General features: G+C 45.9%; 1 protein-coding gene across 4 annotated transcripts; it reads right to left on the reverse strand.

The window, feature by feature from the left end:
• Window positions 1-21384: 21384 nt before the first annotated feature.
• Window positions 21385-106722, reverse strand: MIER2 (MIER family member 2). 4 transcript variants are annotated; one of them, XM_040321939.1, is made up of 13 exons: window positions 106535-106702; window positions 105578-105743; window positions 103385-103531; window positions 98014-98130; window positions 97846-97930; window positions 95456-95496; window positions 66466-66529; window positions 58463-58611; window positions 46931-47012; window positions 46686-46780; window positions 34968-35092; window positions 34309-34385; window positions 21385-22599 (listed from the first exon to the last, which is right to left on the reverse strand). In XM_040321939.1, the coding sequence occupies exons 5-13, from the start codon at window positions 97901-97903 to the stop codon at window positions 22316-22318; spliced, it is 975 nt and encodes a 324-aa protein (XP_040177873.1). In that variant the 5' UTR covers window positions 97904-97930; window positions 98014-98130; window positions 103385-103531; window positions 105578-105743; window positions 106535-106702; the 3' UTR covers window positions 21385-22315. The 4 variants fall into 4 exon arrangements, with proteins under 4 accessions (XP_040177873.1, XP_040177856.1, XP_040177848.1 ...); XM_040321922.1 differs by lacking the exon at window positions 103385-103531 and having other exon boundaries at window positions 106621-106722; XM_040321914.1 differs by lacking the exon at window positions 103385-103531.
• Between the last annotated feature and the right edge of the window lie 37457 nt (window positions 106723-144179).

The following is a 144179-nucleotide window of genomic DNA, read 5'->3' on the forward strand; positions in this document are numbered from 1 at the left end:
GCTCCAGATCGATGGCATAAAAGTGCTAGTGTTTGCCGACTATTCCATCGAGGTCTCGAAGAAACGTAAGGCCTTCCAACAAGTATGCTCTGAACTTTTCAAACAACAAATTAAGTTCACCTTAGCCTTCCCTGCCATATTTCGCCTCAAGGCCCCAAATGGAGATCATGCTCACCCCAACCACCAGACGCCCACCAAGGCCCCCGCACTTAATCGTCCACGGACCAAAGAAGCCCGAGGAAGGAATCACCTAAGCTCTTCAGGGCCTCGGCCTAAGAACCGGCCTGGGCCGCCGTGAGATGATTTCCTTGCAACCTCCTCTCACTACTAATTTGTTCTTTTTTCTCTCCCTGAGTGCCTTGCTATACCGTCAAGGTCCCCTCTGAGGTGATCCTGCTCCTGCACCACTTGATCCCTACCTACTGGCGATACTTCACCCCCCCTTCATCGTCCGGACAGGTAGCATTCGTTGTTACAATATCTGTTTTATTCACGTTGGTTTTCTTTTTTTTGAATATGCCTCTATGATTCACCTACTTTTGCTCTTTTGATTTGGTATGCTCAGGCTTATGCCAATTGTACTCCATCTAGACCAGCCATGGTTCTCCCTCTATGCCCCCTCCATGGGTAATTATCTATGTATTATGTTACCACTGTTATTACTGTTTCGTAACTTTAGCGCCTCCCGGACTCACTGTACGCACTAACATTGCTTCCCCCCCACTACGGGGGCTGACTATCAGTCGCGCGAAGCCTTGCCACTAAATCTGGGCTCTCGGGCACAGGTCACCAATGTCGTGACAAGGGGGCCTGCTCGTACAGTGACTCCATGCGGAAAGTTTTTGCTATTAGTTTGGTTACTCTTGTTAATCCCATTTCAGGTCCCCCTTTTGCGCCCCATTACCCCCCCTCCCCCTGGCACCAACTTACTTGCACCGTATACACCCCCTCCCCCCCGTGACATACAGATCCTATTATGCCCTTTCCGTGGTGACCTCCCTCGACCCCTTCTCAGGCGGGCCCTTCATGAAAATTCATCTCAGACCCCATTCCCGGAACCCCCAACATAAAAGTTTTTTCATGGAACGTCAAGGGACTTAGGTCCCCAAATAAGAGAATGAAGATCCTCAGACACCTAAAACGACTTAAGGCGGACGTAGCACTGTTGCAGGAGACCCATCTCCCAGCATCTGATTTCCCACGCATGAAAAAACTTTGGGTGGGCACGGTCTTGGGCTCAGAAGCTGTTGGCCGCAAGGCAGGTGTCCTCTTGTTGATTCATAAGAACCTTCCCTGCACGGTCCTAACGGTGAATTCCGACTCACATGGCCGACTGGTCTCTGCTCACCTCAAAATAGGTTCCAAAGAACTGGTCATCTCTAATGTATATGCCCCTAACAGCCCAGGAAAATCGTTCTACTGCAAGCTAACACCAACCTCCCACACTTGGTCGGAGGCGACTTTAATGACACCCTGCACCTGGTAGACGACAGATCTTCCCCTAAATGCTCCCGCTCAGGTCTTGACCCATTGCAACCCTCGCTTTTTGCTTTCACGATGGACTCGCTCCACCCTCATGACCTATGGCGCTTGACTCACCCCGCAGACAGAGAATTTACATTTTACTCAAACCCCCACGCAGTGTTCACTAGAATAGACTATTTTTTTCGGATCGAACGACCTCATCCCCTTGGTATCAGCCACCGATATCCTTGACATCGCGGTATCCGACCACGCCCCGATTTCAGTCTCCCTGGACAACCTAGACCTTCCTCCCCACCCGAAGTTTCGGCGCTTTCCCTCCTACCTCCACAACCACTCCGATTTCCAACATTTTATGGAGAAAGCCTGGCAGGAATACTCCTCGGCGAACGCTCCTCCCATAGACGACCCGAACCTCTATTGGGACGCCGGCAAGGCTTTTCTCAGGGGTCAAATCATTTCCTAAGCCACCTCATTCAAGAGAAACGCCTTGTCTAAGTACAAATTAGCCAGCTCCCGACTACACAAAGCACAAAGGACCCTCTATCTAGTTGACTCCCCCGACAACAGAGACGAGTGGCACCCAGCCAAACGGTCATTCGATACCTGGGCAGACACTCTAGAAACAAAGCGACTCTAGATGCCACCTTCAAAAAATTCGGAAATAAGTCGGGTAAACTACTCGCCAGACTATGCAAAGGCTCCTTCACCCCTACCAACATCACCTCCCTAAGAGACTCCAGCGGATCCGTTAAAACCACGCCTCCGGCGATAAATACGGCGATGCTTCAATATTACTCGGCCCTCTACGCTCCGGACCCCATTGACAGAACGACGGTGACCAGTGGCGGCCCGTCCATAGGGGCGCCCGGGCGCCGCCCCCCATCCCCCAGTCAGTAAAAAAAAAAAAAAATCTGTCCCTTTAAGAATTTTTTTTTCCAAAAAAGGGCCTTATGTGCACTGTGTCCGCGCGCCGGGCACAGTGCTGTAGGAGTAGCGCCACATCTGTGCAATCACGGGATTGCAGACGCGGCGCTACATTGGCACAAAAAATATGCCTTTGTGGCGTTCTCCATCGCACCACTTGCTTCCGGCGCGATGGAGTGTATTGTTATGGCCGGGCGGGTGCATACACTTTCTGTGTGCACCCGCCCGTCTCTGTGCTCGTTCCGACGTCACTGGAAAAACAGGAAGTGACGTCGGGACTGCTCGAGCTCAGTGCGCCCGACCGAGGAACAGGTAAGCTGAGCTATGCCTGCCTGCCTGCCTGACATGTCTTCACCTCTCCCCTTATGTAATACAAAGCATCGGCGGCCGCTACACAACACCCCACCCGCTTATACAGCAGCATCCTCCCCCCCCCCCGCGTTTTCCAAATTTTTTTTTACTTATTCGGCGGCCGCCCCCCCCCCCCCGCGCTTATTAAAAGTCTTTTTTCTTTTTTTTATCTAATATTCGGCGGCCCCCCCACCCCCCGCTTATTTAAAAAAATATTCGGCGGCTGGCATCCACCCTCCAGATTTAATATTAGTTAAATATATTAAGCTTATAATGAATTGTAATGAATTTTTACATAGAAAATAAATGTTGTTAATAAGTGTGTAAATGAATTATAAAAAAAGTTTTTTTCAATAACCGGCCCCCACGCCCCCCCCCCCACAGGTTATTAAAAAAAACTTTTTTTTATAATTCATTTACCCACTTATTAACAACATTTCTTGTAAAAATTCATTATAGCACAAATAGCGGCCGGTAACACTACTGCAATTTTGATGTGACTTAAAGCAATGCCTGTGTATTCTGGAGGTCTATGGACCTCAAGTTGAATCAATGTGGGACCAAAGTAATGCAGGGACTACTTTGAAGTCGCACAGATATGAACGGTTCTCATTGGAAATCATGGGGTACGACTTGTCATGCAACATTTAAGTCCCAAGTCGCAGGACAAGTAATTCCTGCAGTCTCTGGTAATCTTGTGTAGTATGTCCGCAGTCTCTGGTAATCTTGTGTAGTATGTCCGCAGTCTCTGGTAATCTTGTGTAGTATGTCCGCAGTCTCTGGTAATCTTTTGCAGTATGTCTGCAGTCTCTGGTAATCTCCTGCAGTATGTCCGCAGTCTCTGGTAATCTCCTGCAGTATGTCCGCAGTCTCTGGTAATCTTGTGTAGTATGTCCGCAGTCTCTGGTAATCTTGTGTAGTATGTCCGCAGTCTCTGGTAATCTTGTGTAGTATGTCCGCAGTCTCTGGTAATCTTGTGTAGTATGTCCGCAGTCTCTGGTAATCTTTTGCAGCATGTCTGCAGTCTCTGGTAATCTCCTGCAGTATGTCTGCAGTCTCTGGTAATCTTCTGCAGTATGTCCGCAGTCTCTGGTAATCTTCTGCAGTATGTCCGCAGTCTCTGGTAATCTTGTGCAGTATGTCCGCAGTCTCTGGTAATCCTGTGCAGTATGTCCGCAGTTTCTGATAATCTCCTGCAGTATGTCCGCAGTCTCTGGTAATCTTGTGCAGTATGTCCGCAGTCTCTGGTAATCCTGTGCAGTATGTTCGCAGTTTCTGATAATCTCCTGCAGTATGTCCGCAGTCTCTGGTAATCTTGTGCAGTATGTCCGCAGTCTCTGGTAATCTCCTGCCCATTTCGAGTCCTTCATTACTAACAGTGTCATATTTTAGTTTGTTTGTACCGATCTGTAAGGCTGCGCTATATACCATGATTTGTGATGCTGGGGCTATAAACTCTGTGCTGTGACGCTGAGCTGTATACTCCTGACATTGAGTGGAAGCAAGTGGAATACAGGGGACGGTGTGGTGGATTCTATAAGGGGTGTGGCTTATGAGAAGTGGGAGGGACCAAATGTGGAAGGGCGGGGTATTGCGCCCCCCCATCCTAAAACTTCACCAGCCGCCACTGACGGCGACCGCCTTCCTAGAAAACCTGGACATTCCCAAGCTTACCCCCTCTCAATTAGAAAGTCTAAACGCCCCTATTTCCATCCCGGAAATCTCGGAAACTATTCACAAGCTCACACCCTCCAAAGCCCCGGGCCCGGACGGCTTTACAGGCGAATTCTATAGGACCCTACAAAGCATAGTGGAACCTACTTTGCATAAAGTATACTGTATAGCGGCATTTGGTCCGGCGGCCCCTACCTCTCCTCGGGAAACCAGGCTATTGTCAAGCTATTATCCAAAAAAGGAAAAGATCCCCTCGAGCCTGGCTCATACAGACCAATATCCCTTCTGAATCTTGATGTAAAAATCCTATCCAAGATCGTCGCCAATAGGCTGTCAGACATCATCCCTTCTCTAATTCACCCGGCCCAATCGGGCTTTGTAAAAGGTAGGATGGCCACCCTAAATATCCGCAAAGTAATGCTGGCTCTGGAACACGCCAAGCAACACCCTGAAGGTGACTTTGCCATCATCACATTAGACGCGGAGAAAGCCTTTGACAATGTCAGCTTCGAATGGCTTTCTTTGTCCATGGCAAAAATGGGCTTCTCTGGTCCTTTCTGTCATCTTATTGACGCTATGTACACGACCCCCTCCGCGAAATTGGTGGCCGCTGGAATTCTTTCAGAGGAATTCCGCCTTCATAAGGGGACCCGGCAGGGATGCCCCCTCTCCCCCCTTCTCTTTAACATAGCATTAGAACCCCTGTCCAGACACCTCACACAAACAGCCCCCCTTCATGGCATACGCTCGGGCTCCCATGACTTGCGTTCATCTCTCTTTGCGCACGATGTCCTCATCTTTTCGGCGGACCCCTCCTCTGATATACTCACCATTAAAACGGTTTTCGATACGTTCCGTCTCTGCTCTGGTCTCCGAATAAACTATTCCAAAAGCGAAATATTACCCCCTAGGTACCCACCCCGATCCCCCCTGGACGCGTCACTCCATCTTCAAGGTAGATACCTCACACATCACGTATCTCGGCATAAAAATTGGCAAACTGCCCTCTTCCCTGTATCATTTGAATTACCCCCCCTTGATCTCAAAACAATCTCAGGAACTGTTGAACTGGTCGGATCTGCCGCTCTCGGTCCTGGGAAGATGCCACTTGGTCAAAATGGTTAGCTTTGCCAGATTACTATACCCGATGGAGACCATACCCCTACTCCTACGCCATAAAGATACTAAACGTATTGAATCAGCGATCTCCAAATTCATATGGCATGGAAAGAGACCCCGCATAGCTATGAATAAACGTTATCTTCCCAGACGCGAGGGCGGGGTTAGTCTTCCTAATGTTAGATTATACAACTTAGCATGTTTACTGAGAACGGGTTTAGATTGGATCTCACGTTCATCAAGGTATTCAAACTATTCTCTAGAATCAGCCATGGTACACCCCTTCTCCCTAGTGACCCTCCTCCACTGCAAGTGGAAATCGATCACCCCCACACTCCAGCATAACCTGCTACTTAGAGACACAGTCATCGCCTGGAGGGAAACCAGAAAACTCCTGGGACTATCCCCCTTCGTATCAACTCACCTTCCTATTCAAGGCAACCCCAGTTTCCTTGCGGGACTGGATCACAAGCCTTTTAAAGTATGGCAGGAAAAGGGGCTTACACTCTTTTCATCACTATGTGACACTTCAACTGGCCTCCCTCTGTCTTTTACGAGAACTGCTGAAGCTTTTGATTTACCCAAGGCCCATGTTTTTCACTATTGGCAATGTGTCAACTACCTACGGTCCTCTTGCAATGCAACTTCGAAGCGCTTCACCCCCACTTTCACAGACCGGCTGCTCCTGGAAGGCTCTTATAAGGTTTCGGACATCTACAAACCCCTGCTCCTTAAAGCTACACCCTCTTTATCGGCCTCATCCGCTGCAAATTGGGGCAAGGACTTTCCTGACGAGAATCTGATACCCAAGCTACTACACGGTTTCAATACGGTCCAGCGGATAACCCCGAATGAAATCTGGAAGGAAACCCAGTTAAAGATTCTCCACCGGGCTCACATTCCTCTTTTACACATCGCAGGCCACGAACGTCGCCTCCTGCCCCCTGTGCCAGCATCCAAGACCTTCACTGACACACCGGTTCTGGTCATGCTCATTTATCTCAGCATTCTGGGACCAAGTCCTGGCCTACGTCTTCCGAATCACCCTACTGAAGCTACCCAAAGATCCTTTCCTCCTTATATTCGGATACTGGGATCCCCTGCTCCTTCAAAGATCTCAAGGGTCTGCATACCCCACCAATGCCTTTCCGCCCCCTTCTCAGATGTCCAAGAACTGGCCACTACTCTGCTTCCTTGTCGCACGAAGGACTATCCTGAGAAACTGGATCTCTTCTCAACCCCCCTCCGCTAATCTGGTTGTACGAGATCTCCTTCTCCTCCTCTACAAGGAACGAGCCACCACGGATTTCAAACGAGCCAAGGCAAAGTCCCGTTTTCTATCAACCTGGCAACCTTTTATGATCGCAACACTCTCCCAAGAGGACTACAACTCCTTCGACCAATATTCTTTCTCGTACCTTAAGTCTCCTCCACCCGTATCCTCGGGCGGGGACACGCCACCTGCTATACTTTCCACCGCTCCCGACTAACCTGAGCTGAACTGATGCTATTGGTCTGGATGTCAAAATTTGAAGATGCACACAGTGTGTCAACATGTGCCATCTCCCATCACGGATCTCAATGTATATGTTTTGTGGGTGCAACGCCTTCCTCGCAACTCAAGTAGGTGAAAGGAAGGGGTTGCACCCCCAAAACACATCCATTTATCCCCCATGATGGGAGATGGCACATGTTGACATTAGGCATTGGATCAGGAGGGGAATACCCATTTTGCCTCTCAATTTGTGTGCATCTTCAAAATTCTGCTTTTTCAGGGGTGACATCACCCCATCTGATGAAGGCAACACATTTTTTACATACTATAATGTCTGATATTGTCTTCCTTTTTTCAAGGTTGAACTTTGTAAGTTCCAGAGCTGTATATGGTTTGAAACATGCCGGTTTATACAAAATATATATATATATATATATATATATATATATATATATATATATATAAAAAAGAAAATTGGGAAAAAAATATGTTTGAATTTACCCAAAATTTTTAGAACGCACATGTGAATGTGCACAGAGTAAACAAAGTTTTCTAATTAACAATGTGTGGCTTCTTCTTTCAATGCTCAATACCAGTTGTTTAAGTAATTTGGTGTTTACATTGATAATAGGGGTTATTTACTAAAGGAAAATCCACTTGACACTACAAGTGCACTAGGAGAACCTAGGAGACAGCTAAAATAAACACAAAGCAATAAAAAATAAAAAATAAATCAAGATTTTATCAGATGAATTTTTTTTTAAAATAAAATATTTAACCACTTCCCCACCGCTCCATAGACAAAAGACGTCTACAGAGCGGTGGAGTTATTCCGGGACGACGTCCCTGGGACGTCCTCCCAGAATGCTTCACTCGCGCGCCCCCTGCGGCGCGCTCCCAGAAGCATCTGTGAGCGCCGGGTCTAGAAGACCCGGCGCATCACAGATCGCGGTAAATCGCCGCTGATAGCGGTGATTTACCACGTGATCGCTCTGTCAAATGACGGAGCGATCACTTGTAAACAAACCGGCGTCATGTAATGACGCCGGTTCCTCCCTCTCCTCTCTGTACCGATCGGTACAGTGTGAGAGGAGAGGGGGGAGAGCGGCAGCAGCAACAGCTGCTGTGGGATGGATCTGTGACAAATGCAGTCACAGATCCATCCCTCCCTCCCTGTGCAATACTCTGCAATAAATAACACCCATACTCTGCAATACCCCCACACTCTGCAATACCCCCCCACATTCTGCAATACCCCCCACACTCTGCAATACCCCCCACACTCTGCAATACCCCCCACACTCTGCAATACCCCCCACACTCTGCAATACCACCAATACTCTGCAATACCCCCCATACTCTGCAATACCACCAATACTCTGCAATACCCCCCACACTCTGCAATACCCCCCACACTCTGCAATACCCCCCATACTCTGCAATACCCCCATACTCTGCAATACCCCCCATACTCCCGCAATACCTGCTAATATGACAGAAACGAGAATTTTATTTTTAATTTTTACCGAATTTTCAGTGTTTTTTCTTTTATAGCGCAAAAAATAAAAACCGCAGAGGTGATCAAATACCACCAAAAGAAAGCTCTATTTGTGGGGAAAAAAGGACAAAAATTTCAGATGGGCACAATGTTGTATGACTGAGTTATTGTTATTCAAATTGTGAGAGCACCGAAAGCTGAAAATTGGTCCGGTGAGGAAGGGGGTTTAAGTGCCCAGTGGTCAAGAGGTTAAACATTGTCTGGAGTAGCAATGCCCCCCCCCCCACCTGTAAAATACACAACATACTTCTGCCACACTTTACAAACACTTTGGGGGGGGGGGGCAAGCCAGGATGGCCAGTATCCAGGCCCGTCAGGGGATTCCCAGAAAGTCTGGCGTATTTCTTTAAATAATTGTGCAATATGCAGCAGCTGAAGATTATGTGGTTCAGTTTGTATTCCGCCATGTTGATAGCTGTCAGAAACAGCGGCACTGGCTGGCCATTATCCTAAAGGCATTCTCAACAACTCTTCGGGCTCTGGCCAGCCGGTAGTTAAAAACCCTCCTCTCCGGGGTGAGGGTCCTCTGGGGGAATGGCCTCATCAGGTGATTGCCCAGACCGAAGGCTTCATCAGCAATAAAGACGAACGGAAGGCCCTCAACGTTGTCTTCATAAGGTGGCAATGCCAGGCCACCAGTCTGGAGACGTTGGGCAAACTCCGTCCGTGCGAAGACTCCACCATCGAACATCTGGCCATTCTTCCCGACGTCCACATAGAGGAACTCATACTGTGCAGATACCACCGCCATCAACACTATACTATTAAACCCCTTGTAATTAGAATAGTATCACCCCGAATGGGGGGGTGGCAAGATGTGGATGTGTTTCCTGTCTATTGCCCCTCCGCAGTTGGGGAAGTCCCACCGCTGGGCAAATTGGGAAGCCACAGTCTGCTATTCCTGTGGTGTTGAAGGAAAATGTGGAGTTAAACCAGAAAAATAAACTTGTACTTTTGCACAGATTATACAAAAACATTCTTGGCCAACATCAGTATAACATTTATTATAAGCAGTATTTAAAGACAAAAATATAAGGCCCACTTATCAGATTCCTCACACCCTCTGATGGCCCATTGGAAAAATGTTACCTAATCCCTATGGAGGATCAAGCATGGCGGCTTGCAAGACAAGACCGCCAACTCAGAAACCCCTCTAACAGAGGTAAAGGCCACTAAAGGGGCCACCTTCTGAGATAGTGTCAAGAGAAAATCTCTGATGTTTCCAAAAGGAAGGTTCCTGAAGAACCGAGAGCACCAGAGTCAAAACTCATGGGGGAAGAGATGGGCCAAGAGGGGAAAGTATATGACAAACCCCCTGCACACAAAAAAGGACCCACCAGGGAACGGCCGCAAAAAGGCCACTGAAAGAACACAGCCAAGGCTGAAATCTGCCCCCAAACGGTGTTTTAAGCAATTTTTAGATCCACTCCAAGCTGTAAAAACAGCAGGACCCTGGACACCGAGTACGTCCGTGGACGTCACTCCATCCCTTCGCACCAAGAGATGTAGGCCTGACAGGTGCGACGGTAGATCCTCCGGAAGAAAACAACTACCGTGCCCTCAGCATTGTTGAGATGACCGAGTCAGACAGACCCTGGTCACTTAAAGTCTGGCTTCAAATAGCCATGTTGAGCAAGTCAGTGACTGTACAGCAGGAGAAAGTATGGGACCTTGAGACAGAGGGACCTCCCGCCCTGGCAACCACCAGGGTACCACCGCTACCAGGCACCCGATATCGGCATACCAAGGACGCCGAGGTCAATCTGGAGAATCATCGGGATCTCCTCAGCCTCCACTCTGTGGAGCAGCCGAGGAAGCAACTAGAATGGAGGAATGGCAAAAAGTCGCCGATACAGACCCAACAGGGCCACCAGACTGCCGCGTCTGTACCAGGTCACTAGACCTGGCCACTAACTTCGACACCCTTGCGGTGGAGACGAGCGGCTCACCTGCCGAAACACGCCAAGCACAAAGACCAGTCACAAAGAAAGTCCAGTAGTCCACCTATCAGTATACCCGATGGTAGACCAAAGCCACGGCCGTGGTGTTGTCCAGCTGAAACCAGATCGGACGACCTTGCAACCTCCTCGACCACGAGGAGAAGCATAGCCTGATCGCCTAACATAGTAGGACAATGAACGGTAGACAGCACCTGGTATTCTCAGGCAGTCTCTCACCCAGGCACTAGCCAGGCCCGACCCTGGGTAGCTACCGAGACCAGACGAGAGCAGGCACATTCAGGGAGGTGGGGACGTAGGTCCACGCAAGTCCAGCGACTCAGGGCCGACTGGACCTCCCAGGTGTTTTACGACATCCGTCGTAAACACCGACCACTGGAAGGAAGGATGAAACAACTTCCCGATGAGTCGGGGATCTCCGTCACCAACTCAGAGAGACTCTGACTAGGTGGCGCACCAAAATCTGATGATTTCAGAGACAAGAGATTTTTACCACCTGGACAGTATTTTCCCTGGAGTGTGGAGCTGGGCATACAGTACCGCCTCGAACCAGCAGGTGCCCGGAGAGAAGACCGATTGCGTGATGCCAATACCTTCACCGCAGACTGAAGAGTCTGCAATTTCTCCAGGGGAAGAAGGACCTTCGCCACCGAGGATTTGTACCCTGGGTCGCACACATGGAAGGCAGGCTTGCTGCCACTGAGCTACACCTTCTGGCCTAAACGTTTAACACCCACCCGAATCTTCGGAGGGTCTGAATGGGAAGAACACATCCACTAGGTCTGAGACAGAAGCTGCTCTCAGAAGAAAGTCGTCCAAGTAGCCAATGAGGCAAAGCCTCGCTGTCCCAACAAAGTCAGGATAAGTGCGAGCGCCAAGCTGAAAACCCATGGTGCTGACGCCAGAACAAAAGGGAGGGCCACAGGCAGAGACCCTCTCTCATCACGAAGCACAAAAAAAACACTGACATGCGCAAAACGGAACATGCAGGTATGCGTCCCTATTGTCCGAGGAGGCCAGGACGTCCCCCGGATGGAGCGCAGCTACCATCGAAGGAATAGATTCCATGCGGAACTACCCAATGTTCAAAGGTATTCAGGGCCTGAGGCCCATAGAAAACCCCAAACCTCTCGTCCTGCAGGAAAGGTAAAATTACCCTGCAGCTTAGCAAGTCCCACACTGCCCAAGGCAGACCGACGGGACGGGAGAGGAAGACACGAGGAAAGAACTTTGTTCTGTGGATAGGAGGAAACCCTATCTAGTACTCCGAAGAGACCACCTCGCAGACCAACTGGTCAGAGAGCAGGGAGGTTTCATCGAATTGTGAACCTGCAAGCTGCCCCTCCCACCTAGAGACAGGGAGGGAAGGCTACATACATTGGCAGGATTTGGGTGCCGGCGTGATCGGCTTACGCACCCAGGGACTAGGGATTAATCCCCCAGCTAGGGCCAGATTCTGAAAGGACTTACGACGGTGCAGCGCCATGTACGCCATCGTAAGTCCTAATCCGTCGTATCTATGCGCCCGATTCTTAGAATTAGTTACGCATAGATATCCATTAGATCCGACAGGAGCAAGTCTCTTACGCCGTCGGAACTTAACTGCATTTTTTTGTTGACCGCTAGGTGGCGCTTCCGTCGAATTCCGCGTCGAGTATGCAAATTAGCTAGATACGCGAATTCCCGAACGTACACGCGGCCGACGCAGTAAAGTTACGATGTTTACGTTAGGCTTTTCCCGGCGTATAGTTGCCCCTGCTATATGAGGCATAAGTGCGGCGTACCAATGTTAAGTATGGCCGTCGTTCCCGCGTCGAAATTTGAAAAAGCTACGTCGTTTGCGCAAGTCGTCCGTGAATGGGGCTGGACGTCATTTACGTTCACGTCGAAACCAATGACATCCTTGCGGCGTACTTTGGAGCAATGCACACTAGGAAATTCCACGGATGGCGCATGCGCCGTTCCGCAAAAACGTCAATCACGTCGGGTCACAGTAGTTTTACATAAAACACGCCCCCCTGATCCAAACTTGAACTAGGCGGGCTTACGCCGGCCGATTTACGCTACACTGCCGCAACTTACGGAGCAAGTGCTTTGAGAATACAGCACTTGCCCGTCTAACGTAAACGTAAATCGGATACGTTACGCCCGGGCAAAGATAAGCCGCTGACTGAGAATCTGGCCCATAGTGTGTATGTATATTATGTAGGTGTATGCACACATGCCTTTGGAGGAAACCGGAGTACCCGGAGGAAACCCACGCAGACACAGGGAGCGAAAATGCAAGCTCCAGGCAGATTGGCGTCAGTGTCCGGATTTAAACCAATGACTCTCTTGCTGCCAAGTAATGGAGTTAACCACTACACCGCCGTGTGCTTAAAACCATTCTGAAACAGAAGCCCTGGATAACAAGGGCGCAGCATTCAATGAAGCATCACAGACCTATATGAGGCCCTGGACCAGCTGGTCCGCTAGCCTAATAACTTTGGGAGAGAGTCGGTGCTCCTCTACTGTCTGGTGCAAAATGCTCACTCCGTGAGTGACTGAGACCCCAGAGTAGTGGCCACAATAGGCCGCAAGTCAGACAACAGCATGGTAAACATGGAACGGGTCAGTACTTCGGATCTTCTATCAGTCAGATCCATACAAGCGGGGGTTCCTGCAATAGGGAGAGTGGTCGCCTAAACATAACACTCGGAAGGTCCACCACCGGAGAAGAGGCCCACCTTTTGAAAAGGCTCTCCTCAAAGGGGCAGTGAACCGCCCGGCGGTGAGGGACTACAAAAGCCCTCATCGGCTTTTCTCATTACGCCTCTCAGAAATCATCAAAGAAGGGCACAGAAGGAAAAAACCTACACAGAGCAGTCTTATTTGTGTGATACAAAAAAGACAGAGCCTTCGGCGGAAACCCAGCTGCACTATCCAGCTTAAGAGATTCCCTTGCAGCAGTGAGAAGCGCACCCATAAATGCCTAATCCTGCTTTTTTTTTTTACTACCCAGGTACCCAGGAGTCCATGGCTCCATACATAACAGAGCATTCCCCAGGGGATAACGGGGGAAGGAGGCACTCTTTTACCGCCCGTCCGCAGTCCACCCCCACCGTGGCACAAACGTGTCCAGGACTAACAACAAAACCTCTGTGGGAATCCCAGGTGCGAACACCTGCTGCCACCACCAGCATGTTGGGGAAGGACCCAGATACCGACTCCAAATATTAATAATATTTACATAGTGTGTATGTATATGTAGGTGTATGCACACCTGTCCTTACAAATAAACAGAAGTTCCTAGAGCCCTATTCAGGGCATATCACCCACTTGCTGCGCTGACCAGGGGTACCCAGGGGGACTCACCTCAGGAAGAGACTGCACAGCGCTGCCGTCCGCTCTCAGCACACGGCGTGTGAGAGGAAAAGAACCGTGAGGTAACTGTGCAGCTTCTGCAGGGAACTGTGTGCGCCGTATACAGCACTAGGGGTCAGGACTACTCCAAGATGGCCACTGAGCGTTCAGAACGCGGCCACAGGAAAATGGCCGACCGCAATGTAAGCTGTGCCATAGCGCGGCTACGACAAAATGGGCGTTTTCAATGTAACTGAAAAACCTCCCAAAAATGGCGCCAGCGCTGGCCAAATGGCGGCAAAATGCCACGTTTAAACAGGAAAAGCCTCCTAAGGCTTTTTAACAGTGAAAAACCCCTCACAGGAAAGCTCCATACAAAAAAGAAAAAACACAGGCCAGATAACACAGTCCCCTCAGTAAGGCCCCCCCCTCTGACAGCGGCAATGTTAGTAATGCAGCAAGGGAAAAGGAGCAGGGAAATGAGAAGAGGACCCCGAACCCCAGGAATGCCCAGCCGTACCAACCCACCCAAGCGGGAGGGACTGTACTTACCCGTCCAAGCAAGGACTCGCTGACGCATTCCTGACAGAACTACAACCGCAATGGAGGTAGCTGTCGGCCCGGTCCACTGTGAGTGAGACAACACCACAACCCAGTCATATGTGGACCTCGGAGCAAAGCTCACCGGCCCCCCAGGAGTCATGGGGTATAACGTGGCAGACCCAGCCTCTTTGCAAAGGTGTGCCCACGCTTGCTGGTCGGACTGAGTAGACTACAAGGATCTATATTATCCAGCCTGTCTCTCAGCCGACAGTTGAAAGAAGATTCTTCAAGAAAAAGGTAAAATTAAATTAAATTTCTCCTCAGGGAGCTGGGCCCAAAGGGAGCCATACGTCCTTCTCCTTGCTAGGCAGAACAAAACTGAGGCTGCATGCTGCAGTGAGGAGGGCTATGTCTGGAGGGACCGCCCCCTGGGCGGGGCTGTTCAACTCTGTTAATGTAACATGTATTTAATGATCTAACATGTTTCTGCCTAGTCCTCTCCTGTAAACAGGGAACATAACCCACTTGTCAAGATTTAAGGAGCTGTGTCCGTCCAAGGACCATAAGAGAAAAAGTACTTAAAGGAGAAGCATGGCTCAAGCGTCTGTACTCTTGTTACCCAGATATAGCCAATGGTGGGCTAAGGCCAGCTGATTTCACAGAGCTGTTCCAGACTGCAAGGATCCCGACAATAATGTAAGGATCCACCCACATGCCTGATAAGCAGCTGGCTCCGCATTACACTGACAGCCTGAGCCAGCTGCTGCTGCTCCCTGCACACCCCGGCACTTAGAGCGGACCCGACAACTATGGGATCAGCAGTTTTTAATTGCTCATATTTCTGTAGAGCTGGCGGGGGATCGGATCAATGCTGCAGCCATCTAGGTTAACATGTACACTATGGCCCAGATTCACAGAGAGCAAGGCGCACATTACGCCGCCGTAGAGCAAACACCGTACGCCACGTCAACGTAGAGCGGAGAGGCAAGCATAGCATTCAGCAAGCCAGTGCTCCCAACGCTGCGCCAGAGTGGCGTAGGTTTCGAAGGCGCACTTCGGCGTAGGTGGAAATGACCCCATGAAAATGATGGGCCGAGCGCCAGACAAGTACGTATCACGAACTGCGCATGCGCCATGACGTGGACGCATGCACAGCACCCCCCCCTGCGCCTGCTCACAACCACGCCGGCACAACTGCCTAAGCTACGCCGGATCACCACGAATGCCGTGAACATAACGTATGCCCATCCAGAGACACACGTCCAACACACTATACGCCGGCTTGTGTTCCCTGGTGCAGACCTGTGCATGTCTGTTTCTGGGTTGCACCTCATGTATGGGGAATAACTTTACGCCGGACGTACAACTTACGCGCATCTCGTGTACCATACGCCCGGCACACGCACGTTCGTGAATCGGCGTATTTCCCTCATTTCCATGTTTGAATGGCAAATCAATGGGAGCAGCACCATGCGCCCAGCCCATATGTTCGCCCACCCTATGCAAGATACGCCGGCTGGGTGTAGCCTATTTTAAGGTGCATGTTGGTTCGTGGTTCTGCCGCACACATACGCCGGCGCACATTTTCACTTACGTCGGCGTAATGTGCTATACGTCGGCGTAAGTGCTTTGTGAATCTGGGCCTATATTACCAAAAGCATTAGGACACCTGCCTTTACATGCACTTTAATGGCATCCCAGTCTTAGTCCATAGGGTTCGATATTAAGTTGGCCCACCCTTTGCAGCTCTAACTCTTCTGGGAATGCTGTCAACAAGGTTTAGGAGCATGTCTTTGGGAATGTTTGACCATTCTTTCAGAAGAACATTTGTGAGGTCAGGCACTGATGTGGACGAGAAGGCCTGGCTAGCAGTCTCCGCTCTAATTCATCCCAAAGGTGTTCTATTGGGTTGACGTCAGAACTCTGCAGGCCAGTCAAATTCCTCCACCATGTCTTTATGGACTTAGTGCACTGGTCCAAATCATTTTGGGGACGGGGAATTATGGTGTGGAGTTGTTTTTCAGGGGTTGGGCTTGGCCCCCTAGTTCCAGTGAAGGGAACTCTTAAGGCATCAGCATACCAAGACAATTTCATGCTCCCAACAGTTTGTGGATGCGTAGTCCAACATGACTACGCACCAATGCACAAACAAGGTCCATAAAGACATGGATGAGTGAGTTTGGGGTGGAGGAATTTGACTGGCCTGCATAGAGTCCTGACCTCAACCCAATAGAACACCTTTGGGATTAATTAGAGCAGAGACTGCGAACCAGGCCTTATCGGCCACATCAGTGCCTGACCTCTTAACTGTGCTTCTGGAAGAATGGTCAAAAAATTCCATAGACACAATCTTAAACCATGTGGACAGCCTTCCCAGAGGAGTTGAGGCTGTTATATCTGCAAAGGGTGGGCCAACTCAATATTAAAACCCTATGGACTAAGACTGGGATGCCATTAAAGTTCATGTGCATGTAAAGGCAGGCGTCTCAATACTTTTGGTTATATAGTGTATGTTTGTTTTTTGTATCCCCTACTTTTCTTTTAAGGAAATTGCTACAAGTATAAATCAAAATATGTGCTCACTAAATATAAAGTATTTTCACCATATTACGATAAGACTGGAAGATACACTCACCGGACACTTTATTAGGTACACCTGTTCAATTGCTTGGTAACACAAATTGCTAATCAGCCAATCACATGGCAGCAACTCAATGCATTTAGGAACAACATGAAAACATGGATCCAACCTGCCTTGTATCAACAGTTCAGGTCATGGTGTAATGATGTGGGGGATATTTTCCTGGTACACTTTGGGCCCCTTAGTACCAACTGAGCATAATTTAACCACCGCTAGCCGTAAAATAACGGCTGCATGGTGGTTCCTTAACTCGGGGTGGACGTTATGTAACGTCCTCCCGGAGTTGCGCTCCCGCGCGTGCCCTGGGGCGCGCACACGGGAATGTCCGTAACCGCCGGGTCCAGAGGACTCGGCGCATCACGGATCGCGGTAAATTGCCGCTGATAGCGGCCGTTTACCACGTGATCACTCCGTCCAATGACGGAGCGATCACATGTAAACAAACCGGCGTCATTTGATGACGCCGGTTCCTCCCTCCTCTCTCTGTACCGATCGGTACAGTGTGAGAGGGGGAGCACGGGTGTCAGCAGCGCTGTGGATGAATCTGTGACTATTGCAGTCACAGATCCATCCATCCCTGCTCAGCCATCCCTGCAACCCCCGCCCCAATACTGTGCAATACCCCCGCGCCAATACTCTGCAATACCCCCGCGCCAATACTCTGCAATACCCCCGCGCCAATACTCTGCAATACCCACGCACCAATACTCTGCAATACCCACGCACCAATACTCTGCAATACCCGGAAAATACTCCCGCCCGCCGGACATCATATAACGTCCTTGACTTTGTGCAGGAATATCTGAATGATGCCTGCAGCTACAGGCATCATTCAGATATCATCTTTTTCAGCCAGCGATTCCCTACACCATAAGAATGATCATGGCGGCTGTTCCACCTCTTGATCGTTCTTACGGGAGGCGAAAGGGGACGTCCCCCCTCCCTCTGGTGCTTCCGACTCACCGCTATGATCGAAGCCAGGATCGTTTTTTTTTTTTGTTTTTTTTTCAGGCTTCCCAGCCTAGGAGGTGAGATGTGGGATCTTATTGACCCCATATCTCACTGTAAAGAGGACCTGTCATGCTATATTCCTATTACAAGGGATGTTTACATTCCTTGTAATAGGAATAAAAGTGATCAAAACATTTATTTTTGGGGAAAAACGTGTCAAACTAAAATAAATTAATAAATAAAGTAAAATGAACAATAAAAAAATAAATAAAAAATTAAAGCGCCCCTGTTCCCATGTGCTCGTATACAGAAGCGACCGCACACAAGTCCCGCCCACATATGAAAACGGTGTTCAAACTACACATGTGAGGTATCGCTACGAACGTTAGAGCGAGAGCAATAATTTTGGCCCTAGACCTCTTCTCCAACTAAAAAGATGTAACCAGTAAAAATATTTAAAGCGTCACCTATGGGGATTTTTAAGTAGCGACGTTTGGCGCCATTCCACAAGCGTGTGCAATTTTGAAGGGTGACATGTTGGGTATCTATTGACTCAGCGTAACTTCATCTTTCATATTAAGCAAAAACATTGGGCTAACTTTAATGTTTTTTTTTTTTAAAAGCACAAAACTGTTTTATTTCCCAAAAAAAAACATTCGAAAAAATGCTGTGCAAATACAATGCGCGATAAAAAGTTGCAACGACCGCCATTGTATTCTCTAGGGTCTTTGCTAAAAAAGCATATATGTTTTGGTGTTCTATGTAATTTTCTAGCAAATAAATGGTGATTTTTACATGTAGGAGAGGAATGTCAGAAATGGTCTGGGTGTTCCAGAACGCCTGATGGTGCTCCCTGCATGTTGGGCCTCTGTATGTGGTAACGCTGTGTAAAAGTCGCACACATGTGGTATCACCATACTCGGAAGGAATAGCAGAATGTGTTTTGGGGTGTAATTTGTGGTATGCATATGCTGTGTGTGAGAAATAACCTGCGAATATGAACATTTTGTGAAAAAAAATAAAAATAAAAAAAATCTTGATTTTTGCAAAGAATTGTGGGAAAAAATGACAACTTCAAAAAACTCACCATGCCTCATTCTAAATACCTTGGAATGTCTTCTTTCCAAAAAGGGGTCATTTAGGGGGTATTTGTACTTTTCTGGCATGTTAGGGTCTCAAGAAATGAGATAGGCCGTCAGTACTTCAGGTGTGATCAAAATGATACATTTTCAGATATTGGCACCATAGCTTGTAGACCCTATAACTTTCACCCAGACTAAATAATATCCAATTTTTTTTTGTTGTTGTTACCAAAGATATGTAGCAGTATACATTTTAGGCCAAATTTATGAAAAAAAAATATTTTTTTTTGCAAAATTTTATAATAGAAATGAAGAAAACTTGTTTTTTTTACAAAATTTTCCTTTTTTTTTCATTTATAGCGAAAAAAATAAAAAACGCAGAGGTGATCAAATACCACCAAAAGAAAGCTCTATTTGTGGGAAAAAAGGACAAAAATTTCATTTGGTTACAGTGTTGTATGGCTGAGTTATTGTCATTCAAAATGTGAGAGCACCGAAAGCTGAAAATTGGTCTGGTTATTAAGTGGGTTTAAGTGCCCAGTTGTCAAGTGGTTAAACACCACGGCCTACCTGAGTATTGTACTTCCAGCAGGATAATGCACCATGTCACAAAGCTCAAATCTCAAAATGGTTTCTTGAACATGACAATGAGTTCACTGTACTCCAATAGCCTCCAGTCACCAGATGTCGATCCAATAGAGCACCTTTGGGATGTGGTAGAATGGGAGATTCACATCATGGTTGTGCAGCAGACAAATCTGCAGCAACTGCCTGATTCTATCATGTCAATATGGACCAAAATGTCTGAGGAATGTTTTCAACATCTTGTTGAATCTATACGATGAAGAATTAAGTCAGTTCTGAAGGCAAAAGGGATCCAACCCGGTACGAGCAATGTGTACCTAATAAAGTGGCCAGTGAGTATATATTATATTCTGCCATTAGATGGCAGCAAAACACCTTATTTTTTCAATTGATAAAAACACGTATTATTATCCTAAACAGAAAATATAGGAAGAAAAATGTAGTTTTAGCTTTCCCATTAGTTTCAGCCTGATATAGAGATTGCATGTTCAAAATAATATAAATAGCTTAGGAGGGAGAAGTGGTAAATATTGGTATTTCAGGAAAAAAATAGCTTAGGGTAGTCAGCCTGTGGTTTTACTGCCTCCCGACCGCTCACCTAAAAGAGGACATGCAGCAGCTCAGAGCTGTATGCATGCTGCGGTACTGCCGCCAAATTAAACCCATTTCAAGCGGAGGTCCACCCCCCAAAAAAAAAAAAAAAAGGGCCCCATTGCAAAAGCTGTCCACTTGTAAAGCCAACAGGGAGGCTTTGCCATCTAAGCTTCACCCAATACAGGGCTGGCATAGTCGGCATTTAATGAATGCCTGAGATGTCCAGTGGCTTGTATTAACCCCTCCCGGCAGAACTGTAAGATGACCGCTTTTATTGGTTGAACTAGATAAGTGTATTTTTTGCACTGTATTTGTGCACTGCTGTGTGTATGCTGTACATGCGATCATGTCCAGTGTGTCCTATTCACACTAAAACACAGCCTGGAGCTATGCTGCAGTGAACTGTAAAAAAAATGCAGACATGCTTCATTTTATCGCAGCACATTGGACAGAATCACATGTCGGTGTACAGTAATGTACCGCACCACTTTACAGCGACATGAATGAAGAGCCACTTTTGTGCACTTCAAATAAAGTTTCTATGTAAGAAAAAGAAAGCTGTGTGATGTGCTTCAGCTCACTGCAGCCGGAATTGTCAGTGGTCACACAGGAACCCCACTGCGGTTTTCTTTTCCAATACTTCTTTTCCAAGAAAAAAGGGTATAACAGTACAAATGCACAATTACAATAGGGAATACGGCAAATAAATTGGTTAGGTACTTCAAAGGATATGGATATCTTGTACAAACGTTTTCGAACACAGTTTCCGATCCTCAAATACCAAATAGTGTTTGGCAACAATTTGGTGACCCCCTGGGACCAAATTCTCCCACCAATAGTCGATAGATCAATTAAACCATCTTATGACCTTATATTCAAGATCAAAGAGAAGCCACACTGCGGTTTTCCTGTGCGGTAGCTGTCTGTTTAATGTGAACGGGCCCTTAAAGTGAATCTGACTCTTATCTAAAACTAAAGGAATTATTATAAATTAAACTTTAATCAACTCTTCTCAAAGGCATTAAATGTAATATAATCCTGACTGTATACTTCTACTGAACAAGATTTTAACAATTCCAAGACATGGCTCGTGTTTTTCTTTATTGATGTTAGTTTTACAAAACCAAATAAAATTCAACTCCAAAATGTACAATGTTGTTTAAAAATAATATCAAAGGAGGCATGTCAAACAAACGATTAATTAACGATTAACACACCATACTGTCACATTAGCATAGTGGTGTTCTAGCAGATTAGCTGTTGAAATCAATGTGACCTCGGAGGATCATTGCAAGTGACACCAAACTCTTCCACAACCTATCCTCATTACAACAAAAGGAGCAAAGCTAAAAACAGTATGGAAACGGAGCTTACCTGATAGAGAGGCATGCCTTAATAAATCACCCTTCCAAAACACTTTAAACTTAATTATAAAAAATAAAAAGCAGTGCCTACCTTCCAAACACACCCGATTTGCAACATAGCCCTTTCCTCAAGGCTATAGTTGTACTTTAGCTATGAAGATGTGTTTAATACATTTTCATGACAGTGCAGGCAATTGTGGATATGTTTATGCCAAATTCAGCCAAAAATTACTGCTACTGACTTTAATAGTATAAGATTATGACAGCCCATGCTGCATAACACTACTTAGTGGCAATATGATTCACCCAGTGAGTTTGACCAGTTAAAGCAGATCAAATTTTATGTGCAATCTAAAAGATGTTTGTATGCTAGCAGTGTTAAATGTGTGTAAAGAAACGTTATAAATAAATTAAACAGTATTACAAGTTGCATTACAAGTTGCTTAAACCAAGCCATTTTTAGCACAGTTTAATGAATACTTCAAATTATAAAGCCTCCAGATTTTCTGGTATTGTTGGTTATGTCTTCCTGAGTTGATACAATTAAGCATCTATAACCCAACAGCCGATAACGACAGAAGGAATGGTGAAAGCGGCTAGAAAAAATAAATCCAAGGCAACTTTAAAGTAGAAGGTAAGAAATAAATGTTTAGGAAGAATAAGAACCAGTGCAAAAAAATGGTTGCCTTGACAAAAAGCTATGAAGAGGTAACTCAGCCATGTTTAATTCTTCCAAAGGGTGGTCTTGCTTTTTTGCATCAGGTAATGAAGGCAGTTCTGACTGGTGTGGGTCAACGCTGATTGATTCATTGTGCAGGCCAAGAGATTGCTGATCCTCCTGGTTAGAACAAGGGGACGTGTGAAGTCTGCAAGGATATTGATCTTTATTGCAGGTGCAGGTACTGTCCTGAGAGGAGCTCTTCTTGGGTCCAGCTGCATTTATAAAACATGCCAGAAACACAGTTAATGACACATTAAGACACTAAATTGGTATCTGCAATTTTAGAAGCAGATTATACATGATTTATATAGCACTAACAGTTTGTACTGCGCGTCACATATCCAGTGAAATAATGGATTCTAGAAGGAGTACACTAAGCAGATAAAGAATAGTTTTCAAAAATCGGACCATAGGGAATGATCAAGCCCATATAGTTACTTTTGCTGTTTAGCTTAATTTCCTTGTCTCAAGACACATAAAATTAAAGAAAAATCTCTCCAAAATGAACAGAATTATCTTGTTTACCAAACTGGCTTTCCTATAGGATGATTTTGCTCTCATTTATTGCTCTGGTGACAACTCAGAATGTTGGGATGTCACCCTAGTGTTCTGTTTTGGTGACCATTAATTCCCCCAGTGGGGACACAAACAGCAATCAAATCTTGACAGCAGTCGAATTCTTCCCTTCCCTTCTTCTATCCAAAAGTAAGAATTTGGCCTTTCCTGTAAATTCCACATGCCGGAGTACAGTACAGGACACAGGCTGAGACCTTGGGTTATAAACCTAAATTGGAACTTTAGTCAGAAAATTAAGTCCTTATAGATCACTTCAGGCTGGCTCCTTTTGCAGGTATAGGGCCAGATTCACATACAAATACGTTACACTGCGGCGGCGTAACGTATCCCATTTACGTTACACCGCCGCAAGTTTACTTAAGGTCCAGGTAGCCGCGCTTGGGGTATTTCTGGAAAGAACAGTTTCTGCAGACCCCTTAGTGATGAGGTTCTTTAAGGCCCTTGCTAGATCTAGACCGGTAGTGGTAAAGGATTGTCCGTCATGGGATTTGCCAGTGGTCTTACAGGCCATGACCAGGGAGCCTTTTGAACCTTTGAGTCTAGCCTCCCTAAAATTATTGACTCTAAAAACAGTTTTTTTAGTGGCTGTTACTACAGCTCGAAGGATCAGCGAGCTGCAAGCCTTGTCCGTCAGAGAACCTTTTTGTTTAATTTTTCCGGACAGAATTGTGTTGAAACCAGACCCAAATTTTTTACCGAAGGTTGCTTCGATCAAGAATCGGTCTCAGGAAATAGTACTTCCTACATTTTGCTCTAATCCAAAAGGAAAAAAGGAAGAAGAATTCCATACCCTGGATGTTAAGAGAGCTGTTTTGTGTTACTTGGAAACTACAAAAGTTTATAGACGTTCAGATGCTTTGTTTATTTTATTTTCTGGTGATAAAAAAGCAAGCCTCAAAAGGAACCATTGCCAGATGGCTCAGGATGGCCATCTCAAATGCATATTCAGTCTCAGGTCAAGAATGTCCGGAGAAACTAAGAGCTCACTCTACTAGAGCAGCAGCGGTAAGTTGGGCAGAAAGAGCTGGTGCCACCCCCGAACAGATCTGCAAAGCAGCTACCTGGTCAAACTTGTCTACCTTTGTTCGTCATTATAGACTAGATTTAATGACGGCAGATGATCAGGCGTTCGGGAGAAAAGTCTAAGGCCTAGTACACACGAGAGGATTTATCCGCGGATACGGTCCAACGGACCGTTTCCGCGGATAAATCCTCTCGAGGATTTCCGCGGATTTGGATCCGATGGAGTGTACTCACCATAGGATCGAAATCTGCGCCGAAATCCCATCGCGATGACGTGTCGCGCCGTCGTGCGCGACGCGGTCATATAAGGAATTCCACGCATGCGTCGAATCATTACGACGCATGCGGGGGATCCATTCGGACGGATTGATCCGGTGAGTCTGTACAGACCAGCGGATCAATCCGTTGGGATGGATTCAAGCGGATAGATTTGAAAGCATGTCTTCAAATTTTTATCCGCTTGAAATCCATCCCAGGGGATAAAAATCCGCGGAAACAGATCCGCTGGGTTGTACACACCAGCGGATCTATCCGCTGGAACTGATCCGCAGATCAATTCCAGTGGATAGATCCTCTCGTGTGTACGGGGGCCTTACAGGCTGTGGTCCCGCCCTAAGGGGGTAAGTCTCGACTGTCCTCTCAGGTGCTGTCCTGAAAGCCGTTTTGGGAAAATGCAAGTTAGGCTTACCGGTAACTTGTTTTCCAATAGGCTTTCAGGACAGCAATAACCCACCCTTGGTTTTTTTCTTATATAAAGATATAGCTGTAATACTATGTAATAACTGTCACTTATGTGTTGCAGCTGGGGCTGGAGGTCTCTACAAACAACTGGAGAGTGGAAAGGGGAGGCCTCCCTTTAAAGTTTTGATTGGAGGTGTTTCCTGTGGAGGAGGAGCTATGATATCTCTCAGGTGCTGTACTGAAAGCCTATTGGAAAACAAGTTACCGGTAAGCCTAACTTGCATTTTCTCAGAAGAAATAAGGACATTTAAAAGCAAAATCAAAGGATGAGGCAAGTGAAGGAGGACTGCACTAAGGTAAAGCAAGCTATTTAGGGGAAAAAAATTACCTTTACAACCCATTTAAATTCCCTTTTGCTGAAAAGCTTTATCTCTATTGTGGGGTCGATCACATGGTAAACAGCCGCTATCAGCGGCCATTTACCATGATGCGCCGCGTCCTCTGCACCCAGCGTTCACGCATTCTCCCATGTACGTGCGATTCTGGGAGGATGTCAATATACGCCCTCCCAGAGTTATTGAGCCAAACTGTAGCCATCATTCGGCTATAGTGCGGTCGGCAAGTGGTTATGGTTATACCGCTTTTCTTCTAATTTTAGTGAATGGACGCCTGTCTTATTAAATTCCCTTTTGCTGAAAAGCTTTATCCCTATTGTGGGGTCACCAGTAAGGTATTTGTACATTGAAAACATATCCCCTCAAGCGTTTTCTTCAGAGAGAAAGTTCAGTGCTCGTAACTTTTCCTCAGAACTAAAGTCCTCCAGTCACTTTATTAGTTTTGTTGCCATTCTCTGCACTCTCTCCAATTCCAGCACATCCTTCCTGAGGACTAGTGCCCAGGAATGGACAACATACTCCAGGTGCGACCGGACCAGAGTCTTGTAGATTGGGAGAATTGTTTTATCTCTGGAGTTAATCCCTTTTAATGCATGCCAATATTCTGTTTGCTTTGCTTGCAGCAGCTTGGCATTGCATGTCATTGCTGAGCCTGTCATCTACTAGGACCCGAAGGTCCTTTTCCGTCCTAGAGTCCCCCAGAGGATCTCCCCTAGTGAGTATATTGCATTCATATTTTTACCACCCAAATTGATGGGGAAGTGGAGTGGAACCAGACATACCTCTTATAGAGGTAACAGTCGAGGCAGGTGCCTGCACAGAGACTGGAGCTGCAGGGAGGGCCTGCAACACAAGTTGTACCGGAGCAGCCACAGTGGGAGATGAGCCGCGCGACTCAGGAGCGTTTGTAACGCCATGGCAAACTGATCCATGCGGTGATCCTGCTCATTTAATCTGGAAAAAATATTACCAACAAGTGGATTGATTACATCTTCTGAAATCATGGCCTTCGCCTACTGTCAGAAACCATGAATTAGACCGAGACAAAAGTACAGTTAAATCATAGCCAAAGTCCAGTAACCGGAATGGATAGTCAGATAAGCCAGAAAGTCAGGAATCCAGGGATCAGCAAGGCAAAGGCAGAGATCATCTGGGCTGGATGGCTTGAGTAGGCAGGACTGACGAGCAGGAAATCATCAACAGGTGAGTCACTGTGGAGAGATAGGAGCTGGCAATTAGCCGACAGCTGAGCAGCCGGTTTAGAGAGGGAAGGGCTGAGCACAGCAGCCATGACATCACCTCGTAAGCCACTGGGTTAATCCTGCGAAGAATACGGAAAAGGCCCAATAAACTGAGGTGCCAACTTCAGAGAGGGAACATAAAGTCAGAGGTTGTGAGATGACAGCCAGACCCTGTCCCCAACCTGGTAGGAAGGCGCAGGCAGGAGTCTGCGGTCAGCATGGAGTCTGTACCTATCATTCGCATGTCGCAAAGCCTCCTGGACTTGTGCCCAAGTGGAATGAAGAACACAGAGATTCTCCTCCAATGCAGGAATACTCTGTGGAACAAATGAGTCTGGCAACATGGAGGGTTGGAAACCATAGTTTGCCATAAAATGGGGACAATTGGAAAGCAGAATTCAAGGCACTATTGTGAGAAAACTTCACCCTCAGTAAGAGGTCTGACCAGTTATGATGGTCAGAAATATAGCAACGTAGGAATTGCTCCAAGGACTAATTGGCTCATTCTGCGGCCCCATTAGACTGCCGGCGATACACAGAGGAGAAAGCAAGTTGAATTCCCAACTCTGCACAAAAGGCTCGCTAGAACCGGAACACAAACTGACTACCCCTGTCCGAGGCAATCACCTTGGGTAGCCCATGTAAGCGAAAGATCTCTCAAGCAAAAATGGAAGCCAGTTTTTTAGAAGTGGGCAACTTCTTAAGTGGAATACAATGAAACATTTCCGAGAACCGGTCAACCACCATAAGAATAACTGTTGCCCTGGGAGTTGGGTAACTCCACAATGAAATCCATAGACAGGTGGGTCCAGGGCCTTTCTCCATTGGCTATGGGTTGTAGGAGACCCACTGGAAGGCGTTGTGGAGTCTTACTGTAAGCACACATGGAACGGGTAGATACGAAGGCGGTTAAATCAGCACATAAGACTAGGCCACCAGAATTGGTGGAAACAGGCCCAAAAGTGTTGATTCTTCCCAGGGTGGCCAACAGCCTTGGGAGAATGGAAAGTCTGGAGCATGACAGTACGGCGACTCTCTGGGACAAAGCAGCGGTCACAAGGTTTCTCAGGAGGAGCTGAGCAGCAAGAATTTTGTCACCCAAAGGAGAAGTGAGACTGGCGCGAACCGTAGCCAGGATACGATCAGGAGGAATCACAGGAACCGAAACCGACTCCATCTTGGAAGTGGAGGAAGAATTGTCGTGACAAAGCGTCAGCCCTTACATTCTTAGTACCGGGTAAGAATGAGACAATGTAATTAAAACTTGACAAGAAAAGAGCCCATCGTGCCCTTCAGGGAGAGCGACGTTTAGCCTCAGACAAGAATGCGAGATTCTTATGGTCAGTAAGAATGAGAACCGGCGGGGGGCTGGACAAGACCGGCATGTGAGAAGACGTGTGTCTCACAGCTCCTCCGCAGCACAGTCTACTGATCCTCTCCCAGCAGCGATCAGACGGCTTTAAACGGCTCTCCCGCTGGCTACCAACCTGGTCACCCTCCCGGTTCACTCGCCGGCTCTCTGCACCTGCGCCCCCAGTTGCTCGCGAGGCCCATGCAGCCCATCAGCTAGCCAGGGACACTAATAACAGAGCTGATGACATCGAAAACCTTTTACGACGGAACAACGTGCGCATAGTGGGGTTGCCGGAGAAGACGGAGGGCCGGGACCCCACCACCTTTGTTGAAGGATGGCTGAAGGAAGTTTTCGGAAAGGAGGCCTTTTCCCCATTCTTTACGGTTGAAAGGGTGCATGGCACACCAGGCAGCCCACCACAGCCTAGCGCCCCCCCTAGGCCCATTTTGGCCTGGTTACTACACTATAGGGATAGGGAGGCGGTGCTGAGACATGCCAGGGAGAAGGCCAACGTCCAGGTGAATGGAGTCCGGGTGTCCTACCCGGATATCTCTGCGGAGGTGTAGCGTCGTCGGGCCAAGTTCTCGGATGTGAAGAGGCGTTTGCGCGCACTACAACTACCTTATGCTATGTTATACCCCGCCAAGCTGAGGGTTACTGCCAATCGGCAGGACCACTTTTTTGAATCAGCTCAAGATGCTGCATTATGGCTGGATCGCAATGAGCAGGCCCTACGTCACCATGAAAGAGAAGAGGAAGGAGACTGATCTCAAGGTTGCCGATACAGGTCAATATACTTTATTTCTAGTGCATTGCCTGCACGCTCTTCTATGAAAAGTTCAGCATGTGGCCCCCCCCCCCCCCCCCCCGGTTGCAGATTTTCCTCTTTTATTCACATCTTTTTATCTTTATTTTTGCTATGTTCTGCTGGGAGACATTATACTTGGGTGTGAACTTTGAGCTATCTTGTAAAGTTGCAAGGAAAATGCGATCTCTCTACGCGAATCGTAGAACAAATGTGCCTTACTTGGTTCTGCTCCCTGTTGGAGCTATGTGGTCTGCTCTGTTGGCGGCCTGGACTTATTTTTTTTTCAGTTTACCGTACTGTTTTTGGACTAAAGGCCACAAGCATGGGTTTGTTCTGTTGACGGCCTGGGCCTTTGTTTTTTTGCTCTTCCTACATCTACATCGAGAGCTATATTTGCTTGCTACTGCACTGTGGAACTATGACTGTGTATTTCTGGTTACGTCCAGGATTCTTGACGTCTGCCTTGGTCTGTCATCCCTTAGATGGGGTCAGACCTTGCTTTTAATGTCTCTGATATTAAGATTATGCTTGCTTTCTCCCAATGGCTGAATTACCTATAGTTTCTTGGAATGTGAGGGGTTTAGGCTCCCCACTAAAACGCATGATGGTATCTACCCGTCTAAAGAAATATCATCCCATGATTTTATGTATGCAGGAAACGCATTTAACCACTGAAACGCAATGTTGTCTTAAATATGCTTGGGTGGGTAAGGCCTACCATTCCACTCACACCTCGTACTCCAGGGGTGAGTGTAATGATCCATGCCTCTGTTGACTTTCAGGAACTAGATGTGTGTATAGATGCTGAGGGTCGGTTCATATTTTTGCATTGGTGGGTGGGAAGGATGTACTGTATATATATACCCCCACCGTTAACGGTGGCTGTGCTCCGGCTGTTGCTGACCTATTTGGAGGGCAGGCCAGACCTTCCGCTAATGATAGTGGGTGACTTTAATTGCCGGTTGGGTCCCTCCATGGACAGACACCCCAACTCTGGGGTCTCTGCCACATCGAGGGAGTCTCCATTGCGGAGACTGCTCAATGAAGTGGGTTGGGTAGATGTATGGAGGCTCAGGTACCCTTTGGACAAACAGTTCTCTTGCTTCTCCAAATCTCACGGAACGTTGTCCAGAATCGACCTGGCGGTGGGTAACCCTGCTATGCTCCCATCCGTCTCGGATGTGGTATATAAGCCCCGTAGTGTTTCGGGTCACTCGCACCTATTGATTACTTTGATTGTTTCCCCACTCTCTACCCTTCCGAGGGCCCTGTGGAAGTTTAATGCCTTTTGGCTAAAACTATTTGTGACACACGAGGAGGCGGAGCGGAGCATGCAGGACTTTGATAGCGGGGACTTTGCTGAATCCCCAGCAGCGCAGTGGGATGCCTTTAAGGCATATATGAGGGGTTTGCTTATCTTTGAAATTAACAAGGTGAAGAAAAACTCTTCTGGGCTCAGAGAGGACCTTGAAAAACAGGTAACGGCCCTAGAGGAGTCTGCCAGGGAGGCATGGCAGTCGGCTCACTCAGCTTATGAGCGGCTGCTGTCCTCCACGGCAGAAAAGAAGCTCTTCTTTTCCAGATTGGCTTTCTTTGAGGGTGAAAGTACGGGATGTATGCCTGCCAGGATAGCTAACTCTCAACAACGGGGCAATCAAAACGATAGAGGGCAAGATAGTGAACTCTCCTGATTTGATTTTGGCAGAACTAGCTAGATTTTATGAGACTCTGTATCTCCCGACGGAACAGTTCACCCGGATGGAACTCTTGGCCTACTTACACGACATTGACTTTCCCCGTCTCAGGACTGGCCAGCGGGAGGCCTTGGATGCCCCCTTTACCTTGGAAGAACTGCAGACAGCATTGGCTGCGTTCCCCAACTGTAAGGCTCCAGGGGTGGACGGGATACCCATGGAGGTGTACAAGCAGTATGCGGAAGTTCTGTTTAATGCGGCCAGGGAGCAACAGGTATTGCCTGCTTCCATGGCCATGGCTAATATTGTGCTAATATTAAAACCCGGCAAGGACCCTTTAGACCCAGGCTCCTACAGGCCGATATCGCTGCTGCAGAGTGATATTAAGCTACTGGCCAAAATGCTAGCGATTAGGCTAAATGGGGTCATTACAAGTTTAGTCCACCCTGACCAAGCTGGCTTAATGCCTAATAAGTTGACGGCTGTCAATTTGCGGAGGCTATATCTCAATATGCAATCCCCGGCAGATAACATGGGACAGAGGGTCTTGCTTTCACTGGACACTATGAAGGCCTTTGATAGCGTTGAGTGGGAGTACCTATGGGAAGTTCTTGGGAGGTTTGGTTTTGGGGAACACTATGTTTCCTGGGTTCGCCTGCTATACTACAACCCACAGGCTGCCATTCGGACGTCTGGGGCGGTGTCGCACACTTTCTCTCTAGGGAGGGGCACGCGACAGGGGTGCCCTTTGTCGCCCCCTGCTTTTCGCTTTAGCGATAGAACCCCTTGCAATTAAAATTAGAGCTAGCCCGGAGATAGTAGGATCCAAGTATGGGGACAGACAGGAGAAAATAATGCTTTACGCAGATGACACTATGATCTTACTTGGGGACCAGGCCACGATAGGGGAGTTTGGTAGATTCTCAGGGCTCCAGATAAATTGGACAAAATCCTCACTGATGCTTATTGATGAGGGGGGGGTTCCCCCGACCTCTTCCACGGTGCCCTTGACTGCCTCATTCAAATATTTGGGTATCCAGGTGACGCCCAAGATCTGTGATTATGGAAGACTGAATGTGTCCCCGCTGCTACAAAAATTTTGTGACCGGATTTAGATGTGGAACTCGCTCTGCCTGTCGATAGCAGGCAGAGTGAATTTGATCAAAATGATCCTCATGCTCCAGCTACTTTATGTGCTTCATAATGCCCCGACGGTAGTGACCTTAAAGGTGTTTAGAATTGTTAATTCCCTGTTTCGCTCGCTTACATGGAAGAACCGCACACCCAGAATTAAACTAGAACATCTCCAGCGCCCGAAGGATGAGGGAGGGCTCACCCTCCCCAATCCTTGGTTGTACTATATTGCTGCGCAGCTACAGCAGTTGATAGGCTCGGTACGTGCAGGGATGGCCGGGGAGGGAGAGGGAGGAGGCTCTTCTGAACTGGTGATGCTACATACAGTTAAGAAGGAGTCGGTGTCGATTGCCCTGGATTCGCTAGCCTTTGGGAAACCGAACAAACAGTACCCGACCTATAACCTTATTCAAAAAGTTTGGAACAAAACTAGGTATCTGCAGGGAGTGACCCTATTTGGTCTAACGACTCGTACCCTGAGCTGGCTAAACTACAACATGGGACACTTTGGAAAAGATATGGGGTGGTCTACCTTGGCCAGATATTTCGTAATGGGACTCTGCTTCCATTTGAGACCCTACAGGGTCTTTTCGGGTTACCACAGTTTATGAGGTTCTATTATGTGCAACTTAGCCATGCAGTGAAAGCCCAGAGCAGATCTTCGGAGTGGGTCTCCTCCCCTACCCCTTTGTTTAATTTGGTTTCTAGAGCTGCTAATACCAAGGGATTTATATCACAATGTTACAATATGCTGCTGCAAAGCTTTCTGACTAAACACTCGTTGAGGATGAGGGCCAAGTGGGAGGGAGAAGTGGGCCCGATGGATGGTGAGCAGTGGGAGGAGGCCCTACAGGCGGTACCAGTCTGCTCTCTAAATGTATCCCACAAAGTGTTGCAATTGTATTTACTGCTGAGGGTGTATAACACCCCCCATAGGCTGTTTGCTATGAGGTTGCGGCCCACCCCACTGTGCACCAGGTGTAAAAGGGACCACGGTGACTTGATCCACCTACTGTGGAGATGCCCGAAGCTTCACCCATATTGGAAGGGGGTGGTGGACACGATTAACAGGGTGTTCCAGGTTTCATTGCCTACAGATCCAAAACAATGTTTACTCCTTATACTGGAAGAGTTAGAAGAAGGCACTAGGGTGGCAGAAATTAGATCTCTATTTTTTGCTCGCAAGCTTATAATGACTCATTGGATATCGGAGGAGCCTCCTAGTCTTAAGGAATGGATCAATTCAATGGGTGATATGCTCCGGAAGGAGAAAGTAATATACCAACATAGGGGTTGCGCCCAGAAGTTTTAGAAGCTGTGGGGATCGTGGCTGAATGTACCAGGCTTGGCCCTGGTGGATCTGGTCACGGGCAGATTGCTAGGTCTGGGTACTTAAACAGGATATTTATACTGCGATTGGGTCTCATCTGTGGGATCTGGTGGCTCTTCACGATGGGGGGTGGAGGCTGGGCAGAGCCTGGAATGGTTAATTCATATGTGCGGCATGTGCAGTATTATGGATCATTTTGTTTGAATTTGTATCAGAATGTTTATGTAGCTTCGATGTATGTTTTTTACTCCAGTCTCAGAAGCATCAACCTCAAGGATAAAAGGTCACGTGGGATCAGGATGTTCCAACACAGGAGCAGAAACAAAAGGCAGCCTTGAGACTCTCAAAGGCCTTAATGGACTCTGTGGGTTATTGTCCTTTCTGGTCATATCAGTCATGGGCTTGGCTTCTCAAGCCAGAAAGCCAGGGATGAGCAAGCAGGATCTGGAGCCAGAAGGAATGTCAGCCAAGCAAGTCTTTAACAGGAACGCAGAATGCCCATAGACATGGTATATCTGGGATGTTGACCAAAGCGAAGGCAGAGATCATCTGGGCTGGATGGCTTAAGTAGGCAGGACTGACAAGCAGAAAATCATCAACAGGTGAGTCACTGTGGAGAAATAATTCTCCATTAGCCAACAGCTGAGCGACCAGCTCAGAGAGGGAAGGGCTGAGCCCTGACAGTATCGTCCACTAATATAGAGATTGAGCTTGTTTATCCCATCCTCCAGGTCATTTTTGAATAAATTAAATGGGATTGGTCCCAGGACAGAACCCAGGGGGATCCCACTTTCCCCCCCGGACCATTCCCAGTACTTCTCATTTATCACTACCCTCTGAACTCGCCCCTGTAGCCAGTTTTATATCCATGTACTCACCCTATGGACCATGCCAACGGACCTTACTTTGTACAGCAAATGGTTATCAGGAACTGTATCAAATGCTTTTGCAAAATCCAGATACACCACGTCTACAGGCCTTCCTTTATCTAGATGGCAGTTCACCTCCTCATAGAAAGTTAATAGATTGGTTTGGCAAGAACGATTCTTCATGAATCCATGCGGATTACTGCTAATGATACCGTTTTCATTACTAAAATCTTGTATATAGTCCCTTATCATCCCCTCCAAAAGCTTGCAAACAATTGATGTTAGGCCAATTGGACTGCAATTCCCAGGAATGGATTTTCTTCAATCGGCTGATACCATTCCAGTCAGTAGACTGCTCGTAAAAGGACCTCAAGGACCCTCAGGTGCAAGCCATCTGGTCCCGGTGACTGATTAGTGTTAAGTTTTTCAAGTCCATTTCTAATTCTGTCCTCTGTTAGCCATGAGGGTGCTGCCTGTAACGTGTCATGAGGATAAACATTGCAGTTTTGGTTACTGAAGCACCCCAATTCCTTTGTGAAGACCGAGGAGAAGAATACATTTAATACCTTCCCCATCCTTAGTAACCAGATTCCCTTCATCATTCTTTATGGGACCAATATGATCTGACCGCCCTTTCTTACTATTTATGCACTTCTTGGAATTTTTTTTTACTCTCCTCCAATATGTGTCGTTCATGTTCGATCTTAGCCGTCCTGATTGCACCCTTACATCCCCAATGGTTAAAACCCATTTTGTTTTCATTTAAAGTGGTCTCCTTTCTTACATTCAAATTCAGTGTATCAGAAAAAGACCTACCTCCAACTCCTTTGTTTAATACAGATCCGCGCAGTCCATACTGACACTTTGAAATTGGCACATCACTTTCATACTCTCTGATGAACGAAAGAACACATTCCCTCATTCATAAGGAAAACAAAATTACACAATATGGCTTTAGGCTAAACTTGTCTATAAAGGCTATTGGTATGTATATAAGAAACATTACAAGCTCCACTTTTTTTGATATGTGCAAGTGTGAAACATTTAAGGCTTGTACATGGTATGTAAAGGCTTGAGTTTTCCTGCAGTAACACTAGGGGGTCTATTTAGGTAACAGCACTCGCTAGTGAAAAGGCAACATGGTTGCATTTAGTGTGATACTTTCTAATAATAAGGAACCCAATGGCTTAAAGTGGTTCTGAACCTAAAACCAAAAATGTAATATATTTCAGCTTACCAATCCATAAATGTGGTGGCTGCACTTGTTTTTTTATTTTTAGGCTTCTGTATTCACCTTGTGATCTGGCCAGTAACACACCTCCAGTATTAGGGTGCCTACACCCTGGATGGAGGGTGTTTTTTTATTTTATTTTTTATACAAAGCCTCCTAGGTCTTATTTTTGAACAAAACATTATGGAATTACTATCAGTTTACTAGGGACATTCTACACCTGTTGAAAGATCCAAATACTTACATGGATGCTGAATTTATCAGCTGCTTTCTCCTTCCCATCCGACTCTGGGTGAAATGATCATAGCGTTCAGACTTTTTCCAACTGTAGTAAAACTGGACGCACTCCCCTACTGACCGTGTGCGCACCTTAGAGGGAAAAAAAAAAAAAAAAAACTTCACATCATGACAGAAATGCTACTAGAAAAACAATGACACCAATGTCTTGCAGCAGTATTAAACCCCCCCCCCCCAAAAAAAAAATTTAAATATTGCAGCCTACCATCCCTTTAATGTGGTGTCTGCATTGGTTGTTTGTTTAGGCTTCAAGACAAGATGCTGGAGCTCAGCAAAATCAGTGTGCAGAGAGTCCACCCTTGTTCGCAGCTGTGAACCACTCCACCCTTCCTTGTGCCTGCGAACAAGGGTGGACTCTCTGGACACTTTTCAAAGCGTTGCCTATGGAGATTTTTAAGTACCAAAGTTTGGCGCCATTCCATGAGTATGCGCAATTTTAAAGCGTGACATGTTCGGTATCTATTTACTCGGTGTAACAATCTTTCATATTTTACAAAACAATTGGGCTAACTTTACTGTTTTGTTATTTTTTTAATTCATAAAACATTTTTTTTCCCCAAAAAAAGGCGTTTGAAAAATTATTGCGCAAATACCGTGCAAGATAAAACGTTGCAATGACCGTCGTTTTATTCCCTAGGGTGTCTGCTAAAAAAACATATATAATGTTTGGGGGTTTTGCGTAATTTTCTAGCAAAAGAATGAGGATTTGAACATGTAGGAGAGAAGTGCCAGAATAGGCCCGGTATTGAGGTGTGTATGAAAGCCCTGTATTGAAGTGGTTAAAATAAGCCAACATAGATAATGTCTTCTATTGTGTGAATTTTTGAGAAATTGGATAACATCCAAGTTCTTTTTTGTACATTAAGCACCCCCAGAGGCATAGCATGGACAACCAAAGGCAGGGAAGGCTGACATTTTGATCTTGGGCAGATCCTAGGCCAGTGAAGGGATGTGCGATCAAAGAAAAGTTTGGCGCCAATCATTTTAAGTACATTTTTGAATGCTTTATTGAAGAACTCAATAACTGACAGAGAAGGTATATTGCTGAGAACATCCATGGCAAAACTATATTATAACAGATCTCCAGACTCACCAGTCCCTTTCAGTATTCCACAGTGCAGAATCCAAAAGGAACACAGGCTGGCACTGGGTATTAGAGCAACAGCTGAATAGGGACATAAGATCTTCAGTAGGAGGGACACCAGCTCCTTAGGTCTTTTCCAGTAACAGGTACCTCCAGTAGCCATCCAGCGACTCTGGTTCTCCTCAATCAGCATGTGAGGCTTCTTTTAGGCTTGAGGCTTCGTCAAACCTTTCCCACACTTGAGCATTCCCATCTCCAGGACAAGCCAGGATGTAGGCTGTACGAAGACTAAGCACATGGCAATTCTCCTAATTATATATGCACTTCCCCAGCATGCACCACTGGCCAAGAAACCCCTAGCGATTGGCTAATGAGCCACACACACACACACGCATTATATTCCCCCATTGGCTGTCCCACACTACGGCCACTACACTGAAGGTGGTAGGGGCTACAAAGCTTAATGTCACTCACTTGTTTTGTGGAAAACAAAATTCCATGAAACATCTAGGATAGGTTTGGGAAGTTGAAAACTTAGGCTGTGCAAAGTTTCAAGACAATTTATTAAAGTTTAGGCACATTATGGTACATTAGGCTCTTTTTACACCTAGCCACATTTTGGGATTGTAAAATATAGCTTAACCGCCGCGCGCGCATATTTACATAGACAGAATGGCACGGACAGGAAAATGGGCATACAGGTACGTCCCCTTTAATTTGCCGCCATGTGGTGGCGAGCTTGCGGCTCGATGTTTGCCATGTCCCGCTATCGTGTCTTTTTTACCTATAATCTCCAGGAGTTCTGTCCTAGCCTGGCTGAGTTCCTGTAATGTCGCGAGAGCTTGAGATTGTTTGTGTGCGGACTCCAAGCGTGAGATCCGTGCTAGGATATCGTTGTACTGTTTGCGCTGTGCCTTGTTGCGTTTGGCAGCCGCGGCTATTAGAAGGCCTCGGACCACGCACTTGTGCGCCTCCCAGTTGATGATAGGGGCTGTGTCTTCCGGGTTGTTTTCCCGGAAATATGCTGTAAGAGCCATCTCCAGCTCCTTTGCCACTACCGAGTCTGTGAGTAGGGACGGATCTAGCCTCCACACCCTCGCGCGATGGTGGCAGGGGGGAAGGGACAGTGTCATTGAGATTGGGTGATGGTCCGACAGGAACATGGGCTCTATGGTTGCAGCGGTCAGCCTGTGTAAGTCGTCCTGGCTTATTAGTAAGTAGTCGAGTCGGGAGTATCGATTATGGGGGGCTGAGTAGAATGTGTAGTCCTTGCTGGAAGGATTTAAGGCGCGCCATGTGTCGTGGAGCCTGTGGTTTTGGAGGATCGCTTTAATTCTCCTCAGGGCCGTGTACCGGAGCGAAGACGAACCCGTGGACGTATCTAGGGCTGGAGTGAGGGGCACGTTGAAGTCGCCCCCCAAAATCAACATCCCTGCCTGGAAGGGTGTCAGCACTTCTGAAACTGATCTAAAAAATGGGACCTGGCGGGAGTTCGGGGCATAAACATTTGCGAGTGTGATCGTACGGTTCATGTAGGAGCCCTTCAGGAACAAGTACCTTCCCTCCGGGTCAGCTAGCGATTCTGTCATTCTAAAGGGGCAATTTCTGGCTATTAGTATGGAGACACCTTTTGTCTTGATGCGTGTGTTCGTGGCGTGGTGGGCTTGCGGGAAATGAATATTGTGCAGTTTGGGTGTGGTTCCTGACTTGAAGTGTGTTTCCTGCACAAACACTATGTCTGCCCGAGCCCGGTGCATGGCCAGGAGGAGTTGGGCTCTCTTTTCGGGGAGGTTCAGTCCCTGTGCATTCACCGAGATCACTTTCAGTGTTGGGTTATCAGTCTTCGATCGTGAGTCCGACATTGTGATTGTCACTGTAGTCACGTGTCAACGGGTGGGGGGGGGGGCGTCTGAGCTGTGGCGGAGTAGGAACCGGCCTCTGGGGGGAGCTTTGCAGAGACGGGACTAGGGTTATAGTTCAATCGGGGGGAGGGGGAGGGGGGGTTCGTTGCCGGGACTACCACCTGAGTGGTTATTAGCGTACGGTGGGAAGGAGGGAGGGATGTGTGCCCGCAGAAGGGCGGGTGTTTGTAGGGGGGGGGAGGATGAGGTTTTGGGGGAGGGGGGTTACCAGAATTCCCCTCTCAGAGGGGGAGATAAAACCGATTAGGTGGGGGGCACTGTGGCCCACCACCTATCTAGAGTGAGGTACTCAATCGGTTTAGTGCGGCCGCACGGGATACCCACGCCTAATGATAGGCCCAGACACCACCGTGCGGTGCCGCGGGGGGGGTTAGCCAAGTCCCAGCCAGAAGGCAATTGGGTAGGATGTGGGGGATCAACAAAGAAATGCCCGAGCCTGGTATGCCACCCCAGAGCGGTCTGCCTTGCGTGTCCTCAAGGGGGCAATCTCTGGGGCCCTTAGTGTATGGAGGTCAAGGCGTCTCGGTCTAACTATCTGCTATACTTGCAGCCTAAGGGGGTCTGGTGATGGCGGGCTTATAGAGCTATGTATGTTATGGGGTGCGTCTGCGCTCGCCTCTCCCCGCGGCCGGGCCACCACCGAGCCATCGGTGTACTTGCGTCCGCGGCGGGAGGGCGAGAGAGAGACACCCGCGTGCCCCCTCCACCTCCAGCAGAACCTCCCGCTTATAAGACTGGCAAAACATCAGCTAGCTAGCATGATAACCCCGCTACAGGGTTGCATCTTATCTCGGGAGCAGTCTTGTGAGGCGGTGAGCCACCGTGCTTATACTTATCCTAAAGTTCGGATCTTGACCGGCATCGCTATTCTTTGCGCCCGCAGCTGCCTGGGTGAGAGAGTCATTCGGGGTTGCTTCCACGTTACTCGGTGAGGGAGCTCTTTTGCGGAGGAATGTCTGTTGGATGATGTGTGAGGCCTGAGGCATTCGGGCCTCGCCCCCTTGTTGGACCCCGGCCCCTTGACAGTGACGTGAACCAGTCCTAGAGGGCGTTTCCCTCCGGTGTATCTCCATAACTCAGGGGTGCTGTCACCGTTCCAGTCGGCCCGGGGCCTTGCACGTTGTTCCTGTACGCCGGGCCTGGGAAGCTGGTGTGTGTGAGTGCCAGTAACGCCTCCGTCGTTAGTTCAGATGAGGAGAGTGACGAGGGTATCGCGTCCGGCTGCATTGCTTGTGGCAAGGTTCCCCCCCGCCTCTTGGTGGGGGGATGAGTATCCCTGGCACTTCTCCTCGAGACATGTCGCTGTAGGGATCCAGGGTAGCAGTTCCTGCGTCGGGAAGAAGGAGGTGCACTTTGCCGTAGTTCCGGTGGTGTAGGCTGGCGCAGGGCATCTTGGGCAATGTAGTATGTAGTTGAGTCCAATCGTTGCGGGTCCCGAAGAGCGTCAGAGGATGGGCTACGTTTTGCTGTCACGCCCCTAAGGTGGGTGGGACGGAAGTTTCCCGCTCGGAGCGTAAGGCCTGGCGACAGTCAGTCAGAGCAAAAGACCGCGCATTTCAGCTGTCTCTGGGGGATACAGGAAAGTTCAAACCGGTCTCCCCATACAAACGAGAACATGTGTAAAACACCCAACATGGCAACGGGGGTAATAAACTTGCCAACAACACGGCGGGTAACAGAAGTAATAGGCAGACCTCGGGGTTGTTAGTGGTCTCTCCGGGCCCTCCGTGACCCGGGTGATGATAGCGGGTCTCGTTCGCTCCTGGGCCCCACGGCTGTGGTCGAGTTGCGGGAGCCTGAGGGAGATCTTCTCCTTCGGTACCTCGTTGGCTGCGTATCCATGCTCTCTGCCGGAGGTCCGTTCCATCTGCCCACTGAACGGCGGTATACTGCGTACCATTCCGGAACCGCAACTGGTTGGATGCCCAGAGCTTCAAAGAAGTGAGGGAGATCCTCGGGGACTTTTAGCATTGCGGTACGGCCTTGGTGGGAGGCCGACAGGCAGAAAGGGAACTTCCACTTATAGCGAATGTTCTCGGAGCGCAGGACATCAAGCAGGGGTTTGAGGTCCCTGCGATGCTTTAAAGTGATTCCCGAGAGGTCCTGGTAGAGTTGAATTGGCGCTCCTCCATGTTGAAGGCGCTGTCCTCTGGCTTGCTTCAGGATCTCTTCCTTCAGGCCGTAATCAGAGAGACAGCAGACAATATCCCTAGGGGGATCTGTGTCCTTGCCTCTGGGGCGTAGCGCCCTGTGGATCCGTTCCATGGCGATCTGCGTGTCCGGGGGCCTTTGAAGGATCGAGTTAAAGATACTTGTCACTTCTTGTCTGATCCTGTCACTTTCCACTGCCTCCGGGAGGCCCCTCACACGTACGTTATGGCGGCGTCCCCTGTTCTCCAGGTCTTCCAAATGGCGGTTTACCTCCCGCAGCTGTAGTGTGTGGTCATCAATTTTTCTGGTTGAGCGCTGGAGGACAAGGTCGTGGTCTTCCAGGGCTTTCTCCGCTGCCTGTACTCTCCCATCTAGCGCCTTAAAATCCAGGCGCAGGTCTGCAATGGCCGCCGCGAGTGCATCTTTGATGTCCGTCGCCACCGCCTTCAGGTCTAGGATGGTGATCGGAGTAGCCGCCGATGCCGGGGTCAGAACTGCGTCCGGTCCCCCGAGAGCCCCCGGGGGGGAAGTGTGTGGCGTCGCGGAGAGAACAATCTCCTGATCTTGTGAGGAGATCTGCGAGCGGCCTACTCGCGCTCCTTGGCGGGAAGCCGTCATGGTCCCGCGGCCGGCCCGGAACATCTCCGGTATTGTATGCTCCAGCGCGTCGGTATGTTCCCGGGGGGAGCGGGAACGGGAGGCTGAGGACTGCCTCGACGCCGTGCCCATGCTGTAGTCCGAAAAAGACGGGTGAAAAGTGCCGCTAAGTTTGATAAAGGCTCTGAGGTGGCAGGAGCTCAGCAATCAGGCAGCCATCTCCTAGCTCGGCTCGGCCACGCCCCCCCGCTATCGTGTCACGGAGCTGAAGAACAGGGAGATGTCAGTGTAAACACAACATCTCCCCGTTCTTCCTAGAGACATGTCACTGATCGAATGCTCCCTCTCATCGGGAGCAGCAATCAGCGACATGTCACTCGTAGCCATGCCCCCTAGGACACACTTAACCCCTTCAGCGCCCTCTACATGTTAACCCCTTCACTGCCAGTGTAATTTTTACAGTAATCGGTGCATTTTTATAGCACTGATCACTGTAAAAATGACAATGGTCCCAAAATGGTGTCAAAAGTGTCCGCCATAATGTCGCAGTTACGATAAAAATCACTGATCGCCGCCATTGCTAGTAAAAAAAAAAAAAAAAAAATGCTATAAAACTATCCCCTATTATAGCAAAAAGTAAAAAAAAGATTTTTTTTCAAAATGGTCGCTCTATTTTTGTTTATAGCACAAAAAATAAAAACTGCAGAGGTGATCAAATACCACCAAAAGAAAGCTCTAAAAAAAGGTCGTCAATTTTGTTTGGGAGCCTAGTCGCACGACCGCGCAATTGTCAGTTAAATCATCGCAGTGCCGAATCGTAAAAAGTGGCCTTGTCTTTGGCCAGCCAAATGGTCCGGTGGTTAATGTGAATAACTTTGGTGCGATTCACCAAATGAGATGACATTTTCAGAATATGTGGGCGTAGATATAGTCTTTTGTGTGAAGTTTGGGGGACATTTGTTAACATTTAAGTTTTTTTTTGTACATTAAAAACATTTCACATGTGAGGATCCGTTTTTTAACTTTCGCTTGCTCAGCGGGGATCGCTCCGTTGATCCCCGCTGAGCCGGCAGATGACAGGTCTGTCTCTGCACACTGTGCAGAGACGGACCAGTCAGATCTCCGCTCTCCTCTATAGGGAATCGGATGAAAACGAACAGTCTGTTCGTTTTCATCCGATCCGACAGACGAATGCAAAATAGGGTTTGCATCCGTCACACTTTAGCAGGGAGGATCGGGTGTCAGCGGACACGCCACCGCTGACATCCAACGCTCCATAGAGGTACATGGAGCGTCCGTTTAGTTCCGCCTGAAAAAACCAACAGACAGATTTGAACGGTCCGCAAGTGAAAGGGGCCTTAATGTCCCTAGTTTGTCTTGTGAAACACCAAAATGCATGAAACTTATAGGATAGGCTTGGAAAGTTAAAAACTTGGGCTGTGTAAAGTTTCAGGGCAACCGATTGAGGTTTAAGCACGTTATTACACGTTAAGCTACATCAATCCATTTTCACATAAAATGTTTTAGTATGTCCTGAAACTTCCCATTGAATAGAAGTAGTCACTGATGCAATTTTTTTTTTTTTTTTAATTGCTTTTATTTTAAATCACAAGGAATATTAAAACATCCACCATTCTGCTACACGTACATTGACAGTTGTAATGGTGTCAAACACAATTGTTAACATGAAATAGACAGTTTTTTACATAAGACCGTTACGGAATAACCCATAGAATATTCTATCTGCGCTTTAACAATCCTTGCGATGACGTTTTTTTTTTTTACTAAACCAATTATCATAATTAGGTTACGAAATAGAACATTAAAACATGCATAAAGTGTTAGTGACTTGTTTAGAAGAACAGAATAAATCTAATTGGCTGAGGAGGGGGCCTAAAGCATATCTCCCGAACCTTTGCCAGCTCAAGCCACACTTTATATTTCTGTACTAGATGTTGCATTAAATATCACCTCTGTGAAACATTTATTGAAATGATAGAAGATCACATTTACCTTAGTTTATAACCACATGAAGACCATTGTAAAGCTTGTTCTTAAACATATGTGTACTGAAATATATATAGTATGCTACAAGCACAATCAACAAAATACTTGCAATTCCAGCTGATGCGCTGTCAGAGACACAATACGAGAAGCTAATGGTCCCAAGTCTTGTGTGCCATTTTGACAACTGGTCTGGTATATCGGTATACATGCAAAGGACATACAGTGCCTTGCGAAAGTATTCTGCCCCCTTGAACTTTGTGACCTTTTGCCACATTTCATGCTTCAAACATAAAGATATAAAACTGTAATTTTTTTTTGAAGAATCAACAAGTGGGACACAATCATGAAGTGGAACGAAATTTATTGGATATTTCAAACTTTAACAAATAAAAAACTGAAAAATTGGGCGTGCAAAATTATTCAGCCCCCTTAAGCTAATACTTTGTAGCGCCACCTTTTTCTGCGATTACAGCTGTAAGTCGCTTGGGGTAGGTCTCTATCAGTTTTGCACATCGAGAGACTGACATTTTTGCCCATTCCTCCTTGCAAAACCGCTCAAGCTCAGTGAGGTTGGATGGAGAGCGTTTGTGAACAGCAGTTTTCAGTTCTTTCCACAGATTCTCGATTTGGATTCAGGTCTAGACTTGACTAGACTTGGCCATTCTAACACCTGGAAATGTTTATTTGTGAACCATTCAATTGTAGATTTTGCTTTATGTTTTGGATCATTGTCTTGTTGGAAGACAAATCTCCATCCCAGTCTATCAGAACCTGTACTCACCAAGGCCGAGATGCTGAGGACGGCTCACCTTTGCGACCCTGCGCAGTCCGCTCCCTGGAGTTGAGACAGAGGAGGGACGGCACAAGGAGGCACCGGTGCCGGAAACTGGTAGGTAGACTTGGTGCAGCTGATAGAAGCAGGGCAGGTGCAGAAGACAACTGTAGGTCAGGCAGGAACTGGCAGGAAGTCCAGAGGGATCAGGCAGGAAACAAAGGCAAATCCGGGTCACAGGCCGTGGGTCAGGAGTTGGAGAGATCAGAGGAAGTCCGTAAGTGCAAGCCAAGGTCAAAGGGCAGGAGACAACAGCAATCCAGGTAACGTCAGCCAAAGGGTCAAAGGTTCCAGGTGAGAGGAGAGTCGTGCGGATGTCCGGGTCAAAACAGGCAGGTATGGCAACGGGTAAACACATGGAAGCTGAAGACAAACCAGCAACCTGTTCAGGGGAAGAGGCTGGTTTAAATAGGACTGTCAGTCCTCTGATTGGCCACAGGGCTGTCACGTGCGCGCCTGTGCGCGCGTCCACGCACACGGCGCGCCGTTGTACCGCGCATATTGCGCCCGGGCATGCCCCGGAGCCCCGCGCATGTGCGGGAGCTCAACAGAGACGGGAATGGTGCCCTGACACAGTCTCAGGTCTTTTGCAGACTCCATCAGGTTTTCTTCCAGAATGGTCCTGTATTTGGCTCCATCCATCTTCCCATCAATTTTAACCATCTTCCCTGTCCCTGCTGAAGAAAAGCAGGCCCAAACCATGATGCTGCCACCACCATGTTTGACAGTGGGGATAGTGTGTTCAGGGTGATGAGCTGTGTTGCTTTTACGCCAAACAAAGTTTTGCATTGTTGTCAAAAAGTTCGATTTTGGTTTCATCTGACCAGAGCACCTTCCTCTACATGTTTGGTGTGTCTCCCAGGTGGCTTGTGGCAAACTTTAAACAACACTTTTTATGGATATCTTTAAGAAATGGCTTTCTTCTTGCCACTCTTCCATAAAGGCCAGATTTGTGCAGTATACGACTGATTGTTGTCCTATGGACAGTCTCCCACCTCAGCTGTAGATCTCTGCAGTTCATCCAGAGTGATCATGGGCCTCTTGGCTGCATCTCTGATCAGTCTTCTCCTTGTATGAGCTGAAAGTTTAGAGGGACGGCCAGGTCTTCGTAGATTTGCAGTGGTCTGATACTCCTTCCATTTCAATATTATCGCTTGCACAGTGCTCCTTGGGACGTTTAAAGCCTGGGAAATCTTTTTGTATCCAAATTCGGCTTTAAACTTCTCCACAACAGTATCTCGGACCTGCCTGGTGTGTTCCTTGTTCTTCATGATGCTCTCTGCACTTTAAACGGACCTCTGAGACTATCACAGTGCAGGTGCATTTATACGGAGACTTGATTTCACACAGGTGGATTCTATTTATCATCATTAGTCATTTAGGTCAACATTGGATCATTCAGAGATCCTTACTGAACTTCTGGAGAGAGTTTGCTGCACTGAAAGTAAAGGGGCTGAATAATTTTGCACGCCCAATTTTTCAGTTTTTTATTTGTTAAAAAAGTTTGAAATATTCAATACATTTCGTTCCACTTCATGATTGTGTCCCACTTGTTGATTCTTCAAAAAAAAATTACAGTTTTATATCTTTATGTTTGAAGCCTGAAATGTGGCAAAAGGTCACAAAGTTCAAGGGGGCCGAATACTTTTGCAAGGCACTGTATCAGTCACAGTAGGTTGTTTCAGAGGACTTTTTGTACCATTACAATTCTTGAATTTGTGGCCTCCTTGGTGCTGCACAGAATCCTGCCAGAATATTTTCCTTCACCCCCCGTAACAATTTGTATTCAGTTCAATAAAGAGTTTGTACTCTGCTAAAATATGAACTCTCTATAAAGCACTGAATGGAGACTGCAGCACACAAGTTTGGGCCTGTAGCTGGTGACACTGATTGAGAGAGAATTTCCCAACAGGCCAGTTGTACACAAGTCAATTGATAGACTTGTATACAACCAGCCCGCCCCCATATATTGATCGAACTTCGGCTGGTCCCCGCTGAGCCGACAGAATATCGATCCATGTATGGCTGGCTTTAGTCTTTCAGTTTGTGTATGCAACTTCAGGGCCAATGCAGATTTACAGGTGCACAAGAGGCCTATCACCCAGATACTAACATCATTTGAACTTCTTCTTTATAGCCATTAGGCAGGTAGAATAGAAGTTTAGTTGAAAGAATTTTGGCATTTTAATTCTACTTACTGGTGTAGGCTTCATTTCCTGATAAAGCAGCGGGGAATGTCTGTCTATAAAAATGTAAATCTATCCTACTGCATACGCTAGCTAAAACCCTCATTTCCTGGGTCAGTGAGATTTTAGAGGACAGTTCATGATGGGGAGTTCTTGTTGCTGGGGGAATGTAATCACATCATCATCAGGGAAAGTTTTGCAATATTTGTGCTTTTGAATTCCTGGTCACCATGACATGTCACTTGGTTTTCCTGGGCAATGTAAAGAGCACAATTTTGATTTTTTAAGCAGAGGAACAGACATCATCAATAGGAGCCTGTTTCTGCTTCAAGGAGTAACCTGGATTGTTAGAATATGATGCTTCATAAAAGAGAATATATTGATGCAAGTGAGCATTCTTTAAAATCCTTGAAGAGTACTGTCACGAATCAGTTGTGACCAGAACTGCGTGGATAGCAACAGAGGAACACCAAACACATAAAAGTGAAAATATGTCGATTTATTAAAATAAGTGAATAATATAAATACAACCACCTCTGATATGACAGTGCACAATAAACCAGCCAACAGACAGAGACCTACAAAACCTTTCCTGACAAATACAGCCCGTTCTACCCCAATATGGAGCAAATGTATTTAAAACAAAAAACAAAAACAAATTAGGTGGTTGAACTAATCTTGTTAGGAGTCTGAAGTTGGGCTGTAAAGATTCTGCTCTCACACTATCACTTGCTCATGAAAATCAGCATATATAAGGATTACAAAATGTGGGTAAACTTCAAACACTTATGGCTGCAAAGTAAATATTAAAACAAACATTAAATATTGAATATATTGAGACAAGTCTACAAATTTTTTTACGTTTGTAATATTTTAAACCTCTCACCTTGTTAGCCTGGATGAGATGAAAGTTTTTCCCATAAACCCGAAATCCTTGCTCAAAACTTCTACACTCATCTTCACTCCAAGCACACAGCTGACCTAATTATAGGTGAAAAAAATATTTCAGGATCGATTTTCTATTCTTTTAACATAGGAACTCTTCAAAAAATATTTCTCATACATGACAAGTCTCAGGCGTAAAAAAAGAGAGATCTGTAGGTTTTATTCAGCTCATATCTAAGCTCTTACCTTGTACTACCTTGACATTAAAGTGGAGTCTTCGGAGAGCTTCTTCTGTGTGAAATCTACATTTTACCAATTCAAAGAGAGCCTGTCAAAAAAGGAAGAATTAAAAACAAATAAGGAATACTTTTTTAAAACAAGTAATAGGAAATGCAAGTGATAAGAGCTATCAAAAATAGTAAAACGTATGAATACATTTCCCAATTCTGGCTGCTCGCACTTTTTTTTTTTACTTGGAAAATGATTGAATAAGATAGTACCATCATCCTGCTAGTACCGCCTAAACCCATAAATGTTTGCCTAGAAAAATGGTTGGACTTTCTCGGTACTGATGACAAACAATAGCAAAATAAAAATAAAATTATTATACAATTACTAAAAAGAACACCCCGTCACATATCTGTTAGAGTGGAGAAAGGCCAGGAGACTTTGACCGGTTTCGCGGGCATACCGCTTCTTCAGGAGGGATATCTATAGAAGATACAATAATTTTCTTTGATCCATTATATCCTGGGTGATTCAGTTTCCCAATCACGTGGTGTGATCCCTACGGTTACTCCACATATAATTTTTAACCCTGTACTTCTATTATCATATAATTACTTTACTAGAGTACGATAAGCATTCCCCCTCGTTCGACGTGTGGGGGGGGGGGTCCATTTGAGCTACAGTCTAAGCCATGGACCTAATCAGGTGAGCACTTTTTACATATTTTTGTTGACATTGACTGTACACAATATGTTTAACTATTGTATTTTCTTTTGTATTTGATTGTTATTTTTCCTTGCTAGTTTTTTGTCAAGAAGCGGTATTTCCGCGAATTCGGTCGAGGTCTCCTGGCCTTTCTCCACTCTAACAGATATTTGACGGGGGTGCCTGTCAGCAACAACTATTGATTGTATTGTGGGGCTTGGCTCAAGTGTTCTTTTTAGTAATGGTATAGTTTTATGTATAATAAATAATTTTATTTTTATTTTGCTATTGTTGTTTGTCATCAGAACCGAGAAAGTCCAACCATTTTTCTAGGCAAACATTTATGGGTTTAGGCGGTAATAGCAGCCGCCTCCCTTTGCTAGCCTAGGTTTTTTCTCTAAGTCATTCAAGTACATTCAACAGTATAAAATTCTTTATAAATGTTAGTCAGTGTATTGAAATATGGTACAAAATGTACAGTCACACATTGGTGCCTTGAGGCAGGTGGCTGCTTAATCCAACGAACACTCATGGTAAGCCACAGGTATATAGGTAGTCTTCCCTGGGTATGTACCAATCTCACACAGGTTTCCCCATCCTCCAACCATCTGTCCCAAATCTTGTGTGGACCCTCTGTGTGTATGAATCAATTTCTTAAAGGGTAATGTATCATTAACTGCCTTTTTCCATAACTGTACTGTGGGGGGCACATTCTGCATCCATCTCTGCGCTATCACCTTACGGGCTAGGAATAATGTTTCAAAGATAAAGATTGTGTAATATTTGTCCACCTCTTCATGGTAGTAGCCCCAGAATACATAACCTGGGGTCCAGTACCACTGGGAATCCCATTTTATCATGGAGGAAGCGGACAACCTGCGTCCAATATGCCTGGACGTATGGGCAGCTCCATATGAGGTGGTAAAACGAGCCTGTGTCAGCGTTACATAAGCGACACGTCGGGTCTGGTGTGTGTTGGACTTCTGCCAATCTCATCTGTGTCAGGAAGGCTTTGTGTATAACGTATAATGTACAGTTGGGTCAGTCTGACAACTTGGGAGACACTGTCTTGGTTCCCTCTAGAATCTCATCCAAGTCAGTATTATCTATGGGCAAAAAAAAGAAAACAAAGGCGCACCAGCCTAGTGTATTACCGTTAAAAGATTTTACTAAAATTAAAATATATACAGGGCCTACTCACAAGTGTAGTAGAAAGAATCGCAGTAAAGCTTAATCGACATAAGCTGCAAAGAGATGACCTCGAACGATACTCCGATCAAACGTGGAGAAAGTGAAGGAGGTCACCACCGGCTAGCGGTAATACACTAGGCTGGTGCGCCCTTGTTTTCTTTTTTGCCACTAGGATATCCCCATCCATGAAGGGCAGCAAGGCCTGTGGCACCGTTGTTGGTATCATCCCTATGGGCAATTGACTCTTGGATTATCCTCTCGTGCGCAGGAGAATTTGTTCTCTGTTTTAAAGTATTATCTATGGGGCCTATGTCCAGTTCCCACACGGTTTTGGCCCTGTGGGCGATAGCTACCCCCCGTTGTCTGACTGTGTAATACAGGTGTGAGAAGTTTAGAGGGGTTTTCCCCCAAAACTATATTCAGTACTGGGGGGGGGGGGGTCCATCCCTATAGCCAGGTTTGGTAGCTGGGTTCTGAGTGCGTGACGGAGCTGCATGTATTTGAAAGCCAGTTGGTGCAGACGGGAGAACTCTTCTTTAAGGGCCTGAAACTGCTTGAGCCCGAAACTAGACAGGACCTGGTGTAGATACAGTATTCCATATATAGCCCAGACTACCGAGTCTGGAATTGTTTCCAGTTCCGGCATACGTTTGTTAAAGGGGTTGTAAAGGTTCGTTTTTTATTTTCTAAATAGGTTCCTTTAAGCTAGTGCATTGTTGGTTCACTTACCTTATCCTTCGATTTCCCTACTAAATGTTTTTTTTCTTTGTTTTCTTTGTCTGAATTTCTCACTTCCTGTTTCTCCTCAGTAAGGTGTTCAGTAAAAGCTGTTCTAAATGACTTTCCACCACTCAGATGATGGTGAAAAGCTTACTGAGGAACAGGAAGTGAGAAATTCAAACAAAGAAAAAAAAATTTAGAAGGGAAATCGAAGGAAAAGGTAAGTGAACCAACAATGCACTAGCGTAAAGGAACCAATTTAGAAAATAAAAGACGAACCTTTACAACCACTTAAAGCCACAGTGGGGTGTGGGAGTGAAATTTACCCACATTCAGTTTTTTAATAGATATTTCCCATACCCTTTGGTGGTGTGTCAGCATACCCAAGTTATACCGTGTGGTGGAACCAGGCGCTCTTTTACCACGTAGGATGGCCTGAAAGGGTGTATACGCTGGGTGTCCTGGTTTGTCACATACCAAGAATCTATAGCGCTGCATTTCCGACGTGTGGAAGTGATTCATGTGGGATAGCTGCAAAGCCAGGTAGTAGTCCTGAAGGTCCGGGAGGGAAGCACCCCCCATATCAGTGGGGTTCTTTAAGATTTGCCAAGCTAGTTTATGTCTACCATTACCCCAGACAAAGGAATTTAGGATGGCTTACATCTGCTTAAAGAATTTTAAGGGAATGTATAGGGGGGCATGCCACACCATGTATATAATCTTGGGTAGTATGATCATTTTTATGAAAATCAACAAATACATAAATACATATCCTGAAATAACCTTTAAACGATCTCGCTCAATCAATTAGGGACACTGCTGTCTCAAGTCACTATGCAACTCAAATGATCCCCAAGTCAACCAAAACAGGGACCTTTCACTGTGGAAAATGCAATTTTTGTCGCTACATTATCAAAGGTCCTAGCATCAATTTGCCAAATGGCGACATTTGGGCACCAAAATTTAGAGCCACCTGTCAAACTGTAGGGGTCATCTATCTAATGAAATGTAGCTGTGGAGCATTCTACGTCGGTAGGACAAAGAATTTTTTTCTGTAGAATGCGGGACCATGTTGTGATACATTTGCCTATATGTCTCAGTGTAATTCTCCCTGCTTGCCCTGTGTGATTCTGTCCTGGCTAACAGGTTATTGACGTGCTAATGTCCCCTCACTGTTTCTAAAGGTTAATTGATCTATTGTGTTGTGTGAAGGAGATCTGTGTTTAAGTGGCTTGTGTTAATTATTCTGATTGCTTCATTGTGGTAATTATCTCTCTATATGCGGGGTCGAGCGGTCTAGTTAATGTATTCAGTACAACTAGTACTCAGCGTCATTTATGTCATTGTCTAAAGAAAATGTGTTTTCAGACTCGGCTCCGTCGTGTCTGCCTAATCATCTGTATGGAAGCCCCAGTGTGAGGGGGGCGGAGATTTGTCATTGTAACAGTTTTGGAAATGACATATAAGCTGTGTGATATAACATTAAAGTCTGTCTTGTTCTAGCAGTAAGCCTGGACTAATGTGTGGCTTTAATGGGCGATCTCAGGAATATTCCTCCTAGTGGAATATTGGGTGACGTTCTTATGGAAGAAGGGAATCTTTGACGGGGATATCATACCGATACCGTCACACATGTGTCCAAGAAACTTCTGTAAACACCGATCAGCTGGCACATGGGCCTCTTTCATGATCACAATCCGATAATGTTGGGCTTCTATGCCTTGGAGCATGTCCCCCTCAACGAGAGGGGTGGTGATGCAGATAAGCGCCTCCTTCAGGTCGAGGCAAAATGGATTTATACACTTCAGGCCACAAAATACCCAGGCCTGAATGAAAACATTAGCTATAAACCATTTTTATAAAATGTGTTTCACCCTTCTCTTTTCTTTCTATATCATTTTACAACGTATATAGCGGGCTGGCGGTGTCTTCATCTGGGGTATGAACTTTGGAAAACCCCTGCCTACACTGCCATAGCCCCTTCTCTCTCCAGCTGCTTATCGCCACCAGTGACCTGTAAGCAGTGGATCTCCCTCTGAGCGCTATATTTACCATCCTGGTTCAATACACCAAGGACCAGGAGGTGATGGGCTCTCTAGGCAGATCCAGTGCAGTATGTCTATAAGCATTATAACAATAAATGCATTTACAATATTCTGTACAATAGTGCAAAGATATTTGGTTTGACTTATGTAATACGTTGGTGTTGGGGAGTTAGATGGTTCTCAGCTCCCCTTTTGTTGATTGTTACTTGCTGTGTTATGGCAATAATTTGCCCATTATATGCAATTTGACATTTTTTGTTTCACAGACTGGATGTAACTAGACAGGTCTCCAATGATCTAGAACTCTCCTTATTTGTCACCTTTTATACATACTACCCTCAGCCTATCTGGGTTGTTCAGAGTCACTGTCCCTCAATGGGGGACTCTTTATGTCATCCCGTGACTCACCTATAGCAGGTCAACCCCACGTATTTACATCACCCCAATGGCAGTGCCAAAGCATCTATAGGATCCATTGTGGACGCGTAGGGGCAATCACCAGCACGGCAACATACAGTGCTGAACCCCAGCGGAGGCACGGATGTCGGCCTGTCTCTATGGGATGGGCGTTTCCGCTCACTCACCGCCACTAGTGAAGTCCTACTACGTCACACGCATGCAACGCGCATGCGCGTGCGGCGGCTTACGGATGGGAGCTGCTCATCTTCATCTCCCATGTCATATCTCTGCGCCCACAGACGTGATTTATGCCAGATGCGTCACACGTCATGCCACACCACCGCACTGAGGGGATAAAAGGACTCCTCCAGCTTATGATAGCTGCATGAGCCCTGCTGGGGAAGCCAAGCCAGATATTTAGCCGACTTAAAGGTAAAAATTCTACTTGAACTTATGGGTGAAACTTTAGTTGTTTCTATGCAGACCATATCTAATATAGTTATTGATTTGGTCATAGATTTTCTTTTGGGCTCTCTTCATCTATACACCCTTACTGCTTGTAGATACTTATCTACACAAGGGGGGGCTGTGGAGGAAAGCAATCTTACTCAGAAGTTGGCTCAACGCCTTAAGGTACATAAGAATTTACTCAAATACATGCATACTCGATCATGTATGAGAGAATCTGATCTCTCTCTCTCTATAGATATAGATATATATATATATATATGTCCCTTTCTGTTTCTTTTTCCTTTCTACATTATAGCTTACAAGCTGACGTTCAATTACATCTTTGCAGCCTTTTGAGTTACACACCTGCAGGTGTGTGTACTCTATCTGTACATTTGGGCTTCCCCAGCCATACAGGTCCTTAGCATCACTCAAATATACATGCAAGTTGCCCTTAATAATCTCCCTAAAAATGTTTTCTGCATTACTATTGTCTTTTATGCTCTATATGCGCTATATGAGTCTATGACCAATCTGGGCATAAATAGAACACCCCCTCTGTGTTTATATACTATATATATTTTTTGCTGAATATTGGGAAGATTGTGGCGAGTTCTCACATTATGAGATTGAGGCTCAGACTGTATGTTTCTCCCAATAGGACCACATTTGGACACTGCCATATATGGGTCATATGTGATGCACTGCTGTTTTGATTTGATAAAACAGTGGATCCTGGCATACGGGGAGTGGTGCAGCATTGCTCTATAGGAGGATTTTTTCCTTGGAGGTACTAGAAGCAGCCCTTGTGGGCGAAACATGTAGGACTGCTAGCATGGGATACACAAGAAAGTTTTTGCACCCTACTGTAAACTTTATTTTCTGGGGTCTTTTTAGAAATTTATACTTGTAAAATATATTTATGAATAAAATATTTGTTCTTAACAATATACTTGTGATTTTCCATGAATTTTTGTGGCTTTGTTTAACCACTTAAGACCCGGACCAAAATGCAGCTAAAGGACCTTGCCCCTTTTTGCGATTCGGCACTGCGTCGATTTAACGGACAATTGCGCGGTCGTGCAACGTGGCTCCCAAACAAAATTGGCGTCCTTTTTTTCCCACAAATAGAGCTTTCTTTTGGTGGTATTTGATCCCCTCTGCGGTTTTTATTTTTTGCGCTATAAACAAAAATAGAGCGACAATTTTGAAAGAAATGCAATATTTTTTACTGTAATAAATATCCCCCAAAAATATATAAAAAAAAAATGTCTGTCAGTTTAGGCTAATACGTATTCTTCTACCTATTTTTGGTAATAAAAAAAAATTAAAATAAAAAAAAAAATCGCAATAAGCGTTTATCGGTTGGTTTGCGCAAAATTTATAGCGTTTACAAAATAGGGGATAGTTTTATTGCATTTTTTACATTAGTAAATGGCAGCGATCAGCGTTTTTTTTTCCGTGACTGCGACATTATGGCGGACACTTCGGACAATTTTGACACATTTTTGGGACCATTTAAAATGCATTGTTTATTGTGAAAATGACAGTGGCAGTTTGGGAGTTAACCACAGGGGGCGCTGTTGGGGTTATGTGTTCCCTGAAGTGTGTTTACAACTGTAGGGGGGTGTGGCTGTAGGTGTGACGTCATCGATTGTGTCCCCCTATAAAAGGGATGACACGATCGATGACGGAGCCACAGTGAAGAACGGGGAAGCCGTGTATAAAACACGGCTCTCCCCGTTGTTCAGCACCTGGGACCGATCGAAGGACTCCAGCGGCGATCAGGACTGCAAGTCCCGCGGTCACGGCGCTTCGGACCGGGGCGCGGGAGTGCGCGCCCGCGACCCCACGGCTGGGCTTAAAGGACAACGTACCTATACAATGATGTGCCCACCCGTGCCATTCTGCTGTTGTATATCAGCGTGAAGGGGTCTTTAAGTGGTTAAAGACACTAATATCTATTATATTAACTTATGAATGTTCCAACATGCATCCTTAAAATCCCACGCCACACCCTGGTATCGGGGACTTGTATAAATTAGCATTGCCACCTTGTTTAAGTAAAATAATAAGAGGTCCAATGGCAGGATCAACAGGTAATGAAACAGTTTCAGGGGGTAAAAAATGGAATTAGCTAGTGAGGCTGAAATAATAAGAGAGTAGCACTCACATTGCCACATTCGTATGCAATATGCTAAAAAAAGGGGGGGGGGGAGAAGGGAACCCAATTCAGACTTTAAAAAAGACACATACATGGTATACAAAAGGACAAGACGATAATAAAAATCATACACAAGAATACAAATTGCATGATATAAGCCAGAGTGCATCAACGTGTTTTCGCTGTTATGCTTCTTCAGGACGCAGTTCAGGAATCAATAATAGCAAAAAGCCAATAGAGGGTCTCAGTCTTGCAAATACCTCAAATCTTGATACGCAATAAGCCAACAAAGATACCCAATATAGAAATTGGGAGCACAGTGCTGGCAAAGCAAAGTTAGAGGGACTGATGGTTCCTCACTGATAGGTAGAGATGTCTCCAAAATAGAGCTTTGCATAGGGGAGGATAAATATGTGGAGCTGGCAGCAGGCCCTTCAAAAAGGACTAGTGTAGTACAGAAATATGTTGCTGGACAGCCACTGTTTCAATAGACTATGCTTTATAAAGCCATCTGGATGTGCTACACACAAAATCCTATCTGTGATTCATGAAAAATTCAGATTTCACATCAAAGAGTGATCCCGTAGGAGAGAGCAAAAAATGCTCTGCGTACTTTTTCATACCATGTATGTGTCTTTTTTCTATTAAAATTATTGTTGTACTTTCTAATTGTTTACTGTGCCATTAAAGTCCAAATTGGGTTCACCTTTTGGGTATCCTTCACCCCCCCCTTTTTTAGCTAGTGAGGCTCTTCATCATATGTGTCATTTCTTTATTTTTGTTTCAATATTTTTCTTGAAAATGTTCACAAAAAAGAGTAAAGAAATGATAACGCTTTTAAAACAATATGCAATTTCCACAACATGGAATGCATATAGGCAGGGCTGCTATCAAGAATTATGGGGCCCCTTACACAGCTTCAGGCATGGGCCCTCCTGGAGCAGAGAACCGGGGGGGGGGGGGGGGGGGGTGCTGCCGCCTGAAATTGTGCTTTGGTCTGATGAGTCCAAACTTGAGATCTTTGGTTCCAACCCCCGTGTCTTTGTGAGACACAGAAAAACAGGTGAACGGATGGACCCTACATGCCTGGTTCCCACCGTGAAGCATGGAGGAGGAGGTGTGATGGTGTGGGGGTGCTTTGCTGGTGACACTGTTGGGGATTTAATCAAAATGAAGGCATACTGAACCAGCATGGCTACCACAGCATCTTACAGCGGCATGCTATTCCAACCGGTTTGCGTTTAGTTGGACCATTATTTATTTTTCAACAGGACAATGACCCCAAACACACCTCCAGGCTGTGTAAGGGCTATTTGACCAAGAAGGAGAGTGATGGGGTGCTGCGCCAGGTGACTACCTCTTGAAGCTCATCAAGAGAATGCCAAGAGTGTGCCAAGCAGTAATCAAAGCAAAAGGTGGCTACTTTGAAGAACCTAGAATATGAAATATATTTTCAGTTGTTTCACACATTCATAGTTTTGATGCCTTCAGTGTGAATCTTCAATTTTCATAGTCATGAAAATAAAGAAAACTCTTTGAATGAGAAGGTGTGTCCAAACTTTTGGTCTGTAATATATATATATATATATATATATATATATATATATATATATATATATATATATATATATATATATATATATATATATATATATATATATATATATATATATATATATATATATATGGGGGGGGGTTGCCATCCGGGGCCCTGGGGACCTCTGGTCCCTTTAATAATAATAATAGATATATATATATATATAAAAAAGAAATACAAAATAAACATAAAAAAAATATATAAAAAATAAATAAAAACAAGGGGGGTTGCCATCTGGGCCCCTTACAGGTGTACTGCCTGATGGTGGCACTGCATATAGGACAAGAGCAGAAGCGTTTGCATTATAATCAATGGAAGAACAGAAGGCGTATAAAACCAGGCACCACACTAGCTAAGGGTTTCCCTCTATAGAATGCCTATCTTTATCACTTCTGTAACTGCGAGCTTATGACTTATTCTCAACCATTTATAGTCTAGCAATTATAGCCTTATTATGTCATGGTATTTTCATGAAAGCCATGTCATTTGATGGGGTTTAGGATATGCCCTCTATATTCAGAAGTGCAAGTCCCTTCCACATTAGGGAGAGCACATTCGATCTTCTGTGACTGTAAAATTGTGCAACCTGAATGTTTCAATCACACAAATAAAAGGAAAGAAAAATAAAAAGAAAGGGAAAAGGGGAAGGGGGGCGTGGCTTGGAGCTCGACGGGAATGGATGCTGCCTAACTGAGCTCTGCACACCCGCGGCTTATACAACCCCTTCCAGCCTTACAAAGATTGGTGATGGGAAAGTGAGATAGTCTGCCTCCTTGCCCCCAACACTGATCACTTTCTACACCCGGAACCCGCAGCATACCAGAATTGTTCGAGTTTCAGACTCACAGGACTCGAGACCGTTCTGCAACCAAAATGGTGCTGATGAGACATGAGGCAGACCACAGTGAGAACTCCCTTTCGGCGTCGGAGGACACGGTAAGGGATCCAAACGCCACAGATCACCCGGTGCAGCTCTCAGAAATGACAACAATTTTCGTCTGCCATTACTGATCTTAGAGCGGTTCTTTAGGCCTTATCTGACCGCCTATCCCACACAGAGAGCCGATGCTCTATAGATGACATACCTTTTTTTCCTGAAAATAAGCCTGGGTCTTATAATAATTTTGGAAACAAAAGACCCAGTAGCACCTATTGTCGGGGTAGGTCTTACCATATAACGTGCTGTATTCTCACCATCCCTGCCTTTCAGGAATCCCCAGTTTGAACAAAGTTAAAATGCTTGTAAAATGCCAAAATCTTCCCTTTCACAGGAGGTGTGTCCCTGCAATCCAACGGTGCCAAACACCTCAGCTCTGCTATCCTCCCCCTCTCCCAGCCACCAGCAGGGGACCCCAGCCCTCCCTCCGCAGTGCTCAGAGCGGGAAAGAGAGCACACGGGCATGTGAAGAAAAAAAAGTTTGCATGCATCGCATGAAGATTGAGTTTAAGTAAATACCTTGTGGAGACAAGTATCGGTATGCACACAGTATGACATGTTGATTGATTGCAGAGGCTCTGCACTATTACAACTGTACCTTCCGTGACCAGCCAAAGCTCTGCAGAGGGAGGGGGGCCGAGATCTCCCACCAACAGCTGGGAAGAGGGAAGAGGAGGAGGAGACCAGTGGGGAGAGCAGCTGAGCGACGCTCTGTATCAAAGGCACCTGACACCGCTAGATCACAGAGACACACAGCCGTAACAGAGAGGATTATAGGAGTACTTAAGCACCTCAAACTAGGGCTTATATTGCAGCCCTCCTGGAAAATAGTGCTGGGTTTTATTTTCGTGGATAGATCTCATTTTCGGGGAGACACGGTAGTTACAAGATCACATTTGTAAGATAAAGTATACAAGTAATGCTTTATTTGAGTGTATCGAAAGTGTTCAGATTCCGGCAATTGGTACCGCTCTATTAGGGTTTGCTTGGTCAATATGCCCTTATGATCACAAAGGTCTGCTATGCATGTAAAACCCTTTTTGGACCACCCTTAAAATGTGTGTGTGTGGGGGGGGGGGGGCCGGGTAAAATTACTATTTTGTAATAAAGGAGACAATGGGCAATGGGGAGACTTGAAATTGTGGGGTTTGAAAAGTCTATCCCATATGCTGAGCGAAAGAGAGAGAGGGGCATAAAATTGGAAGTCGGTCCCTCACTGGTAGCCACATAACAGTCATTTCTTTATTTTGATGAAAGTAACACTTTAAGAACATACATGTCACATCATAATAATGTAACTAATCTCAGGGGGACCCTTAGACACTTGATCAGTAGCTCTTACCTGCTCATTATCTCTGATAATCCCTTCATCTTGATTATAAGCTTCACCAGTCCCAAGCTGATACTCTGCTACTCTCGTTAGGTAGTTCTCCACTTCACTTTCAGGGAGAACACTAGGATCCCAAAGCAGCTGATCTTTATCCTGAGAATCTGTAAAGACCACAGTACTATAACCATGTTTTAAACACTTGCCTACTGGGTAAATTTTATTTTTCACATACTTGTTAAAATCTAAATTTTTTTTGCTACAAAATTACTTAAACTCAAAACATTAAAGAGTTTCTGAAAGCAGAGGTAATGGAGAATAAAAAAGTGGCTACACATTTGTGCAGTCAGTTATTGTAACGGTCACCACCGTTTACGACCTTCCATCCCATCCAAGACAGCTTATCGACACTCCAACCAACAGGACCCGATCCATAAGAATTCCCCCCAGACACGAGACACACAGCTCTGTGCTTCTGGTTTCAAATGTAATACAATTTTAATGGTTTCTTCTCAGTCTTATATACAGTACAACCATGTGACAGTATTCAAAGGGACAATGAGATCTCCACCCCCCCTAATCACACACTAAGGCTAATTACTTAAACCTTCTAGACAGGTCGGCGCCGGCCTATAATTATCATGTCTAATCACTGCACATTCCTTAATTAACAGCATAACAAACAAACCCATCACACACTGAGTTCCCTAGGCAGACGTTCCGTCTCCGCATACAGCTTGACACCTATTCACACCTCTGAGCATCAATAGGTTTTAGACAGTGTTCTCACACAATTAAAGGCCTTTCAAAAGCTAGCCTTATTTAACATATTAACAGTCTTCACAGAGAGATGAGTCACTATTGACTGGTTGGGGTCACAATTAACCAACATCTTGCAGTGTCTCAAAATCCTGCAATACAAACTATCAGTGATGTCCCATCTCATGTAATACACGAATTATGATTCACTTGCCACCCCATGCCCAAAGGGCACAGAGTGGACTCAGACCCAAGAGTTATCAGTGACGCTGACACAGGAGTATCCTCCATCCTCACAAAGTCTTTGGGTGTCAAGGGTCATTCCGTTACAGTTATCAATTGCAAATTTTCAGGAAAGATGCACTTAAATTAATTTAAACTTAACTCCTATGGGGGGGAAGATTGCCACGCTGGAGTTTAAGGTAGATGACCTCGAGAACCGTTTGCGCAGGAACAACCTGCACCTGGTTGGGTTGCCTGAGAGGGTGGAGGGCTCTGATCCTGTTGCCTTTCTGGAAAGCTGGTTTGAACAGGATTTTGTCCGTGAGCAGCTCTCTTTCCTTTGTGATTGAAAGGGCCCACCGGGTCCCTGGGCGCCCCCTCCCTGAAGGACACCCTCCCCGCACGATGGTAATCCGGCTCCTGAATTATAGAGACCGAGACTCCATCCTGGGGGCTGCCAGACGGAAGGGTAGTCTCCAAATTAATAATTCCACGGTGTCCCTATTTCCTGACTACTCTATCAGTCCACAACCGCAGAGCCAGCTACCAAGTGTCAAGCAGAAGCTCCGGGAACAAGATGTCCAATAGTCCATGCTGTTCCCTGCCACCCTCCGGGTTGCTTAACAGGGGAGGGTCCATTTATTTCAGTCCCCGCAAGATGCCCGGTTCTCGTGGGAGTCACTGCCTCGTCCTAAGCCTCCTGCCTGATGCTGACTCTCAGGCCTCGTACACATGGCCGAGGAACTCGACGTGCCAAACACGTCGAGTTCAGGGATGAAGCCGCCGAGGAGCTCGGCGGGCCGCCTTCTCCCATAGAACAACGAGAAAATAGAGAACATGTTCTCTATTTTCTCGACGAGTTCCTCGGCGGCTCCATCGGGCCAAAAGTGTACAGACGACAGAGTTTCTCGGCAGAATCCGGGTTTGACCGAGTTTCTCGGTGAATTCTGCCGAGAAACTCTGTCGTGTGTACGAGGCCTCACAGTTCTAAAGTACCGCTGTTGGAAACGTAATTTCCCTCATCATTCCACCTTTTTTGTTGTTTTTTCCATGCCTTTTTGCTATTGACTCTTTAATTTGTTGCTCTGATACTGCTGATGGTGGATGATCTAATTGCTCTCCTGGGGGAGAGTACCTGTCCTCGGTCTCTGACCGAGCTCTAGCTGCCTTGGAATGGTTTCCCCCCTCCACGTTTTGGCTCTTATGGAACACTATTGCTGAACACTGACTATTTTTCCCTTTAGTTTTGGATCTTCCTTTCTTTTTCTTTTGCCTCCTACTACAGGCCATGCGCCCATTGCGTGGTACCAGTTTTGGGTATAGGCCCTGTGACAGAACCCACTGTCACTGTGTTTTGGAAAGAACTGTGTCCGTGCCTCCTACCGACAGACTATGGGCCAGAAGATACTGGAGACCCGGGACAAGCTGGCATGGATGTAATGTAATGTTACAACCCTTCTCCCCCCACCCCCCCCCCTCTTGTTGCTGTGTCTAATTGTGTTGATTCATGACACATAGACAATGGCCTAGACTGCAGACATCTCTCCGCAGGGGGTGTGTATTGAGGCTGCCTGCTTACCATAAACTCATTGGGTATCTGTAGACTGTTTCAATGTACAAATGTTCAGTTCCCATTGGTTGTTGGCTAAGGGGAATGTCCCTAGCTCTGTGTAACTGTATGTCTTGGAATTTAATAAACAGTTTAAGCTCTGGATGTTTAACCCTCAACACCTGTGTGGATTGTCTCGTGATTGAGGGGTTAAGGGCTGGTTATGGCGAGGTTGCAGGCTGCGGGTGCGTTTGGAGGACAGGAGACACAGGTCTGGCGGATGTGCCCACCTGGGGTATCTGAGATCCGTCACAGGCCCTCTCCTCCTTTTTGGAGCTAGGCAGGGGAATTGTTGCCCATTTGGGCGTTGAACATGCTACTGTATATAGTTATATGTTTTTCTGTATGTATGGTGTGTGTGTGGATGTTTGTGTGTGCAGCACTGCGACCGTTATTTGCTCCTGTGGCCGTGGTTGGGGTTCTCTGGAGATTCCCCCTCTCTCTTCCTCCCTTCCTTGACCCAGTGATTTTACCACTAATCCCATGGCCGAGGTAGCCTTTTGCTCATGGAATGTCCGTGGGATGAATTCCAAATTTAAAAAAGAGCGGCAGTTTGAGGCCCTGAAACATGTTAAACCGCAAGTCTTGTGCCTCCAGGAAACTCATCTCATGGGGTCCAAGGTGTTGGCTCTCAAGAAACACTGGGTCGCCAATCACTACCAATCCACCTACTCTAATTATGCCCGGGGGGTTGCAGTCCTGATCCGTAAGGGGTTGCCCTTCATGTGTCACAGAGTCATTCTTGATCCAAAAGGTGCAGTTTGTCATCCTGCATGTCTCCATACATGGGACCCCCCTTATACTGACCACGGTGTATCTCCCTCCTCCGGTCACGGCTACAGTTTTCTCTCAACTCAGTGTCCACTTTGCCACCTTACCTAATGCTCCTATGCTTATTCTTGGGGATTTTAACTGTCATGCAACCTGAATTGGATAGACTGAAACCTATGCAATCTGAGTCTAAGCTATTTCGTGCGTGGTGCTCTGCTTATGGATATGTGGCGCTGGAGGTATCCCACTGCCAGAGTGTACTCATGCCAGTCTAGGTCCTATGCAGTGAACTCCAGAATTGACTATGCGCTGGCCACGGGGGATCTCCTGCCCTGTGTACAGTCCATGGCGTATGTATCCCAAACGTAATCTGACCATTCTATGTTACAGGTGGGTTTGAAGCTGGGCCACAGGCCTTTGTTCCGAACCTGGCGACTCAGTCCTCTCTGGATTTCTACGCCAGAGATCTGAGGCGATCCCAACTGACATGGCCGACTACTGGTCCCTCAACGCAGGTTCTGCAGCTGGGGGCTCTGTATGGGATGCCTTTCAGGCTGTTAGGGGCTCCTATATCTCCCGCATTCAAAACTATAGACGCACCAAGCGGGCGGTAGGGGACAAACTCCAGAAGGCTCTTGAGGAGGCTCGCGCCAGACACACGGGTGCTCCCACCTCTGAAACCCGGGATATGCTCACGGATGCCCACAGGGCGTTGCAGCTCCACATCTAAGAAACAGCAGCTTGATCTCTGCTCGTATCCTTGAGCATAGGGGAAAAAAATGGTAGGCTTCTTGCATATCTTGCCCATACAGAATTTCAGGATTCCTCGATAGCCACAATTCAGCTCCCAGATGGAACGTCCACTACGGACGCATTGACCATAAACCAGACTTCTATTGTACGCTGTACAGGGGTGCAGCATTCCCGGCAGAACCTGACTTTGTGGGTTTCTTTGAAACTCATACCTTCCCAAAACTGAGTGAGTCCCAAATATCCATACCAGATAAACCCATTTCCCTGAAGGAGGTTGTCGAGGCCATTCGCCTCCTGCCTCCCAATAAGACTCCGGGTATGGATGGTCTTCCCTCGGAGTGGTGTCGGACGCATATAGGAGGAACTGGCCCCTAAGCTGCTCAAAGTATATCATGACTCGCTTACATTGGGAAAACTACCGGATTCTATGAATGAGGCCCTTATTGTAGTTATACCCAAACCTGGTAAGGACAGGCTGCAATGTGGGTCTTACCGGCCCATATCGCTCCTGAATAATGACTCCAAAATTCTAGCAAAAATACTCGCCCTCAGACTTCAGACAGTCATTCCATCTCTTATACTGCCCGATCAATCTGGCTTTATGCCTGCCAGGAGTACATATGACAATATCCGCAACCTGTTCTTACACGTCCACAGAGCGGCACGCATGAAATGTAGTGGTCTAGTCCTTTCTTTGGACATATTAAAAGCTTTTAATACTGTGAGCTGGCCCTTCCTCTGGGAAACTATGGCTCGGATGGGGATTGGACAGGGCTTTATTAAATGGGCCTACTTGTTATACGCAGCTTTGCAGGCTAGGGTCCGCACGAATAGGGATATATCTCGTCCTTTTTTTCTGGAAAGGGGCACCAGGCAAGGGTGCCCTCTCTCTAAACTTCTGTTTGCATTGGCCATTGAGCCTTTGGCGGTGCGGCAGGCGTCTGAGATTGGGGGCATCCGATCTGGTCTGCTGGAGGAGAAGATTTCTCTCTATGCAGACGATGCCCTGATTTATCTCGATGGTAAGGAAAGCTCCTTTCATGCGTTGTTACAGGTGGTCGATGAGTTTGGTGCAGTCTCGGGGCTTCAGGTGGGCTGGGAGAAGTCCCAGGCCTTTGCAATCGGCCCTCCTTTTCCACTTGACTATCTACAGGGGTAACGCATCCAATTGTCACAGTCCTTCAAGTATTTGGGTATCCAGATACATGCTGACCTCTCTAGATATGAAGACCTTAATGTTAACCCTATTTATCAACAAATGACGGATAAATTCCGTACCTGGACGTCGTTGCCCCTTAATTTAATTGGTCGTATCAATATATTTAAAATTATTTTTTTACCTAAATTTCTTTATTGTTTTCGTGCCTCCGTTTTTTCTCACCCAAATTTTTTTTTAAAAACTAGATTCGGTTCTTTTCGGTTTTATATTGAATGGCGGTCACCCTCGTATAGCCAGGTCTTCCCTCAGGCGGCCAAGGCCGTGGGTGGCCTGGCCTGCCCGAACCTGCGACTATTTTGCTCGCCTCCCAGCTCGCCTATGTCCATGACTGGCTGCACTCTGACCCACAAACTCCGGCTACTGCTCTCTTGTTATCCTCGTTTGTACCTCCTACTTCCCTGCGGGATAAATTGCATAGGTTTCAGAGGTTTGGGGGTTCTCTCCCATCGAGGTCTGTTTTATGGCCTGGGGGGAAAGTGAAAGGCTGCTGTCACAGGCCACATTTCGCATGTCACCGGACTCCTCTATGGCGGAACCAGAATATTCCGGAGCTCTTTGGTCACCTGGATTCGGCATGGTGGGCCCCTTTCGGAATAACGCATCTCTCTCATATTGTGGTAGAGAATACGTTGATGTCCTTTGAGACACTCAGAATTAATTATGGGCTGGACAACAAATTTTTCTTTAAGTATCTATTGTTGAGACATAGTTTGGGTCCCTGACCACAGAGCTCTCGGAGACTTCCATTGAAAACCTAATGTCAGCTCCTGATATTGCCAAGTTGGCAGGCATGTACTGGCCATAGGGACTACAGGGAGTTTCCCGGTGGGCGATGGCTTAGTGGGCCGGTTTCAGTGACAGCCTGTCAAAGTAATGGCTGTGCAACTTGCCCTCCACTTCATGCAGTGATGTGAAAAGGATGAGAAAAACAAAGAGGAGAATAAGTAAAATATTAAAAGCTGAGTGAGGACTCCTTATGTTATGCTACTTATGTTTTTTTGCAGAATTATGTATAGTTTATATACTGTTTTTTTGCTTGTTTTGCAAACTTAAAGTGGGCTGGTCTGGATGAAGTCCAGGGCCAAATATTGGTCTCAGTCCAGCCCTGCAAGTTGGTGACAACCTTTTATGGCTGCCTTCAAAGGGTGGGGGCCGATCTCTTTCAGAACTCTCATCACAAATGGCTTGTGTCTATGCCTGAGCTTTCTGAAGAAAGATTGGGAGGAGGCTACGGAGGGGTGTTTTCAGGATATTATTAGTACTGCAGATTTGTTGGCACAATTTAAGTTTGTGCAGCACTTACATTATACACCTGCTCGGTTGGTTAAAATGGGTCTGGGACTGGATACAGCTGTTGTAGATGTGGCACAGTGGCTGCTGACTGGTTTCATATGTTCTGGACGTGCCCAGGACTTTCGACATTCTGGAAGGATATCTTCGCCTTTTTTGCTGACAAGTTACATTTACAGGTGCCTCATATTCCGGAAGTTGGACTCTTGAGAGTGCTGAATGATCACATTCCCCGATCTCACCCCAGGACTCTGTTACATATTCTGTGTATGGCAGCCGTGGTTGGATATCTCCAAGAACTTCTGGGGGGGGGGGGGGGGTCCTTTCCTCACAACTCTCCCACTGAATTGATGTTGTGGGACAGTGCCTCTCGGGTGGTCCTTCCCCTCCCCCTCCTCTTTTTGCCCCTTTTGAGCAACGATTGCTCTTTATGCAATGTATTTCCTTTTATATGTGCTTCAGGTATACTACTGTTATGCGGTCGCTGATGCTGCTTTTTTGCTTGTATGCGTATGACTATGTTCGAGTGTTCGAATGTCTGTGGTTTTTTTTTCCCTATGTGTAGACTGCTGTTATTTCAGTTGAATACTGTTTACTGATATAGCTGTTTACTCTTGTGTTACGATAGCAGCCTGTACTGGCTTATTGTTACTCTGTAACTTCCTTTATAAAAATCTAAAATAAACACCTTTAAAAAAAAAGTTTTGGGCGTTGTGTCAGTAAATTTCAATCTAGTAGGTTGGCAACACTGCCATTAACAGCGGTGGGCAGCTCCCTTCCGATTGCTGTAAAAGTGATCGGGTGGCTGCATGGCTGAAACTGGTATAACTGCTTGCTGCCATGGGCTGATATTCATATATATATATATATATATATATATATATATATATATATATATATATATATATATATATATATATATATATATATATATATATATATATATATATATATATATATATATATATATATATATATATATATATATCTCCTCTGGATAGCAAGAGGTTAAAATGGAATTAATGCCCTGATATAAGCATATCATTTATATAACAAATATCAGGTTAAGGGTCTATTCACACCAGCGCAAACTGCCTTGTTTCTAGTGTGGCTGATTTACGTCACTGCAATGTGGTAGTGTGCGCCGAAAAGAGTACCGCATGTAGTACTTTTTTCCAGCATACAGCAGTCACCGCACGCTGGCCGATTACTTTTTTTAAATGTCATACAGTGACATTTCATAAAGTTATCAGTGCGTTGTGCCAGGATCGGTGCGCATCAGCACGGGCTCCACCACACCACATACCAGCCACTCCGCTGCAGTACAGCAGATGCTGTGAATTGACCATAAAACATTATCTGCCTTTAAACATTCAACAAATTACATCATCTCACCTCTTTCACCAGTCGGGGTGTATCTCAGATATGGAAGTTGAGGCTCAGATCCAAACAAGACTTCCTGCAAGAAAAAAAAATCCACTGAGACACAGCAATGAAAGTACGGTCAATGCGTTTATAATAATTTGCGAGTCTGTAAACTTTTACAAATCATGCTGTCCTATGCTGGTATTTACCCTTTTGCTGACGATTTATTCACATGATAAAGTGCAAATCGATTTGAACATCTGCTAAAAGGCAACCCCAAAATAGAATATCCCCTAACCCCCCGGTGGCTGAAGAGTGGAAAAATCATGTCAATGAGAATTTGGTCAGCAAAAACCTTTGTATTTCTGGATAGAAGTTTTCATAATGAATTTTGAGACGTTATGAAATCTCTGGTTGGCAGTACCAGGCCTAGCTCTTTAGTGACACACAGGTTACTTTTATAAGCTAAATGTAGGAGGCGCTATACATTTACCTTCAATGCAGTAATGCACAATTTGGGTTGCAATATACTATGGTACAACAAGAGATGATAAACTTCTATTGTAAAGCAAATTATTTTATTGATTGACATGTCAAGTAATGTGTTTAGTTGAAGGTTTATCAGAGAGTCTAAAACACTACTGTTAGTCACTTGAAGACCAGCCTATTCTGACACATTTTGTTTACAAGTAAAAATCAGCATTTTTTTTTGGAAGAAAATTATATAAAATAAATAAATGAAATGGATCACATTATGGATTACGCTTTAAAATTGATCACATTCGTGGAATGGCGACAAGCTACAATACGTAAGAACTTCTATAGGCGACGCTTTAAAGTTTTTTACAGGCCACCCGTTTAGAGTGTCAGAGGTGGTCTAGTGTTAGAATTATTGCTCTCGCTAGAACATTTGTGGCAATACCTCACACGTGTGGTTTGAACACCCTTTACATATGGGTGTGTGACCTATGCATGCGTTCGCTTTTGTGCGTGAGCACAAGGGGACAGGGGTGCTTTAAAAAAAATATATATATATTTTAATACATTTTTACACTGTCCCTTTCATTTTTTTTATCACTTTAATTCTTATCACAAGAAATGTAAAACATTCATTACCCAATCAAACTCCAGAAGAGGCTGACTTGCGATCGCCACATCCTCTAATTCTGAGGCGGAAGCTGCTCTCAGAAGGAGGTCATCCAGGCAGCCCACAATTGCAATTCCTCTCGGTCTCAGCAAAGCCAGAATCGGGCGAGCACCTTGGTGAAAACCCTTGGAGCCGATGCCAGGCCAAAAGGGAGGGCTACAAATTGGTAGTGCTCGTCCCCGACCGCAAAGCGCAGGAACTTCTGATGCCCGACGCATATGGGGACATGAAAGTATGCGTCCTTGATGTCCAAGGACGCCAGAAAATCTCCCGGATGGAGTGCAGCAACCACAAAGCGAACCGATTCCATCCTGAATCTTTGTACCTTTAAAAAGCAGTTGAGGGCCTTGAGATCCAGGATTGGACGGACCCCGTCCTTTTTTGGGACTACCGATTGGAAAAGAATCCCTGAAACCTTTTCGGTGGCGGTACAGGGACTATCACTCGGCGCCTCAGCAGGTCTTGCACTGCCCCAAACAGGGCGTCCTGGGAGAATATGAAGGTTGCAGGGAAAAAACCTGTTTGGTGGACAAGAAAGAAACTATCTTGTATCCCGACGATACCAGTAAACCCACTGGTCGGAAAGGAGGGAGGTCCACCAAGCTGCAAACTCGGGAGTCGACCCCCCACCCGAGTGACGAGCGTGGGGCAAACCTTCATGCAATCATAGATTTGTTCGCAGGCTTGTTTGGCTTGCGAAACCAGGGACGCTTCTTTCCCTCAGCAGGCAACTTGTCGGCCTGGGAACGCTTATTTGCGGATCCGGGCAGACGAAAAAAAAACCCGCTTCTGAGTGGAAAAGGAGGACGACTCTGGCCTACGGCGTGGCTCCTTACCTTTTCTGGATTGTGGGAGCAGCGTACTCTTACCCCCAGTAACATTCTTAATGTCATCCAGTGAGGCTCCAAATAGCCTCTCTCCTTGGAAGGGCAAATCTGCCAGGGCCTTCTTAGATGCCTGGTCCGCAGACCAGCATTTTAGCCAAATTAGGCGACGGAGCACCACAGCAGATACTGAGGCTCTAGAAAGCAAAGGAGTCGTATCTATGGCCGCATCGCAGACATATTAAAGGCCATGCACCAACTGGTCTGCCAGTTCCACGCAGATCGGGGAAGCCTGTTGCTCTTCCAACTCTCGGTGCAACAATTTAGCCCATTCAGTAAGCATCTGGGACACCAGGGCCATGGCCAATAATGGCCGCAATGCTGACCCCACCACCGTGAACATGGACCGGGCGACCTACTCTGCCTTCCTATCGTCGGGGTCCTTAAAAGCCTGGGTCTCCTCCACCGGAATTGTGGTTACCTTGTTAAACCTGGAGACCGGGGGTTCCACAATCGGGGGAGACGTCCATTTCTTCAGTAAACTCTCCTCAAAGGCGCAAATATCGTGCAAGATAAAAAGTTGTAATGACCGCCATTGTATTCTCTAGGGTCTTTGCTAAAAATAAGCAAATATAATGTTTGGGGGTTTTATTTAATTTTCTAGCAAATAAATGATTTTTACATGTAGTGACCACGCTGTGTAAAAGACTCACACATGTGGTATCGCCATACTCAGAAGGAATAGCAGAATGTGTTTTGGGGTGTAATTTGTGCTATGCATATGCTGTGTGTGAGAAATATGACAGAAACCAGAAAAAATTATTTATTTTTACAGAATTTTCAGTCTTTTTTCTTTGATAGCCCAGAGGTGATCAAATACCACCAAAAGCTCATTTGTGTGAAAAAAAGGACAACAATTTCATATGGGTACAATGTTGTAATTTGGTAATTGTCATTCAAATTGTAAGAGAACAGAAAGCTAAAAATTGATCTGGTTAGGAAGGGGGTTTTAGTGCCCAGTGGTCAAGTGGTTAAGGACCAAGAGTTGTCACAGAAGGATGCATGTTTTGGTGATGCATGGCACTCGATCACAAAAATTGAACACACTATGCTTTTTTTGTGTGTCACCAGTGGGTATAGAAGGAAAAAGGATTAATCTGCAGAATTCTATTGCACTTGTGGAAGAAAGGATAAACAGACAGGACACACCTTATTTTTCACGCGTGTACTTTATTCATGAAGAGGCTCCAATTATATTTGGTGGAGACTATTGTGAGAACATTTTGATGAACTCTTTTAAGGACAGTTGGCATTTTCTAAGCGCGGGCGAGCGGCGCGCTGTCGTCACCCAAGTTTGTCTGAAAGTTTTGTGTACTGGCCCGCACATTAGATTCAAGGCAAATTTTAATCTGCATAATTGTAAGTGCAATTTTAACCTTTTTTTTTTTTTTTAATACCTTTCTACACATTTAATGCACTATGTGGAGCTGTCACTGTTTTTACATGGTGGGCATTGATACTGCTGACATTTCCTGAAGAACGAGATCCAACAGGACTGCATATCCGAAACTGTGAGATTGGGACCTATTATATGCTGTTTTTGATCCCCTGTAATAAGGGATCGTGGGAATTCGGTAAGAGGCCAATTTATAAGTTTGGTGGAGGAGATATCACATTTTCCTTTGGACACGTTTACAACCAATCTGTAATGTGGCACAGATGCACAGGTGTGACATACTACCTGCTATTTAATGCACTTTCTGCTGTTAATATTTTGGACTATTAACTCATTCATAGCCAAAGTTCATATCTAGCTAATGTCTTTTTGATTTAATCGTTTTCGTTTGTTTGGTTTTCACTTGTAAATCACCACCACCATCACTGGTGTGGGATTCTGAGGTGGCTGCATGCTGCACCTTAGTGGCCAATATAAGTCGCTCCTGACATAGCAGCCAGCTTTATATTTATACCACCATAGATCGCCCACTTGCATATGCTTGTGTTCGGCAAGAAGGGTGGTTGAGGTAGCGCGGTTTATATTTTTCCTACATTTTCTAAGCGCTGGTTTTTGAATGTATATATCTTCCTGCTTGGGAATAGAGGTAATCCAGCAGCTGGGGTTAGATGCTTAAAGCTGGCAACTTCCATCCTCTCCACAGCCCAGTTCTTAAATGAGCACAGGGGGGTGCAGAGCAGAGAGTCCGTAATTGTGAGAACCGAGTGATCGGTGGGGTTTGATCGCTCAGTTCTCAGTGTTAGAGCCGGCGGTGGACCGATGCTGCATCCAGCTAGGCAAGTATGATTAAAAAACAAACAAAAAAAAACAAACAATACTTCATTTAAAAAAGGTAAAAAAAAATAACTTCTATGCCACAGGATCCCACCCAGCCCCCCTTATATTCACCTGAGCCTGATCTCGATTCAGCACTTTGCCCAAAAGCAGCTCTCCCTGCTCTATCCCTCCTCACAGAACAGACTGATAGCATCCATTGGCCCCTGCTACTGTCAATCAAATCTTGTGGTGAGGGAACGGGGGGCAGGGCTGAGCCGTGCTGTCTGTCTATAGACTTAGGCAGCGTGGCTCACGATCGACCCCCATGAGTGCCCCCATAGGCTAGGTTTCTATGTAGGTACTTGCCGAAAAAGTGGAGCCAGGAGCATCAGCGGGGGAACCCTGATTGGGGCTACACTGTGGAAAAATCATTACACAGAGCAGTTAAGTATGACGTTTATGATAAAAATAAAAAAAGAAGATTACAATCACTTTAATTTGCAGCTCTCCCACCTGCTCCCACAGCTGAGCATTTATAGCAACTACTATCCCAGACACATAATACTGCTGCCCCCACCCATGCCCTTGGAGGACCCTTATTGGACCCTCACTGGACAACTTACTCCCCTCAGAGTAGGTACGCAATACCTGCTCAGACGCGTAATCTCCTGAGCATTTCATTCATCCACTTACAGTTGCAATAAAAAGTACGTGAACCCTTTTGAAATTATATGGATTTCTGCACAAATTGGTCATAAAATGTGATCTGATCTTCATCTAACTCACAATAGACAATCACAGTCTGCTTAAAACTAATAACACACAAAGAATTAAATGTTACCATGTTTTTATTGAACACACCATGTAAACATTCACAGTGCGGGTGGAAAAAATAGACTAAATTACATCTCCAAGAGCTAATTGGAGTGAGGTGTCAGCCAACTGGAGTCCAATCAATGATATGAGATTGGAGGTGTTGGTTACAGCTGCCCCGCCCTATAAAAAAACATACACCAGTTCTGGGTTTGCTTTTCACAAGAAGCATTGCCTGATGTGAATGATGCCTCGCACAAAAGAGCTCTCAGAAGACCTACGATTAAGAATTGGTGACTTGCATAAAGCTGGAAAGGGTTATAAAAGTATCTCCAAAAGCCTTGCTGTTCATCAGTCCATGGCAAGACAAATTGTCTATAAATGGAGAAAGTTCAGCACTGCTGCTACTCTCCCTAGGAGTGGCCGTCCTGTAAAGATGACTGCAAGAGCACAGTGCAGATTGCTCAATGAGGTGAAGAAGAATCCTAGAGTGTCAGCTAAAGACTTACAAAAGTCTTTGGCATATGCCAACATCCCTGTTAGCAAATCTACGATACGTAAAACACTGAAGAATGTATTTCATGGGAGGATACCACAGAGGAAGCCACTGCTGTCCAAAAAAAACCCATTGCTGCACGTTTACAGTTTGCACAAGAGCACCTGGATGTTCCACATCACTACTGACAAAATATTCTGTGGACAGATGAAACCAAAGTTGAGTTGTTTGGAAGAAACACACAACACCTTGTGTGGAGAAAAAGAGGCACAGCACACCAACATCAAAACCTCATCCCAACTGTGAAGTATGGTGGTGGGGGCATCATGGTTTGGGGCTGCTTTGCTGCGTCAGGGCCTGGACGGATTGCTATCATCGAAGGAAAAATTAATTCCCAAGTTTATCAAGATATTTTGCAGAACTTAAGGCCATCTGTCCACCAGCTGAAGCTCAACAGAAGATGGGTGTTGCAACAGGACAACGACCCACAGCATAGAAGTAAATCAACAACAGAATGGCTTAAACAGAAGAAAATACACCTTTTGGAGTGGCCCAGTCAGAGTCCTGACCTCAACCCGATTGAGATGCTGTGGCATGACCTCAAGAAAGCGATTCACACCAGACATCCCAAGAATATTGCTGAACTGAAACAGTTCTGTAAATAGGGAATGGTCAAGAATTACTCCTGACCGTTGTGCACGTCTGATCTGCAACTACAGGAAACATTTGGTTAAGGTTATTGCTGATAAAGGAGGTTCAACCAGTTATTAAATCCAAGGGTTCACATACTTTTTCCACCTGCACTGTGAATGTTTACATGGTGTGTTCAATAAAAACAAGGTAACATTTAAATCTGTGTGTGTTATTAGTTTAACCACTTAAGACCCGGACCTTTAAGCAGCTAATGGACCCGGACAGTTTTTGCGATTCGGCACTGCGTCGCTTTAACCGACAATTGCGCGGTCGTGCAACGTGGCTCCGAAACAAAATTGGTGTGCTTTTTTTCCAACGATTTTTTTTGTGACTGCAACATTATGGCGGACACTTCGGACAATTTTGACACATTTCTGGGACCATTGTCATTTTCACAGCAAAAAATGCATTGTTTACTGTGAAAATGACAGTTGCAGTTTGGAAATTAAAGCGGTTGTAAACCGCATATATAATTTTTTTATTTTTTACACCTGCAAGGCAAAAGGCATAATCAGCTAGTATGCACCGCATAATAGCCGATTATGAAATACTTACCTCGGAACGAGGTGAACAACACTTACCTGGTCCACGCCGAGCGAGATGTCATCTTGCTCCGGCGTGTCTTCCGGGTATCGCCGCTCCAGCGCTGTCATTGGCTGGAGCGGCGATGACGTCACGCGCGGGAGATTTAAAATCAGCAAGGTCCGGCGGCTGTCGGTCCTTTCGCCGCGGATTCCCCCTGCGCCGCTGCAATCAGCGGCGCATTGCGAGGGGAATATCTCCTAAACCATACAGGTTTAGGAGATATTTTTTATCCCTACAGGTAAGCCTTATTATAGGCTTACCTGTAGGTAAAAGTGAAAAATAAGGGTTTACAACCACTTTAACCACAAGGGGGCGCTGATGGGGTTATGTATGACCTCATTTGTGTTTCTAACTGTAGGGGGGTGTGGCTGTAGGTGGGACGTCATCGATTGTGGTTCCCTTTGCTTAAGCCAAGGCCCATGTGGGTCTGCTTACAAGAGACTCACTTTACGAAACGTTTATCACCCTAATTTATTAGTGCCTCCTACCCACAATCGTATACAGCATCCACAGATGCCAAGTGCAGTGGAGTTTTAATTGCTTTTTACCATACCACCCCTTTCACCCTCTGAGCAGAGATTAGTGACCCTGAAGGCAGATATATCATTTTGACCTGCCACCTACTTGACACAGAAGTGACTGTGGTATTGTACTACGCACCTAACCAGACACCTACTCTAGTTCCCGGGCCTCAGCACTATTCTCTAACCTCAACCTCCCATCTCTATCAACCTCGCAGTGCACTGAGCTGGATTGACCCATCTCTGATCAGGAAGTCCTCACCGCCATTAAAGCCTTGAGGGCAAACGTTCAGGCCCTGATGGCTTCACAGCTACCCATTAAAAGCTCTTCGCTGACATGCTTATCCCCTTACTAACCAAAGCCTTTAATATTATCCTAAAAGGTCATTCCTTTCGCACAGACTCCCTCACGTCCATTGTCTCCATGCTGCCTAAACCACAATCCGATGGCTCCTCTTGGGCTAATTATCGCCCCATTTCTCTCCTCAACATACACATTAAGCTGATGGCTAAAATAATTTCCTCTCGTCTGAATCTAGTAATTGGATCTGATCCACAAAGATCAGGTGGGATTTATCCCTTTAAGACAAGCTGGAGATAATGTCTGCCGGGCAGTCATATTGGTATACTGGTATCGTCTGACGTCATGCCCGGGAAGCTCTCGGCAAACGTCGGAGCAAGTTAACTGTGCCAGTCGGGGTAAACTTTTCTCCCAGAGCTAGCCGTCTGTTTCACCGGGCTTTCCACTCCACAATCCATGTGGATGTGTTCCCCCCTCGTGTCAACCGCCGGGCTTATTACAGGGGATCCACGAGGCTTCTATGCACTGCAGCATACCTTCTCGCCACTTGGCGGACTGCACGCCTGTAAAGGTATTACCATCACATTGCTAAGCAAGCTGAGTGTTATTTTACCATCCATGCAACGGAGGACTGTTTTTGTTTTAACATATGATTTTATGGCAACATTAAATTTACATTTTAACTATTAGATTGCCTTCCAATCCTTGTCCACAATAGACTTGACCCCTTATAGCGCTTTTCATATGGTTGATATTGTCACATGCAGCCCGCTTCCGTCACATACCAACCGTCGCACTCCAACCACTGATCCACTCCGAGGAACTGTTTGACGCTTGGAGGTGCCACCACGCGAATGAACGTGATTACACTTTTTTTTCCAATAGGCATGGTTCGTACTCCCGCATAGACATGTTTCTAACGGACAAGTGGTTGCTACAGAACAAGGAATCGGTCATGATCCACGATATCACGTGGTCAGACCACGCTGCCATATCGATGTCTATTGCAGAGAGGGGAGTCTCCTCCTCCTCACTAGGGTTGAGCGAACCCGAACTGTAAAGTTCGGGTTCGGTACGGACTTTGGTTTTTTTTTTGCTCCCAAACCCGAACCCGAATAATTGGAAAAAGTTTGGGTTCGGAGTTCGGGTATGTTTTGGCGCGCTGTACGGCAGCCAATCGCCATTTGTTTTGCTACTGTGACTGGGAACTGATCACAGCCATACCTACTTTTGGCATGGCTGTGATTGGCCAGTTCAGCATGTGACCCAGCATGTGACCAGCCTCTATATTAGATCGAGGCACACAGCACAGATCGTCACTCTGCTTTAGTTATGATAGGGAGAGGCTGCTGCTGCTGCTTAGGGACAGTGTCAGAGAGTTGTATCCTGCTTCAGAAATCTCAACAAGCACACTTTATTTCTTTAATATCTGCATCATCTTATGGTTTCTGGCTCGTCACTGTGCTTTAGTTATGATAGGGAGAGGCTGCTGCTGCTTAGGGACAGTGTCAGAGAGGTGTATCCTGCTTCAGAAATCTCAACAAGCACACTTTTTTTTTCTTTGATATCTGCATCATCTTATGGTTTATGGCTCGTCACTGTGTTGTAGCTATGGTAGGGACAGACTGCTGTTGTTGATTGAGGGACAGTGTCAGAGAGGTGTATCCTGCTTCAGAAATCTAAACAAGCACTCTTTATTCCTGTGACATCTGCTGTGCTTCATATAGTTTAGGAATTTTGTTCAGCTATAGGGACAGCAATCTATAGGTGACTCTGTATATTTCAACAGCACTGCACCTGCCACCACCTGTGCACCTGTGATATACTGTGTGTGTCCAGTACATAGTTCAGGGACAGGTTCCAGAAATTTTCCTATAGGGATAGCAATCTATAGGTGACTCTGTATATTTCAACTGCACCTGCCACCACCTGTGCTATACTGTGTGTGTCCAGTACATAGTTCAGGGACAGGTTCCAGATATTTCCTATAGGGACAGCAATCTGTAGGTGACTCTGTATATTTCAACAGCACTGCACCTGCCACCACCTGTGCACCTGTGATATACTGTGTGTGTCCAGTACATAGTTCAGGGACAGGTTCCAGATATTTCCTATAGGGACAGCAATCTATAGGTGACTGTATATTTCAACAGCACTGCACCTGTCCCCTGTGATATACTGTCTGTGCAGTACATTATTTAGAGGTAGGTTCCTGCTTCTTGCTATAGGTAGAGAAATATATAGGTGAATCTCTGCCTATTTCACCAGCACTCTACCTGTCCCCTGTGATATACTGTCTGTGCAGTACATTGTTTAGGGCTTGGTTCCTGCTTCTTGCTATAGGTAGAGAAATATATAGGTGAATCTCTGCCTATTTCACCAGCACTCTTCCTGTCCCCTGTGATATACTGTCTGTGCAGTACATTGTTTAGGGCTTGGTTCCTGCTTCTTGCTATAGGTAGAGAAATATATAGGTGAATCTCTGCCTATTTCACCAGCACTCTACCTGTCCCCTGTGATATACTGTCTGTGCAGTACATTTTTTTAGGGGTAGGTTCCTGCTTCTTGCTATAGGTAGAGAAATATATAAGTGAATCTCTGCCTATTTCACCATATTACACTATTTTTGTATTTAAAATTTCTCAAAATTAGGGCAAGACCCTAAATTTGAGAAATATGTGGAAAACGTCAAATAAGGGACGTGGCCGCGGTCGTGGTTCTGCTGGTGGAGCTCCTGTTACAGGGAGAGGACGTGGTCGATCTGTGCCAGCTACACGCACAATTAAACACCTTTCTCAGGTGCGAGTAGCCGACAGAGCCTGCAGCGATATTTGGTCAGGCCTAATCCAGCTCTACGAATGTTGAGGCCAGGAGCAGAACAGGCGGTAGTAGATTGGGTTGCTGACAGTGCCTCCAGTTCCTTCACATTGTTTTCCAACCAGTCTTGTGCTGAAAGTTCAGAGTTGGCGCCTGCAGCCAGTCTTTCACCTCACCCCCTTGCAAATCAGCCAAGCAGTCTGAGCCCCAAAGCATGCAGCAGTCTCTTCTTTTTGATGAGTCTGTTAGCATGTGTTCCCAGGGCCATCCACCTAGCCCAGCCCCAGAAGGGGAAGAGATTGAGTGCACCGATGCCCAACCACTTATATTTCAAGATGAGTACATGGGGGGACCATCACAGCACGTCTTGGATGATTATGAAACACAGTTGCCAACTGCTGGTGCTTTTGCAATTGTGCAGACCGACAAGGAGGGCAGTGGTGAAGACTGGGTGGAAGATGATGTGGAGGACGATGAGGTCCTCGACCCGACATGGAATCAACCTCATGCAGGTGACCCGTGTAGTTCGGAGGAAGAGGCGGTGGTCGCACAGAGCCACCAGCACAGCAGAAGAGGGAGCAGGGTGCCAAAGCAGAGCGTCTGTCCCCTAGACAGTACGCCTGCTACTGCCCAACGCAGCAAGGGACCGAGCACACCAAAGCCAGGTCCAAGGAGTTCCCTAGCGTGGCAGTTCTTCACACAATGTGCTGATGACAAGACACGCGTGGTTTGCACGTTGTGCAATCAGAGCCTGAAGCGAGGCATAAACGTTCTCAACCTGAGCACAACCTGCATGACCAGGCATCTAAGTGCAAAGCATGAGCTGCAGTGGAGTAGACACCTCAAAAACCAAGAAAGGTCTCTGGCTCCTCCTGCTTCCTCTTCTGCATCAGTCTCGGGCCTCTCTGCCTCTTCATCCACCTCCGTAGTGACAGTGCCACCTGCCACCCCTCAGAGGACCGGCAAGCAACACTACCACCTGGGTCACCAAACATCTCCACAATGTCCCATGGAAGCATTCAGCTCTCCATCTCCCAAACACTGGAGCGTAAGAGGAAGTACCCCTCTACCCACCCGCGATCCCTGGCCCTGAATGCCAGCATTTCAAAATTACTGGCCTTTGAAATGCTGTCATTCCGTCTGGTGGAGACGCAGAGTTTTAAAAGCCTGATGGCATTGGCTGTCCCACAGTACGTCGTGCCCAGCCGCCACTACTTTTCCAGGCGAGCCATCCCTTCCCTGCACAACCAAGTGAGGGACAAAATCAGGTGTGCACTGTGCAACGCCATCTGTGCCAAGGTCCACGTGGACCAGTAAGCACGGTCAGGGACGTTATATCTCCCTAACAGCGCACTGGGTAAATGTAGTGGCGGCTGGGCCTGAGGCGGATAGCAGTTTGGCGCATTGTCCTTCCCTCACAGAGGATTGCAGGGCGCTTCAGTTTGCCTCCTGTTCCTAACTCCTTCTACTCTGCTTCCTCATCCTCTACCGCCTCCTCATCCAGTCAGCGTAACAAATTCACCACCAACTTCAGCACAGCCATAGGTAAACGCCAGCAGGCAGTTTTAAAACTTTCCTGTTTGGGGGGAAAAACCACACACCACGCAGGAGTTGTGGAGGGACATGGAACAACAGACCGATGAGTGGTTGGCGTCAGTGAGCCTCAACCCGGGCCTGGTGGTGTGCGATAATGGGCGAAATCTCGTAGCAGCTCTGGGCCTAGCCGGTTTGACGCACATCCCTTGCCTGGCGCATGTGCTGAATTTGGTGGTGCAGAGTTTCCTGAAAACTTACCCCGATATGCCACAGCTGCTGCAGAAAGTGCGGGCCGTCTGTGCGCACTTTCAGCGTTCTCACCCTGCTGCTGCTCGCCTGGCAGCGCTGCAGCGTAACTTCGGACTTCCCGCTCACCGCCTCATATGTGATGTGCCCACAAGGTGGAACTCCACCTTGCACATGCTGGCCAGACTGTGCGAGCAGCAGCAGGCGATAGTGGAGTTCCAGCTGCAGCACGCACGTGTGAGTCACTCTGCGGAACAGAACTACTTTACCACCAATAACTGGGCCTCCATGTGAGACCTGTGTGCCTTGTTGCGCTGTTTTGAGTACTCCACCAACATGGAGAGTGCCGATGATGCCGCTCTCAGCGTGACTATCCCAGTTCTATGCCTCCTTGAAAAAACGCTACGGGCGATGATGGAAGAGGATGTGGCACAGGAGGAGGAGGAGGAATCGGGATCATTTCCAAGGCTTTCAGGGCAGTCATTCACAAGTGGCTCCGAGGGTGGGTTCGTGCACCAACAAAGGCCAGGTACACAATTGTCCAGCAAGGGCACAGTTCTGGAGGATGACGCGGTGGAGGATGAGGAGGAGGAAGACCTGGAGGAGGAGGAGGAACCATGTTCACAGCAGGATGGCATCCAGACCAGCTCATGGCCATTACTGGTGCGTGGCTGGGGGGATACAGAGGACACAGATGGTACACCTCCCACAGAGGCCAGCTGTTCGTTGCCTCTGGGCAGCCTGGCACACATGAGCTATTACATGCTGCAGTGTCTCCGCAACGACCGGCGTGTTTCGCACATTATAACAGGTGCTGATTACTGGGTGGCCACGCTGCTGGATCCCCGTTACAAGGACAATGTACCGTCCTTAATCCCCTCACTGGAGCGTGAACGCAAGATGCGCGAGTACAAGCGCACGCTGGTCGACGCGCTGCTGGTGCAATTCCCACCTGGCAGCGGGGGCACAGTGGAAGCAGAAGGCGAAGACAGGAGGAGGAGGAAGAGGTCGTCAACGCAGCAGGGGCACCGCCAGCACCTCAGAAGGCAGGGTTAGCATGGCCGAAATGTGGAAAAGCTTTGTCAGCACGCCACAACAAACAGCACCACTAGCTGATATGGAACGTTTTAGCAGGAGGCAGCATTTCAGCAACATGGTGGAGCAGTATGTGTGCACACGCCTACACGTACTGAATGACGGCTATGCCCCCTTAAACTTCTGGGTCTCCAAACTGGGCACATGGCCTGAGCTTGCCCTTTACGCCTTGGAGGTGCTGGCCTGCCCTGCGGCTAGTGTATTGTCTGAACGTGTATTTAGCACGGCAGGGGGCGTTATCACAGACAAGCGCAGCCGCCTGTCCAGAGCCAATGTGGACAAGCTCACGTTCATTAAAATGAACCAGGCATGGATCCCACAGGACTTGTCCGTTCCTTGTGCAGAATAGACACCGGGCCGGCCTTACCCAGCCATTGTTTTTTTTTCTGATCTTTCTAGGGTTGCCAAAAACATATTACACAGGTTCTCTGGCTGATTAAGTTGCTGCTAATTAAACTCACTTGGTGCCTTATCGACAGTAAATTAGCCCCAGAACCTGTGTAATTACTCTGTGTTCTGGTTTAAAGGGATGAGGTAGCAACCCTAGATCTTTCTCACTCTTTTGGGGTTTACCCCAATTTAAAAAATACATATATTAAAAACCAAAATCTGCTGTGTTGGCTACCTCCTCCTCCTCCACTGCCGCTTCCACCTACGCGCCACATCCACCTTAACCTCCTAATACATATGGACCTCGTCCTCCTAGGTCAAAATGATTTTATTTTTTATTTTTATGTTATTTTGAGTTATTTCCCTATCCATTTGCAGCCCTCCAGCCCTTTCCCTTTGTTTTTTAGAGACATTTTTGTAGTCAAAAGTTCGGGTCCCCATTCACTTCAATGGGGTTCGGGTCAAAGTCCGGGTTCGGGTCTGAACCCGGACATCCAGGTGTCCGCTCAACTCTACTCCTCACCCATCTGGCGCTGTAACCCCAAAATACTCCAAAACCAACACTATCAGAAGTCCATCTCAAAACACTTGACCAACTAGTTTTTGATTATTTCTGACTCTGAGGGATTCCTGCACAGTGTGGAATGCGCACAAAGCCTTTGTGAGAGGCATTCTCATACAATTTGGAGCAATTAAGAAAAAGAAAAATCCCAACAACTCCAAACTGTCCTCACAGACCTACGCAATACTGAATCCCAAAACAAACAGTTGCCCTCGGTTTCCCTGACCACTAAACTACAGTCCCTTTAGGGAACTCCCGACGCAACAATACGTCAGGCATTTGCGGCTCAATTATTCCAATGCCAATAGGGCAGGTAAATACCTGGCAAATAGGCTCAAAGCTGCACGTACAAAATCTAAAATAGCTTATCTAAAAAGTCCAACCTTTCCACATAAAATCACTAACCCCCAGGAAATAGTCGACCAGTTTGCGGATTATTATGGTTCTCTATACAACCTACACGATGACGCTACCACCCCACAGCCTAGCACAGACAAAATCCAAACGTTCCTGCGGCAAATAAATCTCCCATCACTGTCCACACAACAGCTTGAGGAACTTAACTCACCAATTATGGCCCTTGAAGTGGAAAGAGTTATACACTCCCTCCCTATTGGGAAATCCCAATGAGTATTTTAAGACATTTAAAGAGATCCTAGCGCCCCATATGTCAGCACTCTTCAATGCGGCCACGGGCTGTGCTTCCCTTCCCCAAGAAATGCTGAGGGCTCATATAGTGACGCTGGCAAAGCCAGGCAAGGTCCCTGACATTCCAGCCAATTTTCGGCCCATTTCCCTCCTCAACACTGATGTCAAAGTATACGCCAAACTTCTAGCCACAAGACTAACACATATCATTCCGCTACTTGTCAAAAACGACCAGATGGGCTTTGTGAGGGGGAGACAAATCTCCGATGCCACAAGGCGCATTATTAATGTGATACACCATGCTGAAAAAACTCAAAAACGCCTTCTCCATTATTTATTGACGCAGAGAAGGCGTTTGACCGGGTCCACTGGACTTATATGGAAATGGTTTTAGACAAATTTGGTTTCCAAGGTTCCATCTTAAGGGCTATCCTGGCCTTGTACTCATGTCCCTCTGCTCAGGTGTATTGCTCAGGATTTCTCTCCAGGCCATTTCCCATTACGAATGGAACGAGACAGGGGTGCCCCCTGTCTCCGTCCATATTCAACCTGATGATTGAACCATTGGCTGAAGCCATCAGGTCGAACCCAGTGATTACGGGCTTCCAGTTTGGCTCTGGCATGCATACCGTTAATCTCTTCGCGAACAATGTCATACTGCTGCTATCTAACCCGTCTACGTCCCTGAAGGAAGCCCACAATGTCCTCACGTCCTTTGGGGAGATATCATATTATAAAGTTATTTTCACCAAATCCCTGATTTTGGACATGGGTGTGCAACCCCACACAAAACGTATTTTGCAAAAACTACCACCATATACCTGGAGTCCGGGTAGGCTCACGTATTTGGGCATAACGCTTACAAATAAGTTCTCGGCACTTGCCAGAGCCAACCTGTCCCCGCTGGTGGCCAAACTGGAGGCCCAGCTTAGGGATATGTCTAAAAAAGAAGTGTCTTGGATGGGTAGGATTTCTGCCTATAAAATGCTAATTCTACCGCAGCTACTCTATGTATTCCGCACGCTACCGATCCACATACCTCAATTATATCTCAAGAGCCTCGCACAGCTCGGCTGGAATTACATATGGAACGGTAAAAAGGCTAGATGCTCACGAAAAACAACTTACTGTCACACAGGAGAGTATGTGGGGCGGGCCTAGCGGACATTCATGACTACTTATGGGCGATACGTTTAGACCAAATCAAACACTGGTTCCATGACTCTGACGATCCTTTATGGGTAGGGATAGAAAAAGCCGTATCACCAACTAAGGACCTGAAACTCCTACTACTAAGCGACAGATGGGTGCCATGGGACCTGACCACCTTACCCCCCACTGTACGGACGTCAGTAAGGGCTTGGAGGTTCCTCATAGAAAGCAAACGTCAGGATGTACATGACATTGACTATGCACTACCCCTGCAGCTGTTGGAAGCCAAAATCCCAATGTTGACAGTTAAGAGCCTGACTAACCAGGGTATCACAAGTATATCAGACCTTTATGTGGGTAACACACTGCAGTCGGCTAGCCAAATTATGACACAATACCACCTACCTAATAACACACTGTTCAAATGTTTGAGAATCACACACTTTCTAAAACCTTTCCCACCACCATCTCTAACTCTTCCGAGCGAAGTCTGGAGATTTTACTCTACAGCCAAAATAGATACCAAAGGCATATCGTTCTTTTAAAATATGTTTCAGGACAAATTAGTGGTCTCCAAAACCGCTGCAATGACAAAATGGGAAGTGGACCTAGGTACCACTTTCTTGGTAGGGCAATGGACAAATGCCTTCAAGGCAATTCACAAAGCCTCTCATTGTGTTAAACATTGGGAGTTGGCAATCGAAATAGCAAACAGGTGGCATTACACCCCACTAAGAAAAGCCACATTCTTCCCGGGGGCGTCACCCAGCTGCTGGAGAGCATGTGGGCACATAGGTAATCTCCTACACATGCTGTGGCAATGTCCTACCATAAAAGGCCTTTGGAACCAAGTCTTCTAATTAATCTCGTCTTTGACAGGGGTGCTATCATCCCCTGATCCGGCTTTAGCCCTCCTTCACATTGGTATCGACAGATACCCATGCAACATGAGACCAGTTGTCACCCACTTACTGTTAGAAACACGTTCCATGATTCTACGACATTGGAAATCCAATAAGGCTATAAACGTGTCGAACATAGTTGCAGGGACCCATAGGAACTACACGTTTGAAAGACTTATAGCCATTAACCATATGAAATGCAAGCAGTTTGACGCCTGCTGGTCCATATGGCCCAAATGTTTGAGGTTTTTAAAAGCTTTGTTAAATTGTTTTTGATTCTTGAATTGTGACTACTGTTCTCTTCTGTATTCTGTCACGTATGTACCATGGTAGATGTGTATATAATTTCACCCTGTGTATGTCATTTCACCCTATTTTCCTTGTTATCCCTTAAAAATATTCAATAAAAATATTAAAAAACAAAAACATGGGGAGGATGTCCCCATGTTGATGGGGACAAGGGCCTCACCCCCACAACTCTTGCCCAGTGGTTGTGGGGGTCTGCGGGTAGGGGGCTAATCGGAATCTGGAAGCCCCCTTTAACAAAGGGGACCCCCAGATTCCGGCTTCCCCCTATGTGAATTGGTAACGGGGTACATTGTACCCCTTCCATTTCACAAAGAAAGTGTAAAAATGTTTAAAAACCACACAGACACAGTTGGGATAAGTCCTTTGTATAAAAAAAAAAAAAAAAAAAACATTCCAGCGATGTAATCCAGTCTGTCCAGCGTTGTTCTCTATGTCCTGCGGTGAGCCGATGTCCAGCAATGCTGCAGTCTCCACTCCACACAAAATCCCCATGACGCGTAAGAGGCAGCGGGGTCACCCGTCCACATCATTGGGTAAGCCCAGGCTTTCACTGGCAAGCATTATTAAAATCACTGCTCCCGAAAAAACAGCAGTTTTTAAAACTTTTTTTTTGCAGTGATACGTGTCCCCTGGGGCAGGACCCGGGTTCCCAAACACTTTTTATGACAATAACTTGCATATTAACCTTTAAAATTAGCACTTTTGATTTTTCATGTTTGTGTCCCATAGACTAACAGTGTTTGAACAAATTGTTTTCCTGTTCGCATGTTCTGGTGCGAACCGAACCGGGGGGGGGGGGGGGGTGTTCGGCTCATCCCTACTCACCAGATAATTAAGTATAATAAGCCTCATAATAATCAGATCCTTTGGGAAGCGATATGGGTCAGTGGGGGAAGATCCTTTACTTAAGCTCAATCCTTAGATGTCTCCTTATGCTTGTATAATAAGGCTCAGCAAAAGCGAAGTATATATCATAGCACAATATGTTTACATGTACGCCTCCCTTAATGACCGGGTTCTGTTCCACCGACCAGGTCATTAAACAAATTGGTCGTTAAATGAGAAACCACAATTAATCAAAATTTTAAGCATTCCCAACTGTACTGTACTTTGAAAAAAGGTCTAAAACACAAAACTTCAATGCAATAATGTTGTTGTATTTATTTTGCAGTACAGAACACAAAAACAAAAAAAGAGATTTTTAATACAGCTTACCTGTAAAATCTTTTTCTTGGAGTACATCACGGGACACAGAGCGGCATTCATTACTATATGGGTTATATGGAGTACCTTCAGGTGTAGACACTGGCAATCTCAAACAGGAAATGCCCCTCCCTATATAACCCCCTCCCATAGGAGGAGTACCTCAGTTTTGTAGCAAGCAGTATGCCTCCCAAAATGGTCCTCAAAAAAGAGGGGTGGGAGCTCTGTGTCCCGTGATGTACTCCAAGAAAAAGATTTTACAGGTAAGCTGTATTAAAAATCTCTTTTTCTTTATCGTACATCACGGGACACAGAGCGGCATTCATTACTATATGGGATGTCCCAAAGCAATGCTTACAATGAGGGGAGGGAGAACATCTCCAAGACAAAAGGATTTAATTTAGAGATATACTCAAATCATAATAAATCCAACTTAGTTGAGAAAAATAATTTTTAAATTTTAAATTTAACTCAAAAAAGAGGAGCCCCCGGAATCCGAGGGTCTCAAACTGCAGCCTGCAGCACTGCCTGCCCGAAGGCAGTATCAGTATCCCTTCTTACGTCCAACTTGTAGAATTTTGTAAACGTGTGGACAGAAGACCAGGTTGCCGCCTTGCAAACTTGAGCCATAGAGATCTGGTGGTGTGCTGCCCAGGAGGCGCCCATGGCTCTAGTAGAATGAGCCTTTAATGATACTGGAGGAGGCAACCCTTTCAAGCCGTAGGCCTGAGTGATTAATTGCTTAATCCACCTAGAAATGGTGGACTTTGCAGCTGCCTGCCCCTTCTTGGGCCCATCCGGTAGAATGAACAGCACATCTGTTTTCCGGATCTTCTTTGTAGCTTTAAGATAGGCCTTCATGGCCCTGACAATATCCAAGGTATGCAGCAACCCTTCCTTTCTGGAAGTAGGTTTAGGGAAGAAGGATGGTAATACCAAATCCTGGTTCAAATGAAAACTGGATATGACCTTCGGTAGGAAGGAAGGATGAGGGCGGAGAACGACCCTGTCCTTATGAAAAACAAGATATGGTTCCTTACAGGATAAGGCCGCCAGCTCCGAAACTCTTCTTGCGGAAACTATGGCAACCAAAAATACTAACTTCCTTGTCAGTAGAACCAAAGGAATATCAGCCAACGGCTCAAACGGTTGTTTCTGTAAACTTGACAGAACAAGATTTAAATCCCACGGACAAAGCGGGGATTTAACTGGAGGTCTAATACGTAAGACCCCTTGAAGGAAGGTCTTAACCAGCGAGTGGGTGGCCAGCGGCCGCTGAAACCACACTGACAGAGCAGAAATCTGTCCTTTGATTGTGCTTAATGCCAATCCTTTATCCACTCCTAGCTGGAGAAAACTTAATACTCTATCGATGGTAAATTTGCGAGAAAGCCATCGCTTGGACTCACACCAGCCTACATAGGCCTTCCAGACCCTGTAATAAATCACCCTAGAGACCGGTTTCCTGGCTCTGATTAGGGTAGAGATTACTTTCTGAGACAGACCTCTACCCCTGAGAATCAGGGATTCAGCCTCCAGGCCGTCAAATTTAGATGCCGTAAGGCAGGGTGGAGGATCGGACCTTGCGATAGCAGGTCTGGCCGTAGAGGAAGAGTCCAAGGGTCTCCCACTACCATCCTTAAGATTAGTGAGTACCATGCCCTTCTGGGCCATGCTGGAGCTACCAGGATGACTGGTATGTGCTCCACCCGGATCCTGCGCAGCAGGCGGGGTAGTAACTGGAGCGGGGGAAACGCATAAAGAAGTTTGAACTGATGCCAAGGGCAAACCAACGCATCGGTTCCGCAGGCCATCGGATCCCTTGAGCGGGATATGAACCTGTCTAGTTTCTTGTTGAGTCTCGATGCCATGATATCCACGTCCGGCACTCCCCATCTTTGGCAGAGTGCTTGAAAGACTTGTGGATGCAGAGACCATTCCCCCGGCCATAGAGTCTGGCGGCTTAAGAAGTCCGCCTGAAAGTTGTCCACTCCTGGAATGAATATTGCCGATATGCAGGGCACATGAGCCTCTGCCCATAGGAGAATCAAGCTCACCTCTCTCTGAGCGGCTTGACTCCTGGTTCCCCCTTGGTGATTTATGTATGCCACGGCCGTGGCATTGTCTGATTGAATTCTCACCGGGAACCCCTGCAATTTTGACGTCCAAGCCCTGAGGGCTAGTCGAGCAGCTCTGAGCTCCAAGATGTTGATGGGCAACTGCTTCTCTGGCTTTGCCCAAGTACCTTGGCGAGTGCAACCATCCAAAATTGCTCCCCAGCCCGTCAGGCTGGCGTCTGTGGTCACTATCTTCCAAGCCACTGGGCTGAAAGACTTCCCTTTCAGTAGATTCTGAGGGTCTAACCACCAACACAGACTTTGTCGGACTCTTGATGAGAGCGGCAACGGGATATCCAAGGCCTGTGGCCTTCTGCTCCATGCTGACAGGATGGCTGCCTGTAGGATGCGAGTGTGGCTCTGGGCGTATGGTACCGCCTCGAATGTGGCCACCATCTTGCCTAGTAACCTCATACATAGGCGAATAGTCGGTTCTTTCTTGCTTAGAACCAGTAGGATTAATTCCTTGATGGCTTTTACCTTCCTCAGAGGTAGGAACACTCCTTGTTGTTCTGTGTCTAATCTCATGCCGAGATATTCCAACTGCCTTGTGGGCTGGAAAGCTGACTTTTCTCGATTTAGGACCCAGCCGAACCTCTCGAGGTATTGGACCGTGAGGGCCACTGCTCGCTCCAAGCCGGGAGACGAGTGGTCTATGACTAGGAGGTCGTCCAGGTATGCTAGGATCGTGACCCCTTGGATCCTTAGCTTGGCTAGGATCGGAGCTAGGACCTTCGTGAACACCCGGGGGGCCGTAGCCAACCCGAAGGGAAGCGCCACGAATTGGAAGTGACGCGAAGCCACCATGAAGCGTAGATATCTTTGATGTGGCTGATAAATTGGAACATGAAGGTAGGCATCCTTTATGTCTATGGACGCCATGAAGTCGTCCTTCTGGAGTGTGGCAGCTGCTGACCGCACGGATTCCATCCGAAATGAGCGGATCTTTAGATATGCATTTACCATCTTTAGGTCCAAAATTGGCCTGACATCTCCATTGGGGATGATGAATAGGTTGGAGTAGAAACCCAGCCCCTGTTCCAGGCTGGCCGGAATCCGAGGCGGATCGTTTGGAATCCTCGACTCCTGGAAATGAGGAGGAGGAAACCTTAGGAAATCTAATTTGTAGCCTGTGGCCACGGAAGACCGTACCCACTCGTCGGGAATGCTGGCTTCCCAAATCTCTGAAAAGAGTCGCAGCCTTCCCCCCACCTTCGTGGGTGGGGGCGCCCCTTCATAAGGTTGGCTTGGGGGCTGGTTTTGCTGGTTTGCGAAACCACTGCCTTTTGCCTCTAACAGCCTGTCCTTGTGATTTGCTGTTGAAGCCGAAGTTTGCTTTTGCAGGAGGCCGTCGATACTGCTTGGCATTAGAGGGCCCCTGCCCAGGGGAATACTGTCGTTTAAACGCAGGCCCCTGAACCTTCTTCTTAGTTGGCAAGAGAGTACTCTTGCCGTTTGAAATGGTCTGAATGTATTTATCTAGGTCTTCTCCGAAGAGTCGTCCTCCATGGAAGGGGAACCCTACCAGGAGCTTCTTGCATGGGGGCTCAGCCTCCCAGCTTTTTAACCATAAGAGTCTTCTCATATGGATAAGGGATAACGATAAACGTGACGCTTGCTGGATAGAATCCTTGATTGCGTCTACCGTAAAACATATGGCCTTAGGGACATCCGAAAATTCTTCTGCCTGCTGGGCAGGAATAAGTTTAAGCATCTGCTTAAATTGATCCGATAATGCTTGAGCGACCCCAATCGCAGCCACAGCTGGCTGTACTACTGCCCCTGCAGTAGTGAAGGAGTTCTTAAGTAGTGCTTCCAAGCGCTTATCAACTGGATCCTTGAACACCTGTATGTTTTCTACAGGGCATGTTAACGATTTGTTAACACATGAGATGGCTGCGTCCACTGCAGGAGTAGCCCATCTTTTGGAAAATTTTTCTTCCATAGGATATAGGACAGAGAACTTCTTAGGTGGTAAGAAGATCTTATCTGGCTTGTTCCAATCTTGGAACAAAACTCCCTCTAATAGAGGATGGATCGGAAACACAGCATTGCTTTGAGGCGCCCTCAGTGAACCCAAAGCTGAAACCGTCGATACCTGGAGATCTGGTACTGGCAAGTTGAATGCCCTATGGACCAAGTCCGACAATCCTTGAATCCACCAGCTCTCCCTCAGGGAGACTGCCCCAGACTCCTCTGTATCCGGATCTTCGATCCCTGAACCTACTTGGTCCTTGTCCAAGAGGTCGTCCAATTCCCCTGAGGAAAGGACCTCCTCTTCTGAGGGTCCGCGCTCGGGCGACGGAGATCTATTCCGCTTACTGCCCCGCATAGCTGCGGCTATCATTTTACCCATGCTTTTCTGCATCTCTTTTAAAGAGGTGAGTAATACCTCCTCCGTGACCATCTTAGGGTTGGACTGACCCGCGTCAGCTCCAGCCCCAGATCCCGATGGCCCCAAGGCTCCCTGTGGGGAAAGCAGCGGCATAGCATTGTCCGAGACCTCAGACTCTCTGGGGGAATCCCCACCTCTTGTACCCTTGTTTTTTGATGCCATGGTACAATACCGAGGTACACCTGCTACTTATTGGTACCTGGGACTTATAAATAGTTAAATGCCCAAACACCTGTTTGGGGGATAAAAAATGCTTCCTCTCCCCTAGATGACACTTCTCTTTTTTTTTTTTTTTTTTTCAAATCTAGGAAAGAAAAAACATTCTGTCCCCCTGAGTAGTATTGCAAGAAAAACTATGAGATGGAAAAGAAACAGCCTATTCCTAGGCTTGAAAACAGTCTTTCTGAAGACTGCAATATTCTTTCTGGCCACTGTGTGTCCTCGGCGCCCCGTGCTTGCCGTTCTGGTCTTTCCTCCTCAGTTCCAAAGTATTGAATGAGCTATATGGAACAAACAAGGAAGGGCCGCCCCTTCCTTAAGCCACTGACCCGCCCTTCCCCCCCAGCAATCTCAAACAGGAAATGCCCCTCCCGACAGGGGGGGGGGTGGGGTTGGGAGGAAGGGACCTCTCTGCTCCAGCAAACTGCAGCCATGAGGAGGTCAGCGTTTTGCCTGCTTTGCAGGCCGTGAGGAGGAAGACTGAATGGAGCATCGCCTGGAGGCTTGCAGGTAAGCACAGCTCTCTGACACACACATATATTTTTATATAACACAGGCCCCACTCAATGCTTTTCCAACACTACAAGGGAGGTCACATCTTATGGGGAATAATACATATAGAGCCATCCTATCTTTATGATATGTGACTAGTTTGCCAGATGCAGTGCATAACTTTAGGCATGTCCCCTGTGACCCCCCAGAAAAAACCTGCTAAGAACCAAGTTCCGCAAGTTTTCCCCTCACTTACCTGCTCCATGCCGCAGGACTTTGCCAAGCAAGAGGCCCAATCTTCCCCCATCTCGGTGGGGATGTCTAGACCTTCAGGCCCTGGGTTCCTATGAAGGATCCACTGTCCTGGGCCCATATAGCACTCTGGCAACAGAAACATTAGGCACCCAAAGGTTTCTAAGTTCTGGGCCCAGGGTCCAGCTCTCTAAAAAGAAAAGCATTATGGGCTATACCCCAAGGGTTTGGGGTCCGGTTACTGACCACTTTAGCGCTGAGGCTTTTTTGGACAGAACCGGTTAGCTCACCTAATCCCAAGGATGTGGAGGCAAGCTAAACCATGACTAACACCTAAGACACTGGCGGAAAAACTGAGGTACTCCTCCTATGGGAGGGGGTTATATAGGGAGGGGCATTTCCTGTTTGAGATTGCCAGTGTCTACACCTGAAGGTACTCCATATAACCCATATAGTAATGAATGCCGCTCTGTGTCCCGTGATGTACGATAAAGAAATACTGTACAGGATACAATGATGTACAATGTTCAAAAAGTTTAACGTATACTGTACAGTAGACATTTAGAGTATTTTTGCCATTAAATTCTTCAAAGGACGATAGTGCTTCAGGGTCATAGGTGTCATCACTGAAATTGAAATGACCAGTATCATTGGAGTTACCAGCAGGGTCATCAAAAGTTGTAGATGAGGGAGAAGACGACAAGGAAATGATAGAACTGGTAGGGGTAGCTTGTAGGAAGAATTATGTTAAGGTGCTCAGCAATGAAATTTTTTTCGTCATAAATTTCACAACATTGCATAAGTTCTTTCATCCGCCGTTCCACTTTAGAGAAACTTTCAACATTTGGGTCCATATTCTCCAATTGTAATAAAGCTGCATTCACTTTTGAGAACATGCCAGCTTACCCCAACTGTGAACTTCTTTTGTACCTCTTTATTGGTTCCTCCTTTTCTTCCTCTTCCTGTTCAAAGTGCTGCTGTGCTTCCAACTCTAAATCTTCATTACTTAGCTCTCCCTCAAAAAAATCCAAATTCTTTAATAACGGTCACTTCAACATCTAAGTTTATAACTTCAACATCCGTTTCATCAAACTCTTCGCTAATGTTCACAAAACGCTTTATGCATTTTTTACATATACCCTGCATACACTTTTGTTACTCGTTCCCAAGCTGATGCAAGGTTTTTTTATGCAGTGTAAAATGGTGTAAGCTTTCCAAAAATCCCAAAGGGCAAATTCATAATTTTCAGCTTTGAAAAAGGTGCTGTGCAAATAATAGGCCTTAAATGTTGCTCTCTGATCCATGGGTTGTAGGATAGCAGTTGTGTTTTTAGGCACACTACACTAACTTTACGTCTGGATGCAGATCATCAAGATGCTGAGGGGGGCCTGGGGCATTATCAAGCAGGAGGATAATTTTAAAGGGAACACCCTTTTGCTAACAACGCTTGACCGAGGGTATGAGTTGGTGAACCAGTCATCAAATAAAGCCTGTGTCATCCATGCTTTGTTATTTGCACGATAATAAACAGGCAGTGTGTGCTTTCTAACCTGCTTCCACATCTGCACTTGCAGCCTCCCCACTGATACTCAGATTATGGAGTTTGAATCTTCAACGAAACCTCTGAAACCATCCATGGCTTGCTGTAAATGTTTCAGTCGAATCTTCTCCTTTGTTCACTTTCAAATTATCGAAAATACTGTGTGCTTTGGTTTGACTCATTGGCATTCTTTTTTTCTATTTGGTCGTCAATCCATACCCCCAGCAATGCCTCTTTCACTCCATGTGCAAGTTTCAATTCTTTCCAACCTCATAGTGCTTAAAGATCTTATTTTTTCATATCAATAGATTCTTTTTTTCTGAGCACTTTCTGCAGGTGCATGCACACTTTTTCTTTTTGCTGACATGGCGTGGGAAATACCTGTATACAGTACAAGCTCACAGTACTGTGTGTATATAAGGACATAAAACAGTACAGTATACAGCAGTCCTCAAAAAATCCACTCGTCTGCTCACATTTTGTGAGTGGATTTTAAAGGCCTGGCGAGGAAGGGTTGCCTGGGAGAGAGGGGGGGGGGGGGGGCGATCACTGCCAGCCGGCGGGTTGTATGGGAGTCCTTCACCCAGCGCTTGTTTGAGGGGAAGAGGAGAGAGCCGGCTGTATGATTCAGAGCTCGGGGGACATCACTAGCGGCTTTCTTTGCAATAGCCAAATGTTCCCCGCACTCGCAGTCACACACAGTCCCGCCCCCTGGTACCAGGGAATTTGATACAGAGCACCTGTCTTATCCCGGGACGATTGGACAGGTATCAAAGTTCCCCGGCCAGGGGGCGGGCTGCATGTGTCGCCGAGCGGCGGGAACACAGATTTAAATCAAAGCTGTCCCTCTGTGCTCTTATCATCTGGCCAGCTAATGCTCTTCCTCTCCTCTGTTCCCCTGCATTATGGACACAGGTAGGCAGCATGGTGGACACGGGCGAGGCTGCATTGGTGGACACGGGCGAGGCTGCATTGGAGGACACGGGCGAGGCTGCATTGGAGGACACGGGCGAGGCTGCATTGGAGGACACGGGCGAGGCTGCATTGGAGGACACGGGCGAGGCTGCATTGGAGGACACGGGCGAGGCTGCATTGGAGGACACGGGCGAGGCTGCATTGGAGGACACGGGCGAGGCTGCAATGGAGGACACGGGCGAGGCTGCAATGGAGGACACGGGTAGGCTGCATTAATGGACACGGACAATTTTGCTTAATTCTGCATAAAACATTTAATGTGTAATTTCATGAGATAATTTATGGGGGGTGTTTAGGGGCGGGGCAGGGTAGGGGTTGGGTGTGGCAACTGGTGACGAGTAACCCTTGAGGTCTGGCTAGTAGCTCAGGACTTGAAATTTTGAGCCCTGGTATACAGTACACTAGAAGGGGCATTAAGAAGAACAGAGTACAGTACTGTACATACCTGTAAAACAGCAGGCCGGGAGTAAGAATTAGGCTGATGCAGAGTGATGACATGATGTCCTGTGTGTGGGTCAGGAAAGCGGGAGAGTTGGTCGTAAGTCTGAACGGTCACATGTCGAAGAGCTGGTCGTAAGTCCGAGTTGTTGTCCTGAGCGGGTCAAGTCCAAGCGGTCGTTAAACAGACGTTACTTTTTGTACGCTTGGTTCCGTTGTGTTGGAACGCTCGCTGCAACTTGGAGGAACGGTGTTCCTGTTCTACTGGCTGTACATGTTGGTACTGACTTATTAGCACCTAAAAATGCAAGTTTTAATACACATATTGCCCTATGATAAATTCTTCGCTTTTGCCGAGCCTTATTATCATACAAGCATAAGGAAACATCTAAGGATTGAGATTAAGTGAAGGATCATCCCCCTCTGACCCATATCGCTTCCCAAAGGATCTAAATTATTATGAGTCTTATTATACTTAGTTATCTGGCGATTGTGTATTTCTCTCACACGCGATGGTGGAGCATGGATAACCAAGATTACCTGTCACTACACAGACTTTCTTTTTTGGTGTTTGGATATCTTTTGGTGTCTTTCATCCTTTTGTTTCACTATATTGATTTTTTGTGGGTTATTTATTATGCACCAAATTATTGTTTATTTCTAGATTTGTTTTGAGTTAGCGCCAAGCTTTTTATATATTTTTAAATAAAATCAATTTGTTTAATGATTTTTTCATGGTCCTGAATTATGATTATGGTTTATAGGTGCACTACAGCATATGTCTATGGTTGCTCTGCAAAGGCATTATTTTTTGCTGGTTTGATTAATATGGCCACTATACAGCTGCTCATAATTAATGCAGAGACTTACAAATAAGGTCACTGGTACTCCTAGCAGTAGGCTGATGAAAGGGGATTGTTCCCATAAAACAAGTTTCAAGACTCTCCTTGGCATATACTAACTTCCTACATCATTCCAATGGGTTAGTTCCCATTTTACAGCAGCCAGAGGTTCTCTCTGCACAGGCCAGTGTCTCTCCAGGCTTTCACAGCAGTCTGGCCAGGTTTCCACAGCACACATGTACCTGTATGTGGATTGAGTGACCTGAAGCCCCTTGACAGCTGTGGATTACATGGCTTCATTTCACCCAATGTTGTGAGTGCATCTCATTCATTTGTTTTACATACTGCACTAGGTGTATTGCGCTGGATTTCACTCTGTGCTCTCATATATCTATGGAGCTCCTCCCTCATGCGATCTGGACGTATGGACTCAGTTTAAACACAATGAGATGTTGTTGAATAGTGCACAGTGTATTCGTGACAAAATTTTACTTGTAAATAGTTTTTAATGCTTTTATATTGTTACTTTGTATGAGGACTTTTTATTTTGCATTTTTTGAGTCATCTCCATATTGGAAACCGCACATATACCTGAACATAGCCCAATCCTCCTTTCCTCACTTTTACATCATCATTACACTTGGGCTGAACACCTGTTTTTTTTTTCCTTTTCCGTTTGTTGGTTAGTTATCATTCATTGAGAAATGTAAAGTGTTCTTTGAATTGCGCCCCTTCCAAGCAAGCAACCTCATGTGTTCACTGAGCAGCACGGCTACTGCTTGGCACAAAACTCAGAAATTAAACAGCAATCTGCTGTTGCTGCAGAATGGTGCTTACTTCAGTGATTGGCAGCTTCTGTGAGGATTGACCAGGTATGAAACACGCATATTTACATTGGTCCAAAACAGACCAGTATGCAAAAAAAAGCTGTACTTAAACTTCAGCTTTAAGAGTTACATTTTATAAGGAGGTTAGGTGCTACGATTTAGAAAGGGAATAAATAGGTATTATGGTAAGTGTAACTATTAAAGAAAGATTAGAGGCCAGACATGTTTGGGGACACTGGTTTCTTTTTTTACACTATACAGTAAGTTTTATGTCAAGATCTAACCAAAGTGTGACTGAATATAACAGATTATACATTTTCCTAAATGTGGTAAACTGTTATAGCAGCAAACATAGGATGAAGTCCATCACCATTTCTAAAACTTACATTCTTGAAGAAATAAAGTCCTTACCTCAGACGTGATCTCACACTCCACTGTCCAGTCCTCAGGAGCTGTTAAAAAATGAACATACATTAAATTTGACAGAAAATGTTTGCAATAGTTTCATTAACAAGTTGGTATTAAATGCAACCCTATATTTCTCAAAATATTAATTTGTTTCCCCTTGTATAAAAACATACAAAATTCAGCTTCGGTTTGTTGTAAATTTATAAGGAAAGGGCAACACCGGTGGCTAGGATTTCAGATTTAAAAATTTTCTTTTCACATAACATTACATATCATCAAACAAATGAATTGTATAATTAATAAAAAAATCCAACATAAAAAGAGATACACCAATTCTTCCCAAAACACAAGTGAAAAAAAAAATCAAATATATAAACACATTTTTCAAAACCTTGGTGAAATTAAAACAGAAGTTTCCATGAAGTCCACCAAGTGCTTCAATGCTCACACCTCTCCCCAACAGGCAGAGACTCACCAGATAGCCATGCCTCTCTTGTATAGGATTGTCAAAATTGCGCTTTATGTATAATGGCAGGTCACTGTTTATCACCTGGTCAATCCACTCCAAGCAAGTACAGCAAAAATGGGTCTACCAGATGTAAAAATGAGAGCCAAATGGCTCCAATGGTGTAAAACAATAAAACACTCACTTTTATTAAAAGCCAAGAAACTGCCTACAACGTATAAAACAATAGAAGCACATTACTCCATCCCATCGGGTTAATTTGTAAAGTCAGCGATATTAGGCAAGTATACACCAGGAAGCTTCTGCTCAGTCACATCTCTCACCAGCTCCTGGTACGTCACGTTCGGTGAAACCACTGTCACATACAGGGATCCCCTGGACAAAGTCATAAGGACGAAACACATCACAGTAACATAGTCACGTTGAAAAAAAGACACTAGTCCACACAATTAAAATGTAATAGAAAACCTGCATATACACTATCCTATACCCACAAATGATCCAGAGGAAGGCAAAAAACACAGATTTCTTCTGCCTCTGCACCTTTGCCTTGGGCCTTCTCTACCTGGTACCCCCAGCCTATCATCCTTACTGCACTGTCTCTGCCTGGGTGTTTGTTGAAAAGTGGGGGGACAGCTGGTGACCACCGACTGCCTGCCTGGACTGCGATCTTCCAGGACTCGCTACTTGCTACCGCAGCCCCCTTCACCGCAGTCAGATCCCATACTGGTCGGACAACTGCGGGCCTTGTTGGCTGAAATGGGGATGGGTCCCGGGAAGGAGGAGTCAGCCTCGCTATCTCAAGACAGTACAGCCATGATCCTTGCTGCGATCAAGCAGAGCAGGACCTCTGTTCCCGATCTCTTCGGCAGTTTATGAAGATGGAAGTGCTCAATTCTGAGTGTTTCAGAGTTGTCATTCCCTAGCTTGTGTAGCTGAGGAAACAGGCAATCAAGCATGATCTGTTCTTGATCAGCTGCATTGGAGGGCATGGGAGACATTGTATCTATACAGAGCACCTGTCACATGCCCAATGCCATCACATAGGGGGCTTGTTAGGCACTTGTGATAAGAGTAATGTTAAATGGAAAAAAAAAAATAAAAAAAAAAAAAAAGGTTTAAAAAAAATATATAAGAAAATAGTCCAAGAATAACTCTAGACTGATGATCAGTAAAGTCTTTAAAAGTGTTGCATATGGAGATTTTTAGGTAATTTTAAGACTTTGTGCTGGTTTCCACTAAAATTTGTTTTTAGTGTATTTTTCCCTGAAAATATGATTAATTATGCTAAATATTGCTCTAGAGGCAAACTGGTTAAACAGTGCTAATCCACCAGAGAGTATGCCTCTAGAATTAAAATAAAGTGAAGGGTTCTCCCATGTGGGTGACCAACTTAGAAACTACATAAAAATATACAAGCAAGGCTACTGCCTAAAAGGAGATTTCCTAACACCTTCAAAAACTGGCCTGTCAAATATCAAACATTCAGAAACAAAACAGATGAAGCACCTTTACACGTTCTATAGCCTGCTAGTCACGACAGAAAGTTTTTGGAGAAGGGGACAGGAAAACTCAGTTCTTGTCCCGATAACTCCACAAGGAATCACCATATATACTGGCCTGACCTGAATAGCAGAGCCCTTTGCTATTATCCAGCTTTAATCTACCAGTAGCTGTTGATAGTAGAAACATCTTCTAATCATAGCAAAAAAAAGTAGCAAAAATAAAGACAACCAACCATTCTTCTAAGACCACTAAGCAAAAGTGAGCTGGACTAAATTGGGAGGGGCAAAACCCCTTAGTGCCTTCAGTTTACCATGTGCCTAGTGTCCACTTCTCCCGTGGGCAGCAGTAAAACCATAGGTTAGTTACTATCATTCTGTGTACCTCAATAGACAAAAATAACCCCTCTTTCATATATACTTACAATCTGCCAAACGAGGAGAGAGATCAGCAGACCCTCCAGAAGCCAAAGAAGGAGACATCGGTTCAGTTTCAGCTGATATTTGTACCTGTGCAATGAAAATATAAGGCAATTGTATCCTATATCTAATTAAAAGCAGTGCATTTTTATATGTACGTTGGTATTTCTTACCTGAAATAAAGGCTGTGTACGTTCAGATTCACTACTCTCTACATCATTTTCTGGTAAAGGGTCTGATGCTTCATAGCCGTAAAATGCTAATAAATCTTGGACAGCCAGCTCCTCTTCCTACTCATCAAACAAGGAAAAAAACTATCAGATACCTGTCGTATAACACCATCAGCCCAGAAAAGAGCTGACGAACTAAAGCTTAACTCCAAACATCTAAATACACAGATGAAATAAATATAAGGGAGCCGTTTTACATGACAAAGGATTTGTAGTTCTGTCCATATAGTTTGAGATGTAGACAGCTCTGCCTCACCACACAGCTTTTTTGGGCAGGGGAGGAGATCTGTAGTTAGGTAGCACTAGGTCCCCCCACCCTCTGACAGTGAACAGAGAAGCAGCAGACTGAGGAGCTTAAAAGGGGTTGTAAAGGAAAAATGTTTTTTTCATAATAAGCATCCTTTACCTGCAGACATTCCTCATTGTTCGTTTTTTGCTCAGAAGTTTCTCTATTTCTTCTCTGTTCTGTTCACTTCTGCTTGTCTGATTTTTACTCACCACCGAGATAGGAGGCTTTACTGCGGTGGTGAGTAACGTGCTCACCCCCTCCTGGGAACTACATCTGTGCGGCAGAACGCTCTCTACGTGTTAGAGACTTCAAGGAGGTGTGAATTACTGGGCGTGCCGCAATTCATACTGGGAAATGTAGTTCTTACATGAACGAGCGCCGCAAACCAGGAAGTGAATGAGAGAACAGAAACTAGAACGCCGGAGGTGATATAGATGAAGGAATTTAATAGGTATTTACTCGTTTTTTAACAGAATCATTACACTATTCTGTCTGTCTACCTTGCAGACAATAATTTTAGGCAAAAAAATGTTTTCCTTTACAACTCCTTTAAAGTAAATGTAAAGTTTACCTTTTTTTTCTTTTAAATAACAAACACGTCATACTCAAGTAAGTATTTTAGGTGCAGGGGAGAGCAGACAAAGTTTTTTTTAACCTTAAAGGGTTTGTAAAGGAAATATTTTATTTATCTTAATAGCTTCCTTAACCTTAATGCAGTGCTGTTTTCATGTCCTTATTGTTAGTTTTTGCTCTCAAGTTGCTGTAATTCTTCTCTGATCTCCACACTTCCTGGTTGTCTGTTTCCTGATAACCACAGTACTGGGAGCTTTCTCTCTGTGGTCACTAATCAAGGAGGTGTGATTACTGTGTGTCTAAAACCCCACAGCACCAGTTTCGTTTTCCAAACCATCACTGCCCTTTATTGGCTCTGTGGCTCTGTACATCACAGAAGCAGGAAACATGCAAAGACGAAACTAGAAACTACAGGTACATTAAATGATTGATTTTTATCTATTTTTAATCATTTCTAAAATGAATCAGTTAACTATTATGTCTCTATACCCTGTAAACAGTCATTTCAGCAAAAAAGAAAATTCCTTTACAACTCCTTTAATGCAGAGATAATAAGGTAAACCTTCAGCCATTACAGCCACCTAAATGTATCCGCTTTTGCCGTCTTTTGGCATGCTTCTAGCATTGCAGAACAATTGATTAGCTCAGTATGCTGCTTCTTCCACACCCAGTCTAAGCTTTACTGCACATTGACTGCAAAAGGATTATACCAAGTCAAATTTGGGGTCCTTGCACGGCTTGATTTTATATATACCGTATTTATCGGCAGGTATATATTTTTTTTGGAGGGTGGACAGCAGGTAAAGGAGTAGGGACTGGCCAGAGAGGAATTGTGACATGGTTGGCTGGCTGGAACATGTATTGCAGTATATGCAAACTAAGAATCCCCCTTTTTATACACAACAGTTTGTTATATGTAAGGGTTAATACGTGGTTACACCTCTTTAGTAACTCATGTGCAACACACACACACAGCGGGTAAAATAAGTATTGAACACATCACGATTTTTATAGATAAATACACACTATATTGTCAAAAGTATTGGGATGACAGCCTTTACACACACACACAAACGTTAATGGCATCCCAGTCTTAGTCCGTAGGGATCGATATTGAGTTGGCCCACCCTTTACATTATAACAGCTTCAACGCTTCTCGGAAGACTGTCCACAAGGTTAAGAGTGCGTCTGTGGCAATATTTGACCATTATTCCAGAAGCGCATTTCTGAGGTCAAGTACTGATGTTGGACAAGAAGGCCTGGCTCACAGTCAATGTTCTAATTTATTCCAAAGGTGTTCTATCGGGTTGAGGTCAGGACTCAACAGGCAGGCCAGTTATGTTCCTCCACCCCAAACTTGTTCATCCATGTTTTTATGCACCTTGCTTTGTGCACTGGTCCAAGAAATTTGGTGGAGGGGGGATTATGGTGTTTGGTTGTTTTTTAGGGGCGGGGCTGGGACTTGGCCCCTTAGTTCCAGTGAAAAAAAACTCAGCATACCAAGACATTGTGGGCAATTTCATGCTCCCAACCTTGTGGGAATAGCTTGGGGATGGCCCCTTCCTGTTCCAATATGACTGTGCACCAGTGCACAAACAAGGTCCATAAAGACATTGATTAGCAAGTTTGAGGGGGAGGAACTTGACTGGCCTGCACAGAGTCCTGACCTCAACCCGATTTAACACCTTTGTGATGAATTACAGCGGAGACTGCAAACCAGGGCTTCTCCTCCAACATCAGTGCCTTACCTCAGAAATGCGCTTCTGCAAGAATGTTCAAACATTCCCATAGACACTCCAAAAGCTTGTGGACAGTCTTCCTAGAAGAGCTGAAGCTGTTATAGGTGCAAATGGTGGACCAACTCAATATTGAACCCTACGGACTAAGATGCCATTAAAATTCATGCGCATGTAAAGGAAGGTGTCTCAATACTTTTGACAATATAGTGTATTTCCAAAGGTGTTATTGACATGAAATTATTACCACGTTGGTAAGAATCCATATAAAGAAACCAAAACAAATAAGTTCAGAAATAAAGTTCTGTGTAATAAAATGGAATCACACAGGAAAAAAGTATTGAACACGCTAACTGAAATGTATTTAATACTTTGTACAAAATCCTTTGTTGGTAATGACAGCTTCAAGACGCCTCCTGTATGGAGAAACTAGTCCCATTCATTTTCAGGTGTGATTTTGGCCATTTCTTCCACACAGTCTTCAAATCTTAAAGGTTCTGTGGGCCTCTTCTATGAATTCTGATCTTTAGTTCGTTCCATAGATTTTCTATTAGATTCAAGTCAAGGCTAGCAGCCCATTTTAGCAGATTTTTTTTCTTTCTTTGAAAACGCTTGAGAGTTTCCTTGGCTTTGTGATCATTGTCCTGCTGAAATGTCCACCCTCATTTCATCTTCATCATCCTGGTAGATGGCAGCAGATTTTTATCAAGAAATTCTTTATATGTTTTTTCCATTTATCCTTCCTTTAATGACATGAAATGTGCCAGTACCGTATTCTGAAAAACAGCCCCACACCATAATGTTCCCACATCCAAACTTCACTGTTGGTATGGGGCCGTTTTTGGGGTGACGTGCAGTGCCATTTGACCTCCAAACAGTTACATTTTGGCCTCACCTGACCAGACTATATTCTTATCTAAATGTTGTGCAGCAAACTTTAAATGAGCTTCAACATGCATTTTGTTCAGCAATGGAGTCTTGCGTGGTGAGTGTGCATACAGGCCATGGCGGTTGAGCGCATTACTTATTGTTTTCTTTGAACCAATTGTACCTGCTAATTCCAGATCTTTCTGAAGCTCTCCACAAGTGGTCCTGGGGTCTTGGATAACTCTTCTGATAATTCTTTTCACTCCTCTGTCAGAAATCTTGCGAGGAGCACCTGGTCGTGGCCGGTTTATGGTGAAATGATGTTCTTTCCACTTTAAATTTTATGGCCCCAACAGTGCTCACTGGAACATTCAGAAGTTTAGAAATCCTTTTGTAACCAATGCCTTCAGTATGTTTTGCAACAAAAAGGTTGCAAAGGTCTTAAGAGCTATTTTGCTTTTAACCATCATGAGATGTTTCTTGTGTGACACCTTGGTAATGAGACACCTTTTTATAGGCCATCAGTTGAGACTGAACCAGCTATTAATTTGCACTGACAAAATGCAGGATTACTTTCTAATTACTGATAGATTTCAGCTGGTGTCTTGGCTTTCCATGCCGTTTTGCACCTTTTACCTTTATTACATATACAGGGGGTCCCCGGGTTACGAACCCATTAGGAACTTTCCTCCTGTTCGTAGCTCGGAAATGTTCGTAAGTCGGCCGCGCATGCGCAGACCGGAAATTACGGACATTTCTGATGTTCCGTTGAATGCCATTCTGCACATGCGCGGCCAATTACGGACATTTCCAGAGGCTCCGTCTGGCCGCGCAGAACAGCAGACGGTCCGCGGAAAATAGCAGAGGGTCCCCGCAGCGCCCGGTTCGCAACTAGAAGTTCATAACTCAGGCGTTCGTAAGTCGGGGACACCCTGTAGATACATTTTTTAATGTATTTGTTTAGGTTTGTATGTATGGATTGCATGGGTTGTTACCGACATGTGGTGAAAATTTCATGTCAATAGCACCTTTAGAAATATATTTACCTAGAAAAATGGTGACTTGTTCAATATTACCCACTGTATATATGAAAGCGATTTAGGACCTGAACGGAAATTGGTGTATTTGTATTTCGATACATCTATTAAAAACTTATGCTCACTGTGCTCAAGCGCAACAAAAACGCACTGGTACACATGACCTGATTTAGGATGAAGAAAAAAAAAGGAATAATGCATCAGAATCGTACTGGAAATCATCAAAAACTGAGTTGTAAATGCGCTCTGTGTGCCGATGCGATGTGACTCCTATGCACATGCGTGGGAGTGATGTCACCCCTGCACAGCCTATCAAGGGGCCAAAGATCACAAACCCCGGAAGAAACACCAGACGAAGATGAAAGCTGCTGGAGACTAAGGATGAGTACATTATGACAGACTTGCCTACAAACGCACTGCACTCTCATCACTTTCCCTTGTCTCCAGTAAGGATGAGCTCCGGCGTGTTCGCAAAGCCCATGTGCAGAGCCCGCCAGGAAGTCGGCACTACGCTGTGCTAATCACAGGCAGTGAGACATTTCCTGCCTGCGATTAGCGCAGCACAGTGCCGACTTCCTGGCGGGCTCTGCACGTGGGCTTTGCAAACACGCCAGAGCTCACCCTTACTGGAGACAAGGGTAAGCGATAAAAGCGCAGTACCGGAGGGCTGCGTTTGTAGGCAAGTCTGTCATAATGTACTAGTATGCAGTGCATACTAGTATATTACGATGTAAGGCTGCCGGGGGACCAGGTTTTAAAAAAAAAACTGTGGGCATCCAGCTATGACAGCTTGTGGCTTAACAGCCGTATACCTATTGCGCAATTGTGAATGGTTCTGTAGTCTTCTGGGGCCTGTCACGTGTCCCAGAAAACTGCAGGGAGGGATGCATTTCGAACGCCTAGATGATTGGAGTGGAAGTGGGAACTAGTCAAAATCGGGTACTCGCTCCCCAAAAGTGCTGCAACATAAAAAAAGTGAAAGGTGTCTGAATACTTTGAATTCACCAACACACTAATTTATATATATATATATATATATATATATATATATATATATACATATACATACATACACACACACACACACACACACACACTATATTATATATACACACACACATACACACACATATATATACACACACATACATACATATATATATATATATAATATATATATATATATATATATATATATATATATATATATATATATATATATATATATATATATATATATATATATATACACACATATATATACACATATATATATATATATATATAATATATATATATACACACACACACACACACACACACACACATACACACACACATACACACACACATACATACATACATACACACACACACACACACACACAAACACACAGGGGGTTATTTACGAAAGGCAAATCCAGTTTGCACTACAAGTGTACTTTCAAGTGCAGTCGCTGTAGATCTAAGGGGGACATGCAAGGAGAATAAAAAACCAAAACAAAAAAAAAAAACACAGTATTTTAGCTTGAACATGATTGGATGATAAAATCAGCAGAAGCTTCCCCTCATTTCAGATCTTCCCCTCAGATCTACAGCGACTGCACTTCCAAGTGCAAAGTGGATTTGCCTTTCATAAATAACCCCCTTGAAAGTGCACTTGAAAGCGCAATCACTGTAGATTGCTGTTATTCTGAGGGGAAGCTTTAAAATGAGTGGAAGTTCTGTTGATTTCATCATCCAATCATGTGCAAGCTAAAATACCGTTTATTTTCCTTGAATGTCCCCCTCGGATCTACAGTGACTGCACTTCAAAAACTTGTAGTGCAAAGTGGATTTGTCTTTCATAACACCCATATGGAGGTTGATCTACTATAAGCAAATATACTATGCACTGAGAGTGCAGTTGCTCCAGAGCGTGGCAAATTAAGTAAAGCCTCACTTATAGATCTAGAGCAGGGGTCTCAAACTGGTGGCAATCCAGCTGTTACAAAACGACATGACTCCCAAAGGCAGACCTCGACAAAATCTGGGCGCCCGGTCGCAATTGCGACAAGAAATTGTGACCTGGCGCCTGGGGAAGCTTAGGGCTGCAGAAGGCTGCAAAGCTTTGGCCTCAATTACCGGCCGGCGTGGGGCGCGAACACGGTAATTGAGGCCGCGGCCTTCACAGAAGGAAGCTGAGGCCTGCAGAGGGCCGCAAAGCCGCGGTGTCAATTACCACTGCTTTGCGGCCTTCACAGAAGGAAGCTGAGGCTTGCAGAAGGCCGCAAAGCTGCGGCCTCAATTACCGCCCGGTAATTGAGGCCGCGGCTTTGCGACCTTCACAGAAGGAAGCTGAGAGGCTGCGGCTTCGCGGCCTTCACAGAAGGAAGCTGAGGCCTGCAGAAGGCCTCAGCTTCCTTCTGTGATCTCGCGCCATCTTGTGGTGGCTGTTGGCATTACAGGTTACATTACAAGTAGCAAAAAACAGCACCCTAGAGAATAAAATGGTGGTTTTTGCAACACTTTCTGTCACACCGTATTTTTGGGGGGAAAATTACACTTTTTTTAATAAAAAAATAAGACAACAGTAAAGTTAGCCCAATTTTTTTTATATTGTGAAAGATAATGTTACGCTGAGTAAATTGATACCCAACATGTCACGCTTCAAAATTGCGTCCGCTCGTGGAATGGCGACAAATGGGACGGGGTGCGTTTTTTGGCTCCTAACTTTTTTACCTGGCTCCTAGATTCCAAGCAAATTTGTCAAACCCTGCCCAAAGGCATGATGGGACTTGCAGTTTCGCAACGGCTGGAGGGCCACCAGTTTGAGACCTCTGATCTAGAGCAACTTGCTGTGCACAGTATATTTTCCTTTAGTAAATTATTATTATACAGGATTTATATAGCGCCAACAGTTTGCGCAGCGCTTTACATCAGGTCAACCTATATATGCTATATATTTATGCAGCGCTGGCTTAAATTGTGTGTTCTATTTGCCTGAACACATTTATATCTCTTACCTCTACGTCCCCAGTGACCCAGGATGGTTCTTGCTCCTCCTGCGCCAGGATCTCAGCTATTCTTAGCCCCTTTATCCAGTGGACCACTGAAGGCTATAAAGCAGGCAAAGGTTGCAACTGAACTTGAAGCAGGCAACGCAGTACAATATGTGTCCAGCGGGTGTCCCTAAAACCACACAGAACGAACACATTTTTACTCCAAGACAATTATTCTCCCAGCCCTGGTCTTATTGTTGCACAAATTCCATAAAAATCAATAGACATCTTAGGTAAAAAGTCTGGCGAACTACTCGTCTCTGCCACTTATAAAGTATATAAATCCAGGTATGACAATCGCGTGCTCCTCCGGCAAAAATTCCATTAATACCAAACTCCTTCTATTTATGGCAACATGCATTCCATTCTGGTTAATTTGTTACAGCAATTAGCTGAAAGAATAAATAAAAAAACATAGCCCATTAAACGTAAATTACTTGCTGTATACGTCAATTGAAGCTAAAGTATGGAAGAAATAAAAGCAATGTACTTGAGGAAAAGGATAAATCAAACTTGTGCCGCTGTAACTTGTACTTGTAGAAGAATGAGAGGAAGCGGACTATTGTGTGTGGGGGTCTGAGGGCACTTTTTACTGCTTTGGGAAGAAAAGAACACAGAGCTGTGTGTCTGGTGAAGTACATAAAGTGCTTTCGCCTCAGTTTTTATTCTTTTATTTCCTACCATAGAGGTTATTGACGACCAGGAGTTGCTCTTCTTAGTTGGTATAGGTTTTGTGTCAGAACAAGGCTGCCATTGCAGCCCATGCATATAGAAGGTTTTATTGGGGGCTGCAGGCTTCCTATACAGAACTAATGACGTGTACATAGGATGTCTAGTCTTTCATGCGCCGCAGCCCCTCACATTCCCCTCCACACGCCCCGCTCTCTCGCCTTCATACAGGCGCAAACTTCCGCCGCATACCTTGGCATTTTAGCGCTGCGCCCTCCCCGCAGGGTCCCCTCCGGGCGGAGCTAGCCCCGGTCGTGCCACACCCTGTACCCGGTTACCTCCAGCCGCCGAGTACCGGAGCAGGAGGAGCAGCGTGGCCCGGATGTGAGCGGCGAACAACGATTGGCAACTGGGCGGAAGGAGGGGGCGTGCCTCAGGTAGGGCGGTCACGTGACGCGCATGAGCCGGTCCATACTTCGTAATTAGTACTAGAAGGTGGGAGTTGGTGGTGGGCGCACAAGTGTGAAACTATGGAGGGGCCTGGCTCGTAGGAGCGCACGTCATTCCGCTGTCGTCGTTGGATAACGGAGGATGCTTGTTTTCCTGTGCCAAGAATGGGCTGTTGGAGGGTTACCTACACAACTGATTCATGGCCACAAGAGTCATGCCATTGTATACTCCATACCCAAACACAAATGACTAGAATAATTACATCCAGAATGGGAGCAAAATGAGACCACAGCACCTACACTATGTTACCAAAAGTATCGGAACGCCTGCCTTTACACGCACATGAATTTTGGATCCCTCCCCTCCTGTGGTGCACCACTTCCAGGTTCTGACTCTGCCCCTTCACCTCACCGAAGCCCCCCTGCTGTCTTCTGGGAAACACTGTTCCCAGGAGAGAGCGGGGACCAGTGACGGCGCGCCACGATACTCGCGCATGCGCAGAAGGGAATTGGGCAGTGAAGCCATAAGGCTTCACTTCCTGATTCCCTCACCGAGCAGCCGAGGACCGATCAAATGCTCAGCCTTGTCTGCTGACATTGCGGGCGCACTGGACAGGTAAGTGTCCATTTTGTAGCCGCTGGCCTTAAAAAAAAAAAAAATCGGGTGGACCTCCGCTTTAATGGCCTCCCAGTCTTAAGCCTCGTACACACAATCGGATTTTCCGACAGGGATTGTGTGATGACAGCCTGTTGGCGGAAAATCAGAACGTTTGTATGCTCTATCGGACAATTGTTGGATGGCAGGCTTTAAAATTGTCCGCAAACAATTATCTGTTGTCGGATTTCCCGATCGTGTGTTCCAAAGTACAAACACGCATGCTTGAAAGCAATGCTAACCAAAATTAGCAGAAGGTGCCCAAAGGGTGGAGCTAAAGAGCTGAAAAAACACGTAGTGTTTGTTGCCCGACAATTCTTTGCCGTTTATATGCAAGACAAATTCTTGGCCAATGCCCTTTGGACAAAAGTCCATCGCTTTGTCCAATGAAAATCCGATCGTGTGTACCAGGCTTAAGTCCATAGGGTTCAATATTGAGTTGGCCCACACTTTGCAGCTATAACAGCTTCAACTCTTCTGGGAAGACTGTCCACAAGGTTAGGAGTGTGTCTATGGAAATGTTTGACTATTCTTCCAGAAGCACATTTCAGAGGTCAGGAACTGATAATGAACGAGAAGGCCTGGCTCGCAATCTCCACTCTAATTCATCCTATTGGGCTGAGGTCAGGACTAACACGCAGTGTTAATTTTGCCAGCAAATTTCGATTTAGTTTTAGGGTTTTGACTAAAATGCTGTTTTAGTTTTAGTCATATTTTAGTTATCTGAATTGTTTTAGTTTTAGTCACATTTTAGTCATCTGAATTGTTTTAGTTATATTCGTATATTAGTCGACTAAAATCTCTAGTAGATTTTTGTCAACTAAAATCTAATGGGTTAAGTTACATTTTAACCACTTAAGCCCCGGACCATTTTGTTGCTAAATGCCCAGGCCAGGTTTTGCAATTCGGCACTGCGTCGCTTTAACAGACAATTGCGCGGTCGTGCGACGGGGCTCCCAAACAAAATTGGCGTCCTTTTTTCCCCACAAATAGAGCTTTCTTTTGGTGGTATTTGATCACCTCTGCGGTTTTAATTTTTTGCGCTATAAACAAAAATAAAGCGACAATTTTGAAAAAAATTCAATATTTTTTACTTTTTGCTATAATAAATATCCCCCAAAAACATATATAAATTATTTTTTTCCTCAGTTTAGGCCGATACGTATTCTTCTACCTATTTTTGGTAAAAAAAATCGCAATAAGTGTTTATCGATTGGTTTGCGCAAAATTTATAGCGTTTACAAAATAGGGGATAGTTTTATTGCATTTTTATAATTTTTTTTTTCTACTACTATTGTAGCGATTTTTTTTCGTGACTGCGACATTATGGCGGACACTTCGGACAATTTTGACACATTTTTGGGACCATTGTAATTTTTACAGCAAAAAATGCATTTAAATTGCATTGTTTATTGTGAAAATGACAGTTGGAGTTTGGGAGTTAACCACAGGGGGCGCTGTAGGAGTTAGGCTTCACCTAGTGTGTGTTTACAACTGTAGGGGGGTGTGGCTGTAGGACTGACGTCATCGATCGAGTCTCCCTATAAAAGGGATCACACGATCGATGCAGCCGCCACAGTGAAGCACGGGGAAGCCGTGTTTACATTCGGCTCTCCCCGTTCTTCAGCTCCGGGGAGCGATCGCGACGGGGCGGCTATAAACGAATAGCCGCGCCGTCGTCCTGGATTGCTCCCCGAGGTAAGCCGCCCGCCGCACGCAGCGGAGGGGGTCCCGATCGGACCCCCGACCCGCTAGAAGGCAGGGACGTATATATACGCCCATCTGCCTGTACGTGCCATTCTGTGGACGTAAATAGGCGTGCGGCGGGCGTTAAGTGGTTAATGCATTATTTAAGCATTTCTTTAGAATTGCCAAACTCATTATATACTCCTGGAGTAAAAATCTAATAACATATTCACTGGAATGAAATACGCTTTGGGAGCACATGTCACATGACATGTGTAAATCAATGATTCACTATGATAGCTGTCTTAACTGTTCTGACACAAGTCGGTCCGACTTTGGAAAAGGTTCCTGTACTACTTTGGTCCGACTTCAGCCTATTGAATATCATTGAAGGCAGATCCTTGTCCTAACCATCTGACTTGTGACATACGACATGGTGATTACAGCAGCAAAATAAATTTATGTCACACTGGGATGTTTTTGATGGGTCAAATGACATGTCAGAGTATCGCAAAATCAAAGCAAAATCTTATCCTGTTCATTCAAGTTGGATGGAAGTGGGACCAAAGTAGGACCCATGTAGGACCGATGTTGCAGGCAAAGTAGGATGACAGCAGTGTCATACCAGTGTGAACCTGGCCTTAATCGTGATATACAGTGCCTTAAAAAAGTATCCATACCCCTTGAAAATTTTCCAAATTTTGTCATGTTACAATCAAAAACAAAACTATTTTAATGGGATTGTATGTGATAGGCCAAACCAAAGTGGCACATAATTGTGAAGTGGAAGTAAAATGATAAATGGTTTTCCAAATGTGTATTTAGCCCCCTCTGATACCCTTAACTAAACTCTAGTGGAAGCAATTGCCTCCAGAAGTCACCTAATAAGTAAATAAAGTCCACCTGTGTGTAATTTAATTTTATAAGTAAAAAGGCGCAATGCTTAGATACCTCAAAATGACACTATGTAGTCCGTAATAGTCCAACGGCAAGTGCAGGGGAGAAAATAGGTGAGTCTATCAGGGCTGCCACCACGGGGACCAGAAGCAGGTTCCAGAAAAACTAGGAGAAAGACGCCTCTGAGTATATATCAAAAACAATTTATTCTAAAAACAATATCCACTCACATGGAAGAAAGTAAAGTTGAATCGGACACATCTCTGGGCTGACGAGGTGGGACTACAGGTTTCAGTGAGTCTGCTTCAAGCTTGAAGGATGCAGCACCTCAAAATTCAATCAGAATAGTGTGGAACTGCAGGTCACAGCAAGTCCTCTAGGTACTGGCCAAGTGCAGCACTTCAAAGCTTCAGAGATAGTGTGGTGGCTTTAGTAAAAGCAGTCCACTAAGTGGGGTTAAATTCCAAAAGAAGTAGGGGCAATGTAGCGCCAGAGCCTGTAGCCAGCCGCACTGAAGCTTCATTAAGCCATCTGGCGTCCACGATGATGGAAAGTAGCCGTGCGGTGAGAGTCCAGAATGAGGCTTGGAAGGCAAACAGTGTGGTACCGGGCAGTGACATCACTAACATGCAACGCATTTCGGAGCCAGCGTGCTATGGATTTTGGAATAGCTGCGCTCCTTTTTCAAGCATAAGAGTGTAGAGTCCAATTGCAGTATTTGTATAATGGGGCAAGGGGCGGCATTAGAACAGATATATGTAACACAAAGGACTGATTGGTGCAAATAGCAATACATAATTATAGCAGTGGACACAAAAACAAACTAAAACTTCAACATACCATAATTAATTAATGATCAGAAAGGAATAGACTATTTGTAATTAATGCAAAAAACATTATTTGAGGAATACAATTTGATCACAAACAAGTTGTATACCATAATGACATATATATATATATATATATATATATATGTATATGATAATTTAATGAATGATGATACTAGGAAAAAAAAATCATTAGCAAAAAATAAGGGCAGAGAAAGAAATGTGTGCCTAAATGAACTGATACTATCAAATATATGCGTTGTATGTAATTATATGGATAATTAAAATGAATTAGAAATTCTAAAAACGAATGAATTGATCAGTGTATCGTAGGTTAGGGAAAAAAGGTGAAGGGAGGAGGGGGGGGAGAAGGGGAAGGGAGAGGGACCTGGGGGGAAGAGCGGGGGAAGGGGAGGAGGAGCGGATAGAGGAAAGGGGTCCAGTAGGAAACAATTAATGCAAATTTGAAATGGGGCTAATCTATAATGTGATATATAGTGTCATCTATACTCATTGCCAGATTACCGCATACTCACTGGGTTACGAACCCTCCACCCCCATATACAAGATAGAGAGGAGTCTAAGGGCTTCTTGAATGTAGTCTGCTCTGTTTTGCAGAATTATGCCTCCCCCTTTGTCGGCAGATTTTATAATATCTGCCGTATGTATTAGAGAGTCGAGAGCTCTAGTTTCGAGACAGAAATGTTGTGTTGGTAACTTGGTAAGATGACACATTGGTGGATGATTGGCACAGAAAATGTTGATGTCAAATTTCAATTAAGTTTTAGTGATAGTCTTTTGACTAAATTGCCATTTTAGTTTTAGTCTTTTGAATAAAGGGCCAGATTCACAAAAGGGATACGCAGGCGTATCTGCTGATACGCCGTCGTATGCCTGTTTCTATCTATGCGGCTGATTCACAGAATCAGTTACGCATAGATATCCCTAAGATCCGACATGTGTAATTGTTTTACACTGTCGGATCTTAGGATGCAGTACCGCGGCCGCCGCTGGGGGGAGTTCTCGTCGTAAACCAGCGTCGGGTATGCAAATTAGCACTTACAGGGATCCACAAAGCTTTTTCCCTTCGTTAAGTCGCCGTAAGTGTTAGTTTGCCGTCGCAAAGATAGGGTACCTTTTACAAAGTGTAAAGTTAGTACACCATGTAAAAGTGTACCCGTCTTTCCCGCGTCGCTGTAAAAAAAATGTAAATTTTTTTTTTCCCGGTGCAACTCTTTTTTTCCCGACGCAACTTTTTTTTACCCGTCGCGATTCACAAAACCTCGGCGCATCGTAACTTCGCGCAAAGCACGTCAGGAAAATAGCGTCGGGAGCATGCGCAGTACGTCCGGCGCGGGAGCGCGCCTAATTTAAATGGGACTCGCCCCATTTAAATTGGCCGCCTTGCGCCGGACTGATTTAGGATACACCGCCGCAAATTTCCAGGTAAGTGCTTTGTGGATCGGGCACTAACTTGTGTAATTTGCGGCGGTGTAACTTAAATCAGAAAAGTTACGTTGCGCCCGCTGGCTGTGAATCTGGCCCAAAATGCCTATTTAGTTTTAGTCGTATTTTAGTCATCTGAATTGTTTTAGTTGTAGTGATATTTCAGTCATCTGAATTGTCGACTAAAACAGTATTAATTTAGTAGACGAAAATATTTTAGTCAATAAAATTAACACTGCCGGCAAGTCAAGTTCCTCCACCTCAAACTCACTCATCCATGCCTTTATGGACCTTGCTTTGTGCTCTGGTGCGCAGTCATGTTGGAAAAGGAATGGCCATCCCCTAAACTGTTCCCACAAAGTTGGGAGCATAAAATTGTCCAAAATGTCTTGGTATGCTAACGCCTTAAGACCCCTTTCACACTGAAGCGTTTTAGCGTTAAAAAAGCGCTATTAAAATGCTCATAAAACGCTCTCCATGCAACTCAATGGACCCTTTCACACTGAGTCCTGCAAGCAGCATCTTTGGAGCAGCTTTTGGGCGCTAAAAAAAAATGCTCCAAAAACGCCACTTTCCATTGAAATTAATTGAAAGCGCTGTAAAAATTCCTTACCCTCTCACACTGAGGCGTTGCACTGGCGGGGCGTTGAGAAAGTCCTGCAAGTAGCATCTTTGGAGCAGCTTTTGGGCGCTAAAAAAAAAAGCTCCAATAACGCCCCTCTCCATTGAAATTAATTGAAAGCGCTGTAAAAACGCCTTGCCCTTTCACACTGAGGCACTGCAAAAACGCCCTAAAACTTTAGGGTCTTAGCGGTGCTTTACCAGCACATTGGGATTGCAGATGAGGCTTTGCTCGAATAACGCTCTAAAAATGCTTGAATAACGCTCAAATAACGCGTGTGAAAGGGGCCTAAGAGTTATACACATAGTTACATAGTAGGTAAGGTTGATTTAAAGGGGTTAAAAAGGTAAAAAAAAAAATCCCTGAATAGCTTCCTTTACCCTAGTGCAGTCCCCCTTCACTTACCTTATCCTTCCATTTTGCTTTTAACCCTCCTCTTATGTTAGCTTTCTGTTACTATCCATGATGTTAACGGGTCGGTTTTGACCCGTGTCTTAAATCAGCCATAAAATACCCTCTGAACAATTATTTATCATCCTATTTGTTTCTTACCTCTTGGTTACCTTATAAGGCTTCTTTATCCTTGAAAAGATTGGTTTTAATATTTTTGGTGTGACTCCTTAGACCTTTCTTTTGATAGCATACCTCTCATTTTCAAATTTAAAAAATGGTAAAATAAACCTCAATAGAATAGAAATGTATTGGTCCTATGTTTCTTTACTTTATTTAGAGAAGCAGACAAGCAGGCAAAGAGATAGGCCCTCCCTAACTACAGCTCACAGGGTTGAGAGGTGATTGGCTGTCAGTGTTACTAAGCAGAGAGAGTGTTTATGATTTCAGTTTTGGCACTTATTAGTGTCCTATAATCCTATATTATAACTGGGTCAGAATTGACCCTTACACCATAAACGTCTTAATTTTCACCACAGTATTTTATAATTTAGTGAAAAGGATTCTTTTTCTATTACATTGTTTAAATAGAGGTTCCTGACAATCTTGATGCAATAAACAAATTTATGTGATACTTATAGACATTCAAAACCTGAAAACGGGTCGGTTCTGACCCTAACACAAGAGGAGGGTTAAATTAAGGTGACCAGATTTTTAAAATGAAATCCAGGGACATATTTTTTCTTTACTAGTAATGGCAACAATCAGCGACTCTCTGCCTGTCGCCGCCCGCCTCACAGCCTCTCAAGTCTTACTCTTCGGGCCCCGGCTACTACTGGATGGGGAGCGGAGGAAGACCACTCCGCCAGGGAAGGCAAGGAGTTAGGCAGGTGGCAGGCCAGGATTTGAGCCAAGGCAGAAGAACATGCGAGCGAAGCTGAATGGGAATGCGCCCGAAACTGAAGAAATATTCCCTCCGCTCCGACCAGCACATGATCATCAGAAAGGGGCACAGATAAAGGGAAAAATACAACCCCCCTAAGCCTAGTAGGCACAGCGGAGCGGGGGGGGGGGGTGTAATTCTAATTACTGTCTTTGAAATTGCCCCTGCCCCCTATTAAATCCAATCTGGGGACAAAACCAGGGACAGACTTGGTCCGCGGACAGTGTCCTCAATCAGGGGACTGTCCCCTGAAACTGGGGATGTCTGGTCACCCTATTTTAAATGCCCTTATTTCTTCTAAGAAATCCTCACTTCCTGTTCTTCTGTCTATAACTAAACACAGTAATGCGACACTTTCTCCCTGGTGTGGAGAAAGCGTCTTGAGGGGGGAGGGAGCGAGCAGGAGTGTCAGGACACTCTCTACTTTGCAGATAGAGAAAGAAGCTGTGTGTTAGTGGGCATCCTGACACTCCTGCTCGCCCCCTCCCCCCTCAAGAGGCTTTCTCCACACCAGGGAGAAAGCCTTGCATTACGGTGGTGAGTTACAGACAGAAGAACAGGAAGTGAGGATTTCTCAGAAGAAATAAGGACATTTAAAAGCAAAATCAAAGAACGAGGTAAGTGAAGGAGGACTGCACTAAGGTAAAGGAAGCTATTTAGGGATTTTTTTTTTTTACCTTTACAACCCCTTTAAGACAATAGTCCATCCAGTTCAACCTGTGTACGTGTGTCAGTGCCTATAATTATTTCCCATATAAACTTCTATGCAGTTTAAAGGGGTTGTAAATGTTATGCCCCCTTACTTTCAGTATGGGCACTACGCTAAAGTTAGTGGGGAATGGGAGAGTTATTTTGCTCCTATTCATAATTTGTTAAATTATGGGCTGCTGTCATTCCTGAACTGTCCTTTGGGTCAGTCTGCGCTCCAGGGATGCGATCCCATCCCTGGGCGACAGTTGGCGCTAGAGGGGTTCTGGCAGAGCGGCTTTTCCCCAGCAGCCAATTAGAGGAGTTTTCCCTCACGGGGCATGCTGGGGGAGAGTATATCTGTGGCAGACGCCATCTTTTTTGGTCCTTCGCGGGTTCCAGGTGGGGCACCCACCTTTAGGGTGTGCGCATCCAACGGACCCCGGCACTATGGCCTACCAGGCCGGGGTCGCATGCGGAGCTCCATGCTGCTGTTAAGGGGCCCCAGTGACTTACTGGGTCCCCGCCAACTGAGAAGATCCCAGGCTGTATGCCGTTCGGTGGGGGATAGGCTTGAGGAGAACCCGGAGTCAGGTTGTTCAAGAGGGCTTCAACGAACCATCGGGATCTGGTGACCGGGACATTGACAGGTACACTTCAACTGTCACCCGGTGACCCTAATTTAATCTACTGGGAGGATTTGCTCAAATGCATTTAGCTCATCCAAGTATTAGACCTGTGGCAGAGGTCCCTAGAGCCGGGTCTGTGGCAGAGGCCTGTTCCTCCCAGCAACCTAAAGTGACACTTCGGCTGCCAGGCTCGTGGCAGGAGTCTGTCCAGGGGCACTTCACCCACTCTGGCTAGAGTGGCGACGAACTGTATCTACTACTACTGAGAGCAGGATCGCTCTCTTCATATCCAGGCCTGATACTGCAAAGTTCTCTTGCTTCATCAACCTTTTCTCCCTATTTGATGTTGATGTTGGTCATGTTGGGCCGAGAATAAAGCATTCAGAAAACCTTTATTTGATGACTGGACATTCGCTTACTCATCTACTCATCAACTTCACCCCTAGACAACGGTAAGAGGTAACTTAATACGCCGATCCCAAAACAACCAGCGGCTCCTGCGGGGGTAGCGCTACATAAAGGTTAAAGTTTTTTCACCTTAATGCATTCTATGCAGAACTCATCACCATGCTCGCTCGCTCACATGAAGGTCATGAGTTCTTGCGAGGGGGAGCCGAGACACTCTGTGCAAAACGAGCTGCACAGTGGAGGCAAGTATAACATTGTTATTTAAAAAAATATATATAATTTCCTTTACTTACCCTTTAAGGTTAAATCACTTCTCCAGTCTCATTATGTGGTTCTGTGTCCTCTTACACTCCCTGAGACAGAATGTTTTTTTTTCCTACGCCGGGACCACCATTGAGGTATTTGTAAATCACTATAATGTCCCCTCTCAAGCGTTGTTTCTCCAGCGAGAATAAATTTAGTGCTTGTAGTCATTCCTCGTAATTGAGGTCCTCCATTCCCCTTATTAATTTTGTTGCCTCTCTTTGAACTCTCTCCAGCTCCAGCACATCCCTTCTGAGGACTGGTGACCAGAACTGGACGGAATACTCCAGATGTGTCCTAACCAGAGTTTTATAAAGTGTCTGGATTATGGTTTTATCCCTAGATTATATCCCCTTTTTTATGCATGCTAATATTCTGCCGGCTTTGGTAGCTGCAGCTTGACATTGCATGCTATTGCCCAGTCTGTCATCCACTAAGACCTCTTTCTCCATCCTTGATTCTCCCATAGGTTCTCCCCCTAGTGAGTAGTTTGTGTTTGTTTTTTGCCTCCAAGTGCATTACTTTTCACTTCTCCATATTAAACCTCATTTGCAATGTAGTTGCCCACCCCATCATTTTGTTGAGGTCTTTCTGTAAAATTTCTATGTCCTTGAAGTTATTACCCTGCTTATTTTTGTGTCGTCTGCAAAAACTGAGATTGAGCTATTTATCCTATTAAACAGAATTGTTCCCAAGACAGAGCTTTGGGGTACCCCACTTACCACTCCAGACCAGTCTGAGTACACTTTATTTATCACCACCCTTTGGACACGCCCCTGTAACCAGTTTTCTATCCAAGAATAAACCTTATGGTCCATGCCTGCAGACCACAGCTTCTAGATTAAACGTTTATGGGCAATTGTATTGAATGCTTTTGCAAAATCCAGATACACCAAATCCTAAGGCCTCCTCTTGTCTAGATGGCAGCTCATTTTCTCATAGAATGAAAACAGATTGGTTTGGCAGGAACCACCCTTCAGAAACCCATGCTGATTGATACTTTTTTTCTTCACTACATTTTTGGATATAATCTCTTATCATCCCCTCCAATGATTTAGCTACTATTGATGTTTGGCTGACTGGCCTGTAGTTTCCAGGAATTTGTCTCTGCCCTTTTTTGAATATTGGTACCACATTGGCTTTTCATCAATCATCTGGTACAATTCCTGTCAGTAGTCTGTCCTCAAAGATTAGGAACAATGTTTTGAATGGTTCCCTTCACTGGAACTAAGGGGCCAAGCCCAACCCCTGAAAAACAACCCCACACCATAATCCCCCTTCCACCAAATGATTTGGACCAGTGCACAAGACATAAATGAAAAAGCCTTTTTCAGAAGAGTTATTATTGCACTTTTCCACCCTCTGTCTGTCTTGCGTCAGGGGATGTTCTGTCCAGTGTAGGCTCTGTGCTGTGTCCGGGTCTCAGATCACACTCTTCCAAATGTGGGAGCTGACAACACTCACGTTCCTCTAAAAATAAACAATACAACATTCATGAAGCCACCCCAAGTCACATCTGTTCCTAGCATTCCTTTTGCTGAATTAGTTGACCAACCTTGCACTGGTGACAATTATTGCTCCTGACTAGTGGACTCCAACATGCTGCACTATGCTTTATTAAAGAGAAAAATCACCGCTCTAGGATAATAATCAAAAAGTCTCCTCGCCTGATCCAAAGCCACGGGTGCCGGCAATGCATGAAATGATGCAAAAATGAAGGAAAAACTTTCTGGACAGCCGCACTCCAAAAATAAATTGCTTTTATTGTAAAATCAGACGCATGCCACAGCAAACGGGGTAAAAGCTGACGCGTTTCACACCAAACTTTAGTGCTTATTCATAGCTGAATAAGTAATATGTAAGTAATATGTAAGCTATGAATAAGCACTAAAGTTTGGTGTGAAACACGTCAGCTTTTACCCCGCTTGCTGTGGCATGCTTTTTGTGTGTTTTCTGATTTTACAATAAAAGCAATTCATTTTTGGAGTGCGGCTGTCCAGAAAAGTTTTTTCCTTCATTTTTGCATGCTTTATTAAACTTTGAAAAATTCATTGAAAAGTGAAGGTGATATCATTTTAAAACATAAAATAAATGGCTAAATGCCCACATTGAACAACTCATGCATTTACCACCCACCACTTTTGTCTCCTATAAAATAGGGGATATATGATGATCATTCTAGCAGGCGTGACTGTGATCCCCAGGGCCTGTCCTCTACCCATGTCTACCCTGGCAAGGCGTCCTTAATTGGCACTAATGAGCCACGGAACAAAAAAAAATGTTCTTTACCCCTTAAAGGATCACTAAAGGAATTTTTTTTTATAGCTAAATAGCTTCCTTTACCTTACTGCAGTACTGGTTTCATGTCCTGATTGTTCGTTTTTGCTTTGAAGTTGCTGTAATTCTGCTCTTATCTCCACACTTCCTGGTTGTCTGTTTCCTTATAACCACAGTACTGGGATCTTTTCACGGTGGTCTAAGCTGTCATTACTGTGTGTCTAAAACTTAACAGAACCAATCAGATTCATTTTAAAAACAAAACACTGCCCTGGATTTGTTGTTTGTTTTTGTTCTGTGTGTTTCTCTATTTCACAGGAACATGAAACCAGTTTAAAAGTGAAACTAACTTGCAGGCACGTTATATGATTGATTTTTATCTATTTGTAATCATTTTTAAAAGGAATCAGTTAACTTTTATGTCTCTATACCCTGTAAACAGTCATTTCAGCAAAACGATTTTTTTCCTTTAGTGACCCTTTAAGTTACACCCTAAGCCTATGGCCTTTGTCCCTCCTAGAAACACCCCTGTCTGTGGCTAAATGAGTGTGTTTGAAGTTGTCACTTATGATTTTGGGGGGAAGATGGACCTGTTTTCTCCCCTGTTGGGGCCTGGCCAAGGGAAGCCTCCATGTGTCCCCTCTGGTGACTTTGTCTTTTAATTTTTCCTGTTGAAAGAATAAAAATTAAACATTAGTACACCAAAAAAGGGTACAACAAGAACAAAACATGTATAGTTCATATCTTCTTTAAATTTAACTTCATCTTTACACAAAATATTCATACCTAGATTAGAGAAAACATTATGTCTATATTTGAAGACCTATTCCAATATCTCCATAATGATTTTAGTTATTATAATCTGGCTTACTTTTTTTTTTATAATGCGATGGATGGAGTCCATCTGGTGTTTCTCGCGGTGCTTTAAATCCGACTAGCGATTGCGGATTTCATAGTTCTGCAGCTTACAGTCGTAGTCATTGTGACAGACTCAGACCTTCTTATGTCTAAAATCATCCTATGACCACTAGGGGCATAGGATGCCTGAAGAATGATCTCTTGGACTACCTGAGATGGGATTATTATGTATTTATTATCCACATTATATTCCAAGATATCTGTAGGACTATTTTAAGTTTGTTGATTCTGAACTCAATGGGTTAATTGTAGATGTGACTCTTTCATACTGCTAGATGTTAATGTCCTCACCTCCAGCCATCTCTCTCATTATCTGTCAGGGCCAAAGCGCTGTACTTCCTCCTTTGCCACACCTGCGCAGTAGATTGGCTTCTCGGCGGCAAATTGGGCACTTCAGGCGTGTGCGCATGCGCACGCGCGCGGAGCGTGCACGAGCGCGCGCACGGGCGCGTGACCTCTCGGGGCCAATCACCAACGTGACCGCCCTATTTAAACCAGCTCCTGTCAGTAGACAGGTTGCTGGTTTATCGTCAGCTACTTCCTGGACCTGTTTCTCTGGAACCATTTCCTGTTGGAATTCCGTTCGACTCACCTCTCACCCGGAACCTGACCTCGGCTTGCTTCACCACTCTATTTGAACTCTCCTGATCCCGATCTCGGCTTGTGACTTGGACTCTGTTGTTGTTTCTCCTGCCCTTGAACCTCTTGGCTTGTGACCCGGATTTGCTGTCTTCTCTGCTCCCCGAACCTTGGCTTGCACCCCGGACTATCCAGCTTGTCTCCTGAACTCCTTCAGTACCGGCTGTCCGGATTCATTACTGTCTGTTTCCTGTTTCCGTCTGCCGCCATCCAGAAGCACCTGCTATCTACGACCATCACTAAGCAACGCTTCTCCACTGGCACCGGTACCGCCTCGTGCTTCCGCCACCTGTTCCAAAACTCAGTGGGCGGGCGCGCCTGGTCGTAAAGGTGAACCACCCTCTGCATTTCGGTCCCGGTGAGTACTCGATTCCTGATATTATCTGTGCTAATTGACTCTATTGTGTGTGTAAAGATGTCCTGTGTTTACGCTTAAGAGAATTTGTATTGTACAGCAGATGAATGAGGAGCCGGGATGTCTAGTCACCTCGTCTGGCTAAATGATTAGATAATTAGCTCATGTTAATTTATGTTCTGGTTGCTTCTTTGTACTGTATATAAGGCTGTATTCTTGGTTCTATTAAAGACTCCATACTTAGCACACAGACAAGTCTCGTCTCGTTGTGTGTTGAGGGCAGCTGGAATATCTGATATCTATATCCAGACTGATAGGAAGCGGTATATGATGGAAGCACTTGGTCGGAGTGTGGGACCTTCCGTGACAGTCATATTTCTCCAATACGCGCACCATCTCCACCATCTCCACCTTGGTCATGGGGCTGGCCTTATGTTTTCTATGAGCTCCACCACCACGGGGCCTGCTCTTTTTGGGTGATTCCGCCATCATGTCGTCCCTCCTGAATGTTCCGCCATGTATGTTGCATGCAGAATAGAGAATCTGGTCACGCCCCAGCGTCATAATGCTCTGAGAGCAGAGTTTCACGCATGCGCAGGGTATATCAATCCATAACGAGCGGTCGATGTAACGGCTGTAGGAACGTTTTGATAGTTGCGAGAGGAACGCAAGCCAAAAGGAGCCATGAAAAAAAGGTACCTTTTGAAAATTGGGTCACCGGTGGTTAGTGGCATATACTGCTTAGATAGAGGCCTATATTGTGACCAGATTATGAGCTATAAGCCAACCGTTAAGGTTTGTCTTGTGTTCTGTCTTGCAGCCATCTGATACTTGACAACAAAATGAGGTCAAAGTTGAATTCCCACAAATTTGTGATTTATCGAAAAATACAGGGAACTCAGCTGTCTGTGGCAAGTAAAACATAAAGATTATTTAAATAAAAACAAGATGAGGACAGCAATAGATCCAATGGACTTGTGTACACACACGATCGGATTAGCCGACGTAGGACATTTGTTGCCAAAAAGTTTGAGAGCATTCACATCGAACATTTTGTCTGATGAAAAAGCAAAAACAATTGTCCGATGGAGCATACACACGGTCGGATTGTCCTTTCAAACAGGTCCGTCGGACATTTGTTGTCAAAAAGTCTGATCGTGTGTATGGGCCTTTAGTCATACCCTTCACAAATCTGGCCTTTATGAAAGAGTGGCAAGAAGAAAGCCATTGTTGAAAGAAAGCCATAAGAAGTCCCATTTGCAGTTTGCAAAAAGTCATTTGGAGGGACACAGCAAAAATGTGGCCTAAAAGCAAAACACTATGTGTGGTGGAAAACAAACACTGCACATCACCCTGAAGACACCATCTTCAGCAGGGACAGGGAATCTGGTCAGAGTTGATGGGAAGATGGATGGAGCCAAATACAGGGCAATCTTAGACGAGAACCTGTTAGAGTCTTCAAAAGACTGAGGCAGAGGTTCACCTTCCAACAGGACAACAACCCTAAACATTAGGGCTGCGCATCTTCACCGGTCTCACGATTCGATGCGATTACGATTATCAAGTCCACGATTTGATTCGATTCCGCGATGCATCACAATGCATCACGATTGCAGCACAAGTGCGCATTGCTCTCCCCCCAAAATACTAAAGGAGATGATCAGAGACTGCGGGCATAGTACAGGTGCTCTCCCCCCAAAATACTAAAGGAGATGATCAGAGACTGCGGGCATAGTACAGGAGATGATCAGAGACTGCGGACATAGTACAGGAGATGATCAGAGACTGCAGACATGCTATAGGAGATGATCGGAGACTGCAGACATGATACAGGAGACGGTCAGAGACTGCGGTCATGCTACAGGAGACGGTCAGAGACTGCGGTCATGCTACAGCCTTTCTACTGATCTGATCGTTACAGACAGTACCGATCCTGATGTCCCTGGGGCCCTAAATTCTGCTAAGGGGCCCTCTACCTGACCCATAAGGGGAAACCCTAGTACAGAAGCGCGCACACGAGTGACATCACCGCGCTATGACATACAAACACTAAAACCAGCGCTCATGAGACTCAGAAACATATAGACTTAATGGAAAAAGGGAAAAAGAAGGTCCATTTATTAATGACAATTCAATCCAAATGTGGATAAAAATAAATATAAAAAGGTTTGTCCATATAATGATGATCACAAAACTTGCAGTTCACAATACTCACATCCACAATCCATAACGCAAAGATGGACAAACCTTTTGTTTGTTTTGCATATAATTGGTACTTCTGGGTACGATTTCATCCTGCTGCTCTGGACTCTCATACATATTTTCCTTTATTGTAACCTCCTGAATTATTAGAACCCCCCTAGTGCAGACACCCCCCTAGTGGCAAACCCCCCCTCGGTGGCAACACCCCCCTAGTGCAGACACTCCCCCTAGTGCAGACAACCCTCTCGGCAAACCCCCCCTAGTGTAGACACCCCCCTAGTGCAGACACCCCCTAGTACAGACAACCCCCTAGTGCAGACACCACCCCAGTGCAGACACCCCCTAGTGCAGACAACCCCCTAGTGCAGACACCCCCCTAGTTCAGACACCCCCTAGTGTAGACACCCCCCCTAGTGCAGACACCCCCCCTAGTGCAGAAAACCCCCCTAGTGCAGACAACCCCCCTAGTGCAGACAACCCCTTAGTGCAGACAACCCCCTAGTGCAGACAACCCCCTAGTGCAGACACCCCCTAGTGCACCCCCCCTAGTGCAGACAACCCCCTAGTGCAGACACCTCCTAGTGCAGACACCCCCCCTAGTGCAGACACCCCCTAGTGCAGACACCCCCCCTAGTGCAGACAAGTTGGTGTGGTGCCGCTACCTACGGGTGTCACCCCTCTGGTGGGTGTCACCCGGGTGCGGCCCGCCCCCCCCGCACCTGGCTAGCAACGTAATTGACAAGCTATGACGCGAGGGGGAGGCGGGGCCCTACGCAGCTTGCGTAGTCTGCATATAGGGCGGATCGGCCCTGGTTACAGTCAGTGGGCGGGGCTGACGATCGGAGAGACGTGAGACACGCTCCTTATACAAACACAAGGCACAAGGTAACGAGCGCTCTCCCGGGAGGGGCGGGGCCAAACATCGATTATTACAGTCGCATGTATCGGTGCCGCATCGGGGACACCCGAATCGCGATGCACCGATTAAATTTGACACCCCTACTAAACATACAGCCAGAGCTACAATGGAATGGTTTAGGTCAAAGCAGGGCTCAAAATTTCAAGTCCTGAGCTACTAGCCAGGCCTCAAGAGTTACTCGCCACCAGTTGCCCCACCTAATTCATACACTGCCCTGCGCCTAATTGCACCCGTAAACACGCCCTCGTAAATTATCTCATGGAATGACAATGTTTTATGCAAAAATTCAATATTACCAACAACAACTTTAACAAAATGGGACAGGGCACTGGGGGCAGACCAGAGGGACAGGGCACTGGGGGCAGACCAGAGGGACAGGGCACTGGGGGCAGACCAGAGGGACAGGGCACTAGAACTGGGTCTCTTTCCCATTCTCTTGCTGTCTCCTCTGCAACTCCCATCCATCCTCTCTCTCTCTCCCATTCATCTCATCATCAGGAGCCTGTGTGTGCGGGTCCACGCTTGCATGTCCCCACTTCCCCCTTTTATTCAGGCTGGCAGAGAGGAGAGGAGCTGCAGCACAGCGGGAGGGAGTACAATCCAGCGCTGAGATCCACATAACTGCACAGCCATTGACACCATAGCACAGCGCACACTGACAGCGCACAGCACACATTGAGACCAGTCTGTTCACAGTGCTCAGGCTAAACTGCTGGACACTTACATAGAGCACAAGGAGAAGAAAACTGCACAAACTAGAAGGCTGCCGCTCTCATGTCAGGGCAACTTTCAGTGAGCGCTGCACCGGAGTGGTAATTTTTGCAATCCTCCACCTCACTCATTACTTTCTGCTCTCCAGCTACATTGGTCGGGGCCCAGGGGAGGGGGGAAGGCTCAGAGAGGTCATACTGTTGGGTCCCATGGCTTAATGAGAATTGTAAGTAGAGCACCTGTGTACTGCTCTTCCTGTGCGGGGCGCAACAGACTACTTTTTCCGAGCATGCACCTTTCCTCTTCGGCTGCCAATCTCATCGGGACTCTAAGTGTAGGCACAGATTGGAGGAAGATTGGTCATGCAGCCCTGTCATCACTCGCCCCCAGCTTAAATCCACTCGCTAAATGCTAGTAGGCGAGTGGAAATTTTGAGGGCTGTCAAAGCATATTCTATGTGTTAGAATCAGTGGCGTCTCCAGCTTTCATATTTAGGGGGGGCACATGGTGGGAGAGGGACAAAAGTAGGGGGGCCAACTATAAAATGCAATTATATATATATCCTGGGGCCCTTTACTACGATCCCACTATGGGCCCTTTCACATGTTCTGCAGTGAGCTCCCTTTCTACTATACTGGGGCCCCCCAGGGTGGCAGAAAACAAGAGATATATGTCACCAGCACACCAAGAAAATATAAGGGTCCAAAGCAGTGGGAGAACTCTCAGGTTTGCAAAGGTTGTCTTGCCACCGGGCCCTGGTGTTCTGCCACAGTGGGGATCCCCAGCTGTCCTGTCCCTGCTATTTACAGAGCTGGTCTGGCGTCTGTCTCCTTGGCAGCGGCGGCAGTGTATTAGGACCTAGTGCTGGTGACATTATGGGTGCATGCAGGGGAAGGCTGGCACTATTGGTTATAGATAGCCGAGCCCCCAGCTGGTCACCTAGCAGCAGTAATGCTGTATAACCTTCTCTGTTGACATGCTGATCGGCATGTGATCCAGGTAATGCTCCCAGTCAGATCTAATAAACACAGTATTTATTAGCATCAAGAGTACAACCACATAAATATATTCAACCGTATGATCAGCAGCCATGTGGGCTCTATGCCTGTAAAGTGTGGGCTTTAATCAATAAAATCACTGATATTTATGACTATGATTTGACTAAGAGCATCACCTGGATTGCATCCCGATCAGCATGTCAGAGAAGGGTCCACTGCTGCTAAGCAACTTGCAGGGAGCTCAACTGTCTACAACCAATAGAGATGGGCTCGGGTGTGTTTGAAATCCCACATGCCCGATCCCGCCAGGAAGCCGACACTCCACAGTGCTAATCAGGGCTGGACTGGGGCAAAAATTTGGCCCTGGACTTCATCCAGACTGGCCCACTTTGACAGGTCTCTCCCATGGCGGCCGGACAACTCCTGCACCCAAGCCCCCTCTCCCCCTTCACTAGCCACTAGCCGTTCTACTTTATTAGAGTAGAATGGCTGGTACTGGTACTCTTATAGGCAGACCAGTGGGGAAGCTAGACATTATTTCACCCGGGGGCAAAGAATCAGTTTGATGCCCCCCCTTATGGGACAAGATTAGAAAGAAGTGAGAAACTCCCAGGCCATAGCTGTTGAGTCAGCTGTCTGTCCCCTCCCCCATGCTCCTCTGGTCCTCCCCCTGCTTCTTTGTCCCCCCAGGTGAGCGCTGTGGGGAGGGAGAGGAGGTGAGTGCTGTGGGAAGGGAGAGACAGAGGAGCAGAGGGAGGTGGCGGTCCGCTATCACTGAAGCCGGTCCACTGAGCCATTAGCCCACCGGGAAACTCCCAGTAGTGCCAATGGCCAGTCCATCCCTGGTGCTAATCAATGTATGGGCTGCCTAAGAGCTAAGACCAGCCATAGACAGTTTAAATCTCAGCTGGTTCAGCAGAAACTGGCTGAGATTTGAACCATTAATGAGCAGATTCTCTTATAATTATCACTAGTGGTTGCTGTATAGTCACTAGTGATAATCACTGTTTGTCGGGAGAATATAATTGCTGGGCAGGAGGGATATTCCCCTGTCACCACTGTCTGTTGATGGGGGAATCATGCAAGTTTCTTTCCTGCAATCTGTGGATGCAGGAAAGAAATTTGCACCGTATATTATCTGCCTAAGTGTAAGTGAAAGTAAATTGTGAATGTTTTGAAAGAACAGGAGAGGGGGAGGGAGACAGATGGGGGGGAGAGAAGGGATGGACATAATGTAGTTCAGTGATTACAGTGTACTGCAGTCTGCAGGGCACACACTTAAACACGGCCCAGGCTAGAATATCTGGTTGTGTGAGCGCTCGCATTATGCAGTGTCGGCGAGCACAGAGAGGGGGAGGAATCCCCCGCAGAGCTGACTGGGGACGCTCTCCCTCTCGGGGAGCAAAATACAAAAATTGCAAAAAAAAATAAAAACATTTTTTTGGGGGGGGGCACATGGTGGGGCACAGCATGATGTTGGGGGGGTCAGGGCCCCCTCTGCCCCCCCCCCTAGGGACACCTCTGGTTAGAATGGTCCAAAGTCCAGACCTAAATCCAGTTGAGAATCTGTGGCAAGACTTTAAAAATGCTGTTCACAGATGCTCTCCATTCAATCTGACAGAGCTTGAGCTATTTTTGCAAAGAAGAATGGGCAAAAATGGCACTCTCTGGATGTGCAAAGCTGATAGAGACATCCCCAAAAAGACTTGCAGCTGTAATTCCAGCAAAAGGTGGTTCTACAAAGTATTGTGTCAGAGGGGCTAAATACAAATGCACCTCACACTTTTGTAAAAAATTCTGAAAATCATTTATAATTTTTCTTACACTTTACAATTATGTGCCACTTTGTGTTGGTCTATCACATAAAATCCCAATGAAATAAATTCAGGTTTTTGGTTGGAACATGATAAAATGTGGAAAATGTCAAGGGGTATGAATACTTTTTCAAGGCACTGTACATACTAATTTATGTTCATCCTAAGTTACCTGTTCCAGTTAATTTGATGTTATGGATGCTATGTGCTTTAAGGACTTTCTCCCATCTTTAGGTACCAAAGAGTTTTAGTGGGGGGAGGATGTAGTCAGGTGCTGGGTTACAGCAATATTGCACTTTATTCTTCTCTCCCTCTACTGAGAAACTGATGTTATGCTGCACTATTCTTCTCAGCAGCCAGCAGGGGGAGAGTTAAAGCCAAGCAAGCCCATAGACTTTTATGCAGAGCACTGAGAATCCTGGGAGTGGTAGTTTGAGACAGCAGGCATATAATGGGACAAATGGACTCCTTTCAATACAAATCCCAATAGACACTGTGCAGTAGGAGGAGTGAAGAGCTGAACTTCCCAGGAAAGCTCTACCTTTTGGCACCAGGGGAGTTAGAGAGAGATCACCTGTCTGGATATTCGTCTGCAAGTGGCAGGCTATACCACTGGAGATCCAAGACTTGGAATGAGGACACCCATGCAGCACCATCTACATCACAGCATCTGTGCCACTGCAACAGGGAGACTGGAGCGTCTACTCACCCTATGCTTCCCACTGCTGATTATGGAGGCTTTCAGAAAAAGACAGATGGAGCCCCCCCCCCCCTCTACAGAGAGAGGTCAGCACAGCATTCTAGGGACTGGTGAGAGGACTATTCGTCCATTGCTGATACTGCTATCAGGGGGCCACTGAGAGCAGGACACCAAGTGTACTCAATCTATACGACACCCAGACTGCACTCTGTACTGCACTTATTTTAAACCTAGACTGCACCTATACCAACCCTATAGGGCATTATACTGAACCTTCACCGCATCTAAACCACATTTACCTTGCACCAGTGCCGAGACTGTGCTGCAACTATACTGTACCTGTACTGCATGCAGGTTAACTGTCGTTATGAGCAAAGACACTGTTAAAGGGCCCCAACGATTTTGGACAGTGCATACCTAGGCAGTCTAAGACTAGCACTGCTGCCATAAATGTGCTCTAGCAGTACAGTTCCAGCACTCAGTAGATTCAACTTAACTACTGCTCACTGCAGCACTTGAGGTGGCCTTACTACTGTTTATGCTGATTTGGACACCAAATGTGAGCCTAGTACTTACTGTTAATCACTTTGTATGCTAAACTGTGTTATTACCATTGTTTATCTTTTTTATGCTTGCCTAGTTACCAACCATACGTTTGTCTTTACTATCTAATTTAGTGCCTGTTTTCTTTGATATAGCACTACTATTCGATACCAAGTGTAGCACCTGGCTACTTTCATAGCAGGTGCTGCTGTAAATTTAGAGGGGGTCAGCCAGTCAGGAGGGTTGATCGCCTCGCTGTGCATGCTGGGAAGAGGTATTTAGGGGGCAGACACCATTGGTTTGCATCGTCGTTCCCACGCCATCCGCCTGGGCAGTCGTCCCACCACCCCCGTGTGTGGCCCTCCTGGCCGGGTTGTGTGTGTTCCTGGCTCCGGGACCACGTTGGTCTGGAGCAACTAAACTACCCACAGACTCAGTAGGTAGACTGGGTCTGCAATTTGCAAGTGGTCCTGGACTGTCTGTCCCGTGGGAGGAAGCCGACCGATGAAGAATCTGTCTGGGGGATACCGAGCACGAGGCTGGTGTCTCAGGAGAGGCCTACTTGCTCATCGAAGCACACTTCGTATCTGAGAGGCTGGACGACGGTCGCCTATCAGTTCCTGACATAACTAAAGCTGTTTGAAGGCGATGGGGTGCTGAATCCAGTTGAGAAGGATTTTGGACCGAGACTATCTCCACCTTTAGGAGGGTCTGTGGCAGAGACTTCACCCTAAAGTTTCCGAGTGACACGCTGGCTGCTAGGCTAGTGAGAGAGGCCTATCCAGGTGCACTATACCCACTCTGACCAGAGTGGCAAAGAAAGTTGTCGTTGGAAGCAGGACTGTTTCCAATAACCAGTTAACCCTGAATCTGCCATTTTCTATTTCTTCTTTCCATTCACCTATTACTACTTTTACCGTTTTACCCGGCTGGGTAATAAAGCACAGAAAAGACATCGACAGTGTGGACATTAACTTTATTACAGCTCACATCCAGTACCCTAGACAGCGGAAAGATATAGGTAACGTGCCACCCAAAACAAACCAGCATCTCCTTCGTGGGGTAGTGCTACACAAGTATTACTTTCAGTGATTTCCTGTGATATTGTATGTTTGTACATTCAACCTGGTTTGCCAGGGGGGCTAAGGTTCTTAAGAAGATTGATGCAATGAACAGAGGACTCATGCTATACAGCAGCTGCTATGGGGGAAGCACTACATAATTCTTGCCAGATGCTGGTGATGAGGAAGAATCAGGGTTATCCATACTACTGGAAGATTTCAAAATGGCTATGGGTGCAATCAAAATCAGACTACATGATGCTCACCTCTCAGCTTCGATCCCAACAGGAAGAACAAACCCTGCTGGCCCTTTATTTAAAACACAGAGAATATCACACAAATATGCATACACGCCCCCTTGTAAGGCTGTCATTGGACAGTTCATATCCAAATACATCAAAGAGTTAGAACAGTCCAATCAGAGCAGCTTCTTAAAGTCACAGAAATTAATGGTTTTCTTTCAAACGTCACACAAGTTCCTTCTTGGGTCTGTAAAACACAGGATGTGGGGGATGGGCAAAGTCAGTTTCCTATAGAGAATCCACAATTGCTTATCCAAAGTGAAATTTCCAGGAATGCAAGGGGAGTGAATAGAGACACACATGTAATGGAGGATAGCAGGATCTGTTCTTGTATAATGCTGGATTCATAACTTTAGGACAAAATCTGAAGAATCATTTCAAGGAAAATATACACTCCATTTCAGTGGTTCTAATCATAACACAAAAATATTCATTTTAGTTTCACGTCTATCACAGCCCCCCCTTGAAATGAATATTTTATCAGTTTATTCTCTTTGTTATTTCTTAACAGACAAGGACGGTAATGGAGGACACGGTCAATATAACAAAACATTATCATAACCAATATAAACAGAATTGCTATACCTATTTGAGTACAAATGTGTTATCACCCAAAATATTGTCCGCAGGTGACATTCTAAATGCCCCCCCTTGTTCACCTAATATCCTGTATAAGGCCATAATTTTATACAAAGTCATTTGTGAAGTGGCCTCTATGTGTTCAGTAATATACTGGAATGCATTCTTGTTTATAGTTAACAAACCTCTATTGACCATAGCAACCATAATTTATCCAATCTACATTTACATTACTAAGTTAAATTTCAAAAAAAAGCATCCGTTCCCACCAAATTACTATATTTCCCTTCATTTGCATTTTAAATTGGGCTCTGTCCTAAATATTTTATTTCCTAAAGAAACTTTATTACATTACACTAGTTTTCAGGACTGATCATGCAGCATGAATATTCTTGTCGTATGTCTGTTTAAACAAACATAGCAGCCTTTGGTTCAGTCTTAAAGATTCACTGTATCTCATAGGGATCCTTCTACAAAACACAACTTCCCTCTCTGACTAAACACCTTTGTCACTCCAAAACCTGGAAGGTGACCCTTTAATCTATAAATATGGCTGTATCATACCGCATCATCTATCCATATTTGTATTTTTATTTTTAAACTATTTTAACTGACTTTCTTAAGCTATGCAGATTAACACCATATTTCATTCTCTTTAAAATAACTCCCTTTAAGTAAGGTATTCTTCAAACCAAATGTAACTTTTACTTTCAAACATTGCAAAGAGCCATTTAAATCACAGCAGCTGAGGTGTCTGGTTTCAACGCTAGCACTCACTCCAGATAGAAGGGTAATTCACCACAGCCTGTAACCTGATCTGCTGTTAATGACTTCTAAGGGAAAACATCTGTCCCCCCCCATGCTTGGAGCAGATTGTACAAGTTTTAGACCATATACAATCCAATCGAATTGCATCGTTTTTCTCATTTTTAACTCTTTTTCAAAAATTTTAAAACATATTTGGTTTGTACATCTGCCAAAAATCATGTACACCACATTATAACATGACATTCCTTAACTTCCAATAGCGACAAAAGATCGCTTAGAGGACAAATCTCATGAAATCCACTGACCAGTCCCTGCGCATGAACCGACCATTGTTTTCTACTGATAAAGTCACTCATAATTACTCACAATCTATATTTTATCAGAAATGTCATTTTATAATAACTTTTAACACTTGTTTATTTTTTAATTTTATTTTTACAATTTTTATAATAATATTTTTTATAAAGTTTTTTAGATTGAACATAACTTTCATATTTTAATATTTTTCTCTGGGGAACCTTATAATAAACCAAACCCAAGTTTAGAATCTGTTGTAAACATTGCTCAAACCTCAACTTATTAATTCTTACAACCAGATCTGTAGGATTTCAGTTAAACATAAAATACCATGTTGTTTACCATTTACTGAATTGTATACAATTCTTCACACAATCTCAATCAACAATTTTCCCATTAAACCTTTGTTCTAATCCCATATTTATGCTTTGACATGTCATAATACATTTTCAGTTGTTGGGGTAAACATATTCATAAACATTTACAGGCAGAATTAAACTTAATTATCTCATTAGAGAACTTCTTTACACTCTGACATGAATTAACTAATTACCCTATGTAACCGGGACCCCCCTTTGAGATATTCCAACCCACAAACCCCAGTGGTCACAATCCCATGTATTTGAAAAAAGATATATAATTTCATTCAGATTTGTGGGCACAGTCCATCATATCACTCATCTCCAGAGAATATTTTCGAAGGAACCTTTTAATCATCACCCAGGGGATATTGGTAATTATCGGTACCTACATCAGAAATGTGAGAAAAACTCGTACACGAATATTAGTTACCTATTTTCAAAAGCGGTCACATAATCATAGCTCATAACAATCTAATCTAGAGACTGTCTCAAACAAGATTTCAGAAAGGGATAATGTATTGAATGCTCCCCCCTTGGGGCCACTTACCCACTTAACCCTGAGGATGGCATGGCACAGCATGTGGAATAAAACCATTTAAATGTGCTATGTAAAATGTTCTACTGTTCCAATGTGATACCCAGAATCTCCTCATCCCTCATGTGTGACTTGTGAACACAAGTATTATAGCAAGGAACGCAAGGATTTACACACTCTCTCTACCGCTTTTGGGCACCCCATGAGGTCAAGGCATTGAGGTCGGGGCACACAGGACAGCATATGAGTGGATTCTACCTTCAGGTAGGTCTGCCACTCCCATCTACATCATTCTCCTCCCTTACGTGTCTGTCCAGCGAAGTGGCATTGTAGTTACCCCCCCCTGGACAGACTAAGGAGGGCATGAAGAAGAAGGCCCGTGGGCCGGAGGGCACAGAATCCAGTATGGGCAGCGGGCAGCGGGCAGGAGGCGACACCATATGCGTTCAGAACGAGGCAAAGCCTTCAGCAGGGAAGAGCATCCGGGCAGGCCCATGCTTCCTCCAGCCGGGCATACAGTTGGGCAGAATGTGAGGGGAAGGAAGGGGCAGTCGGGCGGGGCCCATGCTTCCAGCAGGCATCGTGGGCAGAACATGAGGGAAACGAAAAGACAATAACAGGCCCTGGGTATCACATTACAACAACCAAACTGGCAAAAAGCCCTCTATGTATCAAGTCAAAATACAGTGCATGGCATCGTCAGTGTAAGTGTAAGTGGGCAACCCAGATGGGACAGGTCCCCACAGAACACGCATTCAATCTATCCGATTAAAAGGATAAAAAAACGGGACGAAATAATTCACCTAAATTAATTCTCTGTAGAAGATTTTAACTGTAAAATAAAGACTTAACAATTGCTTATTATGTGCATCAAATGTCTGTTCCATATTTTTTAAACCTCAGGAGAAATATCCCATTATTTACTGATTACCGTTTATTAATTGCGACAAAGCAACTGAAATCGTAGACTCTAACGGACATAGACAGTGCAATATCCCAAGTCAACCTTTTGTTAAAAAAAAACTCTGTGTTACAAAAAAAACTGTCTCCTAGGTTGTTGTCCCTGGGGGGGGGAGAGGGGGGCTATCCTCCAACTTGCAAATGTGGCAGAGCTCAGGGCGGGCAGGATGCGGGGGTCCGGACCTCCCACATTCCTCACACACCCAGTTCTATCCCCCCACCAGGGAGGGGGCAGGAGTATATATTATATCAGGGAGGCATCCCAGAAGTATATAAAAAAAAAACAGCAAAAATAACAATAAGCCCCATTGTACACATAGATTCGGATATAAAAATAGTCTGCGTTATCCCAAAAACCTCAAAGTTCTGTGAATCAAAAAGATACATCTGCAGCTGCTGAGAACACCAGACCCATGTGTTTTAAAAAAAAAAAAAAAAAAAAACTATTTCACTATGTTTTTCTGTTTTTCTGAAATCAATAAAGGCAAGTTACCATTATCTATCAAAGAAACAGAAACACAAAAAAACTATCAGCTACACTCTCGGCTGTTATCACACAGCCAGCTTACGCTGCAAAAGGGGGGGGGGGAGGGTAGGGGCCATCACTGCCTACGTTACTCCAGCAGAGAAATCTGAAACTCCAAAAAAAAGTCTGCTGATAGAACTCCACACAGCCTGGAGAGGGGAGGGGGGGGGGGAGGGAAAAAGGTAAAAAAAATTGGCTGCAGAGCGTGTGTGCTCGTCTCCCATTTAAAGTGGGCTGCTAACAGCCCTCAGAACAAGAATGCATGTAAAAAAAAAACCGCACGGACAGACAATAAAACAACACAAAACACACAAAATACACGGCTCTTTCAGCCCCTAATTCTTAACCCCTAACCCCAAAAATGTAACCCCAATTTAGCTTAATCCCATAAAGTTTAACCACTAACCCCAAAAATGTAAAACCCTCAGTGCCCCCCCAAAAGAAGGCAAAACGAACCCCAATCTTCTAATTTCGACTAGAGAGATTTGGTACACATATGGCACAAGCCATATGCATAGCAAACCCATAAAGATCCAACTTCCTTAGTGGCTATCTTTATTCCGTTTTGACTAAAGAGATTTGGTATACATATGGCACAAGCCATATGTATAGCAAACCCATAAAGATCCAACTTCCTTAGTGGCTATCTTTATTCCGTTTCGACTACCCAAGCCACCACCTTGAACTAACTGCAGTCAAGGAAAAACTCAGTCCGCTCGTCTTAGCGACTATCGAACCCCCAAATCCTCTTCTTTCAGACCAGACATATTGACATGTGCATACTACCTCACTTAACCAAACACCAGTAAATCACTGATGCTTATAATAGGAAGGAGCCCGGGACAGACATGCACACATAAACATCTCCACCCCAAGACACGCTTACCATGCGTCACCGGCTCAGGACCCCTGAAAGAAAAATACTGTCCGCCACCGCCTACAGACATAGACCCCTGAAACAGTCACATTCAAACTAACACAACACTTAAACATAAAAACACAGGTATCAACCGGCAGACGGGACAAAGGGTTACAAGCGTTGCTCAAGAAATCTCGTCTTTGATTGGGTGAGGCTCAGCACGACCAAATGAATGAAGTGCGTCTGCACGGAAGTAGACCGCTGCAAAAAAAACGCAGCCATGGAGGTGATCAGTCACCATCCGTACAGACGTACCCCACCACATCCCGGGGTGCTGCATCTTCCCAATAGAGCAAAACAAACGTTGGGCGCCAATTGATGAGGAAGAATCAGGGTTATCCATACTACCGGAAGATTTCAAAATGGCTATGGGTGCAATCAAAATCAGACTACATGATGCTCACCTCTCAGCTTCGATCCCAACAGGAAGAACAAACCCTGCTGGCCCTTTATTTAAAACACAGAGAATATCACACAAATATGCATACACGCCCCCTTGTAAGGCTGTCATTGGACAGTTCATATCCAAATACATCAAAGAGTTAGAACAGTCCAATCAGAGCAGCTTCTTAAAGTCACAGAAATTAATGGTTTTCTTTCAAACGTCACACAAGTTCCTTCTTGGGTCTGTAAAACACAGGATGTGGGGGATGGGCAAAGTCAGTTTCCTATAGAGAATCCACAATTGCTTATCCAAAGTGAAATTTCCAGGAATGCAAGGGGAGTGAATAGAGACACACATGTAATGGAGGATAGCAGGATCTGTTCTTGTATAATGCTGGATTCATAACTTTAGGACAAAATCTGAAGAATCATTTCAAGGAAAATATACACTCCATTTCAGTGGTTCTAATCATAACACAAAAATATTCATTTTAGTTTCACGTCTATCACACTGGTACAAAAAGAAAAGGTGTATCTGGGCTGGCCAGCACTTTGTGGCTTCCCCTAAGGAGGTGACAGACAGGAGACTGGACACAGGAATATCACGCAGGAACACCACAGCAGCGAGTGTCAATTACAGGATCAGTGGACATGTGGTAGACTGTGTTGGCTGTGGCCTGGGGAAGGTGCTTAGGCAGGAACATAATCTGATAGACTGCACAGTGGCATAAAAAATGCTGGAGTAGTGGAAAGTCAGGCTAGTCAGGTCAGCAGCTGAAGATCAAATGAGGTACAATAACATTAGCATAAGTGAGGTCAGAGCTCCTGTCTATGTAGCCATATGGATAATCCAGTTCTTGCATTTATTGATGGCAATCACCAAGCAAATGTCCAATATTGACTCTTCAATCAACAAGAAATGTATTTCAACAGTCTCTACAGAGAATTATTTGACTCAATACTGGGAAACTATTTAAACCATGGGTAGGAGGTTGTGATTTGTGAAGGCCAATATAAAGCTACCAGTATTGTCAAGTATTTGGCTTGCTTTATGGTTGGCACCCTTTTGTTAAGGACAAAACAAAACAGCTACAGCATACAGGATAGTAAAGAGGAACATTGGGGTTGAGTTACTAAAACTGCACAGTGCAAAATCTGGTGCATCTCCGCATAGAATCTAATCAGTTTCCATTTTTTTTTTTCAAAACTTAGGCCCATATTCACGTAGATCTGTGCATCTTTATTCCGGCGTAGCGCTTCTCAGATGCGCTACGCCGACGTAACTTAGAGAGGCAAGCACCGTGGGCCAGATCCTCAAAAGAGATACTCCGACTTAAGTGCTGTTCAGTCTGTGTGTAACTTTGGAAACGATCCTCAAAAGGCTTTTTCCAAAGTTACACAGAAGATCCGGCATGTGTAATTGAATTACACTGCCTAATTTTAGGATGCAGTACCGCATCCGCCGCTGGGGGCATTTCGAGTCGAAATGCCGTTGCTAGTATGCAAATTAGCACTTAAGGCGATCCACAAAGCTTTCTAGCTTCTTTTTTGCGCCGTAAGTGTTATTTTGCAAGTGTAAAATTAGGGCTCGTTTTACAAAGTGTAAAGTTAGTCACACCTTGTAAAGGCCCATTGCAGCGACGGCATTTGGTATGCTTTCCCGAGGGAGAACTCCACGTCAATTTGTAAAAAACAAAACCGGCATGGGTTCCCCCCCAGGAGCATACCAGGCCCTTAGGTCTGGTATGGGTTGTAAGGGGACCCCCCCTACGCCGAAAAATTGACGTAGGGGGTCCCCCTACAATCCATACCAGACCCGTATCCAAAGCACGGTACCCGGCCGGCCAGGAAGGGAGTGGGGACGAGCGAGCGTCCCCCCCCCTCCTGAGCCGTGCCAGGCCGCGTGCCCTCAACATGGGGGGGTTGGGTGCTCTGGGGCAGGGGGGCGCACTGCGGGCCCCCCCACCCCAGAGCACCCTGTCCCCATGTTGATGAGGACAGGACCTCTTCCCGACAACCCTTGCCATTGGTTGTCGGGGTCTGCGGGCGGAGGCTTATCGGAATCTGGGAGTCCCCTTTAATAAGGGGGCCCCCAGATACCGGCCCCCCACCCTAAGTGAATGGATATGGGGTACATCGTACCCCTATCCATTCACCTGGAGGCAAAAAGTAAAAGTTAATAAACACACAACACAAGGCTTTTTAAAATAGTTTATTATTCTGCTCCGGACGCCCCCCCTGTCTTCGTTATTAGCTCAATTACCAGGGGGGGCTTCTTCTTCCGCTCTCCGGGGGTCTTCTTCCACTCTCCGGGGGTCTTCCGCTCTCCGGGGGGGCTTCTCCGGACTCCGGGGGGGCTTCTCCGGACTCCGGGGGGCTTCTTCCATCTTCTCCCCTCTTCCGCTCTTGACTCGGCGAACCCCGGTTCTTCTGCAGCTCTCCGGTGCCTTCTTCTTCAGCGCTGGCTGCCTGCTATGTTTGTGTGTTAGCTCGATTTCAAACAGGCAGCCGGCGCGGTCTTCTGTGGCGTCATCTTCTCTTCTGGTCTTCTGTTCTTCCGATGTTGCCTCGTCGCCGGTTGTCGCTGTAATGATGGAAGCGCGCCTTGCATCACATTTATATAGGCATCACCGTCCCATCATGCTCCGGTAGGTACCCACGTGGTGGGTGCACGTGGGTAGGCACCCACCACGTGGGTACCTACCGGAGCATGATGGGACGGCGATGCCTATATAAATGGGATGCAAGGCGCGCTTCCATCATTACAGCGACAACAGGCGACGAGGCAACATCGGAAGAACAGAAGACCAGAAGACCCTGGCGTCACAGAAGACCGCGCCGGCTGCCTGTTTGAAATCGAGCTAACACACAAACATAGCAGGCAGCCAGCGCTGAAGAAGAAGGCACCGGAGAGCTGCAGAAGAACCGGGGTTCGCCGAGTCAAGAGCGGAAGAGGGGAGAAGATGGAAGAAGCCCCCCGGAGTCCGGAGAAGCCCCCCCGGAGTCCGGAGAAGCCCCCCCGGAGAGCGGAAGACCCCCGGAGAGTGGAAGAAGACCCCCGGAGAGCGGAAGAAGAAGCCCCCCCTGGTAATTGAGCTAATAACGAAGACAGGGGGGGCGTCCGGAGCAGAATAATAAACTATTTTAAAAAGCCTTGTGTTGTGTGTTTATTAACTTTTACTTTTTGCCTCCAGGTGAATGGATAGGGGTACGATGTACCCCATATCCATTCACTTAGGGTGGGGGGCCGGTATCTGGGGGCCCCCTTATTAAAGGGGACTCCCAGATTCCGATAAGCCTCCGCCCGCAGACCCCGACAACCAATGGCAAGGGTTGTCGGGAAGAGGTCCTGTCCTCATCAACATGGGGACAGGGTGCTCTGGGGTGGGGGGGCCCGCAGTGCGCCCCCCTGCCCCAGAGCACCCAACCCCCCCATGTTGAGGGCACGCGGCCTGGCACGGCTCAGGAGGGGGGGGGACGCTCGCTCGTCCCCACTCCCTTCCTGGCCGGCCGGGTACCGTGCTTTGGATACGGGTCTGGTATGGATTGTAGGGGGACCCCCTACGTCAATTTTTCGGCGTGGGGGGGTCTCCTTACAACCCATACCAGACCTAAGGACCTGGTATGCTCCTGGGGGGGGAACCCATGCCGATTTTTTCTTTGAAAATTGGCATGGAGTTCTCCCTCAGGAATGCATGCCGCTGTCATTTTTTTTTTCCCCGACGCAACTTTAAGCCGTCGCGATCCTCAAAACTCGGCGTAACGTAACTTCGCGCATGCGCAGTACGGCCGACGCGCATGCGCAGTACGGCCGGCGCGGGAGCGCGCCTCATTTAAATGGGACTCGCCCCATTTGAATAGGAACGCCTTGCGCCGGCGGAATTTTAGTTACACAGCCTGAATTTTCTAGATAAGTGCTTTGTGGATCAGGCACTTAGGTAGAAACTTTAAGCCAGTGTAACTTAAATTGGATTTTTTAAGTTACGTCAGGTTTTTGTGGATCTGGCCCCGTATTCTCAGAGCAAATGCTCCCAACGTTGTGCCAGCGAAACGTAATTTCGTAGGTGTAAACCGGCATAATTCAAAGTAGGAAGGAAGTGGGCGTGATCCATTTAAATGAAGCATGACCCCATGCAAATGAAGGGCCGACCGAACGGCGCATGCGCCGTGATGTGGACGTATGTCCCGCGCCCCTCTGCGCATGCTCACAACTACGCCCGGCATAACCCCTGAGATACGCCGGCCCACCGATTACGCCCAGTGCATAAATACGCCCAGACATGCGCCCGTCGAGTGCAAAAGTACACCAGCAGCTTTGGTTGTTTTGGTGAAGATACTTTTGCTTTCAGATTTCAGAGCCATGTCTGCACCAGTGCCTGGGCCTAAGTATAAGAGGAAGACAAACTTCACACCAGAGGAGAAGGCTATTATTATCGATGCCATGTCAAGGCACGACAAGTACCTCCATGGTGCTGAGAGTGGCATGACCAGCAAGGTCCGGAAGGATGAGATCCTGCTTGAGATTGCAACGCAGGTCAATGCCCTTGGCCATGAGGCTCGGTCCTCAAAGGACATTGCAAAAAAAATAAACGATCTGCGGCGTGTGGTCAAAGAGAAGGTGGGCACGCCAGGGGCACAGGAGGTGGACCAGCCATGAAGATCACGCTGACTCCTGATGAGCAGGTTATAGCCAGGTGCCTGGAGAGGGAGCAGGTGGAGGGCCTGGAGGGCTTTGATTCAGTTGATCAGCCCTTGAGGACAGGTAAGTGTGTTTTATCTCCTATCCGGTGTGTAGCATGTGTGGGGGTGGAAGGGAACATGTGACAAGTGTGTGGGTCCACCAACATGTGAATGTTTTGTGTCATCCACAGATGTGATGGAGGGAGCTGGGCCGTCGTCGGGTGACCCACGCCATCCCATGATGACAGTGTTCACACCTCACCTCTAGAGGAAGTAGAGGAGGAGCAGGGTACTCTGGAGGAAGGAATATACCTTGTGGACGAGACCCCCATCCCAGGACCCTCCCATACCTCCACCTCTATAGGGGATAGCCCCTCAAGGGCCTCCTCCATCAGGGGTAGCCCCTCAAGGGCCTCCTGCATCAGGGGAAGCCCCTCCTCCTCCATCAGGGAAGTCCCCTCAAGGGCCTCCCCATCCAGACGGCCCCAAGCCTCTCCTGCCCCCAGGAAGGCTAAGAGGAAGACTACCGCCATCACTGACAGCCTGCAGGATGTCAGTGCAAACTGCACAGCGATAGTGACCTGCCTGGGGGAGCTGCAGTCCACAATTTCAGGCCTTGTGGCAGAGGTCAGGAGCCTGGCAGTGGCCATACAGGCCAATACAGCTGCCATTGAGGCGGAGGGGAGGCAGAATAATGCGGTCCTCACCCGCATAGCCCTGGCATTGGAGGGCAGGCAGCCAGCCAGGGAGAGACCAGGGGATGATCCTCCTCCCGATGCCCCACCCCCACCCCATCCGAGGCTCCCCCCAGACAACTGAGGACCAGGAGCCTTGGCACTAGGCATAGCCCACGTCAGGGCAAATGAGTGCCAGTTATGTTATTTTCTATTTATACTCAGGTTATGAGTTATATTATTTTCCTTTTATACTCAGGTTATGAGTTATATTATTTTCCTTTTATACTCAGGTTATGAGTTATATTATTTTCCTTTTATACTCAGGTTATGAGTTATATTATTTTGGTAGTGTATGCACACGGTCAGTAGTGCAGGCTACAGTGTAATTGGTGTGTGAATGTGGGGGTGACATTCCTGCCGGCAAAGGGGTGTCACCCTGGGTCGTCGGGGAGAAGTTATCCCCACGACCATGTGAATGTGGTATGAATGGACTGCGACATAATTGGGGCCTTGGCGCGGCGTTGCTGCTCCCAAGTCCTGCATGGTGGACTTGGGCTAATCCAATGTGAGGTGGATGTGGTGTGTGTGAGCTAGGGACCACAGTGGTGTGCATGTGTGCATTCTCCTTGTGCCATGATGAATGTGTGTGTTTAACGTGCAAAGATGCCTACTGTGAGGCATCTCCTGACTGCTCTTCCCTCAGCAGACGGGGTAGCCTTCGGGCAGGGGGGGACTGTGTGGTTCGGGGGTCAGGTCATCACGTATGTCAATCTCCAGGCCCTTTCTCATGGCGAAGTTGTGCAGCACACAACATGCACCGATGATCTGGCACACAAAGTTTGGGGAATGCAACAGGGTCCCCCTGGACTTATACAGGCATCGGAAACGGGACTTCAGGACGCCAAATGTGCGTTCCACCACTGCACAGGTACGTATGTGTGCAGCATTGTAGTTTCTCTCTCTGGTTTCGGGATTCCGGAATGGAGTCGTGAGATAGGGCCCAAGTGCATATGCAGAGTCACCTGGAAGGGAAAAGACAGGAGGATGTTAGTCGTGCATGTGCCCCTCGTGATGTCTGCATCATGGGGTCGGACAGTCATGCCTGACTCCCATGTCACTCACCAACCAGCCAGCTGTTCCTGTACACGTTCTGTTCGAATTCTGTTGGGATGGTGCTTTGACGGTATATGTAGCTGTCGTGGCTGGCCCCTGGGTGTTTGGCACGGACGTGCCATATGAGGCATTGGGCATCGGCTATCACCTGTACGTTGATGGAATGCCAATGCTTACGATTGCGGTATATGTGCTCTATGGCACGGGGGGCCGTAGTGCCACATGTGTGCAATCAATGGCCCCCACGGTGCGTGGGAATCCGGCAATTCTGTAGAAATCCGCCATTGCCTTCTGCCGCAGGTGCTCATGGGTGGGTTTGATGAAGTGGTGGGACATGCGTGTGAGGATTGCGGAGACAACCTGGTGCACGCATCTGCTCATGGTGGATTGTGACATCCCAGCCACTACTCCACTTGTACGTTGAAAAGATCCACTTGCAAGGAAATGGAGTGTTGTCAGTACCTTGACCAGTGGCTGCACTGCATTTGGGCGTTGTGTCTGGCTGGTGATGTCATCATGCAGGGTTGTGGCTATTTCCAGGATGGCATCAGAGCTGAATCTGAAGATGCGATACACCTCCGAATCCCCCATGCCAAAGACGTTAATGCGCGTACGGTATATCCTCTCCCGTGCCCTCCTACGTGCCCGTAGACGTAGTAGTGCTATGACCACGGCTGCCCCTGGCATGTTGGCATACAGATGTGTTGTCCTGCAAGTGTGGTTGCTCAGCTCGTCTGTAACGGGGCTGCTGTAGCTGCTATCCAGCTGACCTGTGCAAGTCTGGTGAAAAGGGGGGTAACTTTAGGCCGGACGTACAGCTTACGCTCACCGCGCGTAGCCTGCGCCGGCCAAACGTACGTTTCTGAATCGGCATATCTCCCTCATTTGCATGTTTGAATAGGAAATCAATGGGAGCGCCAGATGCGTCCAGCGTAAATATGCGCCCACGATACGCCGGTGTAGGAAAGTTACGTCGGTCGGATGAAGCCTATTTTCAGGCGTATCTGGTTCTGTGGGTACGGCGCATAGATACGCCGGCGCACATTTAGACTTACGCGGCGTATCTCGAGATACGTCGGCGTAAGTCGTACGTAAATCCGGGCCTTAATGTTTAACTAAATGCAAAACCTTTTTGGATAGAGTGGAGGTGAATTAGAACACCTGTCACTTCTTAATGCTGTCTGTGTCCCCGTTAGGGAGCTTCACCCTCTCCATTTGTCCTATTTACCATTATCATTGAAAGTAAAATAAAATTCCAAACTTTGGGTTTTCCCCAAAAAAGTAATAGAGGGGAAATCTAATGACCTGGGGGTCCCCAAGAGATTCCCTGAAGTTAGAAGCTGATTTTGCACTTTCCAGTTTTAGTAAATCAACCCAAATGTGTTCATGCAATTTATGTGGCAGCCCCTATTCACAAATAACTTTACATAATACAAATACAGTATTTCTGTACACTGATTTCTGGCAGGATCACAAAGAAAGAGTGCAATGCAAAATTACAACTAAACCAGTGAATAGAGATGTTTTTTAGCATTACATCTCCCCATCTTCACATCATAATATAATATAACATTAAAGCTGTTGCACTGCTTTTAGTTGTAATTATTGCCCAACCAAGTTTATGATGTTTCTTGTCCCCAAACCTTCAAAAGAAAAGTCAAGTTTACTGTCCTTCAGGACCTTAGGGGTCCAGTGTGAGTACAAAATGAGCTGGGTCAGTGGGAGTAAACAAATCTTTGGTATTAGGGGGAAGAATATCAGCCCACTGTGTTGGTGTCAGTGGCAGGTATAATGCACCATTGTTGGTATCAGTAGGAGTACAGTGTCTCATATCAGTGGGAGGAATAGTACCCCAAGGTAAGATGTAGGCAAGCAAAGGGCCGCATCTGGCCCTCAGACCACAGTATGGAGACCACTGTGCTAGAAGTTTAAAGTTGCTCTAATATTTTGATTGTCAAGTTATAAAACAGTTCCGTCTAGCTGTTGAGTGAGATGCTTCTCTGGTTACTGCTTATTTAGTTAGAAATTCGGTATATAGCCCTACAGAACAGACAGACAGTGCACAGTCCACGTGGGCTTTGCTGCTTAACTGCAGACAGGAAACTTTATGAAGAGAAAAGGTATAGAGCATACCATAGATGCAGCTACAAACTTATAAACATTGCCATCTACTGGTTGAAGAATATATCTCAACATTGTCTTATTATTTACTACTTCCCCTCGTACAACTCTCCTGAATTGAATTTCTTCCACACACTAGACAAATTTGCATTAGAAATGAAGAAGGAGGTTCTGGACAGCCGCACTCCGATACAAACGCCTTTATTGTGTAAAATAACAAAAATTCATACAGAAGCAGGGTACAGGATGAAATAGTTGACACGTTTCACACTCTCAATAGTGCTTAACCACTTCCCATCCCGCCTAATGTCAAATGACATCCAGAAGGTGGCTCTGCCATCCTGGGTGGACGTCATATGACGTCCTTGGGCCTCCCGGCTGCTAGGGGGTGCATGTACGTGCCCGCCACCTCACGTGGGTGATGATGCACGTGCCTGGCGGCCACGATGTCTACCAGGTACCGCAATCTGCAGTTACAGAGCCAGGGACGTGGATCTCTGTGTGTAAACACAGAGATCCACGACGGAATGGACAGTAACACCATTGGGGCCTTGGCGTGGCGTTGCTGCTCCCAAGTCCTGCATGGTGGACTTGG

Source organism: Rana temporaria, chromosome 1, assembly GCF_905171775.1.
Source record: "Rana temporaria chromosome 1, aRanTem1.1, whole genome shotgun sequence".
NCBI classification, from domain to species: domain Eukaryota; kingdom Metazoa; phylum Chordata; class Amphibia; order Anura; family Ranidae; genus Rana; species Rana temporaria.

Bases quoted from the DNA above. Each gene is read 5' to 3' on its own strand.
- MIER2 (XM_040321922.1), bottom strand. From the start codon at position 97,903: ATGTCTCCTTCTTTGGCTTCTGGAGGGTCTGCTGATCTCTCTCCTCGT. The intron at 58,612-66,465 runs GTGAGATGATGT...TGGTCTTTACAG, and splicing joins CACCCCGACTGGTGAAAGAG to ATTCTCAGGATAAAGATCAG. The intron at 34,386-34,967 runs GTAAGTATTTGG...TTCGTTCATCAG, and splicing joins CTGATAAATTCAGCATCCAT to AGAGTATGAAAGTGATGTGC.